The sequence below is a fragment of the Hyperolius riggenbachi genome, chromosome 9, assembly GCF_040937935.1.
Source record: "Hyperolius riggenbachi isolate aHypRig1 chromosome 9, aHypRig1.pri, whole genome shotgun sequence".
NCBI lineage: Eukaryota > Metazoa > Chordata > Amphibia > Anura > Hyperoliidae > Hyperolius > Hyperolius riggenbachi.
The window spans coordinates 104,919,646-105,020,625 of record NC_090654.1 but is presented as its reverse complement, the minus strand read 5'-3'; the positions used below and the strand labels follow the sequence as shown (position 1 = coordinate 105,020,625).

Genomic DNA, 100,980 nt, shown 5'->3' with positions numbered 1-100,980 from the left:
GTAACTTGGGGGGCCCCCCCTGACATTCCCTTGCAGGGCAGTTTCTAAGCTAAATTGCACCCAGGGCGAGGGTGTAAAAATTGCACACACCCCACCACCCATGGACTCTTGAACCCATACTCTTTAGGGACAGTCACACAGCCACAGGTCACAAGTAGATCTACCTACTTACTAGTTACCAGCCGCTCATACAGGAGGAAGCAGGACCAGGAAAACACACAGGGGAAAAGAGCCCGGAAAGCCGACTCCTCCATGGGCGCCCTGCACTGACATCCTGCAGTACCTCTACAGGACATCAGGTGTCATCACCCGGTGGTAACGTGATGATGACTTGACGTTGAACGCAGGCTGCCCAGGAGGAGTCAAGGAAGGTGATTGCACTGGTAATCTTCTTCTTCCATTTGGCTGCACCGAGCGTCACCAGCTCCCTAGCAGTTATGTCCTTCTGCCTGCGCCCCCCCTCTTCTACTTGCCGATCTGCGTCCAGGGCGGTCGCCCTGCCCGCACTGCCCAAGAAACGGCCCTGTTCCCTTGCAACCAAATCACCCCCAGGGCCCCTGAGGCTTCTGCCAGGCCCAAGCCAACCCCCTTTTCCCCGTTACACAATATCATTAGAGGTGTCCATCATATGTCCCCTAAAAAGCATTTTTTGGGGTTCCCATTACTCACCTCCCCCTTTTCCTATATGGAGTGTACACACAGCATCCCCGCTCTAAATGAGAAACCATAAGTGGAGGGGCACTTGGGGCACTCTAGGGCAATTTCCCCCTTTGCTTCCAAGGAAGTGCCGGCCCTGCCAGGTATTTAAAGGACAACTGAAATGTGAAGAATATAGAGGCTGCCATATTTATTTCCCTTTAAAGGGACTCCGAGCTCACCCAAAAAAAGAAAGTTGTACTCACCAGGGGCTTTCTCCAGCCCAGTGCTGGTCGGGAGGTCCCACGCCGGCGTCCTGGCTCCTCTCCTTCTCCCCGCTCCGGAATGGCTGACAGGCCGCAGCCCAGGCGACACTCGGTAGAGTGTCGGGCTGCTCCTTCCGCGTATGATGCGGCTGACATCACACACCGGCCGCCTCGTGTCATCACGGCGGCCGGCGTGAAAGTACTGCGCATGCGCGCTTTAATCGCGCATGCGCAGTACTTTCACGCCGGCCGCCGTGATGACGCGAGGCGGCCGGCGTGTGACGTCAGCCGCGTCATACGCGGAAGGAGCAGCCCGACACTCTGCTCATTAAGCTCATTCATTTAAAACCCCTTTTATCCTTTTGGCGCCTCTGTTCTCTCCTATATATCCATATTATTCTCACTACAGTTGTACTTTAAAGTGAATGTGAAGGTAAGAAATTCCCTTCAAGCTGTGGATACCATAGAGCCTCCCTGATCCTTGGGCCGTCCAGTCATTCCAGTGCTATCCTTCATTGAAGTTATTTGACTTGCTAGGTCAAACACCTCTTTGGCACTCCTCAGGTAGCCTTCAAAGTACTTGTGTCCCTGGGTACTCTGAAGAAGTGCGCATCCATACTGCACATGGGCAGGTCTGGGCCTCTCATGCGCAAGATGAATGTGCCCTTCTTGGGAAGCACTCGGTGAAGACACAGCCAGATGCAGACAGAAAGGGGACCAGAAAGTCTCTATACTATCCAGAGTGTTGCCATTTTTATTTATGAGGTGGGATAACTGGCCTGATGCTGCTGAGTTACAGCAGATCTCTGACGGAGGATAAACTGCACACAGACACCATGCTTTGGTTTCTCTCAGGAACAAGAACACTGTTCTTTTTTCTTTTTTTTCTCTTTTATCTGCTCTCAGAATAAACTTTATTTACTACTTCCTGGTTAACAAACAGACAGCATTGTCACATGACTAGATGAGTGGATAAGCTGTATAAGGCACGAGAGGGATGGGAACTTTTGGCCTGGGGGGGGGGGAACACAACCTAGAGGCCCTTTCACGGCAGTCCAGCCCCAATCCATATCTTTCTTGAGTCCAAATTTAAATAGTGTTCATACACGAATTGATTTTCCACAGCAGATTCGATCACTGTGATCAAATCTGCTGGAGACTGATGCTCCATCATTGCCGCTCAATCATATTTTAAATCAATTTTCCAGTGAAATCAAAGTTATTGATCGGTCCAGATGGAATATTTTGCTTGAAAAGGAATGGAGGACAGCGCTATGAAACTTGAGTTCCCAGGTACCCAGAGCCAATGATGGGTCCTCCAGATCTCCCCCCAATATTTTTCTCCTTCCCCCAGGCCATTGTAGAATGCTGGCAGCAGAGCGCACTCACCTGTCCCAGCGTGCTCCCTCCTTTGTGCTCTTGTCTTTTTCTCCAATGTCTGTTCTCAGTGACCCCATGGCAAGTACATATATGCCCCCAGGTCATAGAGAACTGGTAATTCCTATGAAACTGCAGAAGAAAGGAGGGGGAGGCAGAGTGGTGACACCGGTTGGCCCTACACATTGGTGCATGCGCCACCACAACAATGGCCCGTGGGCTGCATGAAAATAAAATGTCACAGGAGTTTTGGGGGCCACTGGAAAAGGCTTGGATGAAGGTCATCTGACGAAGGCGGAGTTACGGCAAAACAGGGAAATTACGAGAATGGCACACTAGAGCTCCTGATCCTGCCTTTTCCCACCACCACTCTCTCGATCAGCTGACATGGAAGTCCGCACAACTGGCCACAGTGGAGAATTTGAGCCACTGGTGTGTCCATCCGAGGTCCTGGAGACTGCACATTGGTGCTATATGCTTTTATGACACTATACAGTCTGTAAGTGAGATTCTTCAATTTGCAGTTCCATTAAAATGTTTAATGCACTATAGAGAGCTCCTTTTTAAAATGCTTTGCCCACAAGTTCCAAGGAACAGCACTGATTGTGTCATTATTGGATTTATTCCCTGGGTGTAACTCTTTTCGGCACAAGTGCAGTTTAACTTTTTGGGGATTTTGCTACCCCTGTTTTAAGAACTCCTTTGTACACTTCCGGCTCCCTCGTCCCTCTGCATGATGCTGCAGGCTAATGCAGATGTGTTCTGACTTATAGTCTCCAGTGAGGTTATGTTGTGCTGCTGAGCTCAGGCCAAATCCATACACACACACACACACACACACACACACACACACACACACACACACACACACACACACACACACACCTTTAAGACTGAGAGCACACTTCTGCAAAGCGTGCTGCCAACGTAATAATAATATAGCTTCCAATTTATTTGTATTGAGGCTGGGAGCACACTTGTCTTTTCCGAAAATCATTGTGCTTTTCTGCGTTTTTTTCTTTGTGTTTTGTAATAATTGCAGTGCATTTTTGTATGCAATTGCATTTTGCGTTTTTTTTTTAGTCACCTCTTTTTAATGTAGAAAAATACAGTATCGTATGTATGTTGTAAAAAATGCATGTGAAACGCGTTCATCTTTTTCCCCAAAGGAAAGCATTGTATGCAAACCACATGCAATTCACCTACAGTATGCAGACATAACCTACATGTTGTGCATTTTAAAAACATTGTTGTGCTAAACACAGATAGCCGTGTTTTGCACTGCGGGCCATAGACCTCATTATGTGCGATTTTGCGTGCATTTTCTGCAGCCCCGGAAAACGTACGTGATCCAAACAGTGTGCTCCTAGCCTGATTGTTTATGGTAAATTAATATGGTCGCATGGTTTCAGCAAGCTAAAATATTTCCTTGGGAATGGGAATGTACGCTGAGCCCACGGGAGGGGAACCTGGTTAACAAATTAGGTCATGGCATAATATTCTCAATCTCTCACTGCAACCACGGCTGCAACTTCCAACCAGGTTTAGAGGGTGGGGCTTATGCTAGGTAATACATGTAGTCAGGGGCGTAACAATAGACCCTTCAAGGAATGCCTCCGCAGGGGGGCCCAGAAGCCACAGGGGGCCCGTGGGGGGAAAAGTTTGAGAGACTGACAGCTAAGGGCATAGAGAGAAAAAACATATTCTGCTCTCGTACCATTGTTATATTAACTGCATGTGTCCACAACACAGATAAGGACTCATACACACTTTGGAATTTGTGCACTGTCCCTGCTCCCTAGGGTTCGTAAAAAACATCTGTCTCTCACTGCTGCAAAGTTCTGATGACTTCATGTACAACCTTACAAACAAAGGAGTCACATTTTGAAAAAAAGTTGTAGACTTTCCCTTTTCAGCAATCACTCCGAAAGGATTCCTAGATTCTTATCACACACAGGCTAATGACCTTATGGCTCTGATTACTTTTACAACACAGTGGAGTGGAGATTGATGTCTTACTGTTGCTGCTTCATTGAGAGCTTTTTGTCTCATACTGAGTCCAAGTTCTTGTAATAACAGTATCAATCGGTGACATTCTGAATGTTTTGCCAAAGTTACAGTAAATACTATATCTTATGTTCAGCACGTCATTGTTGTTCCTCCATATAGCATGTGCTCTCATGTAGTAAAATAATAAGGCTGTGTGTGTATGTATGTACTGGGAGCAGAGCTGCAAAGAGGAACTTGTCGGCTGCAAGGGGCTGGAGGAAACCCCGGGTAAGTAGATCTAGGGGTAGCATAGATTACCCATCCAAAGTTTTGCAGGGGGGGCCCAGTGATGTCTAGTTATGCCCCTGCATGTAGTTTTGAAAAAACTACAGCCACTGGTGGTGATATTAAAAGTAAAAATGTAATACGGTTATAGTAATAGCCCATTGCTTTTTACAAATAGGATGCACATTACTTTTAGCATTATAAATGGCACTGGCAGTTCCCATTTTTAACATATTTATTAGATAGCCCCATCTTCAATTATTTTTGTTTGTTAGAATGAAATATATTGGTCTACAGGTTTGTACTATAAATTGTACCTACATTCTACTATATGAAACTATGTTCATCTTTAAACCAGACCTGAACTCAGAACTTCCTCTCTGCTCTAAAAGATACGCAACAGCATATCACAGGTAAATATCAAATGCGCTTCCCCTTAATGTATCTTGCCCTATCCAGTCCCGGCCTGCTGCACCTCCACTACAAGGTTACATGTACGCTTAAAGGACAGCTGAAGTGAAAAGAATATGGAGGCTGCCATATTTATTTCCTTCTAAACAATACCAGTTGCCTGGCAGCCCTGCTGATCTAATTGACTGCAGTAGTGCCTAAATAACCTTCCTTATGGTGCCCCTCCCCACCAGTACTCGACAGGAGGTGCTCCCCGGATCTAGAGCTTCTACTCATGAATTGCAGGCCGGCATACTCACCACGAGAGTTCTCCTCCTATGTCCTTGTCGGAGTGTATATCCCCCCCGATGCTGATGTCAAATCTGCCCTGAGTACTCTCAGCGACACCATCTCGCAGTGGGAGACGTCCCTCCCAGACTCACTCTTCATAGTCATGGGAGACATCAACAAGGCAAACCTTCGACAAGAGAGGCCACGCTACCATCAGCATGTTGCCTGCCCCACCAGAGGTCTGAACACCCTCGACCATTGCTACACACCACTAAAGGATGCCTACAAGGCTATCTCTGGGGCGGCACTTGGCTCCTCTGACCATTGCCTGGTTCATCTCATCCCCACCTACAGGAGGCTTCTGGAATCGGCAAAACCGGTCGTGAAGTCCTCCAAGGTATGGTCAAGTGAGGCCAAGCTCCACCGCCAAGCCTGCTTTGACAGTACGGACTGGAAGACCCTAGCGGCCCCAGACCTGGACGAGTGGGCGGACAATGTCACCTCATACATCAGCTTCTGTGAGTCCTCCTGCGTCCCAACCAAATCCTTCAAGGTCTATCCGAACAACAAACCGTGGTTCTCCAACAAGCTAAGGCTACTGCGGAAACGCAAGGAGGTAGCACACAAGGCGGGAAACCAGGAGGAATTCAGGAAGGCGAGAAATGCTCTGAAACGAGAGCTGAGAGCCGCAAAACAGGAGTTCGCTGAGAAGGTGAAGCAGAACCTGCGCTCGAATGACTCACGAGCCGTATGGCAAGGGCTTAAGGCTGCCACCAACTACAAGCCTCCCCCGCAACACCCACCACTGAATTAGCTGAAGAACTAAGCAAGTTCTACTACAGGTTCGAGAGTCTGGCTGAACCTGGGGGGCAACTACCACCTCCTCCCACTCTCCCTCCAGCCCCTGAGAACAGTGACCCAAGTGTGAACTCACTCTCTCTAGAAGTGAGCAAGGCAGACGTTCGGCACCTCCTGTCCACGCTAAATGCCAGGAAAGCCCCAGGCCCCGACGGCGTGTCCCCAGCCTGCCTCAAAACCTGTTCGGGGCAACTAACTCCCATCCTCTCTGCCATCTTCAACAAGTCACTGGCAGAGGGCAGAGTCCCGGCGTGCTTCAAGAGGTCCACCATTATTCCTGTTCCTAAGAAGCAAAGCATCTCCGACCTCAACAACTTCAGGCCTGTGGCCCTGACATCAGTCATCATGAAGTCCCTAGAGAGAGTGGTCCTTTTAATCCTCAAGCTATCAACCCTGCCCCTACTAGACCCATTCCAGTTCGCCTATAGGGCAAACAGGCCCACCGATGATGCTCTAAATATTTGCCTGGAATTCATCTACAACCACCTCGACAGACCAGATGCGTATGCTAGAGTACTGCTACTCGACTTCAGCTCAGCATTTAACACTATCTGCCCACGCATCCTCCAGAATGTTCTGACCACACTTGAGGTCCACCCCACCCTTCGCCTATGGATCACGGACTTCCTCTCTAATAGATCCCAAGTCGTCAGGCTGGGGGACATCTACTCGTGAGAAGTGATAACCAACACATGGGCACCCCAGGGCTGCGTTCTGTCTCCGCTGCTGTACTCCTTCTACACAAATAACTGTAGATCCTCGGTTGACTCTGTCAAAGTCATAAAATTTGCGGACGACACCACAATTGTCGGCCTCGTCACCAAGGACAACATCCAGGATTATCAGAAGCAGGTGGAGAAACTATGCCTCTGGTGTAAGGAGAACCGTCTGGTGCCTAACACGGCTAAAACTGTAGAACTAATAATTGACTTTAGGAAGTCTGCTCCAACCCCGCCTCCCATCTACATCGATGGCACCGAGGTGGCCAGGGTGCCCTGTGCTCGCCTTCTGGGTACCACCATCTCCAGGGATCTCAGTTGGAGGGCCAACATCACCTCAACCCAGCGGAAAGCCCAGCAAAGACTCTTCTTTCTCCGCCAACTACGGAAGTTCAGCATGGCGCAGGAGGTTCTAACATGTTTCTACTCTACCACCATTGAATCGATCCTCTGCTCCGCCATCTTGGTCTGGTATGCGGGAGCCACCATCGGTGACAGACACAAACTACAGAGGGTCATCAGGCCGGCGGAGTGGATCATGGAGAGACCCCTGCCTCCACTTGACCTCCTGTATAACACAAGACTGCGTGCCAGGGCACTGAGGATTGCAAGCGATCCCTCACACCCGGGCCACTGTTTTTTCACCCCACTTCCATTGGGCCGGAGACTCCGGGCCCTCCCCACCAAGACCACCAGACACAACAATTCTTTCTTTCCTATGGCCGTTAGCCTCCTGAACTCCCTTAACATTCTCCCACCCTCTATCTGTGACTCCAAACGGCACAGTAGCGAATTGGAAAAATAAGTTTTTTCTCCTCGAGCCAAGCAGACATCTTTTTAACTGCTCAGACTTTTCAGCTTTTTTGTAGATCTGGCTGTGTTTTTAGAACTATGCATACTGATTCTGAATGTTCACTTGTGGCTGAATGTATACTTGTGCATGTACATATGAGGATGATGTATTACTGTCATATTTTTTTGGGTATTCTGTCGCCTTTTCCTCCTGCCTTTCTATCTTTGTACCGCTCTTTATTGTGCCAAAACCAATTCCGGGCATGACCCAGTCATGCTTGGCGAAATTAATTCTGATTCTGATAACGCCAGAAACAAGCATGCGGCCAATCTTGTCAAATCTAACAATGTCAGAAAAACCTGATCTGCTGCATGCTTGTTCAGGGTCTACTCTATGGCTAAAAAGTATTAAGAGGCAGAGGAGCAGCAAGGTAGCCAGAGGATGTGCATTGTGTAAAAGGAAATAAATATGGCACCCTCCATATCCCTCTCACTTCAGTTCTCCTTTAATAATAAACCACAATCCATCATCGGGTGCTTCCTATAAAGTTCTCACATCAGACACTGGAGTTTTAAAAGTCCTGTTAAACAGTCTTGAAATCGAATGCACTCTGCAACCGAATCCATGTGGCGATTGGAACAGCAATAAAAAAGACAATAAAAACAAAGAGAGGAAAAAAAAAATCATAGTATAGTCTGTTTGCACTATTTGATCAGGGACCATCACACTAGGGTATATTCCCCATGAAGAAAAAGAGGCTAACAGGACCACCTCTGCCACCAGGTGATGCAATCTATTAGGTGGCACCCTCACCTGGCCCCAGGGCTGCCTCGACCCACAGACAGCACACCAAGTTCTACATCAGATCACTGGTACTGCTACAGTATACATGGTCTTCTCTTCACATCACCAGTACATCAAAACTCATGGGAAACTATCATAGTGCAGACATCCGTGTATATATATTCCACACACTGTATCACCTGCTCACCCTTTACAGCCGCTGCCCACCCTCACAGACAGCTGTACACGCTTTACAGTGTGTGGACTTCCCACTGGCGGATCAAACTCCTCAATCTCCTTGCATCCACAACAACAATTGACAAGTCTATGGACTAAAAAGCCTCCAATAGTGTAAAACCAAGCACTTATTTACTTATTACTATAAAAAGGATAACATACTCACAAACGTGATAAAAAGTGCTTTGTATATGAAAAGCACGTAGGACGTCTCCTTCTGCTGCTGCTGGTCACTTCCTGCCTCTAGCTCCGCTAGGGTGATGATCCCTGATCAAATAGTGTAAACAGACTTTGCTATGATTTTTTTTTCTCTCTCTCTCTCTCTCTTTATTGTCTTTTTCATTGCTGTTCCAATCTCTTCAGTGGTGGAGTAAATTCGATTTCAAGATTGTTAAACAGAACTTTTTAACATTCCAATCAGTGTCTGATGTGAGAACTTTATAGGAAGCACTCTCTGATGGATTGTGATTTCTTTGTTACAGCTGATACAAATCCTAAAATAAATCTCCGGTGTTTCTACTTCCTGTTTCCATGGAAGCAGACACAGTGGCGTAACTAAAGAGCTATGGGCCCTGGTAAGGGGATGGGAAACAATTTGTTAATGATTACTACTATTTAAAGCATCTATAGAAGTGCTTATTACCAACACAGGGCCAATAGAGAGCTAATATTTTGCTTGAGGGAGGGCCCCAATGCGTTCGCTACCTCTGCAACCCCTATTGCTACGCCACTGAGCAGACATATTGTTAAAGGATACCCGAACTGACATGTGACATGATGAGATAGACATGTGTATGTACAGTGCCTAGCACACAAATAACTATGCTGTGTTCCTTTTTTTTCTTTCTCTGCCTGAAAGAGTTAAATATCAGGTATGTAAGTGGCTGACTGAGCCCTGACAGGAAGTGACTACAGTGTGACCCTTACTGATAAGAAATTTCAACTATAAAAACACTTTCCAGTGTTCTAGCAGAAAATGGCTTCTGAGAGCAAGAAAGAGGTAAAAAGGGGAGTCTGGACTGAGTCAGCCACTTTCATACCTGATATTTAACTATTTCAGGCAGAGAAAGAAAAAAAGGAACACAGCATAGTTATTTGTGTGCTAGGCACTGTACATACACATGTCTATCTCATCATGTCACATGTCATTTCGGGTATCCTTTAACATCTTGTTCTTTCAAATGATCTTATCTGTCGTGGCAGTCAGCTGTCATAGCTGAGGGATCAAATTATAATTTGAGATTAGACACAGATGAGGGGAATTAGACAGGCTAAACTCTCTAAATACATACAGGGTGCATTTCTTTATGTTTTCTTCTGTCCTGTGCAAGAGTTCAGGTCCACAATAAGATGTATAAATGTGTGAATGTATAGATGTGTAAATTCACATTCAAAACAAAGACAAAAGAAACATCATATTAACAATCATTTATTCTTACAAACAATTGATACACTGCAGGTATTTACAAATTTACAAAACATTACATAAAATAAATGTTCATTCTGTAAACAGCTATTGAAATAAGAAAAGTAAAATATATTAAAAATAATTATATTTTTAGGAAGAAATACATAGTGGTACTGAGAGAAAATAATACTGTATATACAGTATTAACCAACTTTTAGTTGGTATGATTACACAATAATATAAAAGTAAGCAATTTACTGCATTGTATCAGTGCGCACTAATCGGTAGCCAAATTCATCCACTTTCTTCAAGGTGTATACTAGCAAATCTGTGCCTATACTCGTAGTTCACAGCATTGGTTATGATGAAGCATCTGTTAAAGTAAACCTGAGGGGGGAAAACCGTAGTTTTACTTACCTCGATGATATACAATGTTTCCAGACAAGGGCTGCATTCAGAAATTTGTGGGCCCCATACTGGCAAACTCACTTCTCTGTACTGCTCTGTAATCTGACCTGTTGCTCAGCTATCAGAAGAACAATTGCATACACCCAGCTTACAGGGAGTGAATATATCTTCTGTTTATTTATGCTAAAAATGATATGTCCTGGTCTGGCTAGCCAGTGAATTAATGAGCTGATAACAGAGGACATGACCGGGAGACTGAAAAAATGCAGGAGGGGGGGGGGGGGTTAAAAAGAACCATTTGTGTGCTTGAGTGTGGAATTCCTAATCTCTGAAGCTGAGACAGTTTTTTTCCTTTTCAGCGCACACTGCTGGAGCCTGGAAACAGTTTAATGTATGTCACTCAGCAGGGAGGGCGGGCCCCAGTCACTGCTCGGGCACCGTACAGGAGTATGGATGGTACCCCCCTGGCGGCGGCCCTGTTCCAGACACCTCCTGGCTTCTTTTGTGCTTTACCATTATAGCCCTAGTTTGAAGCTCAGGTGGGATCTCCAGGGCGCATGCTCTGTCTATCCATGCCCCCTCTCTGTATATGCTCTCAGACATCCTGGGCATGCACAGTTCTAAATGTTTCTGAATTGTGCATGCCCAGGACACTCTCATCCACGGCAGCTATGCACAATAGTTCGGGAGCGCAGGTCTCGAGGATGCAGGAAGAGGACAGAAAATGCACCATACTATGACTAGGACCAGTCAGAGCTCCGAATGGAGCTACAGCAGCAAGACAGAGGGGAGGACACAATAAGGAGACTGGAGGTGTTTGGAGACATTATATATTATCGTGGTATATAGCTATTGACATTTTCCCCCCTCAAGTACACTTAAACAGTTATGGACCTCGAAAAGTTATATATCCAACACCATCTTGGGATAGCTTTAGCTTTAGAAAAAAAAATAGCACATTCCAACTTTAAATGGCAGTTACTACTGAATGTATGCCTGCACCTAAGCCTCCATCCTTAGCACTATTTTTCTAAAAGGACGTTGTGTGTGTGAAGTTGTGCAGAGGCTTACCGAACTTACCGTGCCAATGCGTCTCCCTTCATTCTGCGTTAATGATCCAAATTCTTCACTTACTAGTTGGCGTGGTCATGACCTCTGACCAGAACATACTGCATTGCGCATGCGCAGTATATCTGCTTGGGCTCCCAGGCAACCCCATATGACGTAAGTGCGCTCGCACGGTTGCAACGCCAGAGGTCCATGGGCACCGATGGCGCCAACCAGGAAGTGAAGTGCTTGGATCATTACTGGAGAACAAAGGGAGATGCCGGGGCACGTAGGATGCGGTAAGCATCTGCACAGCTTCCCACACACACATTAGGCGTCCTTTTTAAAAAATAGTTAGCGCTAAGGTATCCTTTAACACCAACAACAAACAACATTTGTAAAACCCTTTTCTCCCATAGCATTTAAAGTGCATAAGCATGGCTCAGACCAGTAATTGATTGGTTGGTAAACTGTGGTACAGAGGAAGAATTTTACAAGTCCGCAAAAGACCTAGCTGAGTAGAAATGGTCAATGAGGTGCTACTACTGTAAATGCAGCTTGCATGCAAATTTAATGCAAATTGTATGGAGCTTGGCACTGCACCACTTCAAATTAGTGGGAAGTGCATTTGATTGGCCCAATTCCAGGCTTCTTGCAATTTGCATTAAATATGCACGCAAGCCAGAAATAATAGCATCTTATTGACCATTTCAACACCTATGCAACTCTGAAAGTTATCATTTTGTCAGCAACGTCAATGGATGAATGTTATTGTTTTACCTAATAGAACCAATTCATCACTCAATGAAAAGTTGCATCTTAGTAGAATATATTGCTCATCTCTAATCTTGTATGAGTACGGCCACACCTGTGCAGTAAGCCAAAGCCACTCGTTCACCAGCAGCTCCGTGCTACTGCGCAGGCGTAGCTGTAGTAGCACGACCATGAACTAAAAGGAGGTCCAGACCAACGGTGGTGCAGTCAAGCAGAACACAGGAAGCCTCCGGAATATGCAGAACAAGGCTGGATTTAAACTTTATGTGCCCACGGGCAAAGTATGTGGTGGCTGCGCTTTCATGTGCAGCAGCGCCCCTCTCTTTTCATGTGCAGCCCCTTTTCCATGTGTACCATCCATGTACTGTAGCACATCTCTTTTATGAACAGCTTCCTTGGGCATCAGTTTCCCCTTTTCATGCCCATTTTCAGCCTCCTCTTTCATATATAACAGCCCCCCTTTCGTGTCCAGATGCCCCCTTGGGCTGCAGCTACCCAAGACCTGGGCCTGTGTGGCCTTTCCAGAAATCCAACCATGATCCAGAGGCTCCTCTCTAACTAGGTAAGTGTCTAACGTTTTCTTTTTTGTTTTGTTTTTTTACTTTGGGACACTATAGGTGTATTTTAATAAGTTAGATTTGCTAACCAATTTCTGCCTCTCAGAAGAAGCTAATGCTAGAAGAATGCCTGGTGTAACACAAACATAATAGCCTTTCAATACAACATGTCAATAAGCCAACATGCCAACAAGCCTCAGCTCCACAGTCTATAAGGATTCCTTTAGTAGAATATTTTCCCAACCTACGTGTTTCTCTGACTTGAAAGGTATTCCAAACGTTCATCTGATTAATGGAATAGCTTTTCCTGCTTCAAGGCAAAGAATTTTTCAGATATTTTCAACTATGACTGAAAAGCAGGGACCTCAAATAAGTATTAAAAGTCTTCTATTGTACACTTACAGCCACCAAGATAAACAATTCTAAATGCATCCCTCAATAGGACTGTAGGTAATACGATGTCCAATGATAGCCACATTTTCCTCTTTTGTAATGTTTAGTTGTTATTCACTTTTGCATAATTGTTTGGATCAGCGGAACAATCTGCCTAGCTTCTTCTGCAGGATCTTGGGGTTATTCAATTTCTGTAGATCTTTTTCCACCCCAGAATCCTGCAGTTTTCCCATGATCTTCTTGTAGTCACCAGAATTCTTGATGGCCGTGAAAAGGGTATTACCAAAGGCTTCTGAAAAAGAAACACAACATCAGTATATCTGGCCACCGATCTGTACTACGTGTCTTACACTGTACAGAACAGCTGACAAACCTGCACCGGAAATGTCCTCTTCATCCTCAGGTGGGGTTTCACTTTTGACCATGGCCTGAAAAGCAAAACCAAGCAAGGATAAGTATTTGGCATGGTTATAAACTTCTCAACACAACTGGAAATACACGTTGTACTTACTATTTTCACTATACGATCTTACATAAAACATTACAGACTTTTGTAGGTAAGCCCAGATATCACAAGCCATATGGAAAACTATTTATAGGCATAGCTACTATGGCTAAACTATATTTATATGATTGCAGGAACCCCATCAATACACTCTATTGCAAAAATTGTCAAATGCTGCAGAACATGAGTGCTTTCATGAATGACTAGAAACATCCCAGAAGGTGCAGGGTTCTTTGCAAAGGCATGTGGGTCCCACAGGCCAGACATAAGAAAATTCCTAACCCTGTCACATACCATCTAAAACTAAAATATTGTTTTCATTTAGGACTTAAGAACTGTAGGAATTCTGGTGGAGACATCTGTCTGTGAGAGATTTTTGTCTAGGTTCACAGTGGGACATTGCGTTGTGATTCAATGCGACATTAAAGTCGCAACACAAAATTACAACGCAACAAAAGTTGTAATGCACATTAACATTGCATATAGAAGATGTACTGAAGCATGCTTCTCTGTATCTATTAACTTGTGCATTTAGCGGTAATGCACTACAGCAGTGTGTTACCATAATGCAACATTTACAACTAGATGCCAACATTGCACTGTGAATGTCTCATAGTCTTAACATTGCAGTGCCTTAAATAGCGTTATATAACGTGGGACCAAAACTTCCCACTGTGAGCCTAGCCTTAGTCATCTCTCTACATAGTCTTTTTGCTATTTTCTTTCTTTCATGTGCCCAAAAGATAGGTTCCTCTCTAATCGATTCACAGATGGATCTATTGCCAGGGCCGGATTTACCATAAGGCATTGTAGGCATGTGCCTACAGGCTCTTTATGTAGGAGAGGCGGCTTCCCTCCCCAAGTGTCCCTCTACCCATTGGGGGGCTACTTAATACTGAGGTGGGGCACATCTGGCTCCCTTTACTTAGGGTGGGGAACACATCTACTAGATAGATTAATGGGGTTACCAAATGGGGAGGAGGGATGCCTACCTAATATGGGTGTGTGGCCTGAGTTGAGGGGTGGGGTTTAGGGCACCAGAACGCCTGTGTCTACAGGCTCCTCCTGAGCTGTAAATCCGGCTCTGAGCACAGCATAGTAAAGTCATACCGCCTGGAGGCATGCTTCTTCCTGTGTGATTCCAGCATCTTTCAGTGCCCTTACCCCATGACCAGACGATATGTGCATGTTCATGGGTGATGGCCGGATAGGTGAGTGTGACACTTATCTCTATTGTGCTAATACTCTATAGGGCACCGAGGAGAGCAGTATAAGCAGAGGAGACACCTGTGGTGACCTGTCACTGTCTATAGTGTGTCCACATGGATACCACTGCACCCTCGCCCATACCCTTCCAGCCACCCTAAAAACCGTCCTGTCCATAATGTCTGTCAATTTCTGCCTAAAACCGATTGAAACTACGACTGGGTGGCACATTGGGGCATCAATTCTCAGAAGATTCAAATATGTTGAGGAATATTGCATAATGTATGGGCACCTTAAAGGAAAGGTCCGAAGAAAAAAAAATCTACTTACATGGGGCTTCCCCCGCAGCTGATATGTTCCTTGCCTCAGCTCTGGTGTCCCGGGGTCCCCTCCGTTCCAGATGCCGACCTCTCCAGGTCGGCATTTTCTGTGCCCCGGAATCATGCTCACGTGGCCTGGAGCCCCTGCGCAGAATTCTCCCAGCCACTAGAGCGTGAGCATCACACCCATGCGCAGCAGCAGAAGATGCCAACCTGGGGAGGTCTGCATCTGCAATAGAGGGGATCCCAGGACACCGGAGCTGCGGCAAGGGACATATCGGCTGCCAAGGGCTGGAGGTAAGTAGAAGTTGTCTTTTTTTTATTTTCCTCGGATGTGTCCTTTAAGACCTGCCATGTAAAGCATGTACTCTTAGATATTCTTGGAACATCAGGTCAAGAGATACTGTCAAAGGCCAGTTTTGTCACGTTTAAAGTAAAATACAGGCGCTGATCCAACTCCAAAGATCCTCTGTGTATTTTTCACCAGCTGCTCAGGATAACCATATCCACAATAGGTATCAAGAATGGCAATTATATATCCACAGTGCCAGGTGGTCAAATCGGTATCTGCAGCATCACCACAGTGTACAAATATATTCTCTGACAGTGACCATCACCAAATGTAAAAACATCAAAAGGTCACTCAGGCCCAGTGCACACCGAGCGGATCCGCCGGCCGCATCTGCCTGAAATTCCGCTTGACTAATGTATTTGAATGGGCTGGTGCACACCGGCGGTTTGAGGTTTTTAGCAAACCGCAAACGTGCCTCCTGCTGCACGTTTGCAGTTTACTGAAAACCTCAAACCGCCGGTGTGCACCAGCCCATTGCCCAGTCTCCAGTTCCGAGATCGTGAGACTATTTATTGTGTACTGGTATACACTATACGCTTGTATTTACTAAGGGTCCCTGTTAAAAGGACCCTGGAAGTAACTTATTGTATAAGTGCTATTTTATGGATCTTGTTTAAAACTTTATGTTTTTAAGGACAGTGAGGCCCAGTGCACACCAAAACCACTAGCAGATCCACAAAACGCTAGCGGTTTTTGGTGCGGATTGCGAGATTTGGCCCAGTGCACACCGAGCGGATTTGGATGCGATCCGCCTGAAAATCCGCTTGACTAATGTATTTGAATGGGCTGGTGCAAACCGGCGGTTTGAGGTTTTTAGCAAACCGCAAACGTGCATCCTGCTGCACGTTTGCAGTTTACTGAAAACCTCAAACCGCCGGTGTGCACCAGCCCATTCAAATACATTAGCCAAGCGGATTTTCAGGCGGATCGCAAGATCCATAAAATAGCACTTATACAATAACTTACTTCCAGGGTCCTTTTGACAGGGACCCTTAGTAAATACAAGCGTATAGTGTATACCAGTACACAATAAATAGTCTCACGATCTCGGAACTGGAGACTGGGCAAATTGACAGAGATCGTGAGACTATTTATTGTGTACTGGTATACACTATACGCTTGTATTTACTAAGGGTCCCTGTCAAGAGGACCCTGGAAGTAAGTTATTGTATATGTGCTATTTTATGGATCTTGATTAAAACTTTGTTTTTAAGGACAGTGAGTGACCTTTTGATGTTTTTACATTTGGTGATGGTCACTGTTTGAGAATATATTTGTACACTGTGGTGATGCTGCAGATACCGATTTGTTCACCTAGCGCTGTGGATATATACTTGGCAAAGGCCATTTTTGTGTTGAAGGACTCTTGATAATAACCATAACCATCATCATTATCTATGTTCATGATTATGTGTCTGACAGGACACTTCTAGACCTATCATTCTGTACCCAAAGCCCTGTACACGCACTAGATGACCGCCTCTGCCGAGAATCCATTGTGTGTACAGCACAGCAGCCCTCGAGCCCGCTCAGCTAGCAATCAGCCTGGTGTATCACTTCATCCAAAGATATGGCAGAGGGCAGTGTTCTCTCCTCTTACTCCACCCACTATGTGTTGTCACTCCATCGCTGGTCCAGCGACTACATAGGAACAGAGCGTGTCACAAGCCTGCAGGCTAAGGACATGTCTGTCAGCCTTGGCCCAGCCATGTCGCCGCAGGGATTGGGTACTGATTCCTAATGGACGACATGCCTCATATGTGTGTACAAGGCTTTAGCCATTGACATAATCATATAGCTATTGCCTATAAGAAAAATGTAGTCCACCCTGCAGAAAACTGTTTTTCTTACCGTTTCAGGCTCTGAAACTTCTCCATTTCCCACGGGGCAACTTGATTCTTGGGTGTCTGGAGTCATTTCCACATTTTTTGCTAAGGCTAAAAATGAATATTATTATTATTATGTATAATATGCAACAGTGTCTATAAAAAATGATAATTCGAACAAGATCTCTTTTTGCAGTGCACTACCCAGCAAGCTGTACATTTATGGTGAATAAAATGAAAGAAAAGGTAAACTGGGCATCCTGCAAATAGTACTGTATATACTCGAATACAAGTCAATCTCGTGTATAAGTCGACTCCAATATTCAACTCTCTTAAGCTGGAATTTTTTATTGACACAGATCTACCCAGCAAAGTTAATGGCTGCACTTGGGGCTCAGGAGGGCTTACTGACTGCACTACATACAATATTGCATCCATTGACCCCTCCTGGTCCTTAAACGGTATAAAACCCTGACATAATATTCAATAAAAACGTTTTCCTACTTTTTATATGCCATACGGTTAGCATATTTTACTCTGAGAGCTGACTTTGCATTTTATTTATAACTGCTTTATTCATCCTCTAACTTAATCAGAAAGCATTTATGCTTGTCTGACTTTGTTCAGGGAACCTGGCAGTGTGAGAGGAGGCTTTGTTTACATTTCTCACTTGATACAATTAAACACAAGATAACATTATGTAAAGTTCGGAAGCGACCAGTTCTGCAGGCAGGGAAGCTTCTAAAGCCTGTGTTAACCCTTTGAATGCAGTTCTAGTTAAAAAAAAATGCTGGTTGTATATACAGTAATATTCTGTAAATAATCTATTATAGAAAAGTAGAAATGCTTGGTTTCATTCCACTTTAAGTGCATCCAATACCTCATCCAGGCCCCCAAATGCTGCAGTCATTCACTCCCTTTTATGCAGCCCAGTATTTCCCCCCTGCCCCTTTTCTTGTTAATTCTTGTGACCAGGACTTTTAGACCTGTGTTTTCTTTGCATTTCCATTCCTCAAAGTATTACTTACCACAAGGTAAATTGCTGCAAATGGGAATGTCACAATTACTACACACATTACTCAGTGTGCTCAGTGTTGCCTGTGACTCGTGTATAAGTCTACCCCTATACTTTTATGAAGTGAATCAGACCTAAATTTCTAGACTAATACGCGAGTATATACAGTAACTTCTGAAGAATTTGCTTTAAGTAGACAGCGCATCTGTTCAGTTCAATACTAATGGTACGTTGCTGAATAATTTGAATAATAACTATTATTAATTCATATTTCATGTGTACTTTGCTCTTTGGATGATGCGGTTTGCACAGGGTACCATCAAACAAGGAGCGACAAACTGTACTAACTGTACAACATAAAATAAATGGACTGTGCTGGAATGGGGCAAAAGCACTACGAAGAGGTAAAGAGAGCTGTCACAACACAGTGGATAGCACAAGACTTTGTTCTTGTCTGATGCTCGGTCCTTTCATAAAGATGGCACTTCTAAAACCTGGTACACACCTTCAATTTTGACTGGCCAATCTCTGACCAATTTTACTGTAGTATGAGGGTCAATAGACATTGAATACAATTAGCAGATTGTGTAGGTAAACTTTCATACTACATGGAAATGGTAAAATTGGTCAGTGGTTGGCCAATCAAAATTAAAGTTGTGTGTCAGGCTTAAGCCAATGGCTTCATCTGATTTTATAGTCAAATTATTTTAAGTACTATTTGCCATTCTAAACTAATACTACTTTAATTTGAAGTGGCTCTACTGTCATTAGATTTGATTGTGGTAATTTTACTATAGCTTGTGTAATTTGATAAATGGCCATGTGAAGTCACATATGAAGATCATGGGTAGGTAGGAAGGTAGTTAGATAATTAATAAAGTGCATAGTTCTCATTAACTTCTGCCATTTACATAAAAGTGAAGGCTGTTGGCAACAGTTAGATACTTACTTATGAAGAGGCTTCCCACATCCTTCTAAAAATCACAGCTGCTGCTGGGACCCTCTGAAAGTTCATGGCCACGCTCCTCTTAGTACACGAGAACTACCATACTGCGTCTGCACAAGTATGACTGCGTCTGCGCAGTAGCATGAAGCCACTTGTGGTTAAGTGGCTTTGGCTTACTGTGCAGACATACCTGTACTCGCACTGGTGCAGTATGGCTGCGCTTGTACACAGCTAGGAGTACGTCCTCGAGAACATGAATTGTCAGATATGTTCAGAGGGTCTTCCTGTGGCAACAGTGGAATGGAAAAGGACAAGAGAGCCTCTGAACGATCTAAAGCAGGGCTGCCCAATGCGTCAATTGCGATCTACCAGTAGATCACGAAGGACTGGTGGGTAGATCGCGGTCGGCATTTTAAAATAGTACGCCAGATGCTAACTATGCAGTGCCGACGTACCATCTAATTGTGCTACTCTGCTGCCGTACACAGAGCAGCACACAGCCAGTAGGGATAGGTGAGGCAAGCGAGAGCTGTGTCCTGCCCACCCCCCTTCCTTCCCAGCCCACGGGCTCCTTCCTTCCTCAGCCCGTCTCCCTTCCTCTCAGTCTCCGTACACTGCTCTCCTCCACCACGTTGTTGGGATGCCCCCTCACTGACCCTGCATGCCCAGCAAAGCATTTGGCATTGTATCCTCTGATTAGCGGCGATCCGCAGTAGAGAGGAGAGTGGTGGGTTAGGGCCCTTTTACACTTAATCAGTTGGCGTTAAGTGTAAAAGAGGCCATAGGAAAACATGGGCATTACTTTGAAAATCAGTTTTCTTTCCATTTTAACTGAAAGGAACTGATTAAGTGTAAAAGGGCCCTAAGGACGCGTATAGAGGAAGTGCTTTTCCTGTATACTTACTCTCCTCTCCACTGCTGGTTGCCGCTAATACAAGGTCTCAGTGCTTCATGCCCTGCTGGGCATGCAGGGTCAGTGAAGGTAGGGGGTGAAAATGGGGAGGAGAACGGTGTATGGTGGAGGGGGGAAGCACCTATGCTTAGCTGTCTATATGGGAGGCACATATTCCTAGCTATCTACTGTATATGTGGGGGGGGGGGGGCACCTATGCCTAGCTATCTATATGGGGGGTACCTATGCCTAGCTATCTATATGGGGTGCACCTGTACCTAGCTATCTATATAGGGGCACCTATGCCTAGCTATATATATGGGGTGCACGTATGCCTAGCTATCTATATGGGGGCACCTACGTCTTGCAATCTATGTGGAGTGCACCTATGCCTAGGTTTCTATATGGGGGGCACCTATGCCTAGCTTTCTATATAGGAGGGGCACCTATGCCTAGCTTTCTATATGGGGGCACCTATGCCTAGCTTTCTATATGGGGGGCACCTATGTCGTGCTATCTATATGGCGGGACCTATGCCTAGCTATCTATATTGGGGGCGCCTATGCCTAGCTATCTATATGGGGGCACCTATGTCTGGCTACCTATATTTTGCTATTTTAAATAGTAGATCTCTCGAGCTTGGGAATTTTCAAAATAGCTAACGAGTCAAAAAAGTGTGGGCACCTCTGATCTAAAGCATTCCCTCAACCAAGATTAGTATCTATTTTTTTTTTTTAAATCTGCCTCGGGTTCAAGTTTCCTAAACCACACCTGAATTGAGAAGAATATGGAGGCTGAGCTGACATATTTATTTCCTTTTAAACAATGCACATTGTCTGTCTATTCTGCCGATCTTCTGCTTCCAATACTTTTAGTCATGGACTCTGGACAAGCATGGGCATCACATGTTTCTGACTGAAGTCTGATTGGATTATCCGAAACGCTTGTTTCAGGTGTGTGATCCATACACTAACCAGGACCATTAAGAAGTGTTCCCCTTAACGCTTGTTTTAATAGTTGTTAGTCTCCTTTAACTTATGACTAGCTCCATCAGATCCATCAATTTTGAACTTGTTGATATGCGTATAGGTATTTGAAAATTGTTCCATATTTCCGCAACATTGTCATAATGCCAAGCACGAACGCTGAAGGGAAGCTGGCCCCGAGTCTTGACTAAACGGTCAGGAACTCCCACAGTACGGACTATGCATAATCTGCGGTTAGTTGGGCCGTAGCGGCAGCCTGTGGGTGATGCAGTTTATCGATCCTTTGAGGAATGGTAACTATAATAACAATAGACTGTTGATGCTATATCTGATCAATCATGATGAGAGGTATAACTTTGCATATGGAATGGCATTATGACAATGTTGCAGAAATATGGAACAAGTTTCAAATACCTATACGCAGATCAACAAGTTCAAAATTGATGGATGTGATGGAGGTAGTCATAAGTTAAAGGAGACTAACATCTATTAAAACAAGCGTTAAGGGGAATTTCTTGATGATCCTGGTTAAGTCTGGAAAAAAGAGACATTTTATTATCTTTTCGACTTGCTAGAGGAACTCCTTCTTCTTTTAGAACTTAACCCTATTTTTTGCATGTGACCGGCTGCCAACTTTTTGAACTATTTAAGTGCCACCCTTGAAGAACTGGTACTCTTAGCTACTGGGGTGACGACCCCTAGGTTAGAGGAGATACCTTAGATATACAGTACATATATGTGCACGATTTTTGAGCATGGTGGTGTAATTGCGGGGGGGGGGGGGGGGGCACATGGTGTTTTGCTGTTCATTCATGATATGTGGTACATACCACTTGCACATGGGTCAAAAGTCTGAGCATGTTTTATAATTGGAAATAATTATTATTGAATATTGGTTTATATGCTCGGTTGCCCGGTGTGCAAAGATAGTAATAATTTATGTATGAACACTATTAATGATTCCTGTTGCGGATGGTCGCTTTGGGTGTTTATACAGCTTTAAGACCAGGAGGAGCAGATTTGCCCATATTGATGATTATTGTACATGTATTTATATGTAACAATGACCATATTTCAGTATGAACCGATAAATACATTTAATACAATTTTTATTCAATAAAAATCAGGTGGTTGAACAGCAGATACTGGTAGTGTGTTGGTGTTTTTCTAGTTGTCTTTGACCAGTGCTAGTGGGGATATGTACAATAGTTTCTTAGTTTTTGCAAGTAGATAATACCACTTGACCATCACTATTTACTTATTGTGTACCATCTCTGCCCATTCCATTTCGCTTCATCGTCTGTATGTGGATACCAATTCAGGAGAAAGCCCACTTGGGCCTGTATGGCACAACTAAAACCACCATTTATTAATCCTGTAGCAGTCCAGCCCTCAAAATGATTTTTCTTGTGTGCTATTTTACTTGCCTTTCAAGAACTCCTCAGAGTATCCAGTAATTAATTCAGTCACTTCACATAACTGTATAAAAAAACACAGAATACAAGTTAGTACCGGACCTTTATTTTATATATTAATGTATTTATGTATTATTATGTAATTATTTTCTGAAGATGAGGACTGGCGTAATGGTAATCATAATAATAATAAGTTTATGAACCATAATAAATGATAAGGGGTGATGGCAACTATAACAGTTATATTTGCAATCAGCAGCATGCCCACCAGCACTAACCTTTCACTCCTATACTTCTTTCTTACATACTATTTACAGGACTTTTGCTGCTTCCATTAAGTGCATGAAATGACACATCACCATTAGGAAAATATTAAAGTGTAAGGGGCCCCACGTGTATTTTTTAGGAGGAGCCTTGTGGGAGGAGCTTAAAGGGAAGGTTCAAGCAAAATAAAAAAAATTAGTTTCACTTACCTGGGGCTTCTACCAGCCCCATGCAGCCAGCCTGTGCCCTCGTAGTCACTCGCTGATGCTCCAGTCCCCTGCTGGCAGCTTGCCGACCTCGGAGGTCGACGGGACGCATTGCGTACATTTTTACGCATTCCCACTAGTTCAGGAACATTAACACATACGTTTTTACGCGTTACTGGTTAAATGCGTAAATTTTTACGCATTAAACCAGTAATGCGTAAAAATGTATGTGTTATTGTTCCTGCACTAGCTGGAATGCGTAAAAATGTACGCAATGCGTCCCGCCGACCTCCGAGGTCGGCAAGCTGCCAGCGGGGGACTGGAGTAGCAGTGAGTGATTACGAGGGCACAGGATGGCTGCATGGGGCTGGTAGAAGCCCCAGGTAAGTGAAACTCACTTTTTTATTTTGCTTGGACATTCCCTTTAAGCTAAACTTTCACTCAACCTTCTTACCAGTTGGAGGCAGGAGCAGCCCAGGGATTGGGGTGGTGATCCCAGTGCTGCTGTAAGAGTGTGTAAACATGCAGGGATTAGGACTTGATCCAAGAACAGTTTGCGGGCAGGTCCTGTACAGGTGCATCATTGGCCGAAGGGTGTGTGTGGGGTGGGGTGGGGGTGCTGAAAGACAGAGTGGGGAGGGGGGGGGGGGGGGGGTAAGGAGGAAAACAATGGCTTAGGCATGAGCTCAGTTGAGTCAATTCCAGCTATCCAGATCTCTAGGCGACGCTGGGAGCTACAGGAAGATTACAAGGTTTGGTAAGTACTAGTTTCTGCTGCATCGGTGGGGGGGGGGGGGGCAGTGCTATTTTCAGCCAATAGCTCAAACATATCTGGCATCAGGCAATCCCGTCTGTGCCAAATACTGGGGACTTTTCTGTATATGTATTATAGAAGGTGCTATGCTGTTTGCCAGGCTGTTGTGCTGATCCAGTGCCTTCCATAGCTTCTGACACAGAGCAGGCATGAAAATCAGGTGTTTTTCCCAGCCCTAACTCTGCTGGCTGCATACTTGTTGCCATGAACATGGGAGTTGTGGACAGCCTAGGGAGGATGACACCAGCCACAAATAGCGCATGCCAGTTACTCCCCCTCTCCAACAAGGACACCCTGTGTAGTCACATATATAATATTACCGGACTTGCAGAAGATGACTGCTGTACAAAATCTTGGACACTCCGGACAGCGCTGACAATCTCCTCCTGATAAGCTTCATACATCACTGTTGTAGACTCACTGCAGTCTATAAAACAATCAGTCATAAATTAACAAATATACATTGATCAAACAAAGAATGGGATAGCAGCCTAGCATTATTGTACAGTTTTATCAAGAGAGGTACAAGGAAGCTGGCGCTAAGAGGGAGGAGCTATGGAAAGCATCCATCAGAATTTTTGTTTCACTTAACAGGTGAGACCTGATTAGTGGCTTTTGCTACTTGCTCTTCTTTCACTTCAGTTTGTTTTGGTAAGTCAGCACCCCGAGTAGTCATAATTTATTTGCGAGAATTACCATAAAATAGTCATAAATAAATTGCTGGAAAACGTAACCTCCCCTCTGATAGCGTCTCGGCCTCACAAACTAGCTATGGCACTGCTCATCAGTATGTGGAGGCCCGGATAAGATAAAAATGACATGGTAGGTGCCATTCATGTAATAATTTAGCTATCATGGTTTTACATTTGGTCTGTACTGATAGTTATAACTCTTCTGTATTTTTAGGACAATATTCTGATCTGTAAATACCAAGACTGTACATAAACAATATAATGTTTTTCATAAAGTGGCTACACACCCTTCATAATTATAAGAAAACTTTGTTATGTGGGTTCAGTGCGTTTTTAAACCAGTGAACCTACACTTTAAATACAAATTAACACTATGGGATTCCAAGAGAGTCCTATAAAGAATTAGGACTATTGATACAATTGTACTCTATACATAACACTCTATACATAACAATTGATATGATGCACCAAAACCTGCCAATGGCAACTACAGGGTCAGAGGTGCAAGAAGGGGATGGGGAACAGCGTGTTAATTATTACCACTGTTCAAAGTATCTATAGAAGTTATTATTATGAGCACAGGAACAATAAAGAGCTAATACTGTAGTTGAGGAAGGGCTCTTCGGGGCCCCTCTGTCCCAAGGGCCCCGATGCAGTGACTACCTCTGCACCCCCTACTGCTACGCCCCTATTCTTATGCTTACATGCTTATATGCAGTATACTTTTATATACAGACACATATATATGATCTTTTTAAAACTAAGTATCATTTATAATACTCTTTGCATTCAGTTTAGTTATTATGAGTTAAAATCATGTTAACACGATATACTCGGTACATTACAACCTGATTGGGAAATATGTCTGATGTTCTGATATATGCAGCATAAAGTTTGGTGTTGTGCTCTCTGCTTACCATGGAAACTAGGCCTTCTGCCTGGATTGTGATCCCAGCATCTGATCATTAACTCCTTTGCTTTTGGCACCATTTTGATATGTTCATACCGGTCTAAGTCACTTGCCCTGGGCCTCTGACCCTCACATACACACCGCTGTATTACTGGTGCGGGGATACCTAGGAAGTGAGTAAAAAATATAATTGCACCCCTGTGTCACCTAGAACTCACAGTGGAACATCATCAAAAACATTTATTTAATCCTTGGACAGACTGAATAAGTGATAAAGCTTTAGCCAGGTTTTATTTCCTGTCATTGAGAAGTTCTAAACTCACTTCCTGTTTCATGCTGTATCAGAAAACATGAAAGGAAATCCACTGGGCAACACAGGTTTCCATTTGCGAAGTGATGCGAGTGTGGCTACGCAGCTGCATCGCATCACTTCCGCCACCGGCCGCATCACTTCCGCATCTCCGATGCGGAAGTGTATTGAGGAGATGGATACAGCTGCGGGCGGATGCGGCCGTGCGAAAATCTGCAGCATGCTGCAGATTATCGGATCGCACCGCTCCGCACACCATGCACGCAGTGGAAACTGTTCCACTGGCGTGCATGTGTTTCAGCACACCTGCGGTGCGATGCGGCTCGCACCGCTCCTAGTGGAAACGAGCCTAAATCTACAATCTCCCTTTGAGGGAATTTTCTAACTTCCTGCTTCAGAAAACTAGCAGTAAAAAAAAACTAGCAGTACAAAATGGGTAACATACCTAATTTAATTGTGTTGAATAAAATATAACTGAAAAATGGCCCTTATATAACAGATAAGGGGAAACACGTATCATCCACATGCAGGGCCCTATGTCTAGCCCCGGAGTCTATAAGTACAAAAAAAACAGAAGCCATAAATTCCATCCTTCTACAGATGCCATATCCTAAATTGCTGGAAACCATAGAAGAAACCATATGCTTAAATAAATGGTAGAGAGGGACTGGGTGGGTTACAATTTATATTCTTGTCAGATAATAGTTATTGCCTATTGTTTGGATCTTTGGAATTTGTGAGGGGGGAACTTACGACCATTTTATTTGTCAACTTGTCTAGCCAATTTTGAGCTTCAGGTTTGTCCACAAATATTTTATCGGAGAGCAATGGCAGGAACAGACATAGAGACCTACATATAGTTGAGAGTTAGTCACCCTTCCATCCAGGGGTCCACATCACACCTATGCGTCCAGCTGTAGGGTCGGAAAGTGAACACCGTTATATAAAGGTGTTCAAAAGGTCATCATGAGTTGAAGAATCTCATTTTGAAGTTCCTCGGCCTGGTAAATTAGGCCTGGTATGTTTGTGACAGGTGTCTTTAGTAACTAAAAGCACTGTAAAGTCACAAGTACGGCCCACGTGCACGCAGTGCTGCCATGCTCGTACACAGGACTGGGGCATGGCTGCAAGAGCATACTCAAGGAAAAAAGAAGCAGTCCTAGAAGCTCAACTGTAATAATATGTAAAGCCAGGGAGTCAACCAGTCCACACCCGGATCCCCCAAGGTGCAACAATCCACAGCAATAGAAGAAAAAGACTGGGTCTCCACCTGGATAAATGCAATTATAGCACTATTTTATTGCACCATAGTAACAAAACAACACGACGTTTCGGCCAGCAGGCCTTTATCAAGTGGTAGATGATAAAGGCCTGCTGGCCGAAACGTCGTGTTGTTTTGTCAGTCTTTTTATTCTGTCGCGAGAGCATACTCAACAAACTCTTGTTGAATATGTTTGGAGGATAGCAGCGCTGTATAAGTAAGGGTAAGGAGGATGGGAAAGTCTCTGGGTTATCCAGAGGCTTTCCTCAACGGTAAGTACTGTATCTAACCTTGATCTTTTTTTAATATAAATGTTATGGTAGATTTTGGCAGATTTTGAAGAGTTTAAGGCTGTATTCACAGTGGGACATTGCGTTTTAATGCAATGTTAAAGTCGCAATGTGTCTGCGTTAAGAGGTAACGCACTGCAAGCAGTGAGTTACCACAGCGCAACATTTTTAACGCAACTTAAATGTTGCACTGTGAACGGCACATAGGATTAGCATTGCAGTGCGGTAAGCTGCGTTATACGACTTTATAACGGCAACCATAACATCCCACTGTGAATGCGACCTTACAGATTTGTGGGGAACAAACCAAATTGTATTTGTAAACAGTCCGTGGTTATGTGTAAACTGAGACTGTGATCCTGGACGCATGTGCAGTAGCAAACTCGAAGCTGGCAGATGAGGCTACCTGCCAGGTTACAGCACATGCATCTAAGATCACAGGTACACTTTACACATAACCACAGATTACCCCTGCTTAGTGCTCTGTCACTACGAGTGACTCTTCAAAGGTCCATGCTAGAAATCCTCATGCAGTGGTAAGGACCTTCACTAAAAGACACAGTGCTGTTTCTCATGAGGGAGAGGAGGCAGTTGGACTGCACCAATACTCCTTCCTCACAGGCCTATCAGTTATAAATAAGGCCCAGTGCACACCGAGCGGTTTTTGGAGCGATCCGCCAGGCCGCATATGCCTGTAAAAACGCTTGGCTAATGTATTGCAATGGGATGGTGCACACCGGCGGTTTGAGTTTTTTGCCAAGCCGCAAACGCGCCTCCTGCTGCGCGTTTGCGGATTTCGGAAGCGTTTCGTCCTCAATGTAAAGTATAGGAAAAACGCAAACCGCTCTGAAAAACGCTACTTCAGAGCGGTTTGCCAGGCATTTTTGTTACAGAAGCTGTTCAGTAACAGCTTTTACTGTAACAATATGTGTAATCTGCTACACAAAAACGCACCCAAAACCGCTAGGTATGTTTAGAAAACCTCTCTAAATATACCTAGAATCGCTCTGAAATCAGCTCCCAAAACTGCTAGCGTATTGCGGATCTGCTAGCGGTTTTGGTGTGCACTGGGCCTAAGTGTGAGGCCTGGGGCACACCAGAGGAGTTTTTCTGAGCGTTTTGAGTTTTTAAATCTGCTGCTAATGTTATCCTATGTGTCTGTGCACACTGGAGCAATGAGGTTTTGTAAAAAAACCCATAGCATTACATTGGGAAGAGCTTTTGAAACCTCTAAAAGCTCTTCCCAATGTAATGCTATGGTTTTTTTTACAAAACCTCATTGCTCCAGTGTGCACAGACACAAAGGATAACATTAGCAGCAGATTTAAAAACTCAAAACGCTCAGAAAAACTCTTCTGGTGTGCCCCAGGCCTAAAAAAGGTTGCAAAACAGTGGGAACCCTTTGCAAGGGGATGCTTTGATCCAAAACCCATCAGAAAAACTGCAGGCTGTCAACTTAATGTAATGATAGTAGGGTTCAGAATTGGATACAAGCAACCTTTTCAGTTCCATAAATTACCACGAAGCATGCACTTTAATAATGTATAGGTAAATGTGAGTGTTAATTTTATGTTTGTTTTTTGCTGTAGTGCCCCTTTAAATGAAAGAAAAAACTGTGGAACCTCAGAAAACTTACCTAGATAAGGCTCTACACTTGAAAAAACTGTCCACGTTAGGATTGCAAAACTAGAGCAAGAAGATAGAGAGAATAATTAGTGAACGCTAATTACAACCGGAAGATTGTTTACCACAAATCTAGTTGCATCATACAGTATGTGCTAAGAGTAGAAAAAAATTACTGTGCCAGGAAACATAACTTTTATTTTGGAAAGGCAATTTTTTCAGTTACGTCAAGTTCGCTGTAACTTCCTCATTCTTTAGTATTAGTGTGAAGTTTTGGAGATGAGGAAGCGTGTTGAAATATTAAAAGTCCACAAATGTCATGAAATATTAAACTGAAGTGGACTTAAGTTTCATTATTGAATAGAGGTGGGAAACATTAGACTCTTTGGGCTGGTGCACACCGAGCGGCTTTTTGGGCGTTTTCAGATCCGCTTGCGGCTGCGGATCTGCTTGGTCAATGTATCTCAATGGGGTGGTGCACACCAGAGCGGCAGGCGTTTTGCAGAAACGAAAAATGCCTGGGTGAGGCATTTTTTGGATTTCGGATGCGTTTCTGCCTCAATGTTAAGTATAGGAAAAACGCAAACCGCTCTGAAAAACGGCACTTCAGAGCGGTTTTGCAGGCGTTTTTGTTACAGAAGCTGTTCAGTAACAGCTTTACTGTAACAATATATGAAATCTACTATACTGAAAAGCGCAGCAGCAATCCGCAAAACGCTAGCAAAACGCCTCATAAAAATAAAAAAAAGCGTTTAAAAATCTGCTAGCATTTTGCGGATCTGCTAGCGGGTTTTGGTGTGCACCAGCCCTCAGTTATAGTTTATTGCTGTCAGGGTTCAACTAGGGAAGATTACTGTTTACGTCCTGTCCCAGTGTCATGGACACTGTAACAATAAATGAGGTTTAGGGCCCTTGCACACTGAGGCTGTGCGGTGAGGTAAATTTAGCGCACCACACTGCAGCCTAATGTTAGTCTATGGGGGAATTCACACTCCCCACATTGTGGTACGCTGCGCCTGAAGAGCCCTATCTAACGCGCTTCAATACCTAAGTTTCCGCAAGGCTCCTGCAGCATCCTGTGGTGATCTGTGTTGGGCTGGAAGTCATGAAAGTCTATGGCAATGCGCGTACTTTCAAAAAACCTGCCACAGATATCTGCATTGCGCATACACAGAAGTGTATTTTAGAAATACGATTTTGCGCATGTCATCGATTGCCCAACAGGAAGTGAGCGCACTTCCTGTTTGGCCAGATGCCAGACCGAAGGCCTGTTTTTGGTGGTACAGTGTGGCCGCTGCACTGCCAATCTACAGTGTGAAGCCGGCCTCAATCTCTCTGGCTAGCACTCTTAAGGCTTGATTCACAAAGCCGTGCTAACTCATAGCATGGTCAAGCTAGCAGTTTGTACGCGTTAAAACACGCGTAAAGTTTTTCTCGCAAATTTGCGATAGTGCGTGGAAAATTCGCGATTGCGTGCAAAAATTTGTGATTGCGCATGAAAAATGTTACGAGTGTTATAACGCGACCAAAACGCTAGTGCAACTGTGCTATGAGTTAGCACGGCTTTATGAATAAAGCCCACAAAGAGAAACCATGACCAAGAATTAAACTTCATCCCAATCAGTAGCCGATACCCCCTTTACCATGAGAAATCTATTCCTTTTCACAAACGGATTATCAGGAGGCTCTGTGTGGCTGATTTTGTGGTGAAACCCCTCCCACAGGAAACTGGGATGACCATGGTCCTGGCAGTTTCCTGCCTGTGAACCCCGTTGCATTGTGGGAAATAACTGTTTACAGCTGTTTCCAACTGCCAAAAAAGCAAGCAGCAGCTACTTCCAGTGGCGTCACCTGCCAGCAGTAAAGATGTCACCATGTGATAAACGTCAGAATGTAAATCAGGGAGAGGAAAGCTTTGAGGCCTCGTTCACATCTAAAAACGTAAACGCAAGTGTTTTGTGTTTTTGTGCGCATTTTCTCTACTGCGTGCTGCGTTTTTATTAACCTCTTGACGACCAGCTAACGCCGATTGGCGTAAACTGGTTGTCTGAGGGTTTCCATGGAAACGGCCGCTCGTTCGAGCGGCCTTTCCATGTCAGTTCACGGAGGGTGTCTCCGTGAACAGCCGGAGAGCCGCCGATCGCAGCTCGCCGGCAAAATGTAAACAGGCGGGGAAGAAATCCCCCAGCAGCGCCGTGACATAGATCGGCGATCCCCAGCCTCTGATTGGCCGGGGATCGCCGGCATCTGATAGGCAGAAACCTATCCTATCAGGCGCAGGACGGATATCCGTCCTGTGCCGCTCAGAGGGGAAGGGAGAGGGAGGGAGCGGGCGAGACGGCGGAGAACGCTGCGGAGGGGGGCTTTGAAGAGCCCCCCCCCCGCTAAGCAAATGCAGCCGGCGGCGATCAGACCCCCCCAGCAGGACATCCCCCTAGTGGGGAAAAAAGGGGGGTAGTCTGATCGCCCTGCTGCACTCCTGATCGGTGCTGCGGGCTGTAGAGCCCACGCAGCACCGATCACTGAAAAATCCCCTGGTCGTCAAGTGGTTAAAAGCACTTTTCTAAGCGCTTTTCCAGAGCGTTTTTTTTTTATTCACTCCCTGACACAAGTCAGGAAGTGAACTCTTTGACCTGGAAAGGAATAAATACAATGTACTTATTCTTAAATACGCAGAAAGACACAATTGCTGCACAAAACGATTTTGTGAGCGTTTTGCAATTTTCCTATACCTTCCATTGAGGCAAAATCACTTCAAAAATAGTATAGGCACCTCTTTTCTGAGCGGATCGGAAACAAACCACACAGATGTGAACTCTCTAATAGGGAATCATTGCACAAGCGTTTTTAGGGCGATTTTGAAAATCGTCTGCACTTGAAAAAAGGTCCAAAACGCCCTAGATGTGAATGAGCCCTTACAATGAGCAAACACTGACTAAATAATTTATACATAATTATTGTAAAAATTAAGCACTTTTTTTTTGTTACATTATTTTCTCTGGCGTTCCTCTTTAAGGTGTCCATACATCTAGAGATGATGGGCAGATTCGACCAAGACACAAATCTCTCTCTGTTTGAATCTGATTAGAGAGAGATCTGTCGGCAGCCCATATACCGCAGGTCGAATCCCTGATCGATTTCATGCCATAATCAAGCGCAAATCGCCTTGTGATGCCGCATCCACTGCCTTGCCAGTCTGATGCTGCCCCCCAATATAAAATGTGCCCCCTCCCCTCTGTGTCCGCCGCTGACTCCGGGGTACGTCTGCAATTAGCATACACATGGCCCACGTGGTTGCTGAAGTATATGTGGCGGCGTGTGACGTGTCACCCGTGTCCACATTACTACAGCTACCACATGGGGCGCATGTATGTGGGTTGCGGATGAAGCCCAAAGCCAGCGGCGGATACGGACAGGTGAAGTATACTGCACCGGGTACATTTTACATTAGAATGGACATCGCCGGGGGTTCCGTCCCGTTTATCGCTCATCCAGATATTGCTTGCCGTTCCCACTGCGCACCTGATTGACCATGATGGCTCGACATCTTGCAGCCCGAAATTGGTTGCTCTTGGCAGCACCGATTTTCATTTGATTCGATAATAATTATCAAATCTGACGGATGATCGGCCGCCAAGTCGATAGATGTAGGCCACCTTACATTTACAGGCTAGATTCCCATGTCTGATCCCCAGCCAAGAGCACTATCTGGAAATGGTATATTCTCCCCATATACCGTATACACTCGCATATAAGCCGACTCGCATATAAGCCGAACCCCCAACTTTTACTCCAGCAATTAGAAAAAAAATGATTGACTCGCATATAAGCCGGGGGTAGGAAATGCAGCGGCTTCTGACAACACGGGATTGGCTGTTGTATTTCATATGGGGGGTAACTGTATACTATGCACCTTGTGTCTGCACCCTGCGCACAGAATTCCATCCACATAGCCTCTGTCAGCGGGTGCATGTGTACAGTTCACGTGCTTGGGCAGACTTATCATTTATCTTATACAGTTATACTGCTAAATGGAAAGTGAAGTCAAATTAAGATCAAGTCAAATTTCAAATTTTACAAATTTAAGGGGCTAATGAGGTCCTGCAACTTAAAATCTGTACAATTATTATATGACAGAACACATCCTAATTAAAATGAATATGAGAGGATTATGAATAGTGATATTGCTGAATTTCTCTTAAATGCTGCTTACCTGCACTGTGGGTGGCCGAAGGGGAGCGCAACAGCTAATCTGCAGGCAGATGCCCGGGTTACCGTATGGCAGAAGGGGTCCGATGGAGAATGCTGCTGGAGCGATCAGAAGCCTGGGGGAGAGCAGAGCTGGATGGATGACTGGCACAATTATAGCAGAAGCGCTACCCGAAAGCATAATCTCACATTTGGCTGGCCAGAATTGCAGGGGAGCGCTCCTCTGTGCACTCGATATGCGCTTCCTGAAGCTCGAGATTACCGTATGTGCAAGGAGAAGTGATCCTCTATGATTCTGCCCAGCCAAACGCGAGATTATGCGCACGGGGAGCACTTCTGCTATGATTGTGGCCAGCCATCCATCCAGCTCTGCTCTTCCCCGGACCTCTGATCGCTCCTGCAGCATTCTCCATTGGGCATCTGATCCCTCCTGCCATACGGTAATCCAGGCATTTGCCTGGAGATTAGCTGTTGCGCTCCCCTTCGGCCACCCACAGTGCAGGTGGCTCCAGTGTGTGCCAGTCACTACACAGCTGCAAGCCTTCACCGCTGCGCTCTCTGATCCCCTCCGTAGGTCAGCCTGATCAACTCCTCACCACAGACACCAACTTAGTACGTTGGTGACTCGCATATAGGCCGAGGGGGTGACTCTTCAGCACATTTTGTGTGCTGAAAAATTCGGCCTATATGCGAGTGTATACGGTAGTCTATGGATCAATTTACCAAAGTAATTCACATATTTATGTCAATTAAATACATACAAACCACCTCTAAGGCACCTCTTTTTGAGGCTAATTAAGCCCATTTTGAGAATTTCTTTGTAAAAGAAACCATTCATTGCTTCACTTTAGTAGCCTGTTTTTGTTCCCATCATTTTTTCTCGTTATGCATCACAAAATTGTATTTACTTTGACATTCGCTGCTTCATATTGACTACAATTGTTTAATTTATCAAGAAGTACTCAGTTTACAATGGTGCTATTTCATTGCATGCATGGACATTTAGTTCTTATTTCCATTGCCGTGTCTGTTTCCGATGTGGCACCCATGCTGCTGCAAAGCCACAGCCGAATCGCTTAGCCTTGCAATACTCAGCTATAGGAATTTGAGATTCTGCAGCATGAAACTGTAGAATGCCGTCCAGATTTGCACCGCAGTGCATTTTGGACATCAAGTCATATCCCAAATAGGCAGTGTTTCCCTGTTCAACTCGCCTGCAGGGAAACGCTCCAGAATTGGCACGCTCCAGAATTGTGCCATCTGCAAAAACAACACTATTACTTTCTATTCTCACCATTGGCATCATTCACACTGTGTGTTTCTTTATTCTCATCATTGGCATCATTCACACTGTGTGTTTATTTATTCTTATCATTGGCATCATTCACACTGTGTGTTCCTCTATGCTCACCATTGGCATCCTTCACACTGTGTGTTCCTCTATTCTCAGCATTAGCATCATTCACATTGTGTGTTCCTCTATTCTTACCATTGGCATCCTTCCCATTGTGTGTTCCTCTATCCTCACCATTGGCATCCTTCATACTGTGCGTTCCTCTATTCTCACCACTGGCATCCTTCACACTGTGTGTTCCTCTATTCTCACCATTGGCATCCTTCACATTGTGTGTTCCTCTATTCTCACCACTGGCATCCTTCACACTGTGTGTTCCTCTATTCTCACCATTGGCATCCTTCACACTGTGTGTTCCTCTATTCTCACCATTGGCATCCTTCACACTGTGTGTTCCTCTATCCTCACCATTGGCATCCTTCACATTGCGTGTTCCTCTATTCTCACCATTGGCATCCTTCACACTGTGTGTTCCTCTATCCTCACCATTGGCATCCTTCACACTGTGTGTTCCTCTATTCTCACCATTGGCATCCTTCACATTGTGTGTTCCTCTATCCTCACCATTGGCATCCTTCACATTGTGTGTTCCTCTATTATCACCATTGGCATCCTTTACACTGTGTGTTCCTCTATCCTCACCATTGGCATCCTTCACACTGTGTGTTCCTCTATTCTCACCATTGGCATCCTTCACATTGTGTGTTCCTCTATTATCACCATTGGCATCCTTCACACTGTGTGTTCCTCTATTCTCACCATTGGCATCCTTCACACTGTGTGTTCCTCTATTCTCACCATTGGCATCCTTCACACTGTGTGTTCCTCTATTCTCAGCATTAGCATCATTCACATTGTGTGTTCCTCTATTCTTACCATTGGCATCCTTCCCATTGTGTGTTCCTCTATCCTCACCATTGGCATCCTTCACACTGTGTGTTCCTCTATTCTCACCATTGGCATCCTTCACATTGTGTGTTCCTCTATTATCACCATTGGCATCCTTCACACTGTGTGTTCCTCTATCCTCACCATTGGCATCCTTCACACTGTGTGTTCCTCTATTCTCACCATTGGCATCCTTCACATTGTGTGTTCCTCTATTATCACCATTGGCATCCTTCACACTGTGTGTTCCTCTATTCTCACCATTGGCATCCTTCACATTGTGTGTTCCTCTATTATCACCATTGGCATCCTTCACACTGTGTGTTCCTCTATTCTCACCATTGGCATCCTTCACACTGTGTGTTCCTCTATTCTCACCATTGGCATCCTTCCCATTGTGTGTTCCTCTATTCTTACCATTGGCATCCTTCCCATTGTGTGTTCCTCTATCCTCACCATTGGCATCCTTCACACTGTGTGTTCCTCTATTCTCACCATTGGCATCCTTCACACTGTGTGTTCCTCTATTCTCACCATTGGCATCCTTCACACTGTGTGTTTCTCTATTCTCACCATTGGCATCCTTCACACTGTGTGTTCCTCTATTCTCACCATTGGCATCCTTCACACTGTGTGTTCCTCTATTCTCACCATTGGCATCCTTCACACTGTGTGTTCCTCTATGCTCACCATTGGCATCCTTCACACTGTGTGTTCCTCTATTCTCACCATTGGCATCATTCACACTGTGTGTTTCTCTATTCTCACCATTGGCATCCTTCACACTGTGTGTTCCTCTATCCTCACCATTGGCATCCTTCACACTGTGTGTTCCTCTATTCTCACCATTGGCATCATTCACACTGTGTGATCCTCTATTCTCACCATTGGCATCCTTCACACTGTGTGTTCCTCTATCCTCACCATTGGCATCCTTCACACTGTGTGTTCCTCTATTCTCACCATTGGCATCCTTCACACTGTGTGTTCCTCTATTCTCACCATTGGCATCCTTCACACTGTGTGTTTCTCTATTCTCACCATTGGCATCCTTCACACTGTGTGTTCCTCTATTCTCACCATTGGCATCCTTCACACTGTGTGTTCCTCTATGCTCACCATTCGCATCCTTCACACTGTGTGTTCCTCTATTCTCACCATTGGCATCATTCACACTGTGTGATCCTCTATTCTCACCATTGGCATCCTTCACACTGTGTGTTCCTCTATCCTCACCATTGGCATCATTCACATTGTGTGTTCCTCTATTCTTACCATTGGCATCCTTCACACTGTGTGTTTCTCTATTCTCACCATTGGCATCCTTCACACTGTGTGTTTCTCTATTATCACCATTGGCATCATTCACACTGTGTGTTTCTCTATTATCACCATTGGCATCCTTCACACTGTGTGTTTCCCACATATTTATGTGGATTTTGTGTATCCACTCTGGCTTGGCTTCCTCCTGCATCTTAGCAGACAGGCATTAGAATGAGCAGGTGTACGTTTTGCCTGTGTTAGTGACATAGGATTGCAAGATCTGATTTTGCAGAGAGTGATGTGAATAGTTCTACCAACATTTGAATGCTTTAGAAAGCAGTGGAATAAGTCAGTGTTCTACAAACAATGAAGTGTATTTCATTTTTTCCCTTTTTTCTGCAGCCATATTTCCTTACCTGTAAACGTCAAATGTTCTTGTGATCTCGTAGTTAATGTCATTTAAAGCTTCGGGTGGCATGTAGGACAACGTCCCAGCAAAAGACGGCGTTGCGGATGTAGTAGCCCCTGCAATCTTCGACAATCCGAAATCTGTGATCTGTTAAAGAAAAATTATCATCTATTATTATTATTTAGTATTTATATAGTCCCAACGGTTGATATGGCTGTGTAAAATGTAAAGCTATAGGCATGCTATACACCAGCAGTTTTGGATCCAAGCCTGGCTACAAGGGCATAAAGATTTAGGGCCCTTTTACACTTAAGCAGTTGGTGTGCGTTAGTGTGCGTTAGTATGCGTTGGTACGCGTGAGTGCGCGTTGGTACTCGTTTTTTCCATACAGTGCATTGGGAAGAAGATTTCAGTTAAAACGCGTTAAGTGTGAAAGGTGCCATAGGAAAACATGGGCATTACTTTGAAAATCAGTTTTCCTTCCGTTTTAACTGAGAGCAACTGATTAAGTGTAAAAGGGCCCTTAATTTGCATATTCAGTAACGGTGCATTGTGGGAAACCACAGATGTTAACTTAAAGCTAAAGCTTAATTATCGCAAGTACCTTCTGGTTTAAGAAGGCAAATCACACCAAACATTGCTTTTTAGCAGGTGGGCTTTTTGGTCTCTTTAAGTCCCCTATACTTTTCTAGTGGTTTGGGTCCCCCCGAGCTGCTTGGTCTCTCAAACATCTTCCACAGCTCTGTACAGAGTATACTGTCACTTAATTGTCCCTCAGAGTAACTCACAGTCTAATCCCTACTATAGTATTATGCCCATTGTAGTCTAGGTTTTTTTTTTAGGCGGTAGCTGAGTCACTTATCTGTATGCTTTTGGGATGTGGGAGAAAACCAGAGTGCAGTATAGGGGAGAACATACAAACTCCTTGCAATTGTTGCTATACCCGCACTATTAAAATACTGCTTATATTAGACCAATTTGAGGCAGTTCTGAATTCGAAATGTGTTTTAAAATGTCCAAGATGGTAAAAATATATGGGAGCAGCATTGTAAATGTTATTTTTCATATAAAATCCATAAAAAATACCCGACCCTCTATTTAAATAAATCTGAGCTATTGGCAACGGTGACATTACGTCCCAAATCCATGAGATTGGGCAAAGCTGGGGAGCTTGAATCCTGCATGGACACTATGGGCTCGATTCATAAAAGTGTGCTAAGTGTTAGTACACCAGTGAAAAGCCGCTTGTCACGTGCAAACTGCCTCTTCGCATGCTAATGCGCACGTAATAGTTTGCGTGCGTAAAGTTTTATGCACACTACTTCACGTGCAAAATCAGCCGTTTCGTGTGCTAAGTAGCATGATAAGCATACTTTGCACGCAAAGCAGTTGATTTTGCACGCGATTTTGCAGCTGATTTTGCACGCGTGCAAACTTTTACACGCGCTAAAATAGCACGCGAACAATAACAGCTTTGCCGTGCAAACTACTTAGCACCCTAGTTTGCACGTGCAAAGCTTTTAGGCGTGCTAACTGTGTTAGCACCCTTTAGTGAATCAAGCCCTATGGAGGATCCTGTAAGACGAGGATTAGTAGCAAATGTTGTTCTTAGAATCAAGGCTGCTCATTGTGGAGCTGTGGCTTGAGGACTTTGAGAATAGAGCTCGACTCTCCAACGTACGGATCAGAGCCTGCCTAAGTCCTTTACCTTATTAAAAGAAGTTGCACCTTGCTATAAACCCGTTCACGGCTCTCTTGCCGCAAGGAGATGCAGACATGTTTAGAATGGACATCACAGGTAAGCCAAGATCCCCTGATATGCCCAGAGATGTGATTTTTAAAATTGCACAACAATGAGGCCAAACATATGATACTTGCTGCTGCAAAGGACCTCACCAGTCTTTCAGGAGTTACAGTATCTGTCCACCTGTATTCTGACCTTGCCCCATGAGCCTGTAAAAGTACAGAATTCTACAGCCAATAATGGTGTGGATTCCCGTTCCTGCTATGACCATTACTATTAATGGCCGCGCCCACTTTGCGTGCACTCTAGAAGAGGGTAGATACATCTTGGAATCGGCTTCCATTCATTACAACACCCTGGACTCTCAACATTTGCAGCAGTGCACTCCAAGGCTGGAGAGAGTCTGGATGACTGAGGCCAGCAGATTGCAGCATTCCCCGAGAGCTTCGCAAGCCCTGTTGAGTATTGAATCCAGCATAATTTTCTTTCTGGAAGACTCTGACTAGTCCACATGTTTCCTCGGCCTATTCTTCAAAAATTGCAGCTTGCCTGGTTAACCCTCACTAGTGTTGGGCGAACATCTAGATGTTCGGGTTCGGGCCGAACAGGCCGAACATGGCCGCGATGTTCGGGTGTTCGACCCGAACTCCGAACATAATGGAAGTCAATGGGGACCCGAACTTTTGTGGTTTGTAAAGCCTCCTTGCATGCTACATACCCCAAATTTACAGGGTATGTGCACCTTGGGAGTGGGTACAAGAGGAAAAAAAAATTAGCAAAAAGAGCTTATAGTTTTTGAGAAAATCGATTTTAAAGTTTCAAAGGGAAAACTGTCTTTTAAATGCGGGAAATGTCTGTTTTCTTTGCACAGGTAACATGTTTTTTGTCGGCATGCAGTCATAAATGTAATACATATAAGAGGTTCCAGGAAAAGGGACCGGTAACGCTAACCCAGCAGCAGCACACGTGATGGAACAGGAGGAGGGTGGCGCAGGAGGAGAAGAAGGCCACGCTTTGTGAGACACAACAACCCCGGCCTTGCATGAGGGCAAGAAGCGTGCGGATAGCAGGCTTTGTACCGCCATGCAGTCATAAATGTAATAAAGATAAGTGGTTCAATAAACAGGGACCACGCGGCAACGCTAACCCAGCAGCAGCAGACGTGATGGAACAGGAGCAGGCGCAGGAGGAGAAGGCCACGCTTTGTGAGACACAACAACCCAGGCCTTGCATGAGGGCAAGAAGCGTGCGGATAGCATGCTTTGTACCGCCATGCAGTCATAAATGTAATAAAGATAAGTGGTTCAATAAACAGGGACCACGCGGCAACGCTAACCCAGCAGCAGCAGACGTGATGGAACAGGAGGAGGCGCAGGAGGAGAAGGCCACGCTTTGTGAGACACAACAACCCCGGCCTTGCATGAGGGCAAGAAGCGTGCGGATAGCATGCTTTGTACCGCCATGCAGTCATAAATGTAATAAAGATAAGTGGTTCAATAAACAGGGACCACGCGGCAACGCTAACCCAGCAGCAGCAGACGTGATGGAACAGGAGCAGGCGCAGGAGGAGAAGGCCACGCTTTGTGAGACACAACAACCCAGGCCTTGCATGAGGGCAAGAAGCGTGCGGATAGCATGCTTTGTACCGCCATGCAGTCATAAATGTAATAAAGATAAGTGGTTCAATAAACAGGGACCACGCGGCAACGCTAACCCAGCAGCAGCAGACGTGATGGAACAGGAGGAGGCGCAGGAGGAGAAGGCCACGCTTTGTGAGACACAACAACCCAGGCCTTGCATGAGGGCAAGAAGCGTGCGGATAGCATGCTTTGTACCGCCATGCAGTCATAAATGTAATAAAGATAAGTGGTTCAATAAACAGGGACCACGCGGCAACGCTAACCCAGCAGCAGCAGACGTGATGGAACAGGAGGAGGCGCAGGAGGAGAAGGCCACGCTTTGTGAGACACAACAACCCAGGCCTTGCATGAGGGCAAGAAGCGTGCGGATAGCATGCTTTGTACCGCCATGCAGTCATAAATGTAATAAAGATAAGTGGTTCAATAAACAGGGACCACGCGGCAACGCTAACCCAGCAGCAGCAGACGTGATGGAACAGGAGCAGGCGCAGGAGGAGAAGGCCACGCTTTGTGAGACACAACAACCCAGGCCTTGCATGAGGGCAAGAAGCGTGCGGATAGCATGCTTTGTACCGCCATGCAGTCATAAATGTAATAAAGATAAGTGGTTCAATAAACAGGGACCACGCGGCAACGCTAACCCAGCAGCAGCAGACGTGATGGAACAGGAGCAGGCGCAGGAGGAGAAGGCCACGCTTTGTGAGACACAACAACCCAGGCCTTGCATGTGGACAAAAAGCGTGCGGATATAGCAGCAATGCTTTTTGCCGCCATGCAGTCATAAATGTAATACAGATGAGAGGTTCAATAAACAGGGCCCGGAAACGCAACACCATCCCAGATGTTCATTGGTCATGTTACTTGGTTGGGGTCCTGGAGTGTTGCGTAGTCATTTCCAATCCAGGATTGATTCATTTTAATTTGAGTCAGACGGTCTGCATTTTCTGTAGAGAGGCGGATACGCCGATCTGTGACGATGCCTCCGGCAGCACTGAAACAGCGTTCCGACATAACGCTGGCTGCCGGGCAAGCCAGCACCTCTATTGCGTACATTGCCAGTTCGTGCCAGGTGTCTAGCTTCGATACCCAATAGTTGAAGGGTGCAGATGGATGGTTCGACACAGCTACGCCATCTGACATGTAGTCCTTGACCATCTTCTCCAGGCGATCGGTGTTGGAGGTGGATCTGCACGCTTGCTGTTCAGTGGGCTGCGGCTGCATGGGTGTCAGAAAATTTTCCCACTCCAAGGACACTGCCGATACCATTCCCTTTTGGGTACTAGCTGCGGCTTGCGTTGTTTGCTGCCCTCCTGGTCGTCCTGGGTTTGCGGAAGTCAGTCTGTCTGCGTACAACTGGCTAGAGGAGGGGGAGGATGTCAATCTCCTCTCTAAAGTCTCCACAAGGGCCTGCTGGTATTCTTCCATTTTGACCTGTCTGACTCTTTCTTCAAGCAGTTTTGGAACATTGTGTTTGTACCGTGGATCCAGAAGGGTATAAACCCAGTAATTGGTGTTGTCCAGAATGCGCACAATGCGTGGGTCACGTTCAATGCAGTCTAGCATGAATTGAGCCATGTGTGCCAGAGTCCTACCAGAATCCTCATCATCCTCTTGTGAGCGTTGTGATAGTTGTTGTGATGCATCATAGTCGTCACCTTCCTCCTGGTCTGCTTCTGCTGACCATTCGCGTTGAATTGTGGAAGTCCAACGTGCACCGCTCTGGCCCTCGTCAGTGGTGGCATGAAATTCCTGCTCCAACTCCAGCTGTTCCTCCTCCTCTTCTTCGTCATAGCTGCTGGGGCCAGCGTTCCCTGAGGCGGATGGCCTGATGTTGGTACCATCACGCTGATCGTTTTCTCCTTCAGATTCCCCCAGTTGCATCATGACAGCTGTTTCCTTGATTTTTAACATCGACCTCTTCAGTAAACACAGCAGTGGTATGGTAATGCTGACTGAAGAGTTGTCACTGCTCACAAGCAACGTGGATTGCTCAAAATTTTGGAGGACTTGGCAGAGGTCCAACATGTTGGCCCAATCGGATCCACAGAAGCTTGGCAGCTGGCCGGATGCGCCTCGGTACTGCGCCGTCATGTACTGGACCACTGCACTCTTCTGCTCGCAAAAGCGGGCTAGCATGTGCAGCGTAGAATTCCAGCGCGTAGGGACATCACACAGCAAGCGATGGTGGGGGAGATTGAAGCGCTCCTGCATCTTGGCGAGTGCCCCCGAAGCAGTACTGGAATTTCTACAATGTTTGGACACTCGACGCACCTTCAACAGCAGATCGGGCACGCCTGGGTATGTCCTCAGGAACCGCTGAACTACTAGGTTCATCACGTGCGCCAGGCAAGGGATGTGTGTCAGCTTAGCCAACCTTAAAGCGCGAATGAGATTACTCCCATTATCACACACAACCATGCCCGGTTTCAGGTCCAGCGGTGCCAGCCACAAATCCGTCTGTTCCTTTATTCCCCTCCAAATTTCCTCCCCTGTGTGCTGCTTATCCCCAAGGCAGATTAGCTTCAGCAACGCTTGCTGACGCATGCCAACAGCTGTGCTGCACTGCTTCCACGATCCTACTGCTGCTGGGTTAGCGTTTCCGGATGAGGTACAGCTTTGAGATGCGTTGGAGGAGAAGGAGTCAGAGAGGTAGGTGCTGCTGTTATCCAGTGGGAGGGACGGCGGTGCAGCTGTTTGTGGCGTGGGCAACACCCGTGCCGTAGCAGGTGAGGAATCGCTGCCAGGCTCCACAAGGTTCACCCAGTGCGCGGTAAGGGAGATGTATCGACCCTGGCCGAACGCACTCGTCCAGGTGTCAGTGGTGAGGTGAACCTTGCAGGCAACGGCATTCTTCAAGCTTCGGGTTATTTTGCTGACCACGTGCTCATGCAACTCAGGCACTGCAGAGCGTGCAAAGTGGTAGCGGCTGGGAACCACGTAACGTGGGATGGCCACTGACATCATGCCCTTGAAGCTGTTTGTCTCCACCAATCGATATGGCAGCATTTCGCAGGCCAGAAGCTTGGCTATGCTGGCTGTTACTGCCACGGCCCGGGGGTCATTTGCTGGCAATTTCCTCTTGCGCTCAAACATCTCCGACACAGACAACTGAACCGTAGCGCTGCACACGGAAGGGCTGTTGGTTGTTGTGTTTGATGAACACTGGGAGACCTCAAGAGCACTACTCCGGAAAGTGACAGTGTCAGCGTCGTCTGATGTTTGTGAATGTTGTGAACCACGCAATGGCTGGGCTACTGCTGCTGCTGAGGCGGGTCTGGTGGTGAGTCTGGTGAACCCAAGGGAGGCAGTGTTGTTTCTGGTACCCTGTCCTGACGCGTTTGCCCAAAGAGTGGGATGTTTGGATAGCATGTGACGGCTCATGCTGGTGGTGGAGAGGTTGTTAATATTTTTCCCCCTGCTCAGGCGGGTCTTGCACACCTTGCAAATCGCCATGGTAACATCCTCAGTGCAGTCTTCAAAGAAAGCCCAGACTTTGGAGCACCTGCCTCCTTGCTGGCGATTTCTGTTTGCTCCTCTTTTGCCTCTCACTTGAACTTCCACGCTTGTGGTGCCTGAAATTGCGCGCCGCCTACCTTGTGGCACAAGGCGAACTCGTGCAGCAGTGTGTTCTTCAACAGACTCATCTGTGCTGCTGCTACGACGGCGATGTTCTCGTTCACAAACAAAATCTGGGTCTCTGTCCACATTGTCCATACCCTCCTCTTCCATCTCCTCAAACTCGTCATATGTCATTGTGGGCCACCGCCGTGGAGTAGAGCTCCCCACAACAACCTCTGCGCAGCACACTCCAACGTCGTCTTCCAGATCTTGTCGGCCGACCTCCTGCAATTGCAACCCCTCCTGCCCAAATTGCTCTGGGATTTGGGTTTCCGAGTCCTCTTCGGACTCGCCTTGTATTTCAGTGCGCGGTGCATTTCCCACAGTTAACGGTTGTGAATCCAGGCACAACATTTCTGGCTGTTCCTCCATTGACCTTTGAAAGGTGGAAGTTTGTTGGGCTGGGAATAGCTCCTGCGAATACCCCATTGTGTCCTGAGGTAATTCATCGGACTGGTTATCTGGCAGTTGTGTGCGTGGTGTCGCTGCCGGTTGTGTCAGCTTTGTGCCCACTGGCTCCTTGTAACTGGCTGAGGACTCGGACCTCGTGCGTGATGTGCTGGTGCTGCTTAACCCACTGCTGGACGCTTGAGAGGTCATCCAAGTAATTATCTGGTCCTGTTCTTTTGGATTTGTGAGGGTTGTTGTCCTGGACAACATGGGCGGTATTGAGTGGGTTTTCTTGGGTGCTCCCCTGTGGCCTGTACGTGAACCGTCAGGGGAAACACCTCTTCCCTTGCCCCTCCCTCTTTCACCGGATTTCTTCCTCATTTCACTTATCCTTACAGTACACGCTGACTGGCAGCAGTACAGTGGCAGTACAGAAATGCTATACAGTACCACTATTCCCAGCAGCGACACAGAGCACAATGCTATACAGTGACGGGTGAGCGGTGTACCACTATTCCCAGCAGCGACACAGAGCACAATGCTATACAGTGACGGGTGAGCGGTGTACCACTATTCCCAGCAGCGACACAGAGCACAATGCTATACAGTGGCGAACGAGCGGTGTACCACTATTCCCAGCAGACACAGAACAGTACACAGAATGCTATATAGTGTGGCTGAACGAGCGGTGTACCACTATTCCCAGCAGACACAGAACAGTACACAGAATGCTATATAGTGTGGCTGAACGAGCGGTGTACTACTGTTCCCAGCAGACACAGAACAGTACACAGAATGCTATATAGTGTGGCTGAACGAGCGGTGTACTACTGTTCCCAGCAGACACAGAACAGTACACAGAATGCTATATAGTGTGGCTGAACGAGCGGTGTACTACTGTTCCCAGCAGACACAGAACAGTACACAGAATGCTATATAGTGTGGCTGAACGAGCGGTGTACCACTGTTCCCAGCAGACACAGAACAGTACACAGAATGCTATATAGTGTGGCTGAACGAGCGGTGTACCACTGTTCCCAGCAGACACAGAACAGTACACAGAATGCTATATAGTGTGGCTGAACGAGCGGTGTACCACTATTCCCAGCAGACACAGAACAGTACACAGAATGCTATATAGTGTGGCTGAACGAGCGGTGTACTACTGTTCCCAGCAGACACAGAACAGTACACAGAATGCTATATAGTGTGGCTGAACGAGCGGTGTACTACTGTTCCCAGCAGACAGAACAGTACACAGAATGCTATATAGTGTGGCTGAACGAGCGGTGTACCACTATTCCCAGCAGACACAGAACAGTACACAGAATGCTATATAGTGTGGCTGAACGAGCGGTGTACTACTGTTCCCAGCAGACACAGAACAGTACACAGAATGCTATATAGTGTGGCTGAACGAGCGGTGTACTACTGTTCCCAGCAGACACAGAACAGTACACAGAATGCTATATAGTGTGGCTGAACGAGCGGTGTACTACTGTTCCCAGCAGACACAGAACAGTACACAGAATGCTATATAGTGTGGCTGAACGAGCGGTGTACTACTGTTCCCAGCAGACACAGAACAGTACACAGAATGCTATATAGTGTGGCTGAACGAGCGGTGTACCACTATTCCCAGCAGACACAGAACAGTACACAGAATGCTATATAGTGTGGCTGAACGAGCGGTGTACTACTGTTCCCAGCAGACACAGAACAGTACACAGAATGCTATATAGTGTGGCTGAACGAGCGGTGTACTACTGTTCCCAGCAGACACAGAACAGTACACAGAATGCTATATAGTGTGGCTGAACGAGCGGTGTACTACTGTTCCCAGCAGACACAGAACAGTACACAGAATGCTATATAGTGTGGCTGAACGAGCGGTGTACCACTGTTCCCAGCAGACACAGAACAGTACACAGAATGCTATATAGTGTGGCTGAACGAGCGGTGTACCACTGTTCCCAGCAGACACAGAACAGTACACAGAATGCTATATAGTGTGGCTGAACGAGCGGTGTACTACTGTTCCCAGCAGTGACACACAATGACTGGGGGGGACCCTGGCTAGCGTGGCTGGAGCGCGAACTACCCTGCCTGCCTACCCAAAGCTAAACCCACAGACAAATGGCGGAGATATGACGTGGTTCGGGTATTTATTTACCCGAACCACGTGACAGTTCGGCCAATCAGAGCGCGTTCGGGTCCGAACCACGTGACCCGTTCGGCCAATCACAGCGCTAGCCGAACGTTCGGGGAACGTTCGGCCATGCGCTCTTAGTTCGGCCATATGGCCGAACGGTTTGGCCGAGCACCGTCAGGTGTTCGGCCGAACTCGAACATCACCCGAACAGGGTGATGTTCTGCAGAACCCGAACAGTGGCGAACACTGTTCGCCCAACACTAACCCTCACCTGTCCCCCTATTTTTACTGCAATGGAGATAACCGGCACCGATGTCCTGCCACTCTTTCTACCTGTCCTGCATCACTCTGCCCTCTTGATCCTCCTCCTGTACATTTCATTGCCTGCTTCCAGGTCGCTGCTGCAGGTTTCCGCTAGACACTGTATGGTAAGACTTTTTTTAAAAATAATAATACATTTTATTACATACCAATAACAACAACAAACCCAACCCCCACCATCCCCCTGCCCCACGGTCTGCTCCACATCAAAAGACAATTAGAGGATTACAGGTACATAAAGAGGAAGTACAGATTATACAATGTTAGAGATCAACACCTAAGAGCCAGTTGTCTCATAGTCAATCCCTTGATCTTTAAGATACATTGACCAGGGCGACCATATCCTACATCAAATTTTGCAGGACAGTTCCTTTGCATATACGTAAGTTTATGCATCTGTAGGGAAGAATTAAGCAGCCTAACCCATTTACCTGTCGTGGGGGACATTGGACGAATCCAGTTCAAAATTATAACCTTTCTGGCATAGAAGCATAAGATATACCATAATAGGACAGCTCTTCTGAATGTGGTAATATCACCCCCAAACCCTAGAAGCAGCATTTTTGGATCCATAGTAAGCGATATATCAAAGACCTTCTGCATAATAATTTTAATTATACGACCCCAGTACGCCTGTAACAATGGACATGACCAAATCATGTGTATGAAATCGACAACTCCTGTCATACATCTAGGACACATATCCTGCCTTCCATCAAACATGTTTTCCAACCTTACAGGAGCATAATAGATTCTATATATACTTAAGTTGGATCAAACAATCCTTCATTGATTTAACCGGTTCAGCCTCACAGCTATTTTCACCTTAAGGACTGAAGCAATTTTCCCCTGTCAGCGCTGCTCTCATTCATTCGCTAATAGCTTTATCACTACTCATCACACATAAATTATTTAGATCTTGTTTTTTTCACCACAAACTTGGCTTTTGGGGGGTGACATTTGTTTTTAGTAACTACTAAAATGTCTATGTATTTTAAAGAGAAAAACGAGGGAAAAAATGAAAAAATACACTATTTCTCCAATTCCAGCCTCTATAGTTTTAAAATGAACAATGCTACTGAACATTTTACCCACACATTTTATCTGCCTATTTGTCGTGGTTATCACAAGATTTAAATTATGTCCCTAGTACATAGTATGGTGACAATATGTTATTTGGAAATAAAGGTGCATTTTTTCTATGTTGTGTTTTTTGTTTTCTCATTGCACACTACCAATGATTACAAGCCTTTATTTGAAAAAAAAAAAAAAAAAAACAGTAATACATCCTCATGACATACATATTTAAAAAGCTGAGTCCCTAAGGTAACTATTTAAGTATTCACTTTTCAATTCTGTCACTTTTGGTGTTTTTTACAAGTGTATTAGTTTGGTGCAGAGTATATGAAAATAACAATTGCATTGCTTTTCATTTCATTTGCTGCTAAAACAAAACCACATCACATATGCCTAATCTCTCAAAGACCCCAAATACTATTCTCTTGCTTGTCCCGGTGAAAATGATACCCTATACACATAATCAGATAGCTTCTTGGCCACGCAATACTCTGTTAACCATGAGCAGCACTAATGCAATTTTCAAGGCCATTTTTTGCAACAAAAGTAATACAGTCATTCTTTGTTCGCAAAGCCCCTGGAGTGTCAGAACATTTGAAACAGGTCACAAATGTCACCATTCTGAAAACTAGAGACCCAGGCCTACTGAGATACACATATTTTGAAACAATTGGACTTCTGCGGTTTTGTTAAAATTGAATCATAACTTGGAAAATGATATTTTTTACATCTTTTTTTCACTTTGGCACTATAAAAAAATCTGATGATTTAGGCCTCAGTCCTAAAACACACCAAAGTGTATTCTACAGCTCATCGCGGTTAAAATGATACAACATATGCCTTACTTAGTAACAAATGGTTGTGTGCAGCAATCAATTATACCCAATGTGCACTATTTTTTTTTGCACTAATTGTTGCAGAGCTATTGTTTGTTTGCATATTCCCAGGAGAGATTGGAATCAAACAAAGACCACACATGACACCATCATAGAAGGCTAACAACCAGGGCTATTCATCAGTAGGTATTTTGTGAGACGCACTTTTTCTCCCCCAAAAGTGGGGGGAAAAAGTCACTGCGTCTTATGGTCCGAATACAGGGAGTCCCCGACTTACAAACACCCGCCGATACGAACTGCCGCTGCGCCGCAATGTCGGGGACTCCCTGTGCAGTCCACTCTTTGTCCTCCTGTGTCCTCTTCTTGTCCCTGCCCCCCCCGCAGTGTAATTAGCGGCCCCCGCTGTGTAGTTAATGTCAGCAGTGTATAACCCGATAATCCCCGCATCAGTACAATGACATTGCCCCCCCCCCTAGTGTAATTAGCGGTATCAATATAATCCAATTAGGCGCCCGCTTTGTAGTTAGTGGCAGCCATGTATTACCTGATAGTCCGCATTAGCATATTCCTGATAGTCTGCATTAGCATATTCCTGATAGTCCGCATTAGCATATTTCATTGTCTCCCGCTGGCGCTGTGTAATTAGCAGCCATCCGATCCTAGAAGTCCGCGCTGCTCAGAGACTTTTCCTATGCGTCATTCGCCTCTAGTGCCGGCTTTTCATGTTGCGTCATTACAGGCGGCCGGCACTAGAGGGAAGAATGACGCATAGGAGAAGTCTCTGAGCAGCGCGGACTTCTAGGATCGGATGGCTGCTAATTACACAGCGCCAGCGGGAGACAATGAAATATGCTAATGCAGCGAATACACTGCGGGACTATCAGGTAATACATGGCTGCCACTAACTAGCGGGCGCCTAATTGGATTATATTGATACCGCTAATTACACTGCCGGGGGGGGGGGGCAATGGGTATCATTCATAAAGCATTTCCGCATGCGGAAATGCTAAAAACAGCTGACTTTACCGACCACTCGGCAAAGTCAGCATTCATAAAGGCTCTTTCCGCATGAAAAAAAGACATACCGAGCAGAGTGATAAATCACCGCCTTGTGCGGTGATTAACGGAACAAATGTAGCAAAATGTTAATTCATAAAGAATACCGCCAGCGGTGTCAGGTCGGAAAGTCCCGCTCCCTCTGATGTGGCGATACCAATGCAAGTGAATGGAGACACACAGACCTCCCAGGCAGCTGCAGCAGAGCGGAACACGGAGAAATGTATCAACTCGGCAGCTTCCGTGTCTCCGCCTGCCTAACGCCTGCCTACCGCCAGCCTAGTTCGGGGAATCTCCGCACTGCCACCGCACCTACACACTTCTTTATGAATGCCCCCCCAGAAGTCTAAAGTACCGGTTGCGGAGAAGAACGGTGTTTTCCCGCACTACCGACAGCCTCTTTATGAATGATACCCAATGTCATTGTACTGACGCTGGGATTATCGGGTTATACACTGCTGACGTTAACTACACAGCGGGGGCCGCTAATTACACTGCGGGGGGGGGGCGGAGACATGCAGAGGACACAGGAGGACCAGCAGAAGACACGGGGGGCCAGCAGAGGACACGGGGGGGGGGGGATGCCAGCAGAGGACACGGGAGGCCAGCAGAGGACACAGGGGGGGCCAGCAGAGGACACAGGGGGGACCAGCAGAGGTCACAAGGGGGACCAGCAGCACAGGGGGGCCAGCAGAGGACACGGGGGGCCAGCAGAGGACACAGGGGGGACCAGCAGCACAAGGGGACAAGCAGAGGACACAGGGGGACCAGCAGAAGACACAGGGGGACCAGCAGAGGACACAGGGGGGGCCAGCAGAGGACACAGGGGGGGGCCAGCAGAGGACACAGGGGGGGCCAGCAGAGGACACAGGGGGGGCCAGCAGAGGACACAGGGGGACATGCAGAGGCCAGCAGAGGACACAGGGGGGACCAGCAGAGGACACAGGGGGGACCAGCAGAGGACACAGGGGGACCAGCAAAGGACACAGGGGGACCAGCAAAGGACACAGGGGGACCAGCAAAGGACACAGGGGGACCAGCAGAGGACACAGGGGGACCAGCAGAGGACACAGGGGGACAAGCAGAGGACACAGGGGGAAAAGCAGAGCACACAGGGGGACAAGCAGAGCACACAGGGGGACAAGCAGAGCAAACAGGGGGACAAACTGAGGAGGTCAAGGGGGACAGATGGGGACTCAGAAGTCACAAGGGGGATAAGAAGAGGACAAAGAGAGGTACAAGGGGGGGCACAAGAAGTACAAGAAGTCCATAATAATTGGGGTGAGAACATCCACAAGATGCCCCTGGACCATAGACGCACCAGGTTAAAAATATTTTTTTCCCCTGATTTATGCCCTCTAAATCTAGCTGCGTCTTATGGTCCGGAGCGTCTTATGGTCCGAAAAATACGGTATCACTTCTCTTCACAGTGATAACAAATACATTGGAACTTACCATTGGATGTCTTGCAGAATTAGAGAAAAGCCAGAGGCCATAAGTCAGGGGTCAAGCAGATCCAAGAGTCAGAAGATGGGAGCAGCAGGGTCCAAAGTTCAATTTTGAACTTACTTTGTGTTTTCTTTTTCCTCAAAAAATTCAGTTTCCGCCAACACCCCAAAAACATAGGGGTATGCCAAATGTGAGCTCCTTTGAGGGTCTGTAAGTTACATGAATATATAGGAAGGGGGAAAATGCCAGTCAAATATGTCCAGGTAAAGAAAAAAAAACCCACAAAAAAAAGAGAGAAACAAAAACACAAAAAAAAGGAAAAAAATAAATTAGTAATCTGCAAGTGTGTGGTATGCCCTAAAGCACTTGATAACACACAGTGCTGGGGCTGAGGGGGAATCTGGGCAAAAATACCGTGACTCACACCGTCTCTTGTGTTTCACACACACTCTGCATCTTCTCAGGGGGGCTTTTTTCACTTCATTGGGGGGAATTAGTTCAGGGAAATGTCTCTCCCTCAGTCTAATTGAGTTCTCCAAATGGATAGGATCCTGTTGTGCAATTTGGCCAGGGGAATACATTAGGGACTTGTGGACTTGAATCTGGAACTCAAGAAAGGTCATCTGTTGGCTTGTTGGTGTTGTGGTGGTTTTTAGATAGACCACAAATGCATTGTGCATGGTCATCTGCAACAAGAAGAATGTTATTTTTTTGTACCATGCTTTCCTTCTTCTTAATAAATAAGGCGCCAAGACTTGGTCTGATAAGTCCACTGCTCCCATATTTTTATTGTAGGCGACTATGGCCTCTGGCTTTGTACGTTGTTCCGTTCTGGATGTGGCAAGAACTGTGGCCTCAGTATGGATGGTGGATAGCATCATCACCTCCCGCTTGTCGTGGAACTTTAATGCCAGGAGCTCTTCAGATCTGAGTGCGTAGGACTCTCCTCTGCATAGTTTTTTATTTACTACCTGTGGGGGGAGGCCTTTATGGTTTGCTCTCACCGTCCCACATGCGCCAGTCTGGACTGAGAAGAGGAACTTGAACAGTGGCACACTTGTATAAAAGTTGTCCAAGTAGACGTGGTAGCCTTGGTGGAGAAGTGGATTCAGTAGGTCCACCACTATTTTGCCACTGGTGTTAATGTACTCAGGGCACCCAGCTGGCTGCAGAATGGAGTCTTTGCCTTTGCCTTCATAAATTTTAAAAGTGAAGGTATAGCCAGTGCCACTCTCGCATGCCCTATACATTTTCACCCCACATCTTGCCCTCTTGCTTGGGATGCACTGTTTCATGGAAAGTCTCCCATGAAACGGTACCAGGGATTCGTCCACAGCTATTTCCCGGTGTGGGGTATATACATCCATAAACACTGCACTTAGGTGGGTCAACAGGGGTCTCAATTTAAACAGTCTGTCATGGTCAGGGTCGGTATGATTCACACTTTGCGTGTTGTCATTTAGGTGAAAAAACTTTGACAACAGCTCAAAACGCTGCCTGCGCATTATTGCTGGATAGAGGGGTGCATTATGATAAAGGTCCCTGGACCAGTACATTTTTATCTGGGGCTTTGGGGTGATGCTCATGCTGAGCGTGAGGCCTACATAAGCCTTCATTTCAGGCACGTTGGTGGGGTGCCATTTTCTGGTGATATAGTTGGTGGGGTGGTCAGCTAAAAATAAATTAGTTTGCTCTACTAAATGCTACCACATTGCCTCTGTCATGAAAAGCTGGAAAATGTCAATTGGTGCCTGATTGACAATGGGCACTGACACACCAGCGGTGGCTGTGAAGGGTGGGATGTTGGGCGCAGCATAATTAGGGGGTTCCCAGGTGCCATTTAACATATGAAGCGGTACCTCCTGCCTGCGAGGTACCTGTGGCTGCCTACCCTGTCTGCGCCTAGCTCCCCCTGGCGCACTGCTGCTAGCAGCAGCGGGGTTGCCCACGGAGCCCTCTGCTGGGTTGCCCACCGAGCCCTCTGCTGGGTTGCCCACGGAGCCCTCTGCTGGGTTGCCCATGGAGCCCGATGCTGGGTCGCCCACGGAGCCCGATGCTGGGTCGCCCACGGAGCCCGATGCTGGGTCGCCCACGGAGCCCCCTGCTGTGGACAGTCCTGATGGTCCCTCATCAGCGGACTCAGGACTTGGGTCCCTCCTCAAGCAGCGTGATGGCGGCCCTTTGGACTCTGAAGATTCAGATCCTGAACCAGAGCCGGACGGAGGGAGCCAATCACTACCTGACTCATCCTCGCTGCTGCTCTGCTGGAGGATGGCGGCTGCCTCCACCACAGAATAGAGCCTCCTCGCCATTATTTAGAAAGGGATAGATAAAGATGAAAAATATAAAGCGATAGAAAGATTTTTTTTGGGGGGGGGGGGGGGGGGGTGTAGAGGGGGGTTGTAGAGGGGGTAGAGAGGGGGGGGGGAGGACAGTAGAGTATAGATAGTAACAGATAGGAAGAAAAAGATCACAATAGATCAGTGATCAATAGATCTGTAGGGAATAAATGGCCAAGGAGAGGGAGAATCAGGGATTCTGGGCAGTTATGGGGTTAAAAATTCAGGGATGGGGGGCACATTTTATTAAAAGAAAGTCCTACCAGTTTATCTGTCAGTCTGTCTCTCAGCTCCTGTCACCACAGAACAGTGATTGATCTGTGTGACAGGAGCTGAGAGACAGAGAGAGGGAAACGTTTTATTTACAAACATTATTAAGAATTCACATTGTTACTGGATGTAACTATGTGAATTCTTTACTTCCTTTGCTCTGATTGGCTCAGAGGAGCGCTGGCTCCTCTTCACCAGACAGATCGGCTTGTCAGTCGCCGGGCACGAGCACGCACAGCGCGCACCACGCGACCATGCGTGCGCACACGCAGAAGTGCGCCTGGACGCGGACTCTCGTCCAGATAGACTTCAGCTGCCGCTGCCTGGACGAGCTTGCTCGTCCATATAGGCTGAAGCGGATAAGGTAGTCTCTCGTGTCTGTAAGACTCTTTTGACCGAACAGCATATCTGCCTTCTAGCCATTGTGTTTTCACAAGGTTTACCCCATTTCCTGACTGTATTTTGCAAACACAACAGCAGCACGTTTCAGTGGACTGCTTTGAGGTCTCTAGGATTTTTCTGTCTTCTCACCCTATTCTTTGCAGGTTCCTATGGTTGCACAAATTATAATGCCTGACAAAAACCGTTCATCATCTTGCACAATCCTTATTTGCTAACACTTTTTTGAGGAATGTTATTTTGTACTACTTCTGCCTGATCTCTATCATTTCTGTGAAATGACCACTAGAGAGCAATATTACTCTTCCAGCTTAATTTTTAACATGTCTGGAGATCGTCTGATCCAAGCACTGTCTGAGTGTACTGTATTTGAAAGCTGCTATGCAAGGGTATGGGAACAACCTAGGAACTGGTCTTAGAAGCTTGTTAGTACTATTGAATAAGGGGAAGGGATCAAGCCTGGACCCTGGGGCCTGGAGGGCGGAGGAGCAGGGGGTGTGGGAACCCTGTGGATTTTGGATTGGCCGAGGAAGCCTTCCCTAGAGCCCATCAGTGCTTTCCGATTTGGGGGGGGGGGCTCATGATCACTTTCTGATGCCTGATGGACTTCCCACATCTTGACGCTTGCTCCTCGGCCCCGGGGACGGTCAGGTCTCACTACTGACTGATTTTACTTCCTCCTCCATCCTTTTTTAGCTAATTAGGAGATAGCCCTTGGCTGGGCAGTGTTGAATGTTGCCTCCTACTGGGAAGTTGGCTTTGCTTTAACCTCCCCCACTTCTCACTATGCCAAGTTGGGGAGTGAGCAACTTTCTTATTGTTCTTTTTTTGGTTTGTGATTCTATCTGGCCACATCTCTGAAGAAACACCGGTGTGTCGTAACTTTGTTGCACAATGATCTTCCCCTGGCTATCTTTAAGGCCCCTTTCACACCGAGGTGGTGCAGTATTTTTACCACACTCCATCGCAGTGCAATGAAAGTCTTTGTAGACTTTCATACTGCAACGTTATGGCACAATGCAATGGAAGTGACTTTTTCACCGCATCATCCAAAACTACGTTACCGCTGCAGTGATGCGGTGAGTTGCAGCAATCTGCGTTGGCCTGGAAGTTATGTTAGTCTATGGCGACGCGTACCTTTTTTAAAAATCACTGAGGCGACCATTTCAGCCCGCTGGGATTTTTCACCTTATGCATCAGAGCAATTTTCACCTCCCATTCATTCGCTAATAACTTTATCACTTCTTAACACAATTTATTGATCTGTATCTTGTTTTTTCCGCCACTAATTAGGTTTTCTTTGGGTGGTACATTTTGCTAAGAATTATTTTTTTATAAATGCATTTTAACAGGATTAACAAGAAAAAAATGGAAAAAAATAATTATTTCTCAGTTTTCGTCCATTATAGCTTTAAAATAATCCATGCTACCATAATTAAAACCTGTGTATTTTATTTGCCCGTTTGTCTCAGTTATGATACCATTTAAATTTTGTCCCTATCACAATGTATGGCGCCAATATTTTATTTGGAAATAAAGGTGCATTTTTTCCGTTTTGCGTCCATCACTATTTACAAGCTTATAATTTAAAAAATGTTCGTAGCATACCCCCTTCAAATGCATATTTAAAAGGTTCAGACCCTTAGGTAACTATGTTGTTTTTTTGTTTGTTTTTTTAAATTGTAATTTTTTTTTTCCATTAAAACTTTTATTTGGGTAATATTTTGGTGTGGGAAATAAACAGTTAATTTTTAATGTTATTATATGTGTAAATTGTAATGTAAAAGATATGTAGATGTAGTTTTACTATTTGAGGTTTTTTTTCTCATTATGCTTCTCGCTAATCGGAAGCACAAGGGGGACGCGTAAAATTTTATTTGCAGAAAGACTGAAGCCTTTAGTTAGAGCGCTTTGGTTTTTCTGCTGGGGACACGGATCGGTGATCGGGAACCATGTTCCCGTTCACTGATCCCAGAGCTACCGGGGGACAGCACGGGGGCGCGCCCGCCATCGCGTGCGGGAGCGTGCCGAAGTGTGGCAGAGCAGCCGCCTGGACGTGAGCATCAAACACTACGCTTTCGTGCACTTTCACATACCTGAAGCAGGAAGAGACGGCAAATGCGCGATACGCACGTGTCACTGAGGTGCTTCGGGCACGCCTCATAGCACCGTATCACTGACCCTGGTTTCTGGTGTGAAACCAGCCTGAGGTTACAGCAGACCCACATAGAAGATATCTGATTCTTATGGGTAAACTCCATAACAGTGATATTTGTATGATAAACAGCTATAAATAAACTTGATACTTGGTTAGCTAAAAAGCTACTACAACAGGAAACACTTAACATGATTCACAGGCTTAAAAGGGGAAATGGTCAGATTACCTGTGACTCTGCCAAAATCCATTCTACCTTTGATAAACTTATCGAAACCATAAAATTCCTGCTCCAAGTAGGCCTACCTAAGCTTTCCTCGAGCGCTGCCAGATCGCTGGACATCCCTTTTACTGAGGAGGATGCCCAGGACGGTATTAAGTGTCTTAATGAGGATCTGTAAGATCTATAACCCCTATGGGTTACTTACCTCAGGAGGGGAAAGCCTCTGGATCCTGATGAAACTTCCCCTGTCCTCCTCCATCCTAGCGCTGTCAGCTGCAGACGATCCTACTGAGGAGTTTTGCTCAGTAACGCAGAGCTGGGACAAGGTCCTTCAGCACCCAAGGCTGAGACACCAAAGTGCGCCCCTCCATCCCTACCCCCCAGCCGTCACACACTGATTGCTATTAGACTAAGAGGCGCCACAGGGCCCCCAACCTCCCCAACACCATAATCTCTAGTTATCTGACTTGCAGTCACTGCCATGTATCCCCTTTTCCTATTTCTTTCTGCTTCAATCACAGTTGGGAATGACAACTGAATGAATTGTGCGCCCCCTCCTACACTGCGCCCTGAGGCTGGAGCCTCTCCAGCCTCTGCCTCGGCCCGGCCCTGCAGTAACGGTTTTCCTTCTGGCCCAGGCAGAAATAGTCAAGGAGTTGCACCTTAGCGCAACTGATAAAGGACCCATCATGCTTACTTTCCTTCAAAATCAGAAGTCCAGAGCAGCCATCAGCTCTGAACTAGCCCAAACATGTGAGACCTAGATAAACTCATCCACTGTCTGCAGAAATCACGCCAGAACAGGTTTTCATGGAAGAATTGAGACCAAAAAGCCATACCTCAGTTTTTACAACTGTGTTATAATCTCAGATTTTCACTACAGGAAAATCTGCAGATGAATTCTACTAATATCACACTGTAGAGGAAGCCATACGTAATTCTATTAAATGTGTTTAATTTGGCTTCAGGTGACTAGAAAGAGCTAAAAAATTAAGGTTACTAATTCTTCACCACTTATACAAATAATATCAATTATCTGTCAAATTAAAGAGCAGAATCACTCACCTGAACATCTAAGTATTTATTTAAAAGGACATTGCAGGGTTTTAGATCCCGATGGATAATAGGAGGATCCATACTGTGAAGATAGTTCATTCCAAGGACCACCTGGTGCAGAATCTGGAACTTTAAAGCCCATGGGACATCTGGGATGTTGTCAAAGAGAGAGCGCAGGGAACCATTAGGCATGAACTCCATGACCAACCCAAGTTCCAAAAGTTTGCCTTCTGGTTTCTCATATACTCCAAGGAGACGGAGAACATGTGGGCTGCTGGCTTTTTGCATCACATCTCGTTCCTTCATTAGACCTTTCATCAACTTTTTCATGTTAGAGCTGAAACACAAGACACCATATTCAGAAACTAGACAAGTTATGCAACTGAAATTCAACCAGAACTGGTAAGTTCAGTGTGGTGCATTGGCTGATTTCACAACAGTATGTTTATAAAGGAATGTAGATTTTTAACAGGAACATTTAATAGGAAGTGTACCAGAGATCTTGAAAATGAAAGATTTGATGCTCACCCGTGGCTTCCTCCCGCCCCATAAACACGTTTGTGTCCCATGACGTCCTCTCGCGGTCTGCCGTTCAGCCACTATCAGCCTAACTTGCTCGGTCAGGTCTAGTTTGGATCTTCTGGGCATACGCTGACCTCCCGGGCTTGCGCAGTAGACCTGCACTGACGCGACTGAGCAACTTACTGAGGCTGATCGCGGCTGAATGGCATACTGCAGGAGGATGGCATGGGACTCAGACGTGTTTATGGGGTGGGAGGGAGCCCCATGTAAGTATTCAATTTTTAGTTTTCAAGATCTCTGGTGTACTTTAACCCAGGAAGGAACTTAATCTCAATCAGTAGCTGATACCCCCTTTACCACAAGAAATGTTTACCTTTTCTCAAATAGATCATGGGGGTGAGCGTCTGTGTGGCTGATATTGTGGTGAAACCCCTCCTACCACATGATGTCACGACCATGGTCCTGACAGTTTGCTCAATGTGAACCTTGTTGCATTGTGGGAAATAATGCCTTTTTCCAGCTGCCAAGCAAGGAATATCTTCCTCTGTGCAATGAACTCTCAGTAAACGAACATTCCATACTGATCAGCAGGACTAAAGATGTCACCACCAGAGATAAATTTCACAATTTACAATGGGCAAACACGGACTAAATAATCTACGGTTCCTCTTTAGTCAAGTCAGTCCTAGATATGACATTTTGGATTGATTTACTAAAGTAGCAGAACTGGTGTGTGCACACTAGGCCCACTGTCAGATCATTTCTCAGAGCAGATGACAAAGAACCAGTCGGCATGAAGAACAGATCCAGTCTTCCCTATGGGCTCATGTACACGTTCTCACCAGGTCCAGGTTTGTCCAATCCACTTCTGCAACACATGGACAGCAGATGAATGACAAACATTCACTCCAGAGTAGCAGAGGACCTTGGAAAAGATCCCTGGAGCCATATCCATACAATATGAATACAGTAGAGCTCCTGCTGGGTCTGTTGCAGTATCTCTAGTCAGTGGCGTAGCTAAGGAGTTGTGGGCCCCGATGCAAGTTTTACAGTGGGGCCCCCCAAGCACTCTATACATAGCAATTGATACGGCGCACCAAAACCTGCCAATGGCAACTACAGTGTCAGAGGTGTAAGAAGGGAATGGGGAACAGTTTGTTAATAATTACCACTATTCCAATTACCTATAGAAATGATTATTATGAGCACAGGACCAATAGAGAGCTAATACTGTAGTTGAGGGAGGGCCCTTCGGGGCCCCTCTGGCCTAAGGGCCCCGATGTGGTGGCTACCTCTGCAACCCCTATTGCTACTCCCCTGTCTCTAGTAATCCAGAAGGCCTTTTGCTACGCTTGTTTAACCACTTAAGGACTGCGGTGTTAAAATCCCCTAGTGACCAGGCCATTTTTTACTAATTTGGCCACTGCAGCTTTAAGGGCTCGCTGCAGGGCAGTACAACTAAGCACACAAGTTATCCCCCCCCTTTTCTCCCCACCAACAGAGCTCTCTATTGGTGGGGTCTGATCACTCCCCAGCTGTTTCTTTTTATATAAATATTTATTGTATTTAATTTTTAACAAATTTGCTCATTTTTTATTTATTTTTTTATTCCCCCCTCTCTCTTCCTCTCTCACCCCGCCAGCCAATCAGCGCGATCGGCTGTCATAGGCTTCAGCCTATGACAGCCGATCACTTTCCTGCCTACAGAGGGGACAGCCGTGTCACATGGCTGTCCCCAGTACAGAGCTGCCTTAGACCACAGCACTGTACAGGGTTATTAGATGGGTTACTAGTGGGGCAGAACTCCGTCATCCATGCGATCTCCTACAAACCTCATTACCACCCATTCACGCCAATCGCCGTGGAGTGGTCCTAGGGCTGCCGCCACGTTCACGACAATTGGCGTGGAGCGGTCGGCAGGAGGTTAAGTGTCTGCTATTAGGTGGGGTATGTTTGCAACCTTTGCCTAGGTCATATCAGAATATGGTAAGAAGCACTAAAATTATTGTGAATTATAAAGGTGGCCATAAATCTATTCATTTTGCAGCCCTATTGACCGTCCAATTAGATAATTTTAACAAATCGGATGAAAATTGGTGCTGCAACAAGCATTTTGACCAATTTCGATCCAACATCGGTTTAATTTATTGAATGAGCTTGCTGGAAAACCTCTGGCCCTTGTGGTGGATCGGGTGCACGGCGGTAACGGAATGTGGACGGAATATCATGATAAAAGACAAATGTTACGGACCCCCGGCCACTGTCCCCCCAAATATAAAGCCAACAGATCTCCCTCTGATCAGGGTTTAGGCTTATGCAATTGTCTAAATGCCCCCGGAAGAATTTATCTTGAAGTGAACCCTAAAAATGACTTTTCTAGGGATCCCATGGTTTTCTTTTATAGTTACATTTTTACTATTTTAAGTGGGTTGAATGTGTTACTGTCTCTAATCAGTGGTAGCCTATTAAGTATCTCAGAGTTAGAAAAAGATCAATAGTTCATGTATTGTATCTCTCCCTGCCTCAGAAGTTGTATCCTGCCAGGAAAACTTTTATGGCTGTGATTTGCTTATCAGTTAAGATTACTATATTTCCGACAAGGTAACAACAAGACAAAAGCTGTCACTTCCATGCTTAGAAATTAACTCTTTCAGGCAGCAAAATAAACCAAGTAAAACAGGCTGGTTATTAATATGTTTTGCACTGTACATACACATGTTTATCTCATCATGTCGCATATTGCCTTGTGTACACTTTAAGTGAAATAAAGGACATGTAATGACTGCAGTAATAAAATTGCTATTTTATCAATCACTCACTAACTTTAACTTCTGTTAAATTGATAAAACCCAGGAGAAGGTTGCAAAGGTTTGCCACTTACCGTGGTGTGAAAAACTATTTGCCCCCTTCCTGATTTCTTATTCTTTTGCATGTTTGTCACACTTAAATGTTTCTGCTCATCAAAAAACGTTAACTATTAGTCAAAGATAACATAATTGAACACAAAATGCAACTTTAAATGATGGTTTTTATTATTTAGTGAGAAAAAAAACTCCAAATCTACATGGCCCTGTGTGAAAAAGTGATTTCCCCCCTTGTTAAAAAATAACTTAACTGTGGTTTATCACACCGGAGTTCAATTTCTGTAGTCACCCCCAGGCCTGATTACTGCCACACCTGTTTCAATCAAGAAATCACTTAAATAGGAGCTATCTGACACAGAGAAGTAGACCAAAAGCACCTCAAAAGCTATCATGCCAAGATCCGAAGAAATTCAGGAACAAATGAGAACAAAAGTACTGTAATTGAGATCTATCAGTCTGGTAAAGGTTGTAAAGCCATTTCTAAAGCTTTGGGACTCCAGCGAACCACAGTGAGAGCCATTATCCACAAATGGCAAAAACTTGGAACAGTGATGAACCTTCCCAGGAGTGGCCGGCCGACCAAAATTACCCCAAGAGCGCAGAGAAAACTGATCCGAGAGGCCACAAAGGACCCCAGGACAACATCTAAAGAACTGCAGGCCTCACTTGCCTCAATTAAGGTCAGTGTTCACGACTCCACCATAAGAAAGAGACTGGGCAAAAACGGCCTGCATGGCAGATATCCAAGGCGCAAACCACTTTTAAGCAAAAAGAACATTAAGGCTCGTCTCAACTTTGCTTAAAAAACATCTCAATGATTGCCAAGACTTTTGTGAAAAAACCTTGTGGACCGATAAGACAAAAGTTGAACTTTTTGAAAGGTGCGTGTCCCGTTACATCTGGCATAGAAGTAACACAGCATTTCAGCAAAAGAACATCATACCAACAGTAAAATATGGTGGTGGTAGTGTGATGGTCTGGGGTTGTTTTGCTGCTTCAGGACCTGGAAGGCTTGCTGTGATAGATGGAACCATGAATTCTACTGTCAACCAAAAAATCCTGAAGGAGAATGTCCGGCCATCTGTTCGTCAACTCAAGCTGAAGCGATCTTGGGTGCTGCAGCAGGACAATGACCCAAAACACACCAGCAAATCCACCTCTGAATGGCTGAAGAAAAACAAAATGAAGACTTTGGAGTGGCCTAGTCAAAGTCCTGACCTGAATCCTATTGAGATGTTGTGGCATGACCTTAAAAAGGCCGTTCATGCTAGAAAACCCTCAAATAAAGCTGAATTACAACAATTCTGAAAAGATGAGTGGGCCAAAATTCCTCCAGAGCGCCGTAAAAGACTCGTTGCAAGTTATCTCAAACGCTTGATTGCAGTTATTGCTGCTAAGGGTGGCCCAACCAGTTATTAGGTTCAGGGGGCAATTTCTTTTTCACACAGGGCCATGTAGGTTTTGAGTTTTTTTTTCTCACTAAATAATAAAAACCATCATTTAAAACTGCATTTTGTGTTCAATGATGTTATCTTTGACTAATAGTTAACAGTATTTGATGAGCAGAAACATTTAAGTGTGACAAACATGCAAAATAATAAGAAATCAGGAAGGGGGCAAATAGTTTTTTACACCACTGTAGTTGCAGCCACCTAGTAACTGTTAAGTCCAGGTTTGCTAAAGCATGTCCACATCCACTAAAAACAGATATTTAGAGAACAAAATTACATTTTCATGTTGACTTTTTGTATCCTTGAAAATGTATACTACTGTCTGTCTGTTTCTGAGATACTCTGATATTGTTTGCTCATATCTAGTCAATATTGATTTTAGTTCACAAACAGCGGTAGTAGAAATGATGGTATCATCTTACTCTTCCGTGGTTGTTTTCAAATCGTAGTATACTACAACTTCTGAATAAATGTAATGTATTGCTGTAACACCAATGGCCACTTCGGCCTACCAGATATTCGGTAATTGCTTTAACTCTAGATTGTAAGCTTGCAAGGGCAGGGCTCAGAGTTGGTATAAAATACAGAAATGGTACAAAATATAGTAATGTAACGGTTGTGTGACCAAGCCGTCACAAGTGACACTACTTAATGTAACGGTCCTGTGACCGAGCCGTCACAAGTGACACTACTTAATGTAACGGTCGTGTGACCGAGCCGTCACAAGTGACACTACTTAATGTAACGGTCGTGTGACTGAGCCGTCACAAGTGACACTACTTAATGTAACGGTCGTGTGACCGAGCCGTCACAAATGACACTACTTACTGCCCTATAATGCAGGGGCAGCAGAGAGTCAAGGTTCTCAGAGAGTGGATTACTGTATACAGCAGAATGTGGGATAAAAGCTGTGGACACTTTTACACTATATGTAACACTGAAGATTCAGGAGGATAGTCCAATACACGCCAGGTCATACACAGATAATCAATAACAGGATTGCTAGGATGAGGCAAATGGATAGTCTAAAGATCAGGCCGGGTCATTCACAGATAATCAATAACAGGATTGCTAGGATGATGCAAATGGATAGTCTAAAGATCAGGCCAGGTCATACACAGATAATCAATAACAGGATTGCTAGGATGAGGCAAATGGATAGTCTAAAGATCAGGCCGGGTCATTCACAGATAATCAATAACAGGATTTCTTGGGTGAGGCAAACAGATAGTCGGAGGATCAAGCCGGGTCATACACAGATCAACAATAACAAGCAATGCAGTGGCACAATACTAGGACAATGATAATAGCCCACACGTGGCAAGCTCACGTTATCACAGACGTGGAGCCGCGTTCCGGAAGTGTTTAAATACCCACCGGCCGCGTCACCTCCGGTACGCCTGCCACCTGGTTGCATAGGGAGGACGCGTACCCTGCAGCGTATGGCCCATGCGACCAATGGAACGCACGCGCCTGTGCAGAACCGCCGGAGAGGACATTGTGGGACGCAAGCAGGAAACGCCCGGATCGTCACAGGCGCGTGGACCAGGTAGTATTATTACAAGTAGTTGGTAATTACAGTGACAAAATTAATATGAATAAATGTGTAACAAATTCCAAGAAACAAAAGAGACTTTTGTGTTTTGGAATTTGATACACATTTATTCATATTAATTTTGTCACTGTAATTACCAACTACTGTATTTTGTACCAACTCTGTATTTTGTACCAACTCTGTATTTTGTATATTGGTGTATTCCATTGTTAAAAATTATTTTGTACCCCATGTTTGTTTCTTAAATTATACACCGCCACGGAATATGTTGGCACTTTATAAACCAATAATAATAACAATTCAAGATTTATCTGTTACAAATATAATGAGAACAAACGTATTAGACCTCGATCACATTATGAAACCTAGATGTCCAGGCGTTCAGACCTCAACACATGCGATCACACACCATCTGCGTTGCCGTCAGTTGTGCTGCTGATTCCATCCACTACAGTTAACCGGTTCAGCACCGCAGTGTCAAAAACCTCATGCATCCGAGCAACGTTCACCTCCCATTCATTCGCCAATAACTCTATTGCTACTTATCACAATTAATTGATCGATATCTTGTTTTTTCCGCCACTAATTAGGCTTTCTTTGGGTAGTACATTTTGCTAAGAATTATTTTTTTCTAAATCCATTTTAACAGGAAGCTTAAGAAAGAAATGAAAAAAATTCATTATTTCTCAGTTTTTGGCCATTATAGTTTGAAATCAATATATGCTACTGTAATTAAAACTCATGTATATTATTTTCCCATCTGTCCCGGTTATTACACCGTTTAAATTATGTCCCTATCACAATTTATGGTGCCGATATTTTATTTAGAAATAAAGGTGCATTTTTTTCAATGTGCGTCCATCACTATTTATAAGCTTATAATTTTAAATAATATAATAACATACTCTCTTGACATGCATATTTAAAAAGTTCAGACCCTTGGGTAACTATTTATGTTGTTTTTGTTTTTTTTATTGTATTTTTTAAAAATTTTTTTAATAAAAAATGTATGTGGGTAATTTTTGGTGTGGGAGGGAATTTTAAATGTAAAATAATAGAATTGTTTAATTAAAAATGTATGTGGGTGCAGTTTACTATTTGGCCACAAGATGGCACAGTAAAAAAAAGTCCTGGATGCGAACGATCTCGCATCCAGGAACTAAAAAGAAGAGGAGAAGTTTCCTGGGGGCAGAAATACCGCGCTCTCTGAATAGAAAGCGTCAGTTTTTCTGCGGGGAAGTTAGATCGGTGAATGGGAATTATATTCCCATTCACTGATCGGGGGGCTAGCGGCGGGCGGCGGGAGCGCGCGCGGGATAGGCCGAACTGGTTAATAGGTCAGCCCTGCATTTGCCAAAAATGCGTGCAGCAGTGCATTATATAACACTCTACTACACGCCGCAATAATGCTGGGCATACACGGGTTGATCCAGCAGCCGATTAGCCGCCGGATCGACTCCCGCCGCGTCCGCGCTCGTCCGCACGTGCGCGCGGATCGATTCCTGCTCGTCCCCGCCGGCGCTCCTTATCAGGCACTCGATTCCCTGCTATTGTCCGCTGGCAGGGATCGAGCGGGGAATCTATCCAGCAGTTCATCGGACCTGTCGGATATTATCAATCGAGCCATTAGGCTCGATTGATAAGCCTGTGTTAACAGCCGTGTATGCCCAGCATAATGAGATCAGACAGTGCAATCTATGCACTTCTGATGTTCTTGCATATCACACACTTTATGACAGTGAGTATAGTGTAAACAAGGCCTTTCTGAAGCTGCATTTGCAAACTGTTGAGACATGAGGTGACTCACATTTTAAAAATTGTGAAACTGGAATTCAGGGTTAACCTCAGAGTACACTTTCTCACATCCTCATTTTAATGAAAAGAAAAAAAACAACTGTTACAGTATGTGAGTTAAAGGACAACTGAAATGAGAAGAATATGGCGGCTGTCATATTTATTTGCTTTTAACCACTTCAGGACCACAGGCTTTACACCCCCCCCTCCCTAAAGACCAGGCCATTTTTCACAAAAATGGCCACTGCAGCCTTAACCAGTTAACGGCATCTTGACTTATTAAAACGTCATGTTTGAGCCTGTTAATGGCAACAGGACTTTTTAATAAGTCGCTCGTTCCCGCTGCCACTCCGCACGTGTGCGCGCAATTCCCACCACCGTTTCCGTCAGGTCTCCGCGATCTGTGATTGGGAAAGAGGACGGAGTGGTCCTCTACCCATTCGCAATGCCTGGAATGAATAGGCATGACCGCGATCAGCGGCCACGTCCATTCATAAAACAGGAAACAGTCACAGTGTAGTTAAATTTTTAAAAAAAGTGAACACTTCCTATAAAACAGAGAGTGTTCACTAGCGCCATCTTGTGGCCAAAAAGTAAAATTACACATACAGGCACATACAATCCTGTGTGCGAAAATGCCTTGTTGAGGCCTATAAGTCAGAGGAGAATGGGATGACTGATCCAAGCTGATAGAAGAGCAGCGTTGACTGAAATAACCACTCGTTACAACCGAGGTATGCAGCAAAGCATTTGTGAAGCCACAACACGCACAACCTTGAGTCGGATGGGCTACAACAGCAGAAGACCCCACCGGGTACCACTCATCTCCACTACAAATAGGAAAAGGAGGCTACGATTTGCACATGTTCACCAAAATAGGACAGTTTAAGACTGGAAAAATGTTGCCTGGTCTGATGAGTCTCGATAGAGTCAGAATTTGGCATAAACAGAATGAGAACATGGATCCATCATGCCTTGTTACCACTGTGCAGGTTGGTGGTTGTGGTTTGATGGTGTGGGGGATGTTTTCTTGACACGCTTTAGGCCCCTTAGTGCCAATTTTGCATCATTTAAATGCCACGGGCTACCTAAGCATTGTTTCTGACCATGTCCATCCTTCATGACCACCATGTACCCATCCTCTGATGGCTACTTGCAGCAGGAGAATGCACCATGTCACAAAGCTTAAATCATTTCAAATTGGTTTCTTTAACATGACAATGAGTTCACTGTACTAAAATGGCCCCCACAGTCACCAGATCCCAACCCAATAGAGCATCTTTGGGATGTGATGGACTGGGAGCTTCATGCCCTGGATGTGCATCCCACAAATCTCCATGACTCCATCAACTGCAAAATGCTATCCTATCAATATGGGCCAATATTTCTAAAGAATGCTTTCAGCACCTTGTTGAATCAATGCCACGTAAGATTAAGGCAGTTCTGAAGGCGAAAGGGGTCAAAAACCATATTAGTATGGTGTTCCTAATAATCCTTTAGGTGAGTGTACATACACAATATTAATACAATTAATAACTTACACTTCCAAAGCCCCCTCCCTCCCCCCCCCCCCCAAAAAAAAATAAATCTCGTAAAAAAAAAAATCAGTTTAAAAAAATACATAAATAGTTGCCTTAAGGACTCAGCTTTTTTACTCTATATTTTATGAGGGAAAATTACTTTTACTTTACTACATAGGGGCTGGTAATTATGGACCGGACAAAAAAAAAAACTGAAAAATTACACCTATATTTCCAAATAATACATTGTCACCATACATTGTGATAGGGATGAGATTTAAACGGTTTAATAATCAGGACAACTGGGCAAATTAAATGTGTTGGTTTTATCCACAGGAGAATGTTTAATTTTAAAACTATAATGGCCAAAAACTGAAAACAACGAATTTTTTCTTATTTTTCACATTAAAACGCATTTAGAATAAAAAAATTCTTAGCAAAATGTACTACCCACAGAAATCCTCATTGGTGGTGATAAAAACGAGGTATAGATCATTTTGTTGTGGTAAGTAGTAATAAAGTTATTAGGGAATAAAAGGGAGGAGCACTGAAAGGTGAAAATTGCTTTGGCCCGTTAGAGTAAAAACCCTTGGGGGTGAACTGGTTAAGGGCTCGCTGCAGGTCCTCACAACCAGGGATGCTCGGATAGTACTTTTTGAAATCCGAATTGATCCGGATACCCAGATATCCGGATCCGGTTTGGATATCCGAATCCGGTCTTTTAGATATCCGCGTGAACGATATCCGGACGCATTATCCGTGGATATCCCACCTATTCGGATATCTGGATAGAAAAACCGGAAGTGCCCTTTAAAAAGCTTTAACCACTTGCCGACCGCACACTCATACCGTGCGGCAGCAAAGTGGTAGCTGGAGGACCAGCGACGCACATCTGCGTCGCCAGGTGCCTCCCTAATTAATCAGGAAAGGCCGCTCGCGCGAGCAGCCGTTTCCTGTTAGATCACAGAGCGGGTCTCCGTGAATAGTCTGCTGATCGCGGCTCGCAGACTAAATGTAAACGCAGGAGACATTTGTCTCCTTTGTTTACATTGAACGGCGCTGCTGCGCAGCAGCACCGTAAGGCAGATCGGCGATCCCCGGCCAATCAGCGGCTGGGGATCGCCGCCATGTGACAGAGGACGTCCTGTCACAGGCTGCACAGGACGGATAGCGTCCTGTGCAGCCCAGATCACCAGGGGGGACAGGTAGGAGAGGGAGGGGGGAATTTCGCTGCGGAGGGGGGCTTTGGGGTGCCTCCCCCCCCCCCCCCGCAAACCTCAGGCAGGCAGGAGCGATCAGACCCCCCCTGCACATCATCCCCATAGGGGGGAAAAAAGGGGGGTGATCTGATTGATTAGCCTGCAGCCTGATCTGTGCTGGGGGCTGCAGAGCCCACCCAGCACAGATCATAAAAAACAGTGCTAGTCCTTAAGGGGGGGGGGGGGGGTAAAGGCTGGGTCCTCAAGTGGTTAAAAGGGGTTTTTAGGGTAAATGAGGCATGTATCATCATTCTTTTTCAAAGGGTAATACTAATTCATGATGTGGGGACTTCAAATCTCCCCCCCCCAAAAAAAAAAAAATAGCTGTCAATTCACATTAGGCCTAGGTTCCAAACATCGGTCGGGCAGCCCACATTGTGTCCAAAGTCCAACCGCACAACTAGGACATGACAGTTTTTAGCCAAGACACCTCCCAAAAATTATGCAGCAATTGTGTTTTGGGTTAAATATAGGTGGTATCAGTGGCCTGTGGCACCCTGGCCTGGCGGTGTGAGCAGCACAGGCAGCAGGAGGAGGGCAATGCAGCAGCAGCAGGTGTAACGTGTGCCAGGAGCATGCCGGACGTGGCACTTGCCAGTTGCCAAGTGTTACTTGGCACGTGTCACATGGCACTTGTCACTTGCCAAGTGTCACGTGGCACTTGCCACACGTCACGTGGCACGTGCCAAGTGTCATGTGGCTTTTGCCACTTGTCACGTGGCACTTTCCAAGTGTCAAGTGGCACTTGTCACGTGGCACTTGCCAAGTGTCACGTGGCACTTGTGACGTGGCACTTGCCAAGTGTCATGTGTCACTTGGCATGTGTCACGTCGCACTTGCCAAGTGTCATGTGACACTTGGCAGGTGACAAGTGGCAAGTGCCATGTGACACGTGCCAAGTGCCACGTCACAAGTGGCAAGTGCCATGTGACAGGTGCCAAGTGCCACGTGACACTTGGCAAGTGCCACGTCACACTTGGCACTGGCAAGTGCCGAGTGACAGTCAGACATCAGATGAGAAGACACTAATGCACACTAACATATTAATGCTTTAACAATAGTGTAGTGATAGTGAAGGGGTTAATCACTGAGCTTATCACTGTGTAAAGCCCTAGGCCCAGCAGCACTGCAGCTGTGCAGCACATACTCTAAGTGTCACACTATGAGACATCAATCAAGCTAATTAACGATTACTATAGAGTAGTGAAGGGGTTAATTAATGAACAGCTTTAGGTTTATAACTGTGTACAGGCAGCCCTTGCTAGGTCACCAGCACTGGAGAATGTCTCTCAGGAAGCATTCAGCAAGCCAGGACGATCTGTCTCATCATGGCAGCCCTCCTTATTATACAAGGGGGGCTGGCCAGTGTTCCTTTCTGTGATTGGGTGCCAGGGCTTAGGCTGGGAGGCCTCTGAGTGGCTCAATGAGGTCAGGTGGGGTTGGCCAGGGTTCCCCTCTGTGATTGGTTGCTAGGGCTTCTGCTGGGAGCCCTCTGATTGGCTCCAGGACGTCATCACCTTAGTTACAGTATTTCGGATCCGGATATCCCGGATATCCGCTGATAGCTATCCGGATTTGGCCCCAACTATCTGGAATCTGGATCCGGCCATATAGCGTAAAAATGGTCGGATATCCGGGTTACTCGGATATCCAGAATCCGGATGAACATCCCTGCTCACAACTAAGCACACAAGTGATTCCCCCCTCCACTTTTCTCCCCACCAACAGAGCTCTCTGATCGCACCCCAGGTGTTTTTTCCCCCCTATTTTTTAAATAATTTTATAGCTCCCCCTCACTCCCTCCTCCCACCAGTCAATCAGCGTGATCGGCTGTCATAGGCTTCAGCCTATGACAGTGGATCACTTCCGCAGCAACAGAAGGGACAGCCGTGTGACACAGGCAGTGGTCTAGCTGAGTAAGGTTTCAGGACAATATGCTGAGTGTCAGGACCAGTTTTATATAAATAGACCCATCCACCCTGTCTCAACTAACTTGATAAAGTTTAAGACTAAATTAATGGTAATAACATCACCAATATCTCGATGTGAAAGCCCCATAGGAATATTATTGCATTGCGTTGCCATGATATTGTCCATTGTGCCTCAATGCAATGAAGTTAGCATGAAAGAATCAGAAATGTTTTATTTTCCAAGCATGAGTGGGTCGTGTCCAGAATAGTCCTGGTACATACAGGGAACATACAAGCACAGAGTAGGTGGGAAAACAAGAACTGGTTAGAAATGACTGCAACTGTGGTACAACATGGCAATAAAAACAATTAACCATACCAGCAGCAAAGGCTGCAGCCTAAGAGGGGAAAAGGGGGGTGTGTGACCGCAGGAGGGGGGCATGAAGAAGGTTCAGAAGTTTGACAGCGAAGGGGAGAAAAGTGGTCCTATGCCTTGAGGTCTTGCTGGAGATGACCTGGAGTCTACGGCCTGATGGGAGCCGCCTAAAGCAGCAGAAGTGTGGGTGTGAGGGGTCATTGGCAATCCTCATTTCTTTGGAGTGCATTCTGGTGTATTGAAGGGGATTGAGAGGAGGAAGGGGTTTCCTGATTATCCTGTCCACCAATTTCATAAACCTCTGCAGTTTGTATCTGTCGCTGGTGGTGGAACCGGCAAACCAGACCAGGATGCATGACAAGAGGATGGATTCATTGGTGGAGGAGTAGAAGGAACTAAGAAGCTCATGAGCCAGGCCAAACTTTTTTTTAGTTTGCGGAGAAGTCTCTGCTGAGCTTTCTTCTGGGTGGAGATGGTATTGGCCTTCCAGCTCAGGTTGTCAGGTTGTGCCCAGGAGGTGGACACTGGATACTCTTTCAACCTCTGTTCTGTCAATATAAATCAGAGGTGGATTGGGTTGTGCTTCCTAAAGTCAATGATCTTCTCAATGGATTTGGCTGTGATGAGGACCAGCTTGTTCTTTTTGTACAAGTGGCATATTCTGTCAACCTCCTGATGGTAGGCTTGCTCATCATTCTTAGTTAATAGGCCTATGATGGTGGTAAAAGGGCCCTCAGACTGATTCTTTTTACCTTCAGTGGTGCTGATAGTGGAACTGTAGTTTGGCTAAGCAAGAGATTTATTGTTGGAGTAGGGTCTGTCATGTCAAGTTTGAAGAATAAATATAACAGAGTGTCATCCGGATAGTAGTGATAAAACAGACAATGTTGTTGGATGATTTTTTTTTTTTACAAGTGCTATCATGTATGCAGTGAATAGCAATGGGAACAGAATTGAGCCATAGGGCACACTATATTTGAGTTAAGCAGGTTTGGACAAGAAAGATACCTGATATGCTGTTTGGATTCCACTAGCCAAGAAGCATCTGAACCACTGGAGAACTAAGCCTTCAACAGCACAGTACTCCTGCAACTTGCTAAGCAAAATCTCATGGTCAATCATATCAAAAGCCACTAAAACATTTAGCAGACTCAAGGTGGAACACTTGTCTCTGTCTCTTGCCATGAGCAGATCACTGCGGGTCTTGATGAGGACTGTGAGGTTTCTTTAAGACTTGATTGGAGTGGATGTAACATACAGACATCCCTTAACATAGGCCTCTCTTTTTGTGAGCTGCTGTGCTAGTTACTATTCTTCCAACCACTTTCTCTAGCAAAGTAACTCTATGTTTGTAAGGGCATTTTTTTCTGTACACTAAATGTTTCTTCATATGGGTGGCACAGTGAATAAGTTATTAGAAAAGTATTTCACACCTTAAAGAGAGTCTGAAGCGAGAATAAATCTCGCTTCAGACCTCATACACAGCAGGGGCATGTGTGCTCCTGCTAAACCGCCGCTATCCCGCGGCTTAACGGGGGTCCCTTCACCCCCAAATCCCCTCGGTGCAGCGGGGGAGCGCTTCCTGGTTGGGGCAGGGCTAACTGCCGCAGCCCTGCCCCACGCGCATCTGTCAGCGCGTATCTCCGCCTCTCCCCCGCCCCTCTCAGTCTTCCTTCACTGAGAGGGGCGGAGGAGAGGCGGCGATGCGCCGCTGATAGACGCGACTGGAGGCAGGGCTAACGGCTGCAGCCCTGCCTCCACTCACGACCAAGTCTACGACCAAGCATTGCGGGGGTGGGTTTGGGGGTGAAGGGACCCCCGTTTAGCCGCGGGATAGCGGCGTTTTAGCAGGGGCACGCATGCCCCTGCTAACTATGAGCTCTGAAGCGAGAATTATTCTCGCTTCAGAGTCTCTTTAAGTCTAGTTCAGTTCTGTGACAAAAATCACCAGTTTGCAATCTAGTATATTGATTTTCCTTCTCCATAGTACACTTAGTATAAGGGTAAATTGGGTGAATATATTGAATGGATAATTTATGCAGTCCCTTTATATTACATAGAAATGGTAAAATTGGACAAAAAAGATTGTATCATTAGTGGGCACATTAGAGCTTGTTTAAAGTGCATATTTTTTAGTTGTTAGGTTTAGGTTAAAAGTAATTCTTAATTAACCACTTGCCGACCGCCCACAGCCCATGGGCGGCGGCAAAGTGGACGCCTAAAGGACCGCAATACGCCTTCAGGCGGCGCGTCCTTTAGGCATGCCGGGGGAGCGATCGCGTCATTGATGACGCGCGCTTCCCCCGGCAACTGGCTCCGCCCACCCGCCGTAACATCCCGCCGGCCATACGGAAGCGCCGGCGGGATGTTAACCCCGCGATCGCCGCTACAAAGTGTATAATACACTTTGTAATGTATACAAAGTGTATTATACAGGCTGCCTCCTGCCCTGGTGATCCCAGTGTCCGAGGGACCACCAGGGCAGGCTGCAGCCACCCTAGTCTGCACCCAAACACACTGATCTGCCCCCCCCGCCCACTGATCGCCCACAGCACCCCTCAGACCCCCCCCTGCCCACCCCCCAGACCCCTGTTTGCACCCAATCACCCCCCTAATAACCCATCAATCACTCCCTGTCACTATCTGTCAACGCTATTTTTTTTTTTATCCCCCCCCCTGCTCCCTGCCCCCTCCTGATCACCCCCCCACCCCTCAGATTCTCCCCAGACCCCCCCCCCCCAGACCCCCCCCCCCCTGTGTACTGTATGCATCTATCTTCCCTGATAACCTGTCAATCACCCGTCAATCACCCATCAATCACCCATCAATCACCCATCAATCACCCCCTGTCACTGCCACCCAACAATCAGCCCCTAACCTGCCCCTTGCGGGCAATCTGATCACCCACCCACACCAATAGATCGTCCGCAGATCCGACATCAGATCACCTCCCAAATCCATTGTTTACATCTATTCTCTCCTCTAAACACCCACTAATTACCCATCAATCACCCATCAATCACCCCCTATCACCACCTGTCACTTTTACCTATCAGATCAGACCCTAATCTGCCCCTTGCGGGCACCCAATCACCTGCCAACACGCTCAGATTGCCCTCTGACCCCCCCTTATCAATTCGCCAGTGCATTAATTACATCTGTTCTTCCCTATAATAACCCACTGATCACCTGTCAATCACCTGCCAATCACCTATCACCCATCAATCACCCCCTGTCACCCCCTGTCACTGCCACCCATCAATCAGCCCCTAACCTGCCCCTTGCGGGCAATCTGATCACCCACCCACACCATTAGATCGCCCGCAAACCCGCCGTCAGATTACCTCCCAAATGTATTGTTTACATCTGTTATCTTCTCTAAACACCCACTAATTACCCATCAATCACCCCCTATCACCACCTGTCACTGTTACCTATCAGATCAGACCCTAAGCTGCCCCTTGCGGGCACCCAATCACCCGCCCACACGCTCAGATTGCCCTCAGACCCCCCCCCCCCCTTATCAATTCACCAGTGCATTAATTACATCTGTCCTTCCCTGTAATAACCCACTGATCACCTGTCAATCACCTGCCAATCACCTATCACCCATCAATCACCCCCTGTCACTGCCACCCAACAATCAGCCCCTAACCCGCCCTTGCGGGCAAACTGATCACCCACCCACACCAATAGATCGCCCGCAGATCCGACATCAGATCACCACCCAAGCGCAGTGTTTCCATCTATTCTCTCCTCTAAACACCCACTAATTACCCATCAATCACCCCCTATCACCACCTGTCACTGTTACCCATCAGATCAGACCCTAATCTGCCCCTTGCGGGCACCCAATCACCCGCCTACACGCTCAGATTGCCCTCAGACCCCCCCTTATCAATTCGCCAGGGCATTATTTACATCTGTCCTTCCCTGTAATAACCCACTGATCACCTGTCAATCACCTGTCAATCACCCCCTGTCACTGCCACCCATCAATCACCCCTGTCACTGCCACCCATCAATCAGCCCCTAACCTGCCCCTTGCGGGCAAACTGATCACCCACCCACACCAATAGATCGCCCGCAGATCCGACATCAGATCACCACCCAAGCGCAGTGTTTCCATCTATTCTCTCCTCTAAACACCCACTAATTACCCATCAATCACCCCCTATCACCACCTGTCACTGTTACCCATCAGATCAGACCCTAATCTGCCCCTTGCGGGCACCCAATCACCCGCCTACACGCTCAGATTGCCCTCAGACCCCCCCTTATCAATTCGCCAGGGCATTATTTACATCTGTCCTTCCCTGTAATAACCCACTGATCACCTGTCAATCACCTATCAATCACCCATCAATCACCCCCTGTCACTGCCACCCATCAATCACCCGCTGTCACTGCCACCCATCAATCAGCCCCTAACCTGCCCCTTGCGGGCAATCTGATCACCCACCCACACCAATAGATCGCCCGCAGATCCGACGTCCGATCACCTCCCAAGTGCAGTGTTCACATCTGTTCTCTACCCTAAACACCCACTAATTACCCATCAATCACCCCCTGTCACTGCTACCTATCAGATTAGACCCCTATCTGCCCCTAGGGCACTCAATCACCCGCCCACACCCTCAGAATGCCCTCAGACCCCAGCCCTGATCACCTCGCCAGTGCATTGCTTGCATCTATTCCCCCCTCTAATCACACCTTGAGACACCCATCAATCACCTCCTGTCACCCCCTAGCACACCTACCCATCAGATCAGGCCCTAATTTGCCCCGTGTGGGCTCCTGATCACTCGGCCAAACCCTCAGATCCCCCTCAGACCCCCTTCCGATCACCTCCCCAGTGCATTGATTGCATCTATTTTCCCCTCTAACCACCCCCTGAGACACCCATCAATCACCTCCTGTCACCCCCCTAGCACTCCTATCCATCAGATCAGGCCCAATACAACCTGTCATCTAAAAGGCCACCCTGCTTATGACCGGTTCCACAAAATTCGCCCCCTCATAGACCACCTGTCATCAAAATTTGCAGATGCTTATACACCTGAACAGTCATTTTGAGACATTTGGTTTCCAGACTACTCACGGTTTTGGGCCTGTAAAATGCCAGGGCGGTATAGGAACCCCACAAGTGACCCCATTTTAGAAAAAAAGACACCCCAAGGTATTCTGTTAGGTGTATGACGAGTTCATAGAAGATTTTATTTTTTGTCAAAAGTTAGCGGAAATTGATTTTTATTGGGTTTTTTTCACAAAGTGTCATTTTTCACTAACTTGTGACAAAAAATAAAATCTTCTATGAACTCGCCATACACCTAACGGAATACCTTGGGGTGTCTTCTTTCTAAAATGGGGTCACTTGTGGGGTTCCTATACTGCCCTGGCATTTAAGGGGCCCTAAACCGCGAGGAGTAGTCTAGAAAACAAATGCCTCAAAATGACCCGTGAATAGGACGTTGGGCCCCTTAGCGCACCTAGGCTGCAAAAAAGTGTCACACATGTGGTACCGCCGTACTCAGGAAAAGTAGTATAATGTGTTTTGGGGTGTATTTTTACACATACCCATGCTGGGTGGGAGAAATTTCTATGTAAATGGTCATTTGTGTGTAAAACAAATCAAACAATTGTCATTTACAGAGATATTTCTCCCACTTAGCATGGGTATGTGTAAAAATACACCCCAAAACACATTATACTACTTCTCCTGAGTACGGCGGTACCACATGTGTGGCACTTTTTTTACACCCTAAGTACGCTAAGGGGCCCAAAGTCCAATGAGTACCTTTAGGATTTCACAGGTCATTTTGCGACATTTGGTTTCAAGACTACTCCTCACGGTTTAGGGCCCCTAAAATGCCAGGGCAGTATAGTAACCCCACAAATGACCCCATTCTAGAAAGAAGACACCCAAAGGTATTCCGTTAGGAGTATGGTGAGTTCATAGAAGATTTTATTTTTTGTCAAAAGTTAGCGGAAAATTGATTTTTATTGTTTTTTTCACAAAGTGTCATTTTCCACTAACTTTTGACAAAAAATAAAATCTTCTATGAACTCACCATACTCCTAACGGAATACCTTGGGGTGTCTTCTTTCTAAAATGGGGTCATTTGTGGGGTTCCTATACTGAACTGGCATTTTAGGGGCCCTAAACCGTGAGGAGTAGTCTGGAAATCAAATTTCGCAAAATGACCTGTGAAATCCTAAAGGTACTCATTGGACTTTGGGCCCTTTAGCGCAGTTAGGGTGCAAAAAAGTGCCACACATGTGGTATTGCCATACTCGGGAGAAGTAGTACAATGTGTTTTGGGGTGTATTTTTACACATACCCATGCTGGGTGGGAGAAATACCTCTGTAAATGACAATCTTTTGATTTTTTTACACACAATTGTCCATTTACAGAGTTATTTCTCCCACCCAGCATGGGTATGTGTAAAAATACACCCCAAAACACATTGTACTACTTCTCCCGAGTACGGCGATACCACATGTGTGGCACTTTTTTGCACCCTAACTGCGCTAAAGGGCCCAAAGTCCAATGAGTACCTTTAGGATTTCACAGGTCATTTTGCGGAATTTGATTTCCAGACTACTCCTCACGGTTTAGGGCCCCTAAAATGCCAGGGCAGTATAGGAACCCCACAAATGACCCCATTTTAGAAAGAAGACACCTCAAGGTATTCTGTTAGGAGTATGGTGAGTTCATAGAAGATTTTATTTTTTGTCACAAGTTAGTGGAAAATGACACTTTGTGAAAAAAACAATAAAAATCAATTTTCCGCTAACTTTTGACAAAAAATAAAATCTTCTATGAACTCACCATACTCCTAACGGAATACCTTGGGGTGTCTTCTTTCTAAAATGGGGTCATTTGTGGGGTTCCTATACTGCCCTGGCATTTTAGGGGCCCTAAACCGTGAGGAGTAGTCTGGAAATCAAATTCCGCAAAATGACTTGTGAAATCCTAAAGGTACTCATTGGACTTTGGGCCCTTTAGCGCAGTTAGGGTGCAAAAAAGTGCCACACATGTGGTATCGCCGTACTCGGGAGAAGTAGAACAATGTGTTTTGGGGTGTATTTTTACACATACCCATGCTGGGTGGGAGAAATAACTCTGTAAATGGACAATTGTGTGTAAAAAAAATGAAAAAATTGTCATTTACAGAGATATTTCTCCCACCCAGCATGGGTATGTGTAAAAATACACCCCAAAACACATTCTACTACTTCTCTTGAGTACGGCAATACCACATGTGTGGCACTTTTTTGCAGCCTAACTGCGCTAAGGGGCCCAAAGTCCAATGAGCACCTTTAGGCTTTACAGGGGTGCTTACAAATTAGCACCCCCCAAAATGCGAGGACAGTAAACACACCCCACAAATGACCCCATTTTGGAAAGTAGACACTTCAAGGTATTCAGAGAGGGGCATGGTGAGTCCGTGGCAGATTTCATTTTTTTTTGTCGCAAGTTAGAAGAAATGGATTCTTTTTTTTTTTCTTTTTTTTTGTCACAAAGTGTCATTTTCCGCTTACTTGTGACAAAAAATAATATCTTCTATGAACTCACTATGCCTCTCAGTGAATACTTTGGGATGTCTTCTTTCCAAAATGGGGTCATTTGGGGGGTATTTATACTATCCTGGAATTCTAGCCCCTCATGAAACATGACAGGGGGTCAGAAAAGTCATAGATGCTTGAAAATGGCAAAATTCACTTTTTGCACCATAGTTTGTAAACGCTATAACTTTTACCCAAACCAATAAATATACACTGAATGGTTTTTTTTTTATCAAAAACATGTTTGTCCACATTTTTCGCGCTGCATGTATACAGAAATTTTACTTTATTTGAAAATTGTCAGCACAGAAAGTTAAAAAAATCATTTTTTTGCCAAAATTCATGTCTTTTTTGATGAATATAATAAAAAGTAAAAATCGCAGGAGCAATCAAATAGCACCAAAAGAAAGCTTTATTAGTGACAAGAAAAGGAGCCAAAATTCATTTAGGTGGTAGGTTGTATGAGCGAGCAATAAACCGTGAAAGCTGCAGTGGTCTGAATGGAAAAAAAGTGGCCGGTCCTTAAGGGGTAGAAAGACTGTGGTCCTCAAGTGGTTAAAGTGAACCAGAGATGAAGCACCCTCATGTATTCTACCATATAGATCAGTGGGGACATTAGAGAAAACACCTACCATGCTTTCTGTTTCATTCTGCACTGCACAGTTTGTTTCTTATCAGACCAGATAAAATCCCTGACTGAGCATTCAGTCTGGCTTTGCTATAATGATTCAGTTATAATGATTCCTGAGCAGAGCCAGCAGGGGGCAGGCTTGGACTTGAAAAGACATGAGAGAACACAGACTGAGCTATGAATATTCCTGAGCAAATCCAGACTGAATGCTCAGGGCTCGTCAGTAGGCTCAGGGCTCGTCAGACAGAGGCGCTATTCGTGCTACTGACGAGCTACTGTTTGTCCCCTTTCTTATTGCCTGATGAAGCGGGCTGTGCCTGCGAAACGCATTGCATCTTTTGGGGTACTAATAATAAATGTATTTGTTTAATTAAGACAGTATTTTGAGTCTGCTTTCCGGAGGTAAGTCCACCACTGCCTCCCAGCTAATTTTAAAACTTTTATTATCTTTTATCCTGCTGGCGCCTCTGTTCTCTTAAGATAATACTGTGTCCACCCCTGGTGGAGGGGTGACCTACCCCTACTTTTCTGATCTACAGAGAGCGACATCTTAATCCTGAGTGAGGACAGGTCTGATCTCCTCACCTGCATCTACAGTGGTTGCCTAAGAGGTAACCCAGTTTTGTGAGTATATTCATCTCACACTTACATTTATCCACGGTTTCCAATACATACTACACTATATTGGGCTCACGGTGTTTCTTATTTACCTGAAGTGACAAGGATGTGGAGGCTACCATATTTATTTCCTTTTAAACAATACTAGTTGCCTGGAAATACTGCTAATCTCTTTGACTGTAGTAGTGTCTGAATCACACACCTAAAATGAGCATGTTTCTAATCCAGTCAAGCTTCAGTCAGAAATATGTCATCTTTTTAAAGCTAAAAGTATTAGAGGCAGAGGATCAGCAGGACAGCTGGGCAATTTGCATTGTTTAAATGGAAATAAATATGTCAGCCTCTGTAACCCTCCCATCTCAGGTGTCCTGTAAAAAAAATGCCAGATATTTTGTTAACATGCTGATGAATTGTCTTTTTTTCAGTTTCTAAATTTCACATCTTAAACCAGGAGTCCCCAAACTTTTTTGGTCAAGGACTGGGCCAACATACTACAAACTAATGGGGGGCCGAAATATACATAATATAATGTAGAAAACATTACATTGAACCTAGGTAGTGTAACTATACCTGTTAACACGTGCAGTCCTTTTGTCTCCCATTTAAAGCAGACTTTAAGCAAGTAATGCTACCCAGAGTACTACTTACCAGGGGCTTCCTCTAGCCCCTGGCAGCCGCTATGTCCCTTGCCACAGCTCCGGTCTCAGCCACTGGCCCCCGACCTCGTCAGGTCGTCCTCTACTGTGCGAGCGCCAATGTCAATCACCTCCACGTGGTCCGGAGTGTACTAAGCAGGTGCAATAGACCTTTGCCTGTGCAGTTTGTTCCAGACCATGTGGAGGAGACTGACTGCGGCGCTCGCACAGGCGCAGTAGAAGCCACATGGCGAGGCACCATCGGGGACCGGGAGCCAGTGGCGGAGAGTGGAGCTGCAGCGAGGGACATATCGGCTGCCAGAGGCTGGGGGAAGCCCTGGGTAAGTAGTACTCTGGGTAGCATTACTTGCTTGATGACTCTTTTGACCAACGCAGATATTATGCCCCAAAACAGCAGGTGCAAATATTATGCCCCCAACACAGCATATGCTGATAATAAAAAACTTCTTTGCGCCAGACAGTAAACCGTACCCAGGGGATGACCTGTCATCCAATTGGACAGCAGTGTCACTTGATGCAGAATTGGATTGGAAGCCAGCGAATGACTTCCCTGTGGTTTGGTGGTGCCAGCACTGCTATTCTATATGTGAGCCATCGATATTTTAAGATGCAGTGGACCGCATCAATAAGTTAAACATGTTGTGAGTGGAGGGCCGGTGAAAAAGCCTCAAGGCAGGGGCTTCATTCAGGGGGCCTCATTCGCCCGCGGGCCTTAGTTTGAGGACCACGGTCTAAAACAAATATGCAGACAGTGGAGTTGGAGTACTTGATTTCTGAAAGAATCAAAGGAAGTATTCAGGGGCGTAGCAATAGGGGGTGCAGAGGTAGCAACCGCATCGGGGCCCTTGGGCCAGAGGGGCCCCGGAGGACCCTCCCTCAACCACAGTATTAGCTCTCTATTGGTCCTGTGCTCATAATAATCACTTCTATGGATACTTTCAACAGTGGTAATCATTAACAAACTACTTCCCATTCCCTTCTTGCACCTCTGACACTGTAGTTGCCATTGGCAGGTTTTTGTGCGCCGTATTAATTGTTATGTATAGAGTGCTTGGGGGGCCCCATTGTAAAACTTGCATCGGGGCCCACAGCTCCTTAGCTACGCCACTGGAAGTATTAAATGTATTAAAGATATTAACCAATGTACCCTTCACATTTCTATCAGTATACAGAAGTCATCAAGAGAATAGTGACTGTCTCTACTGGTAATACAAAGCACAAAGTGTATTGCATTGGCTCTTTCTGCACAGGCCATATGTGGCTGTTTTGCAAATTTGTCTGCAGCAGTCAGCTATTTCCTTGCTGTGGTTTATCGGTTGTGAAACTGAAACTTGAAGTTCCGTCACAGTTGTGCTCTCCTCCCTTCTTCCCTCTCAGCTCAGGAATTCATACAGGGTTTCACCAGCTCTCTTGTTGTTACAACTCTGGAGTTTCTCAGTCCAGGAGTTTCCCAATCTGTGAAGAGATTCCCACATCTGATAAAGGCCTGTGTTTGCTGTACAAGCCCTGCTCCTTCATTGTCGGCCTTTTCTTGCTAAACATTCATGCAAACATTACTCATGATCTAATAAATTTCCCATAACTCCAAGCAGTATTGTCCACATAACCACCACATTCAAATTTCAGTACCTATTATTAGGTACATACAATTTTACAAAGATGATTTTAATATTATTTAAATTTTAACCTGAGAGCAGTACAACTATGTACTGCTCAAATAGTAGGTGTTCTGTCTAGTTCTGCTTCCTATCAAAGCACGCTGCGATTGCATTTGAGCATGTGCAGGAGCGCATGAGCTCGGTCCTGATGATATCCCTCGGCCAGCTTTGAAAGATCGAGGATTGAAGCGGTCCTGGAGGACAGCAAGGGGAGCCACGGCCTGAAGTAGGCTGGAGGAAGCCCCAGGTACATATAAATGCTTTCATTTTTTAGTCACAGGTACACCTTTCCCCACCACCTCATTGTGTATCTACGCCCCTCTGGGCTGGACTAAGAGCGTAGATACATGTATCGTATTACACGCTGTGCCCATGTGTGCTCACACTCCTGCCCGCAACCCCTCCCCCCAAGCAGAATACTTATCGGTGGGTGGGAACATGTTCCCAAAGCGATCTAACTGCCAGTGTTTTTACTTTTACTTTGATCACCAGCATATGAAAGTGAAAGTAATTACACAGGAACACATTACCTCCTGTGTACTATTCTGTACAAAGGCAAGTGTGGCGACATCTTGTGGACAAAAAAAGAAAAATACAAGCGAACTACATATAAATTACAAACATAAAATCCCCATTAATTACCGTATTAACCCTTTATTCTCCCCCCCTTTATTCTCCCCATTATTATCAAAATAAAACACTTGTAAGAAGTACTGTTATTTTTGCAAATGAAGGTTCGTAATTATTTATACAGTATAAAGAAACACAAAACTGAAAATAACCCACCTTTATTTTCAAATAAAATATTGTCACCATGCATTGTACTAGGGACATCGTTGAAACATTATAATAGCCGGGAGAAATGGACAAATTAAATGTGTGAGTTTTATCTACTGTAGCACGTTTTATTTAAAAACTATAATAGCTGAAAAGTAAGAAAACATTATTTTTTTTATTCTTCCCTTTAAAATGCATATAAAATAAAATAATTCTTAGCAAAAAGTACCAATCAAAGAAGGCCTAATTTGTGGCAAAAAAAAACAAAACAAAAAAACAATGTATAGATCATTTAGCTGTAATTAAGTGATAAAGTTATAAGTGAATGAATGGGAGGAGCATGAAATGTGAAAATTGCTCTGGTTTTAAAGAGACTCTGTAACAAAAAAAAAGTCCCCTGTGGGTTACTTACCTAGGGAGGGGAAGCCTCTGGATGCTAATGAGGCTTCCCCCATCCTCCTTCGTCCCACGGTAGCAGCGCTGGACCCACCGAAACCACAGCCGACAATTTGTCGTGCTGGGCGCAGGCACAGTAGGGCCTTCAATATTTACCTTCCCTGGCTCTAAAAGCATGCGCAGTAGCAGCCCCCGATGGGCTAAGGCGGAAATAGCCGAGCCTTACTGGGTCCGCTCTACTGCGCAGGTGCAGGTGACTTGCGCCTGCGCAGTAGAGCGGACCCGACTGGGATCAGCCATTTCCGCCTGATCCTCCCGTGCAGAGAGCTGCTATTGCGCCTGTGCTGGAGCCAGGAAGGTAAATATTTACAGGGGCTTCTAGCGCTGCCACTGTGGGAAAAAGTAGGACGTGGGAAGCCTCGTGAGAATCCAGAGGCTTTCCCCTCCCGAGATAAGTATTCCGCAGGGGACTTTTTTTTTATTGCAGAGTCTCTTTAAAGGGGAAAATCCCTTAGTGGGGAAGTGGTTAAGTGAGCAAGTGTAGTTTCCCATGATGCATCACTCTTGAATTTGCAAATACCTGTCTATGCCACTGAAAGCCAGTCACCAAAACTGCTGGTGTATAGCAAGCCTAGCAAGCCTATAACTTACAAATTTTACAGAGCCACATAAATCCAACATACATACAACCTGTTTCAAACATTTTGGTCCTCATCAGTGCATGACATGGATTGATATGGCTCTATATATATACAGTATATATTTTATAGATAAAGTTGTCTTGTAGTTAGACTGTTTACGAAACGTCAGCCGTCATGAAGAGACAGGTATAATTTAATCATAAGCTAAACAGTGGTGCAACTTCATTACGCTGGGCCCCCCTCACCGTGATCTCCATGTCACATGACATGCTGAGAATGTAGCCGCATGGTGATTGGCCGCACAGCGCAGGGATGAGCTGCACTGAAGAGGATTAAAGAGGGCCTGTCATGCAGCAGGAAGCAGGTATGCTGCCCTGCATTACATACAAGAGCGGAACAGCCCCCCCCCCCCCCCCATGACAGTTGGTGTCGCTGTGACTATTGTTACACCCCTGAATCTAATTGATGTTACCATAAATAAACCTTTAACTCTAGTGCATACCTATGTGCTCCTTGTATCATCTTCAGTGCTACCTCCATTTGCAACCTCCGGCTCCAACCTTTATAGACGCATCCAAATCCCCCGCTGCCCACCAGTTCCAGATTTTCCAAATCTCCATATGGAAGTAGATGCATTTTCCTTCAAGCTCCGCAGTACGTCTGCTCTGCTACTCTGGCAAAACACAGAATAATGACATGACTACTAGCTAAGCTACTCACTCACTACTGAGGGGGAGGAGAGATCTCTCAGAGCTGACAGAAGGCGTCACTGTATACAATGCAGTTCAAATTACAGCCTGAGCAGATTTATAGAAATCCATGAAGATCATTCTCTGTTCAAAGGTCTTTTGTAACTTCATTGTTTGCAGTTACTTTTCTTCTGTGCTTTTGCTTGTCTGATATCTAAAGTTATGTACATACACTGGAGGGATAACAACTATTTTAGCTTGTAAAAGTGACTCCTATTTTTGCCCAGATCTGTGAAAGAAAGGAAATTGATAACTGTAATCTAGCTTTTTCGTTTCGTTTAAAAAAAATATTGTTAATATCAATTTAGTTAATAAAATATTGTTAATATCTACCAATATGCATTGTTTTTAAAGTGTAGTATATATTATCACAATAATATTGCCGAATGAAGTTTGTTAACAACAATAGTAAAACAGTTAAAAATCTTACCGATATTTTACTACCCCTTAACCTAACCCTACTTTCTTACAGAACCATCCACTACTGATGCCTAACACTAACACTTCCCCCCCCCCCCCCCCAGCGGTGCCCAACCCTAAGACCTACCCTAGTGGCACCTAATCCTAAGACCCCCCGATGGTGCCTAACTCTAACCTCCCCCGGTGGTGCCTAACCCTAAGACCCCACCTGGTGATGCCTAACCCTAATCTTCCCTGGTGGTGCCTAACCCTAAAACCTCCACTGGTGGTGCCTAACCCTAAGATCCCCCCACCTTGCGGTGCCTAACCCTTACCATGTAATAGTTTTACAACAACTATAATATTGCAGGTTTAAAAACTTTAACATATTTCAAAAACTTTAATGTTCTAATGTTGAAAGCTATATTTACCGGGTGCCCAAATTTCTGCTTTGGGCGCCGTATTATTGATTTTTGATTGAGCGCCTATGGGGTGCTCAAATTGTCCATTAGCCACGGACGTCCAAATTTCCTGCTACCCATTAAACATCCCATACTTTAATTAATTTTCCCTGGCAGATTCTACCATGGTGATCAAATGTGCTAGTGTTCAACATTGCAACATGGCCACCCCATCATAATTCTGATCGATTTATGGAAAAATTCTTGATAACTATAGATTTAAGATCTCCCTCGAAAGGGAGAGAGGGGCAGATCGATGGCCGACTGGCGAACCCCCCGGGTTTTAAAAGTGCCATCATGGGGCCCTGTTTTGATGCATAGTACTTGCAGCGTTGCGCACTCACCAGTCTGCATGGCGCACCTTCTCCCATGTCCATTCCCGCCGGCCGCCTGCTTTCCGTTACCTGGTGGCATGCTACGCGGGTATATACATGCTGCCGGGTCACGGAGGACAGGCATCAGTATTTGGGGATGGAAATGGAGGAACACAGGAGGAAGCGAGCTGGCCGAGCAGGTGATTTGCAGTGTGTAACAGGAAAACATTACTCTCTAATCAGATTTCAGTCAGAGAGGGATCTATCTTTTGGGCACGTCAGGAGAGCATCTGCCAGTGTGTTGGCCATCTTTAGACGTTAGGACAATGACCCCCCCCCCCCCCCCATTCATATTAATTCATTCATTTCAAAATTGATGAAACGTTTGGGCAGTACAAAGTCAATGGCAGAAATTAGTATTTAACCACTTGCCGACCGCCCACAGCCCATGGGCGGCGGCAAAGTGGATGCCTTAAGGACCGCAATACGCCTTAGGGCGTTGCGTCCTTTTCCTATGCTGGGGGAGCGATCGCGTCATTGATGACGCGCGCTTCCCCCGGCAACTGGCTCCGCCCACCCGCCGTAACATCCCGCCGGCCATACGGAAGCGCCGGCGGGATGTTAACCCCGCGATCGCCGCTACAAAGTGTATAATACACTTTGTAATGTATACAAAGTGTATTATACAGGCTGCCTCCTGCCCTGGTGGTCCCAGTGTCGGAGGGACCACCAGGGCAGGCTGCAGCCACCCTAGTCTGCACCCAAACACACTGATCTGCCCCCCCCCCGCCCACTGATCGCCCACAGCACCCCTCAGACCCCCCCCCTGGCCACCCCATCAGACCCCTGTTTGCACCCAATCACCCCCCTAATAACCCATCAATCACTCCCTGTCACTATCTATCAACGCTATTTTTTTTTATCTCCCCCCCTGCCCCCTGCCCCCTCCTGATCACCCCCCCCACCCCTCAGATTCTCCCCAGGACCCCCCCCCCCCCCCAGACCCCCCACCCTGTGTACTGTATGCATCTATCCCCCCTGATAACCTGTCAATCACCTGTCAATCACCCATCAATCACCCATCAATCACCCATCAATCACCCCCTGTCACTGCCACCCAACAATCAGCCCCTAACCTGCCCCTTGCGGGCAATCTGATCACCCACCCACACCAATAGATCGCCCGCAGATCCGACATCAGATCACCTCCCAAATCCATTGTTTACATCTATTCTCTCCTCTAAACACCCACTAATTACCCATCAATCACCCATCAATCACCCCCTATCACCACCTGTCACTTTTACCTATCAGATCAGACCCTAATCTGCCCCTTGCGGGCACCCAATCACCCGCCAACACGCTCAGATTGCCCTCTGACCCCCCCTTATCAATTCGCCAGTGCATTAATTACATCTGTTCTTCCCTGTAATAACCCACTGATCACCTGTCAATCACCTGCCAATCACTTATCACCCATCAATCACCCCGTCACCCCCTGTCACTGCCACCCATCAAACAGCCCCTAACCTGCCCCTTGCGGGCAATCTGATCACCCACCCACACCAATAGATCGCCCGCAGATCCGACATCAGATCACCTCCCAAATCCATTGTTTACATCTATTCTCTCCTCTAAACACCCACTAATTACCCATCAATCACCCCCTATCACCACCTGTCACTGTTACCTATCAGATCAGACCCTAATCTGCCCCTTGCGGGCACCCAATCACCCGCCAACACGCTCAGATTGCCCTCTGACCCCCCCTTATCAATTTGCCAGTGCATTAATTACATCTGTTCTTCCCTGTAATAACCCACTGATCACCTGTCAATCACCTGCCAATCACCTATCACCCATCAATCACCCCCTGTCACTGCCACCCATCAATCAGCCCCTAACCTGCCCCTTGCGGGCAATTTGATCACCCACCCACACCAATAGATCGCCCGCAGATCCGACATCAGATCACCTCCCAAATCCATTGTTTACATCTATTCTCTCCTCTAAACACCCACTAATTACCCATCAATCACCCCCTATCACCACCTGTCACTTTTACCTATCAGATCAGACCCTAATCTGCCCCTTGCGGGCACCCAATCACCCGCCAACACGCTCAGATTGCCCTCTGACCCCCTCTTATCAATTCGCCAGTGCATTAATTACATCTGTTCTTCCCTGTAATAACCCACTGATCACCTGTCAATCACCTGCCAATCACCTATCACTCATCAATCACCCCCTGTCACCCCCTGTCACTGCCACCCATCAATCAGCCCCTAACCTGCCCCTTGCGGGCAATCTGATCACCCACCCACACCATCCGATCGCCTGCAGACCCGCAGTCAGATCACCTCCCAAGTGCATTGCATCTGTTCTCTCCTCTAAACACCCACTAATTACCCATCAATCACCCCCTGTCACTGCTACCCATCAGATTAGACCCCCATCTGCCCCTAGGGCACCCAATCACCCGCCCACACCCTCAGACCCCAGCCCTGATCACCTCGCCATTGCATTACTTGCATCTATTCCCCCCACTAATCACACCTTGAGACACCCATCAATCACCTCCTGTCACTACCTGTCACCCCCTAGCACACCTACCCATCAGATCAGGCCCTAATTTGCCCCGTGTGGGCTCCTGATCACTCGGCCAAACCCTCAGATCCCCCTCAGACCCCCTTCTGATCACCTCCCCAGTGCATTGAGTGCATCTATTTTCCCCTCTAATCACCCCCTGAGACACCCATCAATCACCTCCTGTCACCCCCCTAGCACTTCTATCCATCAGATCAGGCCCAATACAACCTGTCATCTAAAAGGCCACCCTGCTTATGACCGGTTCCACAAAATTCGGCCCCTCATAGACCACCTGTCATCAAAATTTGCAGATGCTTATACCCCTGAACAGTCATTTTGAGACATTTGGTTTCCAGACTACTCACGGTTTTGGGCCCGTAAAATGCCAGGGCGGTATAGGAACCCCACAAGTGACCCTATTTTAGAAAAAAGACACCCCAAGGTATTCTGTTAGGTGTATGACGAGTTCATAGAAGATTTTATTTTTTGTCAAAAGTTAGCGGAAATTGACTTTTATTGGGTTTTTTTCACAAAGTGTCATTTTTCACTAACTTGTGACTAAAAATAAAATCTTCGATGACCTCGCCATACACCTAATAGAATACCTTGGGGTGTCTTCTTTCTAAAATGGGGTCACTTGTGGGGTTCCTATACTGCCCTGGCATTTTAGGGGCCCTAAACCGTGAGGAGTAGTCTTGAAACTACTAAATGTCGCAAAATGACCTGTGAAATCCTAAAGGTACTCATTGGACTTTGGGCCCCTTAGCGCACTTAGGGTGTAAAAAAGTGCCACACATGTGGCAAAAAATAAAATCTTCTATGAACTCACCATACTCCTAACGGAATACCTTGGGGTGTCTTATTTGTAAAATGGGGTCATTAGTGGGGTTCCTATACTGCCCTGGCATTTTAGGGGCCCTAAACCGTGAGGAGTAGTCTTGAAACAAAAATGACCTGTGAAATCCTAAAGGTACTCATTGGACTTTGGGCCCTTTAGCGCAGTTAGGGTGCAAAAAAGTGCCACACATGTGGTATTGCCGTACTCGGGAGAAGTAGTATAATGTGTTTTGGGGTGTATTTTTACACATACCCATGCTGGGTGGGAGAAATACCTCTGTAAATGACAATATTTTGATTTTTTTACACACAATTGTCCATTTACAGAGTTATTTCTCCCACCCAGCATGGGTATGTGTAAAAATACACCCCAAAACACATTGTACTACTTCTCCCGAGTACGGAGATACCACATGTGTGGCACTTTTTTGCACCCTAACTGCGCTAAAGGGCCCAAAGTCCAATGAGTACCTTTAGGATTTCACAGGTCATTTTGAGAAATTTCGTTTCAAGACTACTCCTCACGGTTTAGAGCCCCTTAAATGCCAGGGCAGTATAGGAACCCCACAAATGACCCCATTTTAGAAAGAAGACACCCCAAGGTATTCCGTTAGTAGTATGGCGAGTTCATAGAAGATTTTATTTTTTGTCACAAGTTAGCGGAAATTGATTTTAATTGTGTTTTTTCACAAAGTGTCATTTTCCGCTAACTTTTGACAAAAAATAAAATCTTCTATGAACTCGCCATACTACTAACGGAATACCTTGGGGTGTCTTCTTTCTAAAATGGGGTCATTTGTGGGGTTCCTATACTGCCCTGGCATTTAAGGGGCTCTAAACCGTGAGGAGTAGTCTTGAAACGAAATTTCTCAAAATGACCTGTGAAATCCTAAAGGTACTCATTGGACTTTGGGCCCTTTAGCGCAGTTAGGGTGCAAAAAAGTGCCACACATGTGGTATCTCCGTACTCGGGAGAAGTAGTACAATGTGTTTTGGGGTGTATTTTTACACATACCCATGCTGAGTGGGAGAAAGATCTCTGTAAATGGACAATTGTGTGTAAAAAAAATTAACAAATTGTCATTTACAGAGATATTTCTCCCACCCAGCATGGGTATGTGTAAAAATACACCCCAAAACACATTATACTACTTCTCCTGAGTACGGCAATACCACATGTGTGGCACTTTTTTGCAGCCTAACTGCGCTAAGGGTCCAAAGTCCAATGAGCACCTTTAGGCTTTACAGGGGTGCTTACAATTTAGCACCCCCCAAAATGTCAGGACAGTAAACACACCCCACAAATGACCCCATTTTGGAAAGTAGACCCTTCAAGGTATTCAGAGAGGGGCATGGTGAGTCCGTGGCAGATTTCATTTTTTTTTTGTCGCAAGTTAGAAGAAATGGAAACTTTTTTTTTTTTTTTTTCCTCACAAAGTGTCATTTTCCGCTTACTTGTGACAAAAAATAATATCTTCTATGAACTCACTATGCCTCTCAGTGAATACTTTGGGATGTCTTCTTTCCAAAATGGGGTCATTTGGGGGGTATTTATACTATCCTGGAATTCTAGCCCCTCATGAAACATGACAGGGGGTCAGAAAAGTCATAGATGCTTGAAAATGGCAAAATTCACTTTTTGCACCATAGTTTGTAAACGCTATAACTTTTACCCAAACCAATAAATATACACTGAATGGTTTTTTTTTTATCAAAAACATGTTTGTCCACATTTTTCGCGCTGCATGTATACAGAAATTTTACTTTATTTGAAAATTGTCAGCACAGAAAGTTAAAAAAATCATTTTTTTGCCAAAATTCATGTCTTTTTTGATGAATATAATAAAAAGTAAAAATCGCAGGAGCAATCAAATAGCACCAAAAGAAAGCTTTATTAGTGACAAGAAAAGGAGCCAAAATTCATTTAGGTGGTAGGTTGTATGAGCGAGCAATAAACCGTGAAAGCTGCAGTGGTCTGAATGGAAAAAAAGTGGCCGGTCCTTAAGGGGTAGAAAGACTGTGGTCCTCAAGTGGTTAATAGTAGACCAGGAAAACTGATATCAGATCGATATTGACCTTTTAAACTGATCGTACATTGAAATGTATGTACACAGGCTCAATTGTGTGTCAATCGTCAGGGTGGCACTGCAGGGAACAAGCACTATATAAACACCTTGATCTGGACCATTTTTGGGCCTTTTTGGTAAAGTAGGTGAGGCAATCTGTGTCATGCTTCCTCAAATAAAAACACTTATGACTTATGGAGAGGGCTGAGCAGGGAACAAATGGTTTGCTGCCACCATGAGACTACAAAGCACTGGAATATATACTGCAGAATGTTTGAAACAAATGCTATTAAAGTGAACTGGGTGCCATTTTTAGCACCCAGGGCATCTCAGTAGCACATTAATAATGCACAATAACAATGTGGCTCAATACTAAAACAAATCCTTTCTACTTTTTTTTACATTTCAATGTTTGTTGGATGCTTTTATTGCTCTACTTCCGTGGCCTGCCATCCACAGAAAGAGCAAGCAGATGATGATTGCTGTAATTGGCAGTATATAAGACACTGTACTTCAAATAGTTTAGTGAGTCACACTTGATTACATTCACACTTTCCCTTGGATAAGCAGAGGGAAGGTGAGGGGGGAAATTGCAGCTCCTACAGCTATTAGAAACCAGGACAAACTGCAGAAAAAAAAGCTAGTTAGATCCCTTTAATACTGAGGGTGCAGTATAGTGCCTTGTACATTAGAGGGCACCACAGGCCTTCGCCTGGACTGCCTGTGCCGAGAAACAGCCTTGCCTAGTCACAGACGCTCAGCATGTACAGTTTGATGGAGAAGGGATGAAGGGATGACACACTATAGCAACAACAACAACAACAAATAACATTTGTAAAGTGCTTTTCTCCTGTAAGACTCAAAGCGCATAAGCATGGCCCAGGCCAATTGATTGTTAAATTGTGGTTCAGAGGAAGAACTCTATAAGTCCGGAAATGCCAGGCTATACAGGTGCCTTTTCAGTCTTGATTTGAATAACTCCAGGAAAGGGGCTGTTTTTACTGGGTGCGGTAGGGCAGTGTTTCTCAACATTTTATTGGTATGTACCCCTTTTAAAACCCAGTAATCACCAAGTACCCCCTAGCATAGTAAAAATGATCACAAGTACCCCTTTACAAATATATATTTGATTGTAGTACATGATAATTGGTTCTAAACAATTTCCAAGCATTTACTATTGCTTTTAACTAGCTAGAATGTTAACTTGGTGTTGTTTAAATAAGATTTATCATTTTCTAAATCTCTAAATTTGTTATTCTTGGTTAAGCATATCAAGCCCGAGTACCCCCTGGAACCATCAGAAGTACCCCCTGGGGTACGCGTACCACACGTTGAGAACCTAGGCGGTAGGGAATTCCAAAGGGTAGGGGAGAGAAAGCTCTGGCTCCAAAGGTTTTGAGGTGCAGTCTGGGAGTGACGAAGGTTATGGAACCTGCTGATCTGAGGTTGTAAGGGGTGTGGTGCAGCTTCAGCAAGTCCTTCATGTGTCCAGGGCCCAAGTTGTGCAGGGAGCTGAATGTCAACAGTCCAATCTTGAAGAGTATTCTCCATTTTACTGGTAGCCAGTGCAGTGAGCGAAGAATCTGTGTATTGTTGTGACAGTGGCGAGGCTGGTTTGTTAGCAATCTGGCAGCAGCATTCTGTACAACTTGCAGGCAGTACAGGTCCTTTTTTGTGAGGCCTGCATAAAGGGCATTGCAGTAGTCCAGTCGTGATGTGATGGAGGCATGGGCTGGGGGAATCAGATGTTTAATTTTTGCAATGTTCTTCAGATGGAAGTAGGAAGATTTGACTACCGCCGAAATTCGGTTTCTGAAGCTCAATTCCCCATCGATTTGCACACCAAGGCTGCGCTCAAGGTCGGAGCTGTTTACGTTTGAATTGCCAATCCTAATTGGTGTTGATTTAGGATAGAGCTGTTTTGATGCCAAGCTCTGGCTTTGGACAACAAGGGACTCAATTTTGTCAGCATTCAGTTTAAACCAGTTGTCATTCATCCACGCCTGTAGCTCAGCTAAGCAAAGATGTATTTTTGGAGTAGGGTCTGTTCCACCAGAGAGGCTTCTGGGCAAGGTAAGCATGAGAACAATGCCCTTGTCAATCATTTGTTTAATAAGTGCTGCTTACAGTTCCAGTGTGATCTTTGCAGATGAAAAGTTCCCCCAAAATACCTCCAAACTTTCTAAGGCGACAAAAAGGAACGCTTTTCAGTGCAAATATGTTTGACCGACATGCATGCCATGCAGGGTCAGCGCTACCATAGAGGCAAAGGAGGCAATTGCCCCAGGGCCCCAGAGCCTGTAGGAGCCCCCAGTGGCTACAAGAGGAAAAAAAATTCAAAAAGCTTAGTTTTTGAGAAAATCGATTTTAAAGTTTCAAAGGAAAAAAAAATACACATTTAAAAACCCACCGACTTTAACGGTTAATAGCAAATCCAGTTTAAATGCTAGAAACCCTAAATTTGCAGGATATGATAAGGAGATCATTGAGGTTAAAAGGACCTTATAGTTTTTGAGAAAATCAATTTTAAAATTTCAAAGGAAAAAAGTATATTTTTAAATGCGGTAAATGTCACTTTTAGTAGCAAACCTAACGGTAGTGTAATTTTACATGTATCAAAAGAAAGAGCAATGAATTTCCACATATGGACCTCCTGGAAACTCCTTCGCAGCCACAGCGCTTTGGCCAGGGAACGCTACACAGCCGCAATATGGCTGTATGAAGATCCCTGGCCTTTTTTCCTATTTTCCCAATTTTTATTTTTTTTTATGTTTAGAGTGTGGGAATTTTTTGTTTTTTAAATTATGTGGGGTCCCCCTCCTGCAACGTTTTAACCCCTCGTCCCCACATGCAGGCTGGGATAGCCAGAATGTGGAGCTCCAACCGATTGGGGCTTCACACCCTGACTATACCAGCTGCAAAAAAGGTCCCTTAATGCCGATTTTTGTTCCGGGGTATCTGTTGGGGGCCCCCCCAGGTTTATTTTGCCCTGGGGCCCCATTGTTGCTAAAACCGGCCCTGATGCCATGAAGAATTCATGAACAAAAAGACATACAAATCTTGCTGGTGCTTTCTTCCATCACTGGTCTACTTTTAGTATTTGCTGATAAACAAAAGAATACTTCTGAGACTAGATAAACTAAATATAAATATATATATCAATGCTAGATATAAATATATTTACTGATACACATCTGTACATCAGCTTAAACAGAGAAACACTGGAAGAGAAAAGAACATTGGAAGGGGGACTTGCTTAAAATCAAAGGTCTGACTGTCACTCCAAAAGTAAGAGACATTGGGCTCGATTCAGTAAACCGTGCTAAGTGTTAGCACGCCTGTGAAAAGCCCTATATCATGCCTAAAGTTAGTTTAGGCATGATAAATTCACATCTAAAGACTTTAGGCGTGATAACTAGATTCACATCGCGCGCACAGTCCCGCACGCAAAACTTTGCGCGCGCACCGCGAAAACAGCACACCGATGTGCCTATAAGGTCGCATTGTGTGCGACCTTAATGTCGCACCATGTGACGTTAAAGTCGCACGCTATGCGACCTTATAGGCGCATCAACACACCGTTTTCATCGCAGCGTGATGCGACATTTCGCGCACACCACGCTGTGGGCACGCAAAGTTTTCAGTGTGGGACTTTGCGCGCGATGTAAATTTAGTAAACGGTGCTGACCCAGTTAGCACCCTAGTTATCACGCCCAAAGTCTTTAGGCGTGCTAACTGGGTTAGCACCGTTTACTGAATCAAGCCCATTGGGCTCGATTCACAAAGCGGTGCTAACCCAGTTAGAGACTTTAGGCATGATAACCATTGCACCGCGCTGGTGAAAAGCCAGTTTAGGCGTGATAAGTTTAGGCGTGATAAGTTTAGGCATGATAAGTTTAGGCATAAGAGGCTCGATTCACAAAGCGGTGCTAACCCAGTTAGAGACTTTAGGCGTGATAACCATTGCACCACGCTGGTGAAAAGCCAGTTTAGGCGTGATAAGTTTAGGCGTGATAAGTTTAGGCATGATAATAAGTTTAGGCATGCTAAGTTTAGATAAGTTTAGATCGCACGCAAAGTCCCGCACGCAAAGCAGTGCCATTAAACTCTATGCGAAGTGCACCAGACTTTGCTAGCGCAAAACTTTTGATCAGCTGTGCACTGCTGTGCTAACCCAGTTGGTGCTTAAACTTATCATGCCTAAACTTATCACACCTAAAACTTAACACGCCTAAACTTATCACACCTAAACTTATCACACCTAAACTTATCATGCCTAAACTGAGTTTAGGCATGATAAAGGGCTTTTCACCAGCGTGCTAACTGTTAGCACCGCTTTCTGAATCAGGCCCGATAAGTTTAGATAAGTTTAGATCGCGCGCAAAGTCCCGCACGCAAAGCAGTGCCATTAAACTCTATGCGAAGTGCACCAGACTTTGCTAGCGCAAAACTTTTGATCAGCTGTGCACTGCGGTGCTAACCCAGTTGGTGCTTAAACTTATCATGCCTAAACTTATCACACCTAAACTTATCATGCCTAAACTTATCATGCCTAAACTTATTACACCTAAACTTATCATGCCTAAACTGAGTTTAGGCGTGATAAAGGGCTTTTCACCAGCGTGCTAACTGTTAGCACCGCTTTGTGAATCAGGCCCATTGGAAGTACACATTTCTTGCACAGCTGTTCGCTGCAAATCTGTTGGAAACATCAACTGTATGGGCTGGTGCACACCGAGCGGCTTTTTCAGCGTTTCTGCAGCCGCTTGCGGCTGCGGATACGCTTGGTCAATGTATCTCAATGGGGTGGTTCACACCAGAGCGGGAGGCGTTTTGCAGAAACGCATACTCCCGGGGTGAGGCATTTTTTGGATTGCGGATGTGTTTTTGCCTCAATGTTAAGTATAGGAAAAACGCAAACCGCTCTGAAAAACGCCTGTTCAGAGCGGTTTTGCCGGCGTTTTTGTTACAGAAGTTGTTCAGTAACAGCTTTACTGTAACAATATATGAAATCTACTACACCAAAACCGCTACACAAAACCGCAAAACGCTAGCTGAAACGCTACAGAAAAATAAGAAAAAGCGTTTCAAAATCTGCTAGCATTTTGCGGATCTGCTAGCGGTTTTTGGTGTGCACCAGGCCTATATGCCTTTTCCTGGAATTGCTGTACAGGTGATTCTTGACCTTGCTGCTACACGACCAAAAATTACCGAAAAACACGAAGCCCCTTTTGTCTTGCAGAGATGCTTATCTTTTTGCCCTATAGCAATGAAACCAGGCCAGAGTCTGCAGGCTACGACTAGATCCTAATGCTACGTACACACATGCGACAACGATCGTTCGTTAAGAACGACGAACGAACTTTTAATTGATGAAAGAACGACCTAAGTAAAGGTAGTTTTAAAATGTGTGTAACGATCTGATCGTTAGAATGAACGTTACATCACAGAAAGCAACTATCGCGCCTGCGCATAAAAATGAGAAGTTCCATGGAGAAATAGTGAAATGCGCATGTCAAGCCTAGTACGAACGATCGTTTCCAACGATGTACTACTTTTGCAAACGATCGTCGTTGGTTAAAATCCGCCGAGACAGAACTTTCTTTTGGCTCGTTCGTCGTTTGCCTTAATAGTCGGTGGTTCGTTTTTTGTAACGATCGTCGTTGGTAAAGATCGGGGAACGATCGTTACAAACGACTATAGTCGCATGTGTGTACGCACCTTAAGGAAGCACAAAAGATCTGCTTCTCCTCTTGGGGCTGTGGAGTAGCATTTAATTTTAACATTTATATTCATAGTAAAAATTAGAGAAAGTAAAACAAAAAAGAATGAAAGATGAGAAGACCTTATAACTGGCAAGAAAGGGTTCTTGCTGTCTTCCTGAGTTTGTTTATTTTATTTAATGTATAACACATTTCTGAGCTCTAATGCATTGCGTAGAATTCAAAAGATACAGTATATTACCGCCAGGTACCGCAGGCAGCTTATTGTGCACATTAATTAATTAAAGTGCACTTAAACTAAAAATTTCCTCTCAGCTCTAAAAGATAAGCAAAAGCATAATAACCTTTAAAGAAAAATATTTCTTTGTTACAGCTGATACAAATCCTGTAATAAATCTGCAGTGTGTCTACTTCCTGCTTTCATGGAAGCAGACATAGGGTTAACTTCCTATGTTTACCAATTAGCAGCTCTGCCGTGGCAGAGCTGATTCCTGAGCCGACACAGCTGAAGAGATCAAATTACAGTGGTGAATATGGTAGTCAAAAATGAGGGGGAATTAGACAGGCTAAACTCTCTAAATACAAACAGGGTGCATTTCTCTCTGCTTTCCTTCTGTCCTGTGCAAGAGTTCAGGTCCGCTTTAGCATAGCATGTTAGTTGTTTCACCATTGGCCACTTTTGCAGCATACAGCAAATACATGACATATTACACCAAGTTATTATTTTGTTAACAGAGGCCAAATGAAAATTTAGAAGCAGTGTGTGAAAAAATTTAATACGTATGTAGATATGTATGTATGTACTATATATTGTTTCGGTACTTATCCGTTAGCCGGGCGCATCCTCTAGGTGGCGACAAAACTCCACCAGAGTTACATCTTTCCCTACTATCCATGTCGGCCTGGAGGGGGAATAGTAATTAGCGCCACCTGCCGGATGCGCCCGGCTAACGGATAAGTACCATTGTTTCTTTGGAGAAAGGTAATATTCAGCCCTCGCCAGCCTTTAGGCTGCTTACACACCAAGACGTTACAGGCGCACGTTAGTGCGCCTGTAACGCTCCCCCAACGCACAGCAATGTAACACAAGTGGGCTGTTCACACAGCCCACGTTGCGTTACATGTAACGCTGCACGTTCTGTGCAAAGTGCAGCATGCTACGGCGTTGGAGCGGCTATAGCCGCGTTAGACTGTTTGCACATGCGCAGTGGGGGGCGGAGGAGGCGGGGAGAGCCAGCTACAGTAGCCGCGCTGCACTGGCGGGCGCTGATTGGCCGGCGGGACCACGTGATGCGGAGTGTCTCGCTCCGCATCACGTGGTCCCGCTGGCCAATCAGCGCCACTCTGGGAGACATTATAGGACTCGAGCCGCCTAACGCGGCTCACTCTACCGTCGGCTCTTGCAGCACCATACGTTGTGTTAGGTGCACGTTATGCGACCTTAACGTGCCACCTAATGCAACGTCTTGGTGTGCAAGAAGCCTTAGGGGATGGAGGATCCTTCAGCATGTAGGATCTGCTGTGTCCTTCCTGCTCATTCCACATGTGGAAAGCCTGCTCTTGTCTTGTGCAGCAAATCATATCAATAATATTTTATATGGGAAAAATGAAGGCTGGTACAGCTTAAAGGGAACCTAAACTGAGAAGAATATGGCTTTTTTCTTTTAAAATAATACCAGTTGCCTGACTCTCCTGCTGATCCTGTGTGTCTAATACTTTTAGCCACAGCCCCTCAACAAGAATACGCATCAGGTGCTCTGACTGAAGTCAGACTGGATTAGCTGCATGCTTGTTTCAGGTGTGTGATTCAGCCATTACTGCAGCCAAAGAGTTCAGCAGGACTGACAAGCAACTGGTATTGTTTAAAAGGAAACATCCATATCTCTCCTTTAATCCCATTATTTATTGTGAGTAAGGGAGAGGCACTTACAATTCTAGCAGGCAGGACCTTAGGTTTCACAACACTGTGAGCAAAACTAGACTTTGGCCTGCTGAACAGCATACTACTCTATACGGCTATTAATGGTTGCCTGAGAGTCCACTACGGTATCCTGTTAGTCTATGGTATGCATTGCTGGTCCCCTGCGCATTGGATGTGCGTTCAGTCTGTTAAAAACTTCAGTTGCCAAACCAAAGTTGTCAAAAAATTGTGTGAGGTATTGGTTCATTTTCAGAATACAGTACTGCAATATTCACCAGAGCTGTCCACTGATCAACATGATACCAACCCAAACCATGATGCCTTATGTGGGGCTGTTGTGATGCTTGTTAATATGGGCTGGCAACTTGGCAAGTGGTGCCACGCAAGTCCACGGTTGTCATTTTTCCATAGGCAGAATCGACTTTCATCTGTAAACAATACCTGATGCCATTAATTGGTCTAATTGGGATGACGGCGACGCCACCCCACCAGTCCTGTGTCAAGGGCTTAATAGCACCCTAGTTCCCGCCCACCTGTTGCGGATGGTGGTATCATGCTGTTTCGATTGTCACTTTCCACTGCAAATGGGTCTCCACGAGCTGTTCAGGGAATCTGCTAGTTTGTGTGCTCTGTTGTACACCTGTTCGATCCACTTCCTCTTTGGCGTGTTCTCAGATGTTCCCGTATCCACAGTGCCACACAGCCAAATTCAGCTCACACAACTCCTGGATGCGGTCTCAATCCCCAGACAGTAGCTACTGGTCTACAGCTCGCTGACGGTTTTTCTTTCCCCTCTTTGAAAATTCGACTGCTGCAAATCGGCACATATAGCATTAAAGGTACAAGCCTTCAGTTGGTCTTTGTTACATGAACAGATGCATACAAAAATGAATTTTCACGACTCTCTTTTCTACCGGTACTGTGATTTGTATATGGCTACGCATATTTCTTTATGGTGTTGCAATTTCACTTGTGACAGGTTTGTATAGATTTATAAATCCGATTTACTTACAGCTAGTCTGGGGTGTCACTTTTCTCATATTTAGATATGATAGATATGAATGGACAAGAATGACACAATCACCACCACCACTACCTATACAAGGAAGGCAATAGTGATGGTCATATTGAGAACTGATGGAGAAACGTGATTTTTAACACAAAGAGGGTAAGAAAGGGGTAAGAAGTCAGAACTTCCTCTCTGCTCTAAAAGATAGTCAACAGCACAATAACCTTTAGGCTACTTACACACCAGGACGTTGCGTTTAGGGGACGTTATAGGGCACATAACGTGCAGCTCACTCTGGTGTCCGTGATGCTGTGATGCGTACTCTTGGACGCATGCGGCATCACATGCTCCCGCCCAGCCAATCGCCGCACAGTGGGCCGCTCCAGGAAGTAAACACTGCACGTCACACCGTGCAGTGAATATTAATTAGCCATGTGCCTGGCCGCTCTCCACTTCTCCCCAACACTACTGAGCATGTGCGCACAGCCTAACGCGGCTTAGCCGCGCATAACGCACAGCATGCAGCACTCTCAACGGATGTGCTGCGTTACAATGTAACGCAACGTGGGCACTGTGAACAGCCCATTGATTTTTCATTACTGTGCGGTTGGGCTGCATTACAGGCTGCACTAACGTGCGCCTGTAACGTCTCACTGTGAAAGCAGCCTTAAAGAGAATATGTATTGTTAAAATCGCACAAAAGTAAACATACCAGTGCGTAAGGGGACATCTCCTATTACCCTCTGTCACAATTTCGCCGCTCCCCGCCGCATTAAAAGTGGTTAAAAACAGTTTTAAAAAGTTTGTTTATAAACAAACAAA

General features: G+C 45.4%; 1 protein-coding gene across 2 annotated transcripts; it reads right to left on the bottom strand.

Moving 5' to 3' along the window:
- Nucleotides 1-10,084: 10,084 nt before the first annotated feature.
- LOC137531695 (receptor-interacting serine/threonine-protein kinase 3-like) lies at nucleotides 10,085-84,802 on the bottom strand. Of its 2 annotated transcripts, XM_068251651.1 has the most exons (10): nucleotides 84,593-84,802; nucleotides 57,902-58,229; nucleotides 37,175-37,314; nucleotides 29,058-29,107; nucleotides 25,568-25,726; nucleotides 24,279-24,385; nucleotides 22,687-22,738; nucleotides 17,446-17,531; nucleotides 13,585-13,639; nucleotides 10,085-13,503 (listed from the first exon to the last, which is right to left on the bottom strand). In XM_068251651.1, exons 1-10 carry the CDS (start codon nucleotides 84,724-84,726, stop codon nucleotides 13,349-13,351), a joined length of 1,266 nt encoding a protein of 421 aa, XP_068107752.1. In that variant the 5' UTR covers nucleotides 84,727-84,802; the 3' UTR covers nucleotides 10,085-13,348. The 2 variants fall into 2 exon arrangements, with proteins under 2 accessions (XP_068107752.1, XP_068107753.1); XM_068251652.1 differs by lacking the exon at nucleotides 25,568-25,726.
- Nucleotides 84,803-100,980: the final 16,178 nt, after the last annotated feature.

Coding starts and splice junctions, on each gene's coding strand:
- LOC137531695 (XM_068251651.1), bottom strand. CDS start 84,726: ATGCATCTACTTCCATATGGAGATTTGGAAAATCTGGAACTGGTGGGC. Junction 37,315..57,901: donor ATAAATACTTAGATGTTCAG/GTGAGTGATTCT, acceptor TTTCTTTAACAG/ATCACAGATTTCGGATTGTC. Junction 25,727..29,057: donor AAGTGTAGAGCCTTATCTAG/GTAAGTTTTCTG, acceptor CTCACTTCCTAG/GTATCCCCGCACCAGTAATA.